General features: G+C 36.9%; 6 protein-coding genes, 1 long non-coding RNA gene and 2 pseudogenes across 11 annotated transcripts; 5 read left to right on the forward strand and 4 right to left on the reverse strand.

Moving 5' to 3' along the window:
• Nucleotides 1-2625: 2625 nt before the first annotated feature.
• On the forward strand, nucleotides 2626-17165 carry LOC125657884 (mucin-2-like). 4 transcript variants are annotated; one of them, XM_048888763.2, is made up of 19 exons: nucleotides 2636-2907; nucleotides 3385-3495; nucleotides 3795-3929; nucleotides 5089-5139; nucleotides 5470-5577; nucleotides 5734-5883; nucleotides 6307-6381; nucleotides 7146-7211; nucleotides 7540-7881; nucleotides 9108-9149; nucleotides 9401-10093; nucleotides 10194-10223; nucleotides 10549-10800; nucleotides 11167-11211; nucleotides 12736-12942; nucleotides 13420-13473; nucleotides 15523-15645; nucleotides 15812-15946; nucleotides 17031-17165. In XM_048888763.2, the coding sequence occupies exons 1-19, from the start codon at nucleotides 2799-2801 to the stop codon at nucleotides 17063-17065; spliced, it is 2763 nt and encodes a 920-aa protein (XP_048744720.2). In that variant the 5' UTR covers nucleotides 2636-2798; the 3' UTR covers nucleotides 17066-17165. The 4 variants fall into 4 exon arrangements, with proteins under 4 accessions (XP_056005967.1, XP_056005968.1, XP_048744721.2 ...); XM_048888764.2 differs by lacking the exons at nucleotides 10549-10800; nucleotides 11167-11211 and having other exon boundaries at nucleotides 2635-2907; XM_056149992.1 differs by lacking the exons at nucleotides 13420-13473; nucleotides 15523-15645; nucleotides 15812-15946; nucleotides 17031-17165 and having other exon boundaries at nucleotides 2626-2907; nucleotides 11306-12873.
• A 118-nt stretch (nucleotides 17166-17283) lies between these two features.
• LOC130050307 (uncharacterized) lies at nucleotides 17284-29424 on the reverse strand. 2 transcript variants are annotated; one of them, XM_056149995.1, is made up of 2 exons: nucleotides 28930-29424; nucleotides 17284-19811 (listed from the first exon to the last, which is right to left on the reverse strand). In XM_056149995.1, the coding sequence occupies exons 1-2, from the start codon at nucleotides 29303-29305 to the stop codon at nucleotides 19762-19764; spliced, it is 426 nt and encodes a 141-aa protein (XP_056005970.1). In that variant the 5' UTR covers nucleotides 29306-29424; the 3' UTR covers nucleotides 17284-19761. The 2 variants fall into 2 exon arrangements, with proteins under 2 accessions (XP_056005970.1, XP_056005969.1); XM_056149994.1 differs by lacking the exon at nucleotides 17284-19811 and adding an exon at nucleotides 24382-26716.
• Nucleotides 29425-31965: 2541 nt separating this feature from the next.
• Nucleotides 31966-35563, forward strand: LOC125659168 (uncharacterized). Its single transcript, XM_048890757.2, has 4 exons — nucleotides 31966-32098; nucleotides 34428-34498; nucleotides 34700-35031; nucleotides 35486-35563. The coding sequence occupies exons 2-4, from the start codon at nucleotides 34429-34431 to the stop codon at nucleotides 35504-35506; spliced, it is 423 nt and encodes a 140-aa protein (XP_048746714.1). The 5' UTR covers nucleotides 31966-32098; nucleotide 34428; the 3' UTR covers nucleotides 35507-35563.
• A 794-nt stretch (nucleotides 35564-36357) lies between these two features.
• On the reverse strand, nucleotides 36358-61045 carry LOC125659016 (prominin-1-like; annotated as a pseudogene).
• Nucleotides 61046-63992: 2947 nt separating this feature from the next.
• Nucleotides 63993-77378, reverse strand: LOC125660303 (prominin-1-A-like). Its single transcript, XM_048892122.2, has 25 exons — nucleotides 77147-77378; nucleotides 76505-76560; nucleotides 76244-76375; nucleotides 74105-74178; nucleotides 73763-73883; nucleotides 73557-73623; nucleotides 73328-73411; nucleotides 72618-72826; nucleotides 72423-72497; nucleotides 71544-71607; nucleotides 70371-70447; nucleotides 69837-69910; nucleotides 69597-69749; nucleotides 69240-69363; nucleotides 69049-69140; nucleotides 68802-68886; nucleotides 67910-68062; nucleotides 67442-67528; nucleotides 67237-67311; nucleotides 67024-67077; nucleotides 66806-66886; nucleotides 66586-66654; nucleotides 66333-66422; nucleotides 65943-66097; nucleotides 63993-65429 (listed from the first exon to the last, which is right to left on the reverse strand). Exons 1-25 carry the CDS (start codon nucleotides 77376-77378, stop codon nucleotides 65369-65371), a joined length of 2544 nt encoding a protein of 847 aa, XP_048748079.2. The 3' UTR covers nucleotides 63993-65368.
• A 1689-nt stretch (nucleotides 77379-79067) lies between these two features.
• LOC130050308 (uncharacterized) lies at nucleotides 79068-79970 on the forward strand. The gene is made up of 2 exons (XR_008798749.1): nucleotides 79068-79328; nucleotides 79674-79970. It is a non-coding gene; the product is annotated as an uncharacterized LOC130050308 (long non-coding RNA).
• A 28790-nt stretch (nucleotides 79971-108760) lies between these two features.
• On the forward strand, nucleotides 108761-112538 carry LOC125645498 (uncharacterized). Its single transcript, XM_056149996.1, has 5 exons — nucleotides 108761-108901; nucleotides 110452-110592; nucleotides 110674-110824; nucleotides 110936-111037; nucleotides 111500-112538. The coding sequence occupies exons 1-5, from the start codon at nucleotides 108798-108800 to the stop codon at nucleotides 112373-112375; spliced, it is 1374 nt and encodes a 457-aa protein (XP_056005971.1). The 5' UTR covers nucleotides 108761-108797; the 3' UTR covers nucleotides 112376-112538.
• Nucleotides 112539-112743: 205 nt separating this feature from the next.
• On the reverse strand, nucleotides 112744-115673 carry LOC125645790 (uncharacterized; annotated as a pseudogene).
• On the forward strand, nucleotides 115656-131566 carry LOC125658077 (uncharacterized). The gene is made up of 5 exons (XM_048889162.2): nucleotides 115656-115857; nucleotides 120969-122405; nucleotides 126572-126722; nucleotides 126943-127072; nucleotides 129318-131566. Exons 2-5 carry the CDS (start codon nucleotides 120985-120987, stop codon nucleotides 129998-130000), a joined length of 2385 nt encoding a protein of 794 aa, XP_048745119.2. The 5' UTR covers nucleotides 115656-115857; nucleotides 120969-120984; the 3' UTR covers nucleotides 130001-131566.
• Nucleotides 131567-132140: the final 574 nt, after the last annotated feature.

A 132140-nucleotide genomic window follows, 5' to 3' on the forward strand; every position in this document is an offset into this window, starting at 1 on the left:
CCGTCAAACTTTGTACATCTACACTTTATGCTAAGTAGAGGGTGCTTATTGTTTCTTAAGGTCAAGGTCGTAGTTGCAGGATACAGACTGATTCGTTGGGGGCAAGGACCATCACACTTGGTACACGTACATCTTATGCCAAGTGAAAATATTACATAGAGAGTTCATGATTTGTCTTGTTTTTACGATGCAAAGAAAGTATGTTACACCTTGATGATTGCTGATACTACTTGAAGCCAAGTTCTGTTACACCCCAAATCGTCGCCGGTGACGATTTGGGATGGGAGACGATTGGGTTTCTTATGTAACACTTCAAATAGTTGCCGGTCCCTAATCGTCGCCAGCGACGGCGACGATTTGGGCATAACCTCACACCCCAAATTGTCGTCCCCTTTGCTGCAACTATTTGGAAACATCGTTTACAAACAAACTGGCTCTGTTTGTTAACTCCTTCTCCTCTACTCCTCTTTGTATTCTTCTGTGGTCCAGCTATAACAGCAAAAGGTTCTATAGGACCCTATAAGCAAGACATTCTAATCTTCTAGTTCGACCTTTACTTGTTCTGTTGTATAATTTTTTAAAATGATTTATTATGATCACAGTATTTGTTATTATTGTTTTGGTTTGTAGTGGTGCGGTTACTATTGAAAGAGTTGTATTAGTTGTTGATGATGGTAGTGTCATTGTTGTCCTCCAGAGAGAGAGAGAGAGAGAGAGAGACAGAGACAGGTCTGTCCGACAATAAATCATTTTGCCTTTTGTTGTAGGGTCATTAGGGGTTGTTAGGTCTTGTGCACCGCAGATTTGTTAGTGACATCAAATTGTATTAGAATACGCCTGTTACATGTAGCTCTCATTCCAGAATTCTCAATTTTAGGGAGGCAAGTCTGAGGGTCACTTGTAATCTACATAAAAAATTTTCAGTCCAATAGGTCGACAAATACGAGAGATATGAGTGCGGACAGACAGACAAACAAACCAAATGAAACTTATGTACCACCCATATAAGAGGGAGTGCAATAAAATAACTTCAGAGTAATCTATCCTAAAAACGTAAATAAGATATTGGCGGTCGACGATTTGGGGTGTACAATAGTACATCGCAAATCGTCAACCCTAATTCTAGTGCAATCTTGTCCAGAATCGTCGCCGGGGCGACGATTTGGGATGCCGGACGACGATTTGGGGGTGAGATGTCATCCCAAATCGACGATTTGGGATATAACAAGTTCTACAAATCATGGTGTACAGTGTAAGAAAAACGCGCTATATTAGCTTTTCAAGGGTGTATTATGTACCGTTGGCGGTACCTTTGTTATACAATGGATAAATTACAGCATTTCATTGTTGCCATAAATATCTATTTACTGGCGTTACATGTTCACACACAGTACACGAATGGTGGTGTTTTGTTTTTTTTGTAAATCATTTGAAGATAGAATGAAATGCTTTCACCTACGTTTTCGTGTTTTTTTTCTTTATTTTAAGAATATACATACAAACATGTATATACAAAGATACATGCATACATACTCCCGTGGGGATCCGGGTTAGAATAGGTCATCAGTACCCCCTTGGTTGTCGTAAGAGGCGACTAAATGGGGAGGTCCTTCGGATGAGACCGCGAAAAAACAACAACAACCACAAAACCGAGGCCCCATGTTGCAGCAAGTATGGCACGATAGAGAACCCTCCCTGCTCAAATACCGTAAGCGCCGAGCATAGACCTAAATTTTGCAACCCTTCACCGGCAATAGGAACGTCTCCATATGAGTGAAAAATTCTCGAACGGGACCTTAAACAATACACATGTACAACCTACCTACCCACCCACCCATACAAATTAAAATGATAATTTTAGTAATCGACTTTTAGATTATAACTCAGATATAACTGTCTTAAAGTCGATTTCGAACACCTCTGCGTCTTCTAAACATTGATTTAAGATCTGTAATTGTAATGTGAAATTGACTGAAACGGACAACAATACGTACAAATTGCACTTGAAATTGTACACTAATTCTACGGAATTTTAAAGTATCGTCACTAGTAAGTGAAGATTAATTTAAGTAATAGTTTATTATATAAAACGTTATAAAGATTAGACAGAAGTCTGAGCCTGTTAGTAATAAAATTGTTAAATTACACATTGCTTTTAATTTCTGGACCAAATGCTGTTTAAATTGTAATTAATTAACATTACAATATGAATACTATATCTATTGAAACTTTAGTGGTTGTATCCATCGTTGTTATTATTACTAGTAGCAGTTCGTAAGAACTCAGAAGCTTGTGTAACTTTATATGTAGATCAGAAAATTGTAAAGATCTAAACTAAAACAAAAATGTCGATCGTATTGTCGCTGTGTGTCACCCGTTGACCTTTTCGACAGTCTTTCAGTACTTATTCTATTAGTCTCTAAGCTTTTCACAAACATGTCATCATGCATTTTCTCTGTACAATGAGTACTTTTGTGTTGACAAGTTCGAAAGAGTGCTACGGAGGACACCGATATACGTCAATAGAATTGCGACTGTTCAGTCAAGAAATGGTGAACAGAGTGTGGGTAAATTAAGTGCAGTGACTCCGTGTCGGATTTGTATAAAAGCAGGAACCACAAGTCAGAGATGATCAGAGTAAAGCCGCCACTGATAGGTCCCAGAATGCAATAGGAGAACTGAACAGGTGTTCTTATCTTATCTTCCACAGTACTCAAAGACTCTCCCTTCTTTCATTTAGCTGTCGTAGGAGCACGGGAATCGCACTGGCAGCATATTGCTCACATTAAGAACAAATAATGCATTTCTGTGTTTTATTAACTAGCGCCATTTTGGCGGGATGTGTGAACGCACAATTTAGTCTTCACTTTGGAACAAATACGCAAGCGCCTGCAGCACAAAATTCTGGTAAGAATATTTATTCCATCGCAAATAGTCGGCAACTTATACATATAAAAAGTATACTTAGTCGTAACTATAAATCTGGCGCCTCGTTTGATGATGGAGCTTAACAACTCCGAAAATCTTACCACAAGCAGCGATGGGAGCGGAGAGAAGTCGAGCAGACGACAAGAACTGTTTGTTGCTTGTTTTCCATGATCGCGACAATTTTCTCCGAAGAAGAAATGAAGATGAATAAAGAAGAAATATTAACAGTTACGGGTTTTTGTTACCTATTTGTAGACATGTATTCTTATTTATTCATTAAAAGTTTTGTTTGAAGTTGTAAAATGTAAATACCTTTTTAATTTATCATGATCATAATAAACTCAATTTAAATAGTAGTGAATTTTGCTTCTTTATTTAAAAGGTATTGGGAAACCTTTTGCTTTGATCAGGAATATGGAATTAGAAAGAATATAGATACTGTTTTCTCTTCTTCAGTCTGTAAAGACAAGCTACCCAACTGTCCTGCGTTTGGGAAGACTTCTTGTGTGGCACCCTACGAGGAGTGGGCTCGTGATTACTGCTCTTTGTATTGTGGATTTTGCACGGGTAAGATTTATTCCATGAATTACACAGTGAAGCCGTTTATATATGTAATTCTAAACAATGATCATGATAAAAAAAAAAAAAAAAAAACGAGCAGAAAAAAAATCAAGAAATTTGTTAATAGATAACAGTGATTTCTAACGTGCTAAATATCAATGCCATATTATAAAATTTCGACTTCAGAGATTAATCATGGCAACTATTCTAAGAATTATTTAATATTCAGATTACAATGTAAACTAAATGCAGTGGTACTAACAATTTAATTTGAGTTATCTAGATAACATTAATTCAAATTCTAGGACCCCCCACAACGCCTGCTCCTTGCATTGACATGAAAAGTGATTGTAAACAGTATGGGCAAAACATCTGCAGCGATCCAAAATATGCTCCCTGGGTGCTGGAAAATTGTCGCTACTTTTGTAGACAATGTACAGGTAAGTACACCACTGAAACAAAATCGACTTTTCTTCATTTCTGATGTGTACAGTTCACCCACAATCTACCATGGTTATTGCAAAGATTGAAGGAATACCGCGGTAATTATTTTGCGATATGCCTTCAAACGTATTAACTGATTATTCAAATATTGATACACCTCTCACTCGCACTTTGTGTTTTGCTAATACAACAATGAAGTCGATAACTGATAGTTCAATTTTATGATCATAAAGATTAATCCATATATGCTGAAAAACAAATTGGTAGATGACTGTCGTTCATTATAAATCAATAGTCTGCATTACGAGATCGATACACATGAAAACAAACATGGCGATACACAGACAAGTTACCCCTCTTCCACGTATGTGTAGTTTTCTTGGACTGTGTTTTCAAAGCAGTTGATATAATCTGTCAACATCGAACTAAATACTTGAAAAAAACAGATCTAGCATACCCTACCATCTCACCTGTTTCGTCAACCAAAAAAAAAAAAAAAAAAAAAAAAAAAAAAACCATGTATACTTAGTCCGTTTCGGAAACAGCCATGACGTCACAAAGTGACCTAATTCGTTGCTGTTTAGGTAAACGACTGGCTGTATATTTCTGAGCCGTAGTAGAATAGAAGTAAAAGCCTTAGTTCTTGTTTTCCTAGATGATGCAGGATGATGTCCTCAGTCTTAAACTGTTGTTTGAAATATAAAAGCCTCGACTAACCCTTGGTTGTTGTTGTTTTGTTTTTTTTCAAACCAAAATATCTCGATCTCGGAGGTTATGCTGCAATATCCACGAAAATGGGAATTTCATTTCTAAAGTAATATTTTACAAAAAAGTATACAAATTAAATCCAAGTCCTGTATAACACGGTTATACAAAGCTCGAAGGAACGTCCTAATTTGTTTTTTAATTCGTTATATCAAATCAATTATTTTAATCCATGTAGGGAATGAAAATGACTTCGTTATGACCAATAATTTATCTTGATTGTGTTCGCTACATCCGTGTTTGATTGTAGTGTAATGGTAATCTAAAGAGCAATACAAGCTAAGTTAACAAGTACGAGCCAAATTGACAATTCAATAATCAATATGAAATATGATATACCCTCGTAATATAATTTATAAGAAATACATTTTTTTATATCAACTGTTTCAGCGGCCCAGCTAGCTATTGTGGACACCCAGACCACCACCATCCCGCCTGAGCGTAAGTATACTGTGGTATATTATGAATAGGTCTTCTGTCTTTCTTAAATGAAAGCTTCACATTTTTATGGATTCCAAAATGTCCAAAAGTTACATTATTACACCAACTGCACATTTTCGAAACACTGATTTAGTAAATAAAATCTCCACTATTTAAGTTTAGATTTTTAACTTGATTCTGTTTGAAAGGGGGAACAAAGTAGAACTTTTCTTGTTGATTTCTTGAATTCGAAGTTTTACTCACGAATATATATTTGATAGGAATTAAGACGGTTCACAAAGTATCATTAGTTTGTTGTGAGTCAAATTTCACTGGTTAATTTTACTAAAGGTTGTGTTGATAAACTGGATAACTGCAAGGATTATGGACAGGAAGCATGCAAAACCTTTGCACCATGGGCTGAGGACAATTGCATGAATACGTGCAAATTCTGTGTAGGTATGTGAAAATATCATCTACCTATACCACGAAATTGTGAGTGACTTTCGAGGAGCCAAAGTAGCTATGTGATTTTATAACTTGTAAGACATGTTCCGAATATACTTTTCCGATTAATGTTTGACGTATTTAATACCACTGATTTCCCCATTTTAGGATTGCCCACACCAGCGCCAGCTTGTGTAGACAAGATACCGAACTGCAACCAGTACTCCAGTGAGTCTTGCACCAGTCAATCTTACCGTCCATGGGCCGAAGCCAATTGCCGAGCCCACTGCCGGTTTTGTACTCCTTCTGGTGGACAAAGTAAGTAGGGTGCAAGTGAAGTAAAGCGTTTCTTATCAGAGTTATGGGTATAAAAATTACACATTTACAAATTCCAGGTCGCAATAACTCTGATTTGATATTGCATTTGATGGGTAGTCTTAGTTAAGCAGTTCTCTCTTGAGATAAAGATACACATCTACAGGATAAAACTTTGAATCTTCCTTTTCACAGAAAAATACTTGACAATGTAATTTGTTACATAGAATTGTATCATAATAATAACTAATAAAATGATTGTTTCAAAACATCAACAAAGGTTCAATTCTATAAAGTGGGCCCAAATACTGGAACATGTAAAAAGATCAATGTTTCAGATGGCAAGTCGTCTTTTCCCAAAGCTTTTTTGTTTATTGTCTCTAATATTTGTGATAGGACGTTTGTCTTAGAGTATGTATTTTACAGGTGCTGGTGGAGTACCCACTCCAGCCATGCTTGTTCCAGCGGTGCCCACAAGCGGTCCAATGACTGTTCCCGCAGGTACAAGCGGGATGGAAAAACACCGTTCTTTCATATATGCTTTTAATGTTTGCAGGGCAAGCATACATGTTCATCATAAGAGAGTTGGCATTCATCGTTTTGTTGCAAAAAGTTTACTTCCTGTGGAAGAAGACTTATCAAAGCATTGTTCGTTACTGTGTACATTTTTATCATTACATAAGCGGTGGTTGCATCATCCTTCGTTATCATCAGTTTCGTTATTTGGGTGATTGTCGAAGATCACGATATCAAGTGCTCAACAAAGGGTGCTATTTATGCACGAAATTGAGTATCAGCGAAACTGGGTTTTTTTTTACAGTCCACAAAATGATGAAACCACAGCATGTGTTCGATTTCTTGAATTAGATATCTGCCTGTTTCATTCTATGTACATGTACTGTATATCCTGGGTCGCTTTGTCTGGTGATTATCATAATAAAGACTTTTAAGATTCACGTCTTCATATGTTGTACCTTTGATATGTTTATCAGGTGTTTACCTTAGTTAGCCTTCCAACCGTTTGTTTTTGTTTTTATCGTCAGTCAAATCATCTCCATTTTAATTAAAACTGTTACCGCGGATCTTTCTCTTCAGTTTTTTAAAATTATTCTTTTAATATTTTCATTTGATTTTGCTTTTCTTAATCGTATTAACTTAACTATTCACGCTGACCATTAAAATGAAAATATTTATCTCTATGAATAACTGCAATAATTGATATTAATGATTTGTTGAATTGACCACACTATATATACATGTATCAGGGTTTCTCGCCATACCTACGCCGGTTCCTGGTAGGACTTATGCTCCAAGCAAACGACTGGTTCCGCGTTAGTATAAACTTAATTCATTGATTATGTTCTGCGGGAGGGTAAAATGTGTGGATACATTATTCTTGGGAGGAGAGCACTGCTCTGGATGTCTTGCGTGATGTTTTGTGCATCTTGAATTAAAGTATGATTATGTTGAGCGAAAACACTAAGTAAACAAAATCAGAAGAAGACAAAATGGAAAAATATTTTCACTGATTTGTTAATTTTTTGGTCGTTTTTGTTGTTATGTTTGGTGTAAAATGAAAATCTATCAAAATCTGTGTTAAAGAATTTGTATAAAATATGTTGTTTATCACTAAGAACATAACATGCATCGCCTTTTCAGCATTTAAACGTCAAGTACCTCAACCACCTGGAAGCAGTGCCAATCACGGGGGACCAGTGCCATTCGAACCACGAACTAAAGCCCCAACTACGACTACAACCACAGAAGCTCCTACAACTACCACCACTACAGAGGCCCCAACAACGCAGGCTCCCACTACCACAGAGCCTCCCACTACCACTGAACCACCTACTACCACTGAACCACCTACTACTACCACTGAAACACCCACCACCACCACTACTCCTGAACCAACCACCACAACGCCTAAACCTACTACAACCACACAGAAACCCAAAAAAGAATGTCATAACCTTTTGGTGCCTGGGTCTGCGCCAGAATGTAAAAATACTTTTATTATACTTTTGAAAGATTATATATATATATATATATATATATATATATATATATATATATGTGTGTGTGTGTGTGTGTGTGTGTGTGTGTGTGTGTGTGTACGCAAAAATATCCAGCATACATACAGGTGTCTCTCGATAAGGGACCTTGATAAACTCCGTGTAATTCAGAGATCGAAGACCGAGTCAAATCTGGAAATTAAAGGTCCGATAATGGTTAAGATTTATTAGAAAACGGAGTAATTTACAACATCCTGGCCGTGTGTTAACACACTGTCCTTCATATTTTTAGGTAACTGACTTATTTTCTACAATATAGAACTTTACTATGCCTTGATAAAAAAAAATATTTTAAAGTTTACATATTTCTTTTTTCCTATGTTAAAATAAACGTACACGTACATTTACAAGATAAATTTCTCGTACATATAAACAAAGTTTCGCAGTCAAAAAGTACACAGAGCACAATCAAAACAAATTTCAATCATTTTACACAAAACATACATTCCAATAAATAACGATGTTTCCTGGCCATATCTCTAAATTATATTCTCAAAATTACTTTCCAAACAAGTCGTCAATTTGGCTTTAGTCGATTTATAAAACGAATGCAAAGTGCAGGAGGAGGGTTAAATTTACTTATTAACCAATTAACTATCCACCCTACAATGAACCACAGGCGATATATCACCTAAATGAACAACTAAGTAATACAGCCGAGCTAGCCCCAGACAGTCACCATTTACCAGGTACGGTCCAAGCAGAAGGAATAATACGCTGGGGAAAGGTGTGTACATACCGTCAGTTGGAGAGATTGAGATTGAAAAACGATGAAATACGTTTTAAGGGACCCATATTATTCTCCGAGAGACGAAACGTTCGCGAGATCGAGAATAAATTTGCTTAGTTATATAGAGAAAAAAATCGGACCGTGATTTCACTTCGAGGGATCAAGAACTTCGAGAGATCGAAGTTCGAGCCGTTGAGAGTCACCTGTACTGTACTGTACAAACATACATACGTGCATAAATACATACTGTACATACATACATGCATACGTACGCATACATACATATATACATGCATACGTACGCATACATACATATATACAAGCATACGTGCACATACATACATACGTACACATACATACATGCATGCATACGTACACATACAAACATAAACTGCTATTTTTCTCTCTCTTTTATATTCCAGCAAATATGCAACATGGAGGTACCGCGCAGCCTGCTCAAGAATGTAATTTCATCTTCTTTCTTTTCATCTCTGTATTGGTTATTGAAAAATTTCTCTTGGCTATACGTTATTTTACATTAAACAATAATGACTTTGAAATACTAGTAATTAAGTTAACGACAACGGAAGTTTTCATCTCATGCTTTTCGTAAAAGAAATATTTAAACAGTAGAAGTTCCGAAAAGGGATTTACCTGTTTGTTCAAAGCAATGACCAATAGGCAATGCGTATTGATATAATAACTTATTTGAAAGGTCACTGGGTCACCGAAAAACCCGACAAAACCGAAGAACCTAAACCAATTTCTACCCTAACACCCATTACAATAGAGGTGACAACAGAAATTACTCCATCTGAACCAAGTGGAGTCAATACCACCACAGAACAAACACCTGAGGTCCCAACTACAGAAGCACCTAACACCTCTGACAACACAACAGACCAAGTTCCCAGTGGCAACATGACAACAATGGAAACCCTAACGACAGAAAACGGATCGGGAATGTCCGGAAATGTAACAGATAGCACTTCTACCACACCCGATAATGGATCAGGTGTTATGACTACACAAGGACCAGTAGACACTAATGTGACCACTGAAGGACCCGTGGTAACTACACCAGAACCAGATACAAACGCAACCACATCAGGATCAGTAGACATCACTGATGCACCAGTAGATACAAATGTGACCACTGCAGGACCAGATGTAACCAACAGTGGAACAACATCTTCAGGTAATGGGTCAGGCAGTGGAGATGGAACAACATCGTCAGGTAATGGGTCAGGCGGTGGAGATGGAACAACAACTCCAGGAAGTAATGGGTCAGGCGGTGGAGATGGAACAACTCCAGGAAGCGGTACATCTACTGGAAGTGGATCCGGTTCTAACTCTTCTCTAATTCCTCTTCCATGTGGTACATCACCTGATAATCCCTGCGGAACGGGTAAATATATGCATAAATGTATGTTCCATACCTTTGTAATGTATCATCAAATACCGTTTTTGAAGTAAAAAAAAACCTGAGTGACTTTTAATCATTATAGGAAATAAAACAGACAGCAGCGGGACGACAGGTAATTTGCAGTTTATTCGGGTTTTCGAAATACAACATTAGCAGTTTAACTCATCAATATGCTGTATATACCATATACGTAAGAATGTTTAAAGGTATGCATATTTAGCTTAGTCACTGTACTGTAACAGCATACTGCACTGTGTTACTTTAACATCATACTATACTATGTTACTACAACATTATACTGTTTAGAATATCCATTCCGCACGAACGACGTTGCTTAGAGCTTGCTTTTAATGCAGTTTGTATATATATATATATATCTATATCATAAAAGCTTGCTTGGTAAAACACCATTTGCGTTTGCTTATTCCCCCTTCAAGAATCTACAGATACAGACACAACAACCGATTCTGGAAATGTTGGACCTACCACAGATGTAGTGCCTCCGACCAAACCAAGTCAATCTATTACTACACCAATGGAAATTCCCTCTAAATCAATCGTCAGTTCAGAGTCCACTGCATCGGTAACTACGGAAGAGGCCACTTCCAACACACCCACAGACAAAGTACCAACTAAAGGTACTACAGGAACCACCGAAGCCATAGTTATTCCCACAAAACCAGATTCTGGTATGTTTTTATTCTACTATGACGTAGGCTTATTGTGTTTTCTTACTGATGATAAGGACTGCGGTGATTCTGTTTTTTAATAATAATCTTTGAAAAGGGTTGTTCAGTTAGTGTAATCGCTTTCTACCTAAAGGCCGTGTGTATCTACATAACTTACAAACATTCTAAATACAAGAATAAACACACGTCAACATAAGATACATGCGATCATATATCAATAGGCTACTCATACGGGGCTCGAACTCACGACCTCCCGGCCACGAAGCGAATGCACTAACCCCTGAGCTACCGCGACTGCTACTATTGCTAATATGTATGATGTATAACCATGACCATTTGTATGGATTTCTTGCTTTAAACTTTTAGGTACTACAGGCTCCACCAGTGACAATAGCGGCGGAAGTACTACAGGTAACGTTGATCATCCGGAACTAAGTTACGACTGACACTACCCGATTTCTTCCTACATTGTTCTAAATTGAATAATATATTCATGTATCAAAAGAAGACTTTTAGCCAATACGGGAAAACTGTAAGTTATTGCGAGCATCAATAACCCATTTTGAATATCCCTACTCAAACCGGCGGACGCTGCTTAGCTTGGATTGCGCATAAATGCCTGTTTGCAATAGCACTTTCATTACATGAAATTAGCTCATTTCTGACATGGGAACTGTGCTTTCTGATGTGTAGGCGTCTGATAGCAATCGGATCACGCGCTCGTCCTTTTCCGTAACCGGTAAGGAGACTCGCACGTGGATCGGCACAAGAATTGCATCAAATCGATGTATTTCTTCGCCGTAAGCGCGCCCGTGGATGAGGTTAAAAGGTCAGAACCGAATCCTTGAATAATGTGTTACATGTATTTATATTTTCACCAGACTCCGTTTTGGTATCATTAAGGTCTTATTCACTCTAATGCATAAACATGGACATTGATAGTGGTACAATACCTTGGATGTGTATAATATCTTAGATGCATTTGAAAGCTCACGTTTCAGAGTGTAACGTACGACTGTGATGTCATAGTTACGTTTATGGATACGTAGCAACCAACTCTGATGGCGTTCATCCACATACGAGGTTCATTTGCGGTTACGGAAATAGCCGAGTAGTTACGATTGCGTCTGATAAGTGTTCTGTGCATTTGTTATATCAGTGTATGATTTTATCATTGTTTTCATTGAGAATACAGTCGATAATGTTATCTATGATTAGGTCTAATATATTTGCTTTAATCAACAGGAATCTGAGAAAGTGATATAGGATACTAGATTAGAATGAGGGTATTTTTAAATCTTAAAACAACTCTCTGCAATTACCTAACATCCGATGCTTTAATTTTGACTTGTGTCGAATACTAGTATCACCATTTACAAATAATTATCTATTGAAGTATCACAATGGACAGCAATTTGACTATTGTAATATATTATAGTATCATTATTTACAGTTATTTGACTATTATAGTATCATTATTTACAGTTATTTGACTATCATAGTATCATTATTTACAGTTATTTGACTATTATAGTATCATTATTTACAGTTATTTGACTAGTATAGTATCATTATTTACAGTTATTTGACTATTGTAGTATCACCTTTTACAAACAACTGTTTGACTCTGGTAGTATCACTATTTACATTCATTTTGTTATAGCCGCATAGGCAATTATAGTGATGTATTTTATAGCTTTTAATTAGAACAATATTACATGTTTTGAATGTAATAACTTGGCTCTGTTGTTGTATGAAACTACAATATTCTCTACTTTGCAATGGTATTGCACTGAATTCTCCCATGAGCTTTAAGACCATTCATGAACACGTTTCCGCCAATTTTCAATATTTATATCGTTACCCTCTATTTTATCTAGGGCAACGATGTAACACTTCCCATTAAGCTTGACTTTATAAATGATTTTTCATTAGATAACTCTGGGGCTGGGACTACCACAGATATGCCGGTACCTACCAAAGGAACGACATCCGAATCCGCCGTCACTGACGACAGCTCGACCATTATTGTCCCAATCGTGACAAGCTCAGATGCCCCCGTTCCCACGACAACAACACCATTAGCTCCCACCAAATTTACAAATACGGGATCTACCACTACAATCATGGTTCCAAATAAAGGTAAACATCTAAATAAGCATATTTTAATCTTACAATTACGTAATTTATCCTAAAGAAGTCTACAGATGAATAATAATGAATTGTGTGGTAGTGCAGGTGTATATAACGCTTGTGAATCAGACATAATTGACAAACCATTCATGCTTTCTTCATATTGTATTGTGTATGTACATATCTATAAATAAATCACCCTCCGCATGATTCTTGCATGGAAGTTTTTAATAAAAGGTCAAAGGATTATATGCAAGACGCAAGGTTATAGTTCAATTTAGCTCGCCTGGACTGAATTCCAAGGCTTAAATGAACTTATCTATGTACACTTATTGCCTGTCGTCTGCCTAAACTTTTTATTTAGTTTTTTCTTCAGCAGATTTGATCACTATGTCGTTCAGAAAACTTTGTGTCTAGTGAAAATATCTAGAAAAAAAGAACTATTAAAGCAATTTGTATCTGAAGTTCTTGTTTTCCTCAAAATAGCTTCCAACACCCCAGATCTTAGCGTCACAAATGGCTACACAGCGGACACCAGCAGTAAGTAAATTTCGACAATATACTTATTTTAAGAGGTCCATATTTTTGCAGGATTCATAGTTAGCGCTTAAGACGACCTTTTTGTTGCGCTAGAATATGAATTCTTTATTTATCCATTAACATACATTGCTGAAACCAGCTCCGATTATGCTACGCATCAGACATTCAAAAGTGACCCAATTTCACCTACTAAACAAATAGGTGACTGTCCAATGACTATATACATGTATGTATCACATTAATTTAGAATGTAGTGATTTTACGCCTATAAGGGATATACTTTTTTCGTAATGTGCAATCAATACAAGAATTTTAGAACAACAAAAAATAGAATACTTTTATAATAGAACTGTTGATATACACGAAATGATCTGTAGTTTTACCTGTTTATGTACTTCTAACTTTTATGTCCTTCGGATGGGACGTTAAAGGCTGTCCTGTGTCAAGGATCACAGCCCCCTTGGCACGCAAAAGAGCGTTTCCCTTATTTCCGAAAAAGAGTAGGCTCACTGGAGGCCGTCAGGGAAACTCAAACACTCATAACCAAACATATTTCAATTATTTAACCGCCGTAAAATGGCTGAAATATTGCCAAAAACGGCGTAAAACCGCAATCAATCAAACCAATTATGCTGACTTTTAGATATGCTAAATAAGTAGACATCATGATCTTCAGTTTAAAATGATTTCCTTTGATCTGTTTGTTACTTCTATCGCTCTACATATCTCTCTATCTAAATATATCAATCGACATCTATCTATTATTATTATACTTTTTATTCAGGTAAAGCTTCAGATAAATTACAAATCATAATCAAATGCATTGTAGAATACATTAATAATGTCAATTAGGGATCACAAATGAATTTTGGGCACATTGTTATCATATGTACACAATAGCCCCAGATATTAACACAGCTACAGCTACTAACAACATCATTATCAAAATACATACTTGTCACAGTACCAGGTCTACCCGTTCATCTGTCTTGTACATGTATATGTATCTACAATGTATCTCTACTTATCCACATGTGTGTGTGTACATAGATAGATTATTTTTGATCATACATGTACATGTATATCAAGATTTGTTATGTGAAACATTAAATAAGAAGGCGATTGTACTAGAAAACAGTACATCCAGAGTATATAACTTATTTTGTTTACAAACTGTTTATTCGTATGAAGAAAAAAATCTGGTGAATAAAATGGCACATATCGTTGAGCATAAACAGATTGTTTACGCCAATTTTAGTTATGCATGTTTTTTTCCCCTACTGAAATAGATCTATACAATTCCTATGATTTAAATCATTATTTCTTTTCGTTTTAATTTTCATTGATTCGGTGCATCCTCCAAGATATATAGTTATGTGGATTACAGTAAACGTATTGTTAATCAAGATAATCCCTGAATTTTATTTTTACGATGTCAATAATCTTCAACCAAACTGTAATGCAACGCATTTACTCGATTTAATATGAAAAGTTATTTGTCGAGCAGTTAAGTTTACAATAGTCTACTCTATGTGTAGTATAACCCATCTACGAAATTTCGTCCCCATTGAGAAATGTCTGTATCTTTGTGAAAACTGACACACACATACAATCTATATGATTCCACGGTATCGTGACTATTCACGTATTAACTGATAACGGATTTAGTTACAACTTATCCTTTATCTAATGATATGATTAGTAGTTACTCAAAAACCATAGTAAAGTGGTGAATTTACCATGCATACAAAATCATTCTAAACATTTCAAAATGCATTTTGACTAACAGCAAACAATTGTACAAAATTAAAATATATAAAACTATGTGCATGGCTGTGTTATCCTTTCTATAGAGTATTCCATTTCAACATCCGCATCTTAGTATGTACATGTACTTTTACTAGATTGATACTTTGCATAGATTTATGATTCCTATAGTATCAGCCACTGGAATCAAATACAAAGAACAAGTTTATTAGTTTACTGAGAAATTTTGTTTCTGTTTCTATCATGTTGATGTTACAATCTTATTGGTATGGTCGTTTCTAGAATGTGAAGACAACCCAGCTATCCAGTGCATTCTTTATAACAAAACTCGTGTTTGCAATGAAAATGGGATTTATGCTCCATGGGCAAAAGAAAACTGCCGAGCTTATTGTGGATATTGTCAAGGTAACCTTTATTCATCAATGGCAATTCCCCCCTCCCCAAATATACTGTATATTGAAATTCATTGAAGAATTTTTAAACACCTTGGAACATCATTTCAATGAAAGAAAACACTATGATAACAAAACAGCTGAGAAACATTAAGCAAAATGCTTTTCAAATATTTCAGTGTTGACTACAACAATACCGTGTGTGGATCTTTTGGTTAACTGCGATGAATACCAAGACGATCTCTGTTCAAACAACCTGTATCGGCTATTTAGAGAGAAGAACTGTAGGAAATTTTGCAAGATCTGCACAGGAGGTATGTGTTGTAAAATTCTGTGTAAATGATACGTCAAACGAAACAAGAGGCTCATGGGCCACATCGCTCACCTGAGTCACATTGGCCCATATTTAAAGATTTTCCCCATATATTCGCCTGTAAAACTTTGGTCTCCTATTGTGACCCCATCCTACCCCCGTGGGCCATGATTTTAACCAACTTAAAATCTGTACTATGTCAGGAACCTTTCATGTAAATGTAAATTTCTTTGACCCAATAGTTCTTGAGAAGAAGATTTTTAAAGATTTACTCTATATAGTTGAGTGTAAAACTTTGACCCCCTATTGTGGCCCCATCTTACCCCTGTGAGCAATGATTTTAACAAACTTAAATCTACTCTATGTCAGGAACCTTTCATGTAAATATAAACTTCTTTGGCCCAATGATTCTTAAGAAGAAGATTTTAAAAGATTTTCTCTATATATTTGAGTGTAAAACTTTGATCCCCTATTGTAGCCCCATCCTACCCGCATGATTTTAACAAAGTTGAATCTACAATATGTCGGGAACCTTTCATGTAAATGTAAACTTTTCTGGCCCAGTGATTCTCAGGAAGATTTTAATGATTTCCTCCTATATACATGTATTTGTATGTAAAACTTTGATCTTCTATTGTGGCCCCACCCTACCCCCATGTATCAAATTTTAACAAACTTGAATTTGCACTATGTAAGAAACTGTCATGCGAAGTTGTACTTTCCTAGCCCAGTAGTTCTTGAGAAGATTTTCAATGACTTTACCAATATGCATGTAAAACATTGCTCCTCTATTGTGGCCCCACCTACCACCCGGAGGGTGGGGGCGGAGGTCATGATTTTTTCAAACTTGAATCTGCTCTATGTTAGGAAGCTTTCATTTAAATTTCAGCCCTTCTGGCTCAATGTTTCTTTAAAAGAGGATTTTTTAAATAATCCCACCATATTTTTGCATTTTTGTGATTGGGAGTCTCTATGTATCTCTTTATTATTACCGAAAAAACAAAGTTGTAATTGTATTCACGCTCTCTATACATATTGTTGTGAGTTCTTGTTAATCTTGGTAAAACTGATATATTCTTTTTCAGATACTGACTTTCTCACACTCCCCCCAACACTATAACAGCAAAATCTTACTTGCCAAGTGGCTGTGCTACTCAAGCAAAACTAGAATCAAATTATGGATCTTACTTGCCGTAATAAAAGTGACACTTTATAATAAATCGTGTTCTTTGTCTTGTTTGTGCAAAATCAAATCTTGTTACATGCAGAACAAGAATTTCCTCTCATACAATGAAATCTGATATACGTTTTCATAATAGAAGACGCATTTGTATCATGAAATACTATTTTTCCAAATAATTTTACTTCTGCGAATTGCAAGTACAAACAAACAATAAGGTTAATCTTTATGTATATTCATATTGTATATAACAATATATATATTTATCTCATACGTGTGGTGTATATTGAAAGTGAGATAGAGCATTAACTTTATCATACGCCCGTTTGATAAAGCACTTCCGGTCCGAACTATTTTTGAAACTGTTCCCGCTTGGATGACATTTTTTCTGTGTTTATGCATATCCATGCATGACATAAAGCGTAAAACTTGTTATTCTGTATTTATTTAGAATTTTTTAATAGCAAAATTAAAATGATGTTGCCCCACTGACATATAATGCAAGTTATCGGCCACAAAAATGACAACTCGGTCTGTAACTACTCAAAAATTACGATCAGAAAACAAAAATATGTGCACATTATGATCATCGACAAGGAATCGACCGCCTACTGGACAAGCCTAATCGAAAGTACCTCGACATGCCGCGGTACCAAGTATTCACAAGCACAGTCTCTTTTTTCTGGAGCATATTGAATGCAACAAATCTCAACAGCTTTACTTACTAGGCTAGGCCTATTTCAAGTGCCCCAGGATTTCCTCTCGCCCTCAGATCCAAAAAAACTACGTAAATAAAATCCAAATGCACAAACACTTCTACTTTTCATTGTAAACTGTTGAACATTCTAATAACGCTGCATTAAAATATTACTTTCATTGATCGTTATTACACATGTTTATTTCAAAACGACGACGACATCAAACTTTTATCAGAAGGTCAGGCCTACGTCAAAAAATGAATACTCGGTCAATAGTTGTCACTTTGTTGGAATGGCAAAACCATTATTTATTATAAACTATAATCCCTTCTAAAACAATTTTCATCCATGGTATCTTTTATAAAATTGCCTTTTTCTACTGTATATCAATGGTTCATAAGCGCACTATTTTTCCCCACGTAAGGTAGACATATTAAGCACGACGTCTGAGTAACATATTTAAAACAAATTCTATCAGCTGTTTCTACCATACTGGGGACCATCTCAAAATTAAGAGAAAAGAAGACGCATGGGATAAATAGAACATCTACAATTGCGTATTTTGATATTTGGTTTATCCAACTCGTTGATATGGTGTATTTATTCGCGAGGCTTGAAATATCAAAACACGCAATAGAGATATCCTCCCTCTCTCTCTCTCTCTCTCTCTCTCTCTCTCTCTCTCTATATATATATATATATATTTAAGCACTAAGTTCCAACAACACCCGATAACTAGAAGTGTCAGATCCACAATGTGGACACAAGGTCAAATACAAAAAAAACTATATAAAGCACTAAAATACCAACGACACGAACAACCAGATTGTCAAATTTTCGGGTCGACCTGTCCATTCTTTGGGACAAACAAAAAGAATTACATAAGGTGGCTAATATTAACAGAGGATAATAACAAAACAACAAAACTATACCTACACTAAATCTCCCACGCAAGAGCTTGTTCTGCGTATGGGCAGTTTTTAATTCAAAGCAGGCTACTGACAAACAAGTTGATGGTGCAGGGGTTCCAATAGTTTCTTTTAAAATCAGCATTTCGCAAATTCTATGGTCGTTATAACGATCTAGTTTGCCAATACAACCTATGATTGGGTCAAATGCTGTCCGACATGTTTCATACCGATTGTACGTTTACTTGATCAAGATATAGGGCTCACGGCGGGTGTGACCGGTCGACAGAGGATGCTTACTCCTCCTAAGCACCGGATCCCACCTCTGGTGTATCCAGGGGTCCGTGTTTGCCCAACTCTCTATTTTGTATTGCTTATAGGAGTTATGAGATTGATCACTTTTCGTTATCTTTAATTTCATTTTTCATTATGGTATGGCGTCGTCCGTCTCTCCGTACGGACATTGTGGGCAAGATACAGACCGAACATTAAGCTCTAGGATTTTGTAACTTGATACATTTGATCATAATGATGAGAGGAAGATACCTATTGTTTTTTAGGATCAGAGTTCAAAGGTCGTAGTATCACTTAGTAACAAAAACATTGTAGGCAGGATACAGACCAAACCATAAGCTACAGGATATTGCAACTTTGTACGTTTGATTACCATGATGAGAGGAATAGCGTATTGCTTTTCAAGATCGGGGTTGCAGTATTACTTAGTAGAAACACTTCACAGGCAGAATACAGACAAACCATAGATCTGGGATATTGTAACGTCGTATGTTTGACAATGATGAGAGGAAGATGCTTATTATTTTTCAAGATCTAGTTCATAGTATCACTTAGTAGGAAACGTTGTAGGCAGGATGCAAACCCAACCGTAAGTCTGGAATGTTATCAGGGGGTGCTGTCTTTGTCACTTCCGTCACGCTCCTTGGAAGTATTGCCTGTTGCCAGGACCTTTCGATGTGTTGGTTCCTCGTCATCCGTCACTTCTGGGGATCTAGCCTCCTTAATAAGGATCTTCTCAATTCTTTTCTTTTCCATCTTTGTTAAGGCTAAATCCTTCTTCAATTTCTGTAAAGAGATGGACACTGAATTATTCACAGCGAGTCAGTCATGATGTTACAACTTGGTATATTGATCACCATGATGAGAGAACACTGTGATGGTTTTCATTTCGAGTTCACTGGGATATATCGAATCGACATATGAATGAAAATCATTATTGTTAATAGATAATACGTTGTCGATACATCTAAATGTCGAATTGAAAGCTACAGCAAGAAATTATTTCCTCTCACGTAGAAGTTTCTGAATACATTCTGCTTCATAGGAATATAAAAACAGGTCAGCTAACAAATTAGTACAATTCGTGCCCATGGGGATTCCAACAGACTGTTGGAAGACCTGATCACCAAAGACCACGAAGATATTGTCAATGAGGAACTCTAGCATATTTTTTATTTTAACTTCAGAGTACTTGTGCGTGGAATCAGAGTGGCGTTTAACAAAGTAATTTTTTGGATGACTGATCACTAGATATGAATATTTGCTTTTTCCATTTTTGTTGAAGAAGCAACTGTCTATGATATCAAAAAGTCTAGTATTTAATTCATCGTGAGGAATGGCCGTGTAAAGTGTTGAAAAGTCACACGTTTTGATGTTGATTTGAGAAATGTTTTGCGATTTCAAGTTTAGTAAAAGTTTTTTAGAATTTGTTAGAATCCACATTTGATTGATACCACTTCTGGCATATGTAGACGCACAGTACGTTTGAAGTTTCTCCTTCATAGCTGATAATATGTTCGCGAGGAACAAAGATAGGGGCTTGGTAGAACATTTACTGGATCCAGTAATGTATCTTTGTTTGTAAGGGTTTTTATGAAGTTTGTGAATCCAGTATAGGTACGGCAACTCATATTCACTCGACCCATTGACTGGAATATTAAATGTGTAAGGTGAAGATAACGAACAGCGATCAACCTCATAACTCCCACAAGCAATACAAAATAGATAGTTGGGCAAACACGGACCCCTGGACACACCAGAGGTGGGATCAGGTGCATCAATCTAAAACTAAAGTATGTTTTTGAAGAATTTCGTCTTCTGAAAGGGCAGTTGGAGTATAAGTACAATTACCAAAATAGAATTAATGCCAAGTTCGTTTAAATACAGTTGTAATAATGAGCCTTACAAATAAAGACAATGTTGTTACATGCTTTGTCAGCTGGAACCAAAACATATTACTCATGTAACCTATCTAATTCTTTTATCACTTCAGGTTTACTAAACACGAAGGATAGATGATACGTACGTTTGTTTTAATATATCTAATGCGGGATTTTAATATTCCTCTTTTAATTTTAATCCATTCTGACAATACGTCTTCAACAGGCGTATACAAACCCACGAGGGCTACGTTATTCCAACTAGAGGAATCTAATCTCATACAAATGTGGAATTTTTAAATGTACATGTACATTTGATGGAAACTTCATTGAAAACCCCAAATGTATGACCTCCTCCTCTCATTCCCCTGACCTGAACCCACTCGATTTCTTTTTATGGGGGTATCTGAAAGATTGGGTATACAATCCTCTGTAAGACTCTGTAGCAGAACTCAAATTCGGAAATAAAAGCGGAGGATTTCAGCTGAGACTGTTTTCAGAAATTTCACACACCAACTGAACATTGTTTCTGCTAGTAGAGGACGTCATTTAGGGTATATGCTGTGAATTTGTTGGGATTTTGCAAACATCACTTACTCTGTAATTAAAAATTGGTAGCGTATAAGATTTACATATGTATGTTTTTGAATTTTTTATGTATGTTTTTGACTTTTTATGTATAAAATATACATGTATAAATTTATAAAGATTCATTTGTTTTCTTTTTAGGGAAACCTATTCAAAAGATAACCAAAGAGGAAATTGTATCAGATATTCTGAGTTAAAATGATAATCAATTAAATTGATCATTGCATTTCCTGAACAACCCAATCACAAAGTTGTTACTAAATAAAAACATCCCTAAACCAGGACTACACATTCTTAAAAATAAAACATTTTCACAGTCATACTAAACATATTCTACTGATTTTTTTCTTTTGCACAAAATGCACATGTACATACACCATTGTCTATATTCTTTATTTTAATAAAATATTCATTTCTGACTAAGATTTTATGATTGATAAGATAGTGAATCCATTGTAATTTTTTATCCTTTGTGATAGTAAAATCATTTTTATTAATTGTATTCCAATCTTCCTGAGAGATATGAATTGTTTATCCTACTTTTTAGGACCTGTGGGATTTAATTCGGAATCGGTTTCTCTTGTTCTTTTTAAAATATATGAAAGGGCTATATGTAAAGGATTAGTAGGTTTTTGAAATTTATAGACAGGTTTATTCCATTAACCCTCATTGCTTTCTTCAATGCTTGTCATATTCCAAAAAACGAGGTTTCACTCTATGAATTAAGTACAATTCATGATGCCACCATTCTCATCTGATAATGTGTTTAATGGATCCGGATTAGAATAGGTCCTCAGTACCCCTTTGCTTGTCGTAAGAGGCGACTAAATGGGGTGGTCCTTCGGATGAGACCGCAAAAACCGAGGTCCTGTGTCACAGCAGGTTTGGCACGATAAAGATCCCTCCCTGCTCAAAGGTCATAAGCGCCGAGCATAGGCCTAAATTTTGCAGCCCTTCACCGGCAGTGGTGACGTCTCCATATAGGTGAAGTATTCTCGAGAGGGACGTTAAACAATAATCAATCAATCATAACATTCTCTCATATAGATAGTTTATCTATTTACCTTTATGTTTTCATTGTATAACAAAACACTATTAACCATAAGTTTAGAAGATCCCCCCCCCCCCAAAAAAAAAACCCAATCGTTTCCAGGATTTAATTACATCCCTCAAAAACATATTCATTGATTTCTCAAGTTTTTGAAAAGCATATAATGGTCCAAATGAAAGGTGATGATAACGAAGAGTATTTAATAGCATTGCTAAAGTCAACTTCTACTCCTATAATGGACTGTCACTTGGCTGTATCTAAGAAAATTGTTTTTAATCCTTTGAATTCTTAAATCTTGCAATAAAGTTTTCAATATTTATCATATTTAATCCACCTTTCTCATATTCTTGTGTGACGACTAATTTTTAACTTTTGCCAGTGGACATTTCCATAAAAAAAAGTTTGATTTGACTTAGCAATAATGTCTTTGGATGGATTGGGTAATGACATAAACAAGCTTAAGTGTATCAGTTTGGAAATTGCTGAATATTTAATTACTGTTATATGCCCAATAGGAGTAAGGATACTTCTTTCACAATTTTTCAAAAGATTTTGAATAGCAAGATTTTTTTAAATCAAAATTTATTTTCACTGTTTTACCAAAATAAGCATCGAATTCCATTCCAAGAACCTTGAATTTATTATTGCCTCATATCAATCCCTTATCTTCCATTATCACAAGTATATGGTGTTTATATCTCCCAAATGATTCGATACACAAGAGCTAGTTCAGCGTATGATCAGTTTTTAAATCGAGACAGGCTACTGACAAACAAGTTGATGGTGCAGGGGTTTCAACAGTCTCGTTTAAAGTCAGCATTTCGCATATTCTATGGTAGTTATAACAATCTAGTTTGCCAATATACAACCTATCATTGGGTCCAATGCTGTCTGCCGTGTTTCATACCGATTGTTAGACCGTTCTTGGCACACTGATTTTGACTACGGATACCTCCGTAAACCTGATCAAGATATAGGGCTCACGTCGGGTGTGACCTGATCCCACTAGTATACCCAGGGGTCCGTGTTTGCACAACTTTCTATTTTGTATTGTTTATAGGAGTTACGAGATTGATCGCTGTTCGTTATCTTCACCTTTCTTTCCCTCATCTTTCTACTGAATGCAAGGTGAAGATAACGAACAGTGATCAATCTCATAACTCCTACAAGCAATACAAAATAGATAGTTGGGCAAACACGGACCCCTGGACACACCAGAGGTGGGATCAGGTGCCTAGGAGGAGTAAGCATCCCCTGTCGACCGGTCACACCCGACGTGAGCCCTACATCTTGATCAGGAACGCCAAGAACGGCCTAACAATCGGTATGAATACCTCTTTCTACCATCCCATACCACTTGGCTTTAACTATGTAATTGACAGTTAGATCAGATATGTCTTCAAAGTTAAATGAATGATATTATCTATTTAAATACCTTTTACTTTTACATTACCTTTCAGTTATATTGCAAGTATTTCTACACATAATAAAAACAAATAAGGGGAGATCGGACCCCCTGTCTATGACCATGCGTGTTTTTAAACCACCTGGTTTATTGTTGTCAATATATTGTTGTAAAATACTGTGATAGACTTGATAATAGGTTCACCTCGGATTTTGCAGTCTCATCCACAGGACCGCCCCATTTACATGTAGTCGCCTCCTATGACAAGCAAGGGACCTATTCAAATCCGAATCCTCATGAAACTTAACCTGGGTGTAATTCATTACGTCACAAATAAGTTAAAGAATCCACCTAATGGATAAACTCCAACAAAAAAACAAACTGGCAGTAATAACAGTATCAGACTCATTGCAGTGAATGAAAGACACAAGCAACGTTTTACAATTTATTGATATAACAGCAATGGTACATTCGGGATATACTAAAAATGGACAATACCGGCCGCATGTGAAAACATTTTGTGGGGTAACTGGGGAGTCGCCCAGTGAGCCAGTTTAACTTAACTTGTAAGGGGTACACTGGGGGCCCGAGTAAAACATTCAGTGCCCAGACCTGAACGGACGCCAGCGTTCTAAGGAGGTAAGCGAGACCCGCCCTTCTCACCCTGTCTCCTGCAGTGCTACCTGGTATGTACATTATCATGTTGGACATAAGCCCTTAACATGCATCAGACTGTAGCATCCCCTCACTGAAGTGAGGTGGATGTGGCCCCAACCGTCCCCGGTGGTGGCCCCACTATTCATTGACTTGTTTGAACTTTTACAACTTATAGTACTGTAAATTGCCCCCTGCTTTAGAAGCAGGTGGGGGAAACAACCAGGTTTTGGAGCTGAAACCGTCATCACATACCATTACCGACTCCCCAGTTCGGCCACAGACATTGGAACAATGTCCCCCACAAAAACAAGTAGCATGAACCAAAAACTGAGTGAAACATACAATAAGAATTACATGGATAAGAATAAGTCATGACCAAACCACAGTACTTGAACCTAGAGTTTCGTAAATTACAGAATGCACACATGATAACAGCACCAAGCATGAAATGTTAAATCACTTGTGTGGGGGGTAAGAAACGCCTTGACGTTTGAAAAAATATTCCAAGGCCGCTTGAATATTGTTGAGAAATAATTGATTTCCCAAATCCGACAGGTGAGTGCCATCTGTTCGGAACAACTCAATCTCAGTAGCCTTGATGACATGGTCGTGTCCAATGTACAGACCTCTTACCTGGTTAGCCATGAATTTTTTCATGCAGCTATTAATTCTTATCCTTTTTTTGTTAATTTTGGGACCAGCATCAAGTGCGGCAAAATGCCAATATCTTCGAGGTAGGATAGCTGACCAGATAAGGGTTGTATTTGGCCAGAGCGCATTGAATCGTAACAAGGTACATTGTGCATCTTCTTTAAAAGTTTTTGATGTGGCATGCTCAGTGGTTAAATCATTGGATCCTAAGTGAATGAGTAAAAATTCAGGGGGTTTATGATTGTGCTCCAGTAATAAATTGTTGAGGTTGTCCTCCAACTGGTCCCATCTGAGTCCTCTGAAACCTTTCCAGGTGATGTTGGCCTGCAAGTTGAGGTTGCACCCTCCTGGTCTGTCTTGTGCTGCAATGCCAGCCCAATATGGGATCGATGACCCAACAATCCAAATAGTTTTACCTGTAATACTTGTGTTGTATTACTTTAGAGTAGCAATGAGTATAACTGAAATACCTCAGTGCTATGCATGAATTGAGTGTGTGTGTGTGGAGAATAAACTAATGAGGTCGAATGTATGCTAAGAAAGCGTTGGACTTCCACCTACCCTGTTGCTGGATGTAAGTATGTGAATATCCCCGATTTGCTAATTCAGTTGCCATGCCAATACGGAAACTGTGTGACCTGAAATGGCCAGATTGTTGAAGGAATGACAGAGCCCTTTGAAGGACTGCCTGGAACTGAAAACGTGTCATAGGAGTGCCATCCGCATGAACGAGCAATGTATTAGAATGGGGGGGCCTAAGCTGTAAATATGCCTTAATTGGTAGTGTTGGACAGAAATTGGTGTCCGGAAGTTTGGTAATTTGACAAACTAGGGGTTTGCCGGTTTGGTTAGTCTTGGACCTATGTAAAATTATTGACACTTGACCTAGCTGGTTTTGAGAAACTTGTGAACTCAGCAATGACAAAAATTTCACTGACTTTGAGCAAACCGTAAAATGCCAATGAAAAGGCTGCTGAAAAAAGACATGATTCAAAAGGCGAGCGACATACTGATGTTAAGGCATGAATGATTTTAACAAATAATTGGTATGATATAGGAAGTCTGATATCTTGGTTGACGCCTACAGATCGCTTGACACCTTCCAGGGCTTTTGTGATAATGAATGCTTTAGTAGTATCTTGGAAACCCTGGATTTTATGTTGATAAGCAATTGCACTCAAGTGCAAACAGATGGTCCTATATGTAAGCTGATTTAGTGACAAGTAAGCAATGTAATGCAGCAGCTGATCGACAGGGACAGGCCATGTGCTAGTGAAACCATACAGTAAAGTAAACTGTTTAAACTTGGTTAAAGCTGTATTGTATGCCAAGTGAGTGTTGTGAGCCAGTGACCTGTCAAGAAGTCTTGATGTTTCCTGCTCTATAAGTCCCATATGTGGGCTGGTAGTGGTGTAGGCCACTGGTCTGCCTCTGGTGCAAGTCTTCGAAAACGGGCCCACTGCGAACGAGACAATGCATCCGCAATGTGATTGGCCTTAGTGTTGATGTAAGTGGCTTTTAGCTGAATATTGTATTGTAGTAATAGTAGCACTAAATGTCTGATTACACCCATGACTCTGTGGGATTTAGAAGTAAAGGTATTGAGTACCTGTACTACAGCAGAATTGTCAATGTGAAAAAGAAGTTGAGAATTTTGGAACCGATGGCACCACAAAGTGATGGCTACTGAAACTGGAAAGAGTTCCAGAAATGTCATGTCCCTGGTGATGCCCAATTCAAACCAGGCGGGTGGCCAGGAACCATGGGCCCACCTACCCCCGAAATAGATACCGAAACCACCATGGTTGCCCCCAGCGCTATCTGTGAAAAGCTGAATGGTTTGACTATCTAGAAAGGGGCGGTTGATAACCGAGACACCATTAAAAGACTGAAGAAAAACTTGCCAAATACGAAGATCTTGCTTAATGTTGTGATTGAGCTTAACTCTATGATGAGGTTTAGTAATGCCAATTGTAGCATTGATGAGGCGTCGACAAAAGGCGCGTCCTGGGGATACCACCCTACAGGCAAAATTTAGTGAACCAATTAATGATTGAAGGTCCCGTAAGCTGACTTTTGGGCAGCCAGAAAAGAATTAATAACTTGCCTTAAGTGATTAACTTATCTAATGGTAGGGCCATGGTCATGCTCTGGGTATCAATTTGAATACCTAGAAATACGAGAGATGTAGTTGGTTCAACGGTTTTCTCTTCTGCAATTGGTACCCCTAGATCCTGACAGAGAAACTTAAATTTGTCTAGTGTGTGTTGACAGACTGGGGAAGATTTACGACTGCAAAATAGAAAATCGTCTAAATAATGCAGGATGAATTCATTGCCTGTGTGCCGTTGAATAAGCCAGTGTAAAAAGGTAGCAAATTTCTCCCACAAGGCACAGCTAATAGAAGAGCCAAAAGGGACCATTTTGTCAAAATAGAAATGACCTTGGAACTTAAAACCAAGGAGGTCGAAATCAGCAGGGGATATTGGTAAAAGACGAAAGGCAGACTTGATGTCAGACTTGGCCAGAAGGGCGCCTGGCCCTAGCTTAGCAATAATGACTGCTGCCTCATCTAAGGTTGAATAATTAACAGAACAGGCTGTGGAATCGATAAAAAAATTAACTGAATTGTCTTGAGGATATGAGAGATGATGTATGATGCCTCATATCTCCATCCTTTTTGGGAACTAAACCCAGTGGGGAGACTTTGAGGTTTATAAAAGGGGGTTGGGAAAAAGGCCCAGCCACCCGGTTAAGCAACAACTCTTTGTTGATTTTTGTGCATGCTACTGATAGGTTAGAATGAAGACTTGAGAGGTTTTTACTTAATCTCGCCCCCCTCGGACCCAAGTACTGAAGTCTAAAACCAAAAGTAAAACCGTCTAAGAGAAATTTTGCATGTTGGTAGCCTTGCAGGTGCTTTTTGAGGGGCTGCAGTAGAATAGGACTGTGCCCCAAAGAATGCAGGGTTTTAATTCCTGCAGTTGACTCTAGGGTGTTTCCCTCTGCACTGACTGCATGAATGACTGTAGCGGCATCTAGGGAAAAAATTACAGGATTTACCAGAGTTGTACGAATTACAAAATTTTATTTGGTTTTGTGATGCATGGCCTACCGACGTAGTATTAAAGGAGTTGGTTGATGCCTGAGGTTTAAACTTGGCCTGGGCCGACTGTTGGGTAGTGACATTTGATTGGTTTATGTACATCAACCAAAATTCGCTGTGAATTTCACCCCAAGACATAGCAGGGTTGGAGGCTTTACGGAGCCGGAATTGCTCGTCATACTTGTGCCAATTTGGTGAACGATTAGCTGCAAGCCTAATGTTTCGCATGTACTTGAGCATTTCTTGAGCCGTTTGGCTGTGTTGAAGAACGATGCTCATGTAAATCATGAAAGCTGATGTCCACTTTTCTATGGTCAAGAAGGAGTTTAGTTGGCGCTTGACTACGCATAGCTTGCCATTGACAAGTTGTAAATCCCCATGGGACTCAAACTGCTCCAATTCCGTAGCCGATTTGAGTAGGACAGACAGATCAATAAAAAAACCCTCCCATATTTTTTGCTTGAATTTAAGCGGGACATGACTACCGATATCATCGCATGTAGATGTGATTTGACAAGGTAAGGGTAAATAGGCCGCTTGGCCCAACAAAAAATTGCAAGACTCACCCGGGTTATCCGGTGTACTATCCATTGGAAATTGAGGGGCCTCCTCAGGGGGCTGTGACTGCCCCTCTGCCGGGGCTTGTCGATCCGTCCAAGATGTGGCGGTGCGAGGTGGGCTTCGTTCCCGGAGTTGAACTGGTGTCCGGCGGTTACGTTTTTTCCCGATCCCCCTGGCCGGGGATCTCTGGGTCGCCGCTCGTTTTCGTGGTGGCATTCCGAATACAGGAAAAATGTCAAGATGAAACCTAAAGGGGGAGAAAAAATTCAGCCACGTGCTTCGTTTCCGCCTCAAGATAAGAACCACGTTGATGCTGCTTCGGTTGGAAAAAATGTAATGATGGGTCCGATCACAGGGAGTACCGAGTGTGACGTAGTGCATACAAATTAACTTGTACCAAGAGCCACTAAAGTCACGTAGACCCGACGTACAGGGTGTATCAAAATTAATACGGACTATTTGATATAAACTCAAATAATCTCGATTATTTTCTGAAATGTCTCTTCCTGATGTAAATGCTGTTTGGTCTCCATTGATTATTTTCGGACGAACTGACTTGATTCACTTAGTCCCTCTCTTATAAACTGTATTGAGTAATGTTGTAGCACGCCAATTCTTTAAAACTTGTTTGGTTTGTTTGGTTTTTGTAAACACGTACATGAAGTGATCCCTTGTTTATGTGTATTTGACAGCTCCCCCTTTAAAACCAGATGTAATGCCTTATTACAAAAATTCTGAGGTTTTAAAAAAATAAAAAAATTCAGTTGTGAAACCATCACTTCCTGGACTAGTACTATTTTGTGAAACCATCACTTCCTGGACTAGTACTATTTTTCGTTTTTTTTTAATTGCATTTGTTGCTTCTTGATTATGTAATCCCCCTTTAAATTTTCTTCTAATGACAATTTAGTAAAATTTTAAAATGATTAATTTTCCCATTCACGTAGATTTCCTACAGGTGTTTTATTTTCATGTAAATTTTCATAATAGTTACATACTTCCTACGATACCTCATCTGATTTGCAATTACTTTTCCATTTTCTCTTTCTACTCGCTGAATTATTTTGTTTGTAAAATGTCTTTTCTCTAAATTGCAAAAATATTTTGTAGGTGTTTCTCCTTCGCAAAACCCGAGGTCCCGTGTCACAGCAGGTGTGGCACAATAAAGAGCCCTCCCTGCTCCATGGTCATATACGCCGAGCATAGGCCAAATTGTGCAGCCCTTCACCGGCAATGGTGACGTCTCCACATTAGTGAAATATTCATGATAGGGACTTTAAACAGCATTTAATCAATGAATCTCCCTTGTCTATTTATTTTGCTTTCAATTTGATCATTGCTCCTTTAGTTTACATATAATATGTGTGTATCTGCTCTTAACATTTCTAATTGCTTTTCTGTATCTTCCAAACTAATGCCAATCGTCTGCCAATTCTTCATTTTTTAAAACTACTGACAACTGCAATTTGTACACTAAAGTAAAAACTATTCTGCATATTTTGGTTTTTTGTGAGGAAATCACGCCACTTGCTTTGAAGATATTTACAGAACAATCTCTATTAGAGTTGGACTTAATGCTATTGATATTATTTGAGTGAATTTGCATATTTACAGAACAATCTCTATTAGAGTTAGAGTTAATGCCATTGTTATTATTTGAGTGAATGGTCACTGAATCAGAATTATAGAGTAGAAAACTTAATTGTATCATATGCTAAGCAGTATATATTTGTCATGCTTATGTAAAAATAACATCTTAACCTTACTTTTTCATTTCAGAACAAAATACTGCATTGAAAGTCAAATATCAAATCGTCTGAAAACCAATGGACAACCTGGAAAAAACATTTTTGAACCACACCAATGTAGAATTTAATCATTTTATCCAAATACATGTGTATATATATGCATTTATATTTTGTACACTGAATATTACAGTTTGTTTTTCTCTCTTTAATAGAAAAACTTACAAAGAGTTTTATTCAATATAAATGTATATTGCCCAACTCTCTATTTTGTATTGCTTATGGGATTTATGAGATCGATCACTGTTCGTTATCTTCACCTTTCATGTACCAAAAAACCTCTATGTTACCTATACTGAAATTTTATACATGTAGAACTATTTGTTTGTGAATATGTTGGAGTGGGTAATGAATGTGAAATCTAAAATTCTATCGATACCACACTAAATCATTTGATGATATATGCAATATGCAGAGATTTTTCTTAATGGTAAAATGCAAAATTTAAAAATGCAAAAAAAAAAAAAAAAAAAAAAAAAAAAAAAAATATCTTTATTATCTTCAATTTGTTTTATGAACACACTTAATTCTCTTTTTCTCTACGACTTTTACATTTTTGTATTTTAGCAGAGTGTGAAATAGACTATTTTACATTTTTGTATTTTAGCCGAGTGTGATATAGATTATTTTACATTTTTGTATTTTAGCAGAGTGTGATATAGATTATTTTCATCAACAAAACATCTAGAAACAACTGGTCTTTTATCAAAGATTTGAATTCATTATCCGGAATCAACCCAATATCATCGAGTTCATAAACCGGAATCATATACTGCTGTTTAGTTTGGAATATTGTTTGTTAATTGTTTGGACGTATTCTCTGTCAAAAAGCAAGGAGTTATTAGATTATTACTCTAGGACGGGTCCCCATTTGTCATATCGTCTTAATGTTATATACAAATGTATATTATATTATATAATGTCTTCCATTAGTATAGGCATTTTCGGGGACATTCAAATTTTAAGAACATATCTTGTTTTATGCTTTAGCTGAATAGTATAATTTAGCAGATATGCAGAACAAAATTCCCCCGCCCCCCTACATTTCATAGCCCTTGGTACTAGTGATATTTTAAGCAATACTCAGGTGACCGGTAATGCCCGTGGGTCCCTTGTTTTATTTGATATACGATGTTTCACATATTATCAGTATGTGACTTATTACAGCAAGGACCTGTCTAGTCCTTTGTTTCCGGTTTGGTGTGATTTAAATACAGATTGCAGTCAAACGGTAAACGTATAAGAGAGACGTGCATTCTATGCATGAGCGACTTCGTGACAAGACTCATCTAACGTTTCTCCCATGATTCCTTTTGTTTTTAACTGTCATTGCCTACAGCCATATTAACATAAGGCAGTCGTCTGCGAGGTAAGTTGAATGCTTTGGTACTGCATACTGACGATGTTAGCAACATATTGGGAGTATGTTGGTGTTTTTGGTATGATAACGTTACTTTTTTCAATAGCCATGGTTTCACGCATTATCATCACTTTGAATTGAAGCCATCAGTTCGTGATTTTAGGTTGACCTGCAAATGTTTAAGTTTTCTGTCGTGTCTGGTCTTCATTGATGTGGTGACAATTTAAATACAGATTGCTCATTTTTCATTTAGAAGTCAAAGTCTACCGATAGTAGATATTGAATATTAGCAAGTCTGGAAAATAAGAGTATCTGATATTCAAAAGGTTTACAATGTCCATGGAAATAGCCATTATCGTAAAAACAAATTTAGTGGTGCTGGTTCGTACATGCACGTGTATGTAAAATCCACTGTCCTTTTCAGGCTTATTAATTATTTAGCATATTTTAGCATATTGATATAAACTGAAATAATCCGGTATACGTGTACTTTTCAATATAACAAAAGGTTTTGTCACGGATAGCCAAAAGTCGATTTAAAGGATTCAAGCCCTACAACAATAAAACCAGAGACAAAAAATAATTTTATATAAAAACTGTCAATTTGTTGATACTAAAAAATCCTACACAAAGTCTGAATCATTCTTATTCTATCGATCACGTAAACATAACACAATAATACCACATTGTACGATGACCCATGTTATTGGCTTGCCGGAAGCAACAAGAGACAATTACGACACTGTTCAATAAACATATGTTCTACAAAATATTCTTACACATATAACCATGATTTATTTAAACCATCCAAACTAGATTCTCTCTCTCTCTCTCTCTCTCTCTCTCTCTCTCTCTCTCTCTCTCTCATGTCTCATGTATACATTATACCAACTCTTTGTTATAACAATTATTATGTCTGTTATAAATTGATTAGAATTAGGATGGTCTGATATATATCCAAATCAAAACACCCTTTTCTTTCTCTTTGTTAAAATATATATTCATACCTGATAATTAATAGACTTTTTGTAATTGATTTCATACAATCAAGGACGTGGTTTTTTAAATTACAAAATTCAGCGTTATACATTGATTGATATTAAGTGTTGACCCCTGTTCATGTGCTTTACAGAATAAGTATTTAAGACTATCCTCTAAATTTCAATACATCATTTCTGACAACATCACATGAAGCGAAAAGACATTGACGTGAGAGTTCAGTTTACATGGAATACCATTCAATTGTGATCCATGCATTTCTTCGTCCGCAAATTACTTTTAATTATGAATATCAATAAAAATGTACAGATTAAAAATGCACGTGTAATATATATTTCGTTAAAATTCATCATTATCATTATTCAGTGAATATATTACTTTTGGTCAGTAATTTGCAATACATTTTTTCCAGACCAGCGAGACCAACTACTTGTGATAAATATTTCCTTGTGTATCCATGCATATATTGACGTGCACTGCAAAATAGGTTAACAATGAAAACAATTTATACTTGTAAATTAAAAATGTGGTCAAAGACATGATACTCGTTTTTCTCTTTTATGTTTGAATTCTATTCCGGTCGATTCCCTTATTTATAATATATATGTACATGTAGCAATATTCAAGTATCGCCTATATGTGGAGTTTATATCTCAACCAATTCGATGATCAATTTCTTAATCGAGACAGGCTACTGACAAATAAGTCGGTGTTACATGGGTTTCAACAGTATCTTTTAAAGTCAGCATTTCGAAAATGTTATGGTTGTTATGATGATCTGATTTGCAAATACATGTGCGTTTCATCAAGTTAAATTCTGCCTTTCGTATTTCATACCAATTATTAGGCCGTTCTTTACATATTAATTTTGACTACGGATTACTTTGGGAATCCCGTGAGGATCCGGGTTAGAATAGGTCCTCAGTACCCCTTGCTTGTCGTATGAGGCGACTAAATGGGCCGGTCCTTCGGATGAGACCGCAAAATCCGAGGTCCCGTGTCACAGCAGATGTGGCATGATAAAGATCCCTCCCTGCTCAATGGCCATAAGCGCCGAGCATAGGCCTAAATTTTGCAGCCCTTCACCAGCAGTGGTGACGTCTCCATATGAGTGAAATATTCTCGAGAGGGATGTTAAACAATATTCAATCAATCAATCGTTTACCTTGTCAAGATATAGGGCTCATGTCGGGTGTGTCTAATCTACGAGGGATGCTTACTCTTCCTAAGTACATGCACCTCATCCCACCTCTGGTCTGTCCAGGAGTACGTATTTGCCCCACTCTCAATTTTATATTGTTTATGATCTTTATGAGATTCATCACTTTTTCTTTCACAGGATGAACCATTCTGGATTATTTGCAGTGGCCTTCTGTTTCATAGCAACAATATGCATAACTTTAGCACAATGTAAGTTATACATTTTATTCTTCGCGTCCTAAAGGAAAATTCAAAATTCTATATACCTGCCCGTTTTAGTTTGTAAAATCAGCTAGAAGATGATTACAATGTTGTCTATCTACATGTATCATATCTATTTATCTAATCTACCTACTTACATATCTATTTATCTAATCTACCTACTTACATATCTATCTATCTATTTTGCAGTGGAATGTGCGAGGTATGCACTGTGTGTCGACAGTATGTTCAAGAAACCGAACGTGATTGAGACACGCTTCAATAACTCTTTCATCGATTCGGTTAAGCTTCTAGAGCGATATTCGTACTACAGATGCGACCCTGCAGAAGAGAAATACAGTATTGGGGCCAACAGCAAAGAGTGGTGGGTTTTCCGAGGTTGCGGAGGGGTTTTTGAAGTGAAAGAATGTGCAGAAGACGCCAATGTTGCTCTGCAACAGAAACCCAAAGAGATGATTAAAAACCACCATCGTGAAATCGACCGGAAGTGTCGTCAAGACCTTGGGCTAGTAAAACCAGAGGTATTAGTATTTTCAAATTAATTAAAATTTCTAAATCATATTTATCTTACTTTATGTGGTCTACAAAGTACCAGGGGGGGGGGGGTGTCAATATCTATTTGTGATATTAATGGTGTACATTTCTTTTTCCCATTCACTGCATTTTTTGAGGACGAAGAAAATATTTCAAATTTGAATTGTTTTCCATTTTGTCTTTTAAAACATTTTTCGTTCGTCTGAAATATTTTCTTTCGTTATTGTTTTATGTCGTGAGTTTTCAATATACAGAAACCATGTTTCATCAAAAGACGTGTATAACACTAAAAGTTGTAATGCTGATTGACAAAATATATGTGCAAGAATTTTCGAAAATTAGAATGCTTATATGTAAATTCCATGAATTTGATAATTTCAAAATCAACATAGGAGTATGCAAAATTAATTTATTAAACTTTTTAATTACTTTTTTTTTCAGAAAGTATCCGAGTCATTTTAAGATGTCGAATTTTGACTGTGCTCTTCAAGAATAATAAATGAATTTATTTATTGTCAACTACACTAGTTTTCCTTTCTATTTGTCTCTCTGTGTGTTTGTATGTAATATAAAATATATTGTTATGATTATATGATGTAGGGCTTTGAAATAATGTTTATGATACATTTCCTTTGGGAATGGTTGAAGGACGACATTTATGGAAGCAACATTGGAGGAGACTCGTGAAACAGAACTCCCCCCATTCCATTGCTTAAGCTGTATCCGACACACTCTAAACCCAAACCCTTTAATGATTTACTGTATTGTAATGTTGATGTTGAAAAAGTTCGTGCTATGCATAATTCTTGATTACAAATTATATCCAATACGACCTATCATTGGGTCAAATGCTGTCTGAGGTGTTTAATACCGATTGCTAGGCCGTTCACGACACACTGATTTTGACTACGGATTACTCTATTTACCTGATCAAGATATAGGGCCCACGGCAGGTTTGACCGGTCAACAGGGAATGCTTACTCCTATTGGGTACCTGATCCCACCTCTGTTGCATTTTATATCCAGCGGTCCGTGTTTGCCCAACCTTTTGTTTTGTATACCTTGTGGAAGTTCCTAGATTGATCACTGTTCGTTATCTTCACCTTTCATTCATATATTTGATATTTTCTGTGTAAAACGTGGGACTCCTATCGTAGACATTATAACACTTTGATTAAATGAACCTATAAGCAACATGTGATTTAAAAACGTGTTCCTGTATACTTTGCTTTCAAACCAAAGCTCTGAAGACAATTTTGCATACTTCACATACTTAAATCTATATAGCATGAAAACTGTATAGTATTGTTTATTACCATGAACCATGCAGTTCATAGGTTTAAGGTATATGCATAAAATGATTCGTACAAAAATACACACTCATTTTCAATATGACATATACACAAAGCATCACAGTCAAAAAATAAGACGACAAACAATTACTTTAATCGTGAATTAAATCAATTCATACCAGACAATCCCACCCCAAAATAATAATGATGATAGTGAGGATATGCTCTTAAAGTTATTAATTTTCTGCTCTTAACATTTATGACGATATTTTCCCAGTTTCCATATAACTTTTGTTACATTTAAGGTGCTATGTTACATTATCGATGACAACAGCTGAACAAGTTTGAAAACAGGGATTTTATATTTGCTCTTGAAAAGATTTTTAAAAGCATTCCTATACGTGTATATATGTGTGTAAAGTGTTGCATATCCATTTTGACCATTTACATGTGCTTGTAAGACCTTGAATTTGCTTAAGAAATTATCTCAAAAGTTTGGTCATTTCTTGAAAAGATTTCAGTATGATCATATATATTTTTAATATTTCTGTTACCTCTTGTATGAAGGGAATGTGATCGTTTACTTGATGAATAGTTAGCAAAATTCCTTGAAAGAGAGAGAATTTGATTCTGGTTATAAACTATACTTGGGAAAAAGATTATGTGAACGTCATAAGTTTAATATAGCGTCGAATCTTGTTGGCTTGAAAGGCTCTACCAAACATCTTATTTTTTCTTTCTCGGTTCTCTTACCAACATTCGTTTCAGTTTCTAAATTTCTGATATTTCATACACTGATATATCATAATATAGTTGTGAGGGAAACACGCCCTATAAAAAGTACTAAAAAACAAGCAAGACAACTGTTTTAATTCTTGTTCAAAGTTGAAATCCCATTGTCAGTCTACCATAGAACCTGACTTCGAAGCAAAATGAATCTAATATGATGGCGACACTTGGTTGTATCTGAAATTAAACAAACCCAGTTTTAGAAAGCGTAAAATGATATATCAAATATATATCTCTATTAAAAATGTTTTGAATAAAGGAATTAATTGCATGAATTGAACACTCACTTTTAACGTTTCTACTAGACGCCATTCTTTTATATTTAGATTTTTCTGTTTACTACTTCCAAAAAGTAGTTGCATATTTCGACAATATATAAAAATGTATGATATTTGAAGAATATAAGTCTTATATACTTCAAATATCATACATTATTATGTATTATCTTAGAGGTGAAACGCACCACTCTTAATGGCATTACAACATGCTCTATAATTTATTTGTGATTGAAGGCACATTTATATGTAATCAAATGACAATTTTTCAAACAATCCAAAGACGACAGTAGGTGTATGATATGATTAAGACATGATTAAACTGTATCACAGGTCCTAAATATACTACAATGTTGTATCCCTCGTGTTTGAAGAAGGGGTCTACGTTGATCTGTTGTTACGACCGGTGTTGTAGCATAGATTTCCCCCCTGGAAAAACGGATCCGGGATAGATTTCCCCCCATAGGGGGAAAACGCGCCCCAGCATATACTTTCCCCCTATGTACAAAGTCAGTATAGAGTTTCCCCCTGGACGGAAAAAACGGAATAAAATGCCCGATATCTCCCTATACATATCATAACAACGATGCATGTACTACGATAGAAAAAGAGGAATATGTCGTTCTGCATAATACAAGGCACAATCAATTACATCGATGTTTATGGTTGTCGCAATTTGATAAGTGATTTACGAACAGCTCGACCTTTTTATACCTTTGATTTTAATTAATTTTCATTTCAATCTAATTCAAGTGAGTTGACGACAAAATAATTCTTATTTTACCATGTAGACTGTACATGAACACGAACACATTTTCGGATATGATCTTATAAACCGTGGTCCCGTGTCGTGACAGGCGTGAACACATTTTCGGATATGATCTTATAAACTGTGGTCCCGTGTCGTGACAGGCACATTTTCGGATATGATCTTATAAACTGTGGTCCCGTGTCGTGACAGGCGTGAACACATTTTCGGATATGATCATATAAACTGTGGTCCCGTGTCGTGACAGGCACATTTTCGGATATGATCTTATAAACTGTGGTCCCGTGTCGTGACAGGCACATTTTCGGATATGATCTTATAAACTGTGGCCCCGTGTCGTGACAGGCACATTTTCGGATATGATCTTATAAACTGTGGTCCCGTGTCGTGACAGGCGTTGGCACGTTAAAGAACTCTCACTGCTACAACCCTGAGCGCTAAGCAAACATGTAGGTCTAAATTTGTGGTATTTCAACTACAGCTGGTGACGTGATATAAAACAAACAACCTAAACTTCATATAGGAAGCCAGAAAGCTGATGGTGGAGCCATGCATTTCATATTCAAATACATTCAATATGTCTTACCATATTGAAATACAGAGTTAGCAAGTTATGCATATATAAACTAGATATGAATATCAGCTTGTCCGAATTTTACGACTTCATTTGAAAAGAATTAAATTATGCAACCACAAAATGATTTCTAAGTGTATAGTCTATAGTCTAGTAATTTTACCTGGGTGGATTTCTGAGTGTGTAGTCTATAGTCTACTCATTTTACCTGGGTGGATAATCATAATCATCTTCATCATCACTGGAAAATACAAATATTCACTAATTGTATCCAAAAAAAAAAAGTGTGTGAAACAGATTTGTAATCCTCAATATATCGCAGGAAGAAATTATTTTAATTTTATTCCAAATGATTTTGAAAATAATGATAATATACGTATACATTGTATGAATCTAATAATGAATCTCAATACCTGTCGTAATCTTCATCGTCTGAATCACTGCAAAAGAAAACAATTTCTTATAGATATTCCATGTCTTACATATGTGTGTTAGACTGTATTTTAAAAATTGTTCAATCTGAATACTGTAAATTCCTAAATATACGCGAAGAATTTATTATCTCGTAATTTCGCGAGAAACATCACTCGCGAAAAAATATTTCTCGTTTTTATCTTTATAGAGGTATTGCTAAAATACATCCTAAAACACTTGATCAACAGAGCACTCGCGAATTAATTTTCTCGCGATTTGACGTCCACGAGTCATTTCGCGATAATAAGTACTCTCGTAAAATAAGGAATCTACAGCATTCACTATTAATGTTTACGTATTTCGACGGAAGTCATTAATATAAGAAAAGAATTGTAAAAACAAATCACCATGATACAAGTTTCAAGATCCGGCACATAGGAACAATACTCACTCTCCATACCCCTCGCACTCCTTCATTCGCCGATAGTATTTAGACAGTTTCATAGACGTTATTATAACCGGGACAAAAAGCACAAGTGCCCAGCCAGTCCCAAACCAAAATCCATTCTGGGAAGAAAAACAAATAGAACGACTGTACATTAAAAGAAATGCATTTTTTAATGAAATATGAATAAACTGTTTCAAAAGAAAGGCGAAGATAACGAACAGTGATCAATCTCATAACATAAGAAGAGCTGATAAAGTGCACTAGAACACCGCCAGTAACTAGGCCACCGCCAAATGCTGATAGTTTGTACAAATTATTTTCTATATGGTGTCATCTTTGACAAATTGACCTCGAAGTATACAAGTGCCCTCCTCTAGCCATTAGGTACTCATATGCAAAATGTGACAACTGCATCTTTAACATTACTGAAAATATTACGTATAAAAGTGACGTGGATAGCGAATACCCAGACGGATAAATCAATAGTAATAAGAACACGTCACTTAAAAAGTGTTAAAGAGTGTTTATATATATAACACCACTCTGACCTTGAACCAATTGACCTTACAATATGCCCGTCTTCACCTACCCGCAGACGTCACATATTACATGTAAGTACTCAAGTTATGGCGTCACATAGACTTGGCGATATACACAGATGACACTAATAATATAAAGAACTCACCAACGCATCTACTGTGTAACTGCAGAGCATCGTAGTAAAGGACTCGTAGAGATTCCACAGTGGAAGACAAGCGGCAAGGTCGTTAAATATCTGTCACAGTAAGTAACAATGATACAAACCATAAATATAGAAGAATGTATGTACGCAAATGGATTTTAGAAGACTGTAAGATTATGTTATATCATTTGATCAGAGCAATGATTTTAAATTTTGAACTTACCAAGGAACGTGTCTGAGCGATGTAGGAATCGATGTAACCTAAAATCAGGTTTTTGTAGGATAACGCTACCTGTGTGAAGTTTTATTTCCGATTAAAATTAATTTTATCATCTTGCATAAATATATTCTACTGAACACGTTGTAAAATCATTAGATTCCATTTGCCGTTAAATGAAGATAGTTACAACAAAGGAATTGAACTTGTATTATTACAAGTTTCAAATGTTATTCTGTGCGTGGAATATTTAGATTTTATATATTTGATAATACATTGACTGACATCAGTTAAGACTGTGGTGGCGTTGTTTTGTATCTGATCATCAGCAGCAGCAGCAGTGGTAAGGACGTCATCAATCTTACTCTGCAAAATTACCATTCAGTTATTATGAATTACAGTTTAAATTATGATATGTTATGTATATATATAAATGTATATATCATATATATCTGTGTTTGTGTGTGTGTGTGTGTGAACATAGAGGGTTTTTCCTTCCAACATACTCTAATGTTCCTGTACATGTATGTAATTATAATAAGACAATTCATGAGTCACTGGAATACATACCGTTACTCCCCCGATAGATCCTTCTAACTGACCAGATGATGTTTGTAGAGTAGTCTGGAAAAAAAATCAAATAAATAAAAACCTAATTGTAATTTGGTTTTTATCCTCGCCATTCTCGCGAGCCTAAATATATGTATGATGCAATTCTAACTTGGCCAAATGCCTTCACAGGATGAAAAAAAAATAAGATAGAAAACTTTGATTTCATACATCCTATAAAGAATACAATATCAAGAGTAGGGCAAACACGGACCACTGGACACACAAGAGGTGGAATCAGACAAACACTGACCCCTGGACACACAAGGAGTGGGATCAGACAAACACTGACCCCTGGACACACAAGAGGTGGGATCAGACAAACACGGACCCCTGGACACACAAGAGGTGGGATCAGACAAACACTGACCCCTGGACACACAAGGAGTGGGATCAGACAAACACTGACCCCTGGACACACAAGAGGTGGGATCAGACAAACACTGACCTCTGGACACACAAGGAGTGGGATCAGACAAACACTGACCCCTGGACACACAAGGAGTGGGATCAGACAAACACTGACCCCTGGACACACAAGGAGTGGGATCAGACAAACACTGACCCCTGGACACACAAGAGGTGGGATCAGACAGACACGGACCCCTGGACACACAAGAGGTGGGATCAGACAAACACTGACCTCTGGACACACAAGAGGTGGGATCAGACAAACACGGACCTCTGGACACACAAGAGGTGGGATCAGACAAACACTGACCCCTGGACACACAAGAGGTGGGATCAGACAAACACTGACCCCTGGACAAACAATGAGTGGGATCAGACAAACACTGATAAAAGGTGGATTCAGACAAACACTGACCACTGGACACACAATGAATGGGATCAGACAAACACTGACCCCTGGACACATAATGAGTGGGATCAGACAAACACGGACTTTTGGACACACAAGGGGTGGGATCAGACAAACACTGACCCCTGGACACATAAGGAGTGGGATCAGACAAACACTGACCCCTGGACACACAAGAGGTGGGATCAGACAAACACGGACCCCTGGACACACAAGAGGTGGGATCAGACAAACACGGACCCCTGGACACACAAGAGGTGGGATCAGGTGCCTAGGAGAGTAAGCATCACCCGTTGACCGGTCACAATCCTCGCGAGTCCTAGATCTTGATCAGGTGAACGGAGCGATCCGTTACTTGCGTCTAAAATTGATATAGCCATTTGCAATTATACACAATTCCTCACCTTTGCAGTTTCTACAGCAGGAAGGGTTGTATCTCGAATGGTTGTTGTATCTGTTATGTGTTGTATCCAATTGTTCTAAAGCAGATCATTTCAGTTAACTATTGCACAGATAAACATGATAAATAGACGCATCAATGTTCATTTTGCCACAATTGATTCTATTATGCTTGTGCACAATACACTCGTGTACACAACATATCGTTACAGTACGGATATAGGTTTTGTAAATTGTTTCTATATATGCTTCTTTCCTCTAGAGTAAATTGGTCATGATATCTCTGGTGTTACATGTATTTCCCAGACAATTACAATTCAAATCAATATTGTACGGGTAGATCGATGTACACGTAGCATCGTGGATTGTAACGAAATCTGGAGAGTATGAAAACTGGCTTACTCGACTTGTTCCGGTACACTGGTCCCGTATGGTTTCCATTGCCGATATCATCGAGTTCAGGTCAATCGTCACAACACTTTGCGACAACTGCAAAATATTACAGCCAAGTTATAGCATGTCACGCCGTCCCTCTTTTTTTAATTAGGTAAATGTTGTATGTTTGTACGCGTGTGTATTATGGGTTATAGAAATAATGGATGCATGATTAAGCGGACACGCTCCCATTGGTTCTATAGTCCATATTATTCAAATAAACTGGACGTTTATATATTTTGCCTATTGCAGTTTAATCAAGAATTATAATTCATTGGTAAATTAACATTTATTTGTTGTTTTATTTTTCTTCGACGTAACCTTTTAAATACCACTATTGTAATACATCAGATGCTTTTCATATAGAACAATGTCAATTTACATTATATATATCAGCGCTAATTTGATTTTAATTGATGAAATGTTTAAAATCTGTATGAAATCGCAAATACGGGTGCTGGTAGAGAAACTAATCCGCCATGTGAGTGGACAGAATAAATAAATGAGTAAATGCCAAGACAGAGAACTAGAAACGGACAAACGGTTTTTATATAAATAAAACTTAAATGTAGTTTTGTTTTAGAATTAGATGTCATTTTGGAAAATACATAAAGGTATGAACTGCGACCCTTCATACTTATCAGTATATCATCTTAATATAAAACATCAAATAAAATATACCCCAAAAAAGAGTTTTGATATTTTTAAATTTCAAAGTCTACGGGCAAACTTTCATGAAAATAGGTCAATCAAAATAAAACTCAAACTTAATCTGAAGGTCATCAGTATAGATATGCATAAACAATCAGCTAATTATCTACAAACACAGGAAAAAGTCCGAAAACGGTGAATAAATTGGCCAAATGACATGAAACTCGAACTTGATCCGCAAGTCATAAATATTTAGAAAAATAAGTTCATTTTTGAAAATATACAAGGGCATTTACGGCGACGCTTCACATCAGCATACTTCATGCAGCATTTGGAAAACGGTTTTTCTTACATGTGTATATTTACATTCTACTAGTATCATATCTATCGGAATTCCCAGCCATTGAAAGAGACGTGCTATATTTATAAAGATTCAAACTTGCACCATGAACAAGTGAAGATAACGAACAGTGATGAATCGCGTTCATTGGAAAATGGCTATCATTATAATTTTAAAAAAATAATAACTCAGTCACAAACATTGGAAAGTAAATATTTGCACATATTTCACCTTGTCGGTGACGTTACTATCCCCCTCCTGTATGGGTAATATTGAGTGTTATTTGATGGTTGCATGTTTTAAAGGGAAAGGCAACCCTAACCACATTGTTGTCTTTATGAATGAAGTATTACTTAATGATATCGTAAATGACAGTCTTTAACAACAAAATCCTTGCTTAACAATTAAATCAACATAAATCTATTTTATATTTCAAATTACCCGCCGCTAAAGAGAGCGGCCATTGAAGTTTAATTCATTACGTCACACCGTCGGTTTCGGTTTATTTCATCAGCAGTACTGTAAACATGACAAGTCACGAACAGTTAAGTTTGGAGTCGTACAGATCTGAGCCCATTCTTTCGCAAGAGGAATTTAAGAAAAGAAGACGTTCAGTCGAGTCGCAGACCAGGCAGATGGTACTCGTTTCTGCGTACATGTACATGTCTCAAACCTCAACTTGTCTTTACGTAAACGATGGATCCACACTTTAACATAGTACTTTCTTTTCAAATAAACTTATTGGGTCAGGAATTTCGGGGGAAGAACTTTTTTCACATCTCCCCTTGGCATTAGTGTAATTGACTGTTTGACAAGAAGGCATTCACCTATTTAGAATGCATTCTTAAAATCTACCACATGCACATCATTGATGATCTTAGAATCTCATCAAAACCGGAATAGACGGTGTGACGTCAAAATTATTGATTTTTGTGGTCTTGAATGCAAAAGAGTTCCGCTTCATGGCAGCCTCTATAGATAATGGGAATTTCAATTTTTAACGTTTTAAAATTACTACTGAGGTTTATCTAGGCCATGTACAGATGTATCAACATGATAATATGACAAATCTTTATCATATAATTAATCTTGTCATTTATTACGTAAAAGAATTGTGGGTTCCCTTTGCCTTTAATTAATTTAAGGCTGTTCGTATTCTTGATTTAGGCACCAATGCCAGGTGTTGCATACTCTGGATTTTTGGTCCTGATCTTGAAATTGAAAATTTATAGGCATCACTCTAAAATACTCCAGCTTCATTCCCTTTTTCCATTCTGCAGCATTCGAGAAGGTCGATTAAAGTTGTAGAGCGGAGAAATTTGAAATATTACAGTAATCATAATTATGTCATAGTGACAGCGTTTTCATATTTCAATTTTTAGTCATTGTACTTACATGTAACACTTTTATCATTTCAATAAGAATACATACCGTTTGGTTGATAGCAGTGAAATTTATGTTATCAATTCCAGAATTTTTGAAATCCGTGAGAGCTTGGTTCATGTCTGGTGTTAACACTTTATAAGAAGAGAGATCCACTGCGCTGCTTATCGAGTTAATCTGGGTATCAATGTCGCCCATGTACTATAAATAGACATGTAAGTGTTCTCTCAACGTCAACATTCAAAACCATACTATAAAAGCACTTTACAAATTTCTTGTTTTTGTGTGTGTCCACAATATTGACTACCAACATTCAAAACTAATTATCAAAAACTTATTTTTCAAATTTCAAATTCTTGTGTACGTGTCGACAATATTGAGTATCATTATCTATCTGAAAATCGTTTAAAGTATGTCATTGTGATAAAAATAGAATTATTTGCTTGACCTATGAAATTTCAATTGGACTTTTCTGTCGCCTGCAGATCATGGCAGACACATGAAAATACCGTTTATCGGATAAGTATGACATTGGGAACATTTGGCTTCTTTCTCTCCAAAATAAAAAAAAATGTTTGAAATTTTCATTCAAGAAGTGTATCATAAAAATATGTATAGGAATTTTGGCGCTTTTATTGTTGACGAATTTTCCTCACCTGCCAACATTTCAAGCGCTCCAAAATTACCCCATATACGGTATCGTTATCTGTTCACCCGTCCATCTCTCAAATATAACACGTTAACATAACATGTAGGTAGTGATTGCTCCTTCGCCAGACACTCGGCAGTTAGATATGAGAATCACGGGTCTTTCGGATAGGACCTTAAAAACGGAGGTCCCGTGTCGCAATGGGCGTTGGCATGTTAAAGAACCCTCACTGCTACGGCCCTGAGCACTAGACGTAGGTCTAAATTTGTGGTACTTCATCTACAGCTGGTGACGTCACAATATGAGTGAAATATTCTTTACGGGACGTAAAACAAACAATCAATCCAACTGTCCTGATTGAGAAAAGCTTTACAAATTAAAATCACTTATAGTGACACATATGTTCCGTGGACATTGTATGGAATACATTTGTTTTACCTTGCTGTAGTTGAGATAATTGTCGATGGGAATAATTGCGTTCAGATTCAGAAGCTCAAATGGCGCCTTGTTCATTCTGCATCCACTGTAATGACAGACAGGTCAGGAATCTAATTGGAGATCTTTATTTTTGATATTTTTGGTTATTTTTCCTGGGTAATTTTGAAAAACACAATGGCCAAGAAAAAAAAGTGATGAGAATAAAAATATATAAAATGTTTCCGAAATCTAGAACATTCGAACCATCATTTTTTTATGGTATTAAACATTCGTGGTTTGAGAAAAATAGCATGTTATTGCTGTGCAGAGTTTATGATTGAAGATTTTTGTCACCCGTTGTGGAAGTTCAAGCCCAACCCCCCTGCTCGTGGACGACTCGAGTTCATGCACAAAACAACGAACATTTTACGATTATATAGTAAAAAATCGAATACTGATAATGCCACACCTTAAATGAATTAGACTTTGTACTTACAGAAAAGTAGCATACAGACTGATATTTGCATTAGGATCGTTCAGAATCATTTGCCCCAGATTGAATCCTGGAACTCCGTCTTTATCCACAAACTAGAAAACCACACAGTAATATAAGATAAAAGAAAATGAAATACGAGAAGAATACAATGAAATACAAATGATATAAGTATGAAAACCTCTTCTTTCTAGACAAAATAGTGACACCATGAAAAATGGGAAGGTAATGAACAGTGATGAATCTTATAAATCCAATCATTAATACAAATCAAGAACAGGGCAAAGGTGAGATCATGCGCCTAGGAGGACTAAGCATCTCCTATTGCCTGGTCACACCCACCGTCAGCCACGTGTCGATCTTGATCAGATAAACATATTCAAAATCGGCATTAAAACAGCTTAACAATTGCGTAAGACAACATTTCAACATGTTATCTAATAATAATGAAGTATAGCTGTATATGTATATACGATACGGAAGAGCTTGTTCTGCGTATAGTCAGTTTTTAAATCGAGGCAAACTACTGACAACAAGTTGATGGTACAGGGGTTTTAACAGTTTCGATTGAAGTCAGCATTTCGTAAATTCTATGGTCGTTATAATGATATAGTTCGTCAATACAGCATATCATTGGGTCAAATGCTGTCTGACGTGTTTCATACCGATTGTTAGGCTGCTCCTGGAACCCTGATTTTGACTACAGATTATTGCGTTTACCTGATCAGGATATAGGGCTCACGGCGGGTGTGACCAGTCGACAGGGAATGCTTACTCCTCCTAGGCACCTGATCCCACCTCTAGTGTATCCAGGTGTCCGTGTTTGCCCGACTATCTATTTTGTATAGGAGTTATGAGATTGATCGTTCGTTATCTTCGCCTTTCATAAGAAATGCTTCACATATTTCTCGTATACAACACTGATTCTTATGAATCCTTATGGAACCCATCACACCAAATTCTACCGCAATATTTTCTCGTTAAACTTAAATATATGATGATGTAACTCTATCTTAAAGATGTAGTTTACTCTGTTTTCTATATATATAAATGTATAGTTACATCACGAAATATGGACATGTCAAAAAATGTTTGACAGATCTTCTCAAAGTTTCCTCCGATCATGAATGCCACCGTTGTAAGCAGCATAAGCAAAGCTCCTATTATAAACATTAGGGCAACTGATCTGAAAAAAGATCACTGAGTTCAGTTCATATATCAATGAAGATAAATTTTATCACTGACTTCAGTACATATATCAATGAAGATAAATTTTATCACTGACTTCAGTACATATATCAATGAAGATAAATTTTATCACTGACTTCAGTTCATATATCAATGAAGATAAATTTTATCACTGACTTCAGTACATATACCAATGAAGATAAATTTTATCCCTGATTTCAGTACATATATCAATGAAGATAAATTTTATCCCAAGCAATAGCATCTTTCTCGTCCCCCACCCCCAACAAAAACAGAAACCCCAAACATCCGTACATAATATTATTGATTTAAAATTGGTAAAAGTGCGACAAACATTATAGGCAGTACGATTGCCTGTAGTAATTTTCATTAAGAAAGTATAGACTATAGACTCACAGAACCAACAAACATCCACCGCAGCTCTCGCACCCTCCTCTGTGTGTCGGTTTCACGTCTTTCTTCTTGCAGAGACACCCACATAGTATACCGCCAATCAATAGAACGGGTATAAAGGAAAATATCCCCATTAAACCATAGCCGAAGTATTGTCTGTGTAAAAGTAAGTAACAAACTATATAGAATGGGTTGGTTTTTATACTCATAGCTAGTAAAAATTGTGAGACATGGTACATATATCCAAGGTTTCTAATTCTTTATTCAGATATCAGACAGCTCTCAAATTACTGAATGTTTAGCAGGTTGAACGCATTAAACGTACATGTATATTCAATCGAGTTGATTCGTAGATTGATTGATTAATTGTTTATCATCCCGATCGAGAATATTTCACTCATTTGGAGACGTCACCAAACGCTGTGAAGGGCTGCAAAATTTCGGCTCTGCTCAGCGCTTTTGGCCATTGAGCAGGGAGGGATCTTTATCGTTCCACACCTGCTGTGACACGGGACCTCGGTTTTTATAGTCTGATCCGAAAGACCGCCCCATTTAGTCGCCTCTTACGATAAACTAGGGGTAATAGGGACCTATTCTAACCCGGATACCCACGGGACAGTTGATTCGTAGAAGTACACAAATACTCTTATCATCATATGCATTCATGCATAACCACTTGAAAAATCTGTACTTTGAAACAAAAAATCCCAAAATCATTCTTTGGGGCTATATATTGATATCAATTGAAATTTATAACTCTGAATTAAATTATGATAGTTTATTTGCCTTTTCGTGTTTTTCCTCCAATGAATTAAGTGAAGACATAATGCATACTATATTTGTCTTTGTATGGGCTCTTTGGGTTAATTTTGTTTCTAGCAACCATTGCTATGGCTTGAAGTTTACGGATATGTGTAATAAAGCTGTGGTGTTTGGAATTTCAAAATGCAAAGAATTGTTATCTTAGTGTAAAATCCTTATGCTTATATCTACTGACCTGATCAAACAAGCAATGTATAACGGGTAAAAATTATTATTCTGATTTTAATTTTGCTACAATTGCGTACTTTCGTTTTTAAAATTGCAACGATTTTGTATTCTTCCTCAAAGATGTATTTTTGTCATTTTTATCATAAATCATACAGTAGTAGTAGGAGTTATTGATAGACATGTAAGTTTTGATGAGAAGTGTTTGAAAAACGAATGTGATAAAACACTTTGTAAAGCAGATAAATTATTATAAGCATTTGTTTACATTTACAGTGTTTTGTCACTGATAAGCCTTCGTTTCACTGTTTCTAAATCTCGATAAAAATGACCTGTAAGTGACCTTCCAACTTCCTGAAATTTACATACAGTGTAGGATATTTAATCTATTCATTCTACCTGTAATCTACATACAGGCAATGGGTATTAAGGCTATTAATTATATCTACATACATGTATCTATATATACGATAGAAGGAGATACGCTCAATCAGTTGTATATACATGCAGATTGATCTATTGATTCTGCTTGTAATTTAGACACAGAAAAGGGGGATGAAATCTAAGAATTTTACCTGTAAATGTCGTATTCAAGGGCGGATTTGAAGAAATTTCCCATGGACTTTTTCAAATCTTTTGTATTAAAAGCCTGTAAAATGAAATTTGAAATCACTATGCATATTTGTTACATACATGTACATTGTATATTAATGAAATACCACTTATAAATACACACACGCACACATCTAAGAAAGGTAAAGATAACGAACAGTGATCAATCTCATAACTCCTATAAGGAATACAAAATAAAAGAGTTGGGCTAACACGGACCCCTAGATATACCAGAGGTGGGATCAGATGTCTAGGAGGAGCAAGTATACCCTGTTGACCGGCCACACCCACCGTGAGCCATATATCTTGATCAGGTAAACGCAGTAATCTGTAGTCAAAATCAGAGTTCCAGGAGCAGCCTAACAATCGGTATGAAACACGTCAGACAGCATTTGACCCAATGATAGGTAGTATTGTCAAACTAGATCATTATAACGACCATAGAATTTGCGAAATGCTGACTTCAAACGGAACTGTTGAAACTCCTGTAACATCGACTTGTTTGTCAGTAGCTTGCCTTGATTTTAAAAACTGATCATACGCAGAACAAGCTCTTGTGTATCGAATCAGTTGAGAGACAAACACCATATGCAGGTCATAATGGAATATTGCTTTATAAATATGAGAAGTTTACGATGGAGGAGCTGAATTCATGCTGTTTGTCATGAAGTTGAGTTGTTAATTTGTCGTTAATATTTATTTTCAGTAAAAAAAAAATTGAAGTAAGAATCAGATGTGTAGGACTCTATGGTGTCTTGTATCTCGAGCTCACAGGAATATATCGAATCGACATATGAATAATAATTATTATTATCAATAGATAAAATGTCGTCGATATATTTTTTCTTCTCTTGTAGAAGCTTCTGAATAAACTCTGCTTCATAAGAATATAAACCTGGTCAGCTAACAAAGGAACATAATGTGTACCCATGGGAATTCAAAGACTGTTGGGAGACCTGACCACCAATGACTAGGAAGATATTGTCAATGAGGAACTAAAGCATATTTTGTATTTCAACTTCAGAGTACTAGTGCGTGGAATCAGAGTGGTGTTTAACAAAGGGATTTTTAGGATGACTGATCACTTTTTCCTTTTTGTTATAGAGGCAACTGTCTATAATGTCAACAAATCTAGTCTTTAATTCATCGTGAGGAATGGTCATGTGAAGTGTTGAATTTTTTTTTTTAAAGTTTTAATGTTGCTGATTTGAGGGAAAAAATTGCGATTTCAAAGGATTTGACCCACAAACCACCAACTATGGCCTAGTCTTAAAAATGATTGATTTTGATATGAAATATTACCAAGGATTTGTGCTATTTGTAATCGTTTTTCTTTTCTTTATATATTTCATAGTATTTTAAAAATACCATGTCTTCAAAATTAGGGCATTTTTTGTCACTGTCTTCAATGTAACGTCAAAGTTGTGTAAGTGCTGATCTCTTTCATTATATCAGTATATATATGTAATATATACAGCACCTCACATATACAAAATTTACAAACAGCACATTATGTATAAAAGAATTGAATATTCTCCCTGATAACATTTTCTATTAATATTCCCACAGAGTTTAATACATATGTACACTTATTCAACACCGTGTATAGGTAGATCGATATTACCGACAGTGTATTATAAGTATGTCACAGTATTAGTATTTTGACTGTCATTTACATAATACTTCATGGAACTTTTTATTATTTCATCCTAGCGTGAACTTAATATTTAACATCTCATTCAACAATTATGCATTTTAAATAAATGATATAAATGCTAACGTTTCGCTTTAAAATTGCCCGAAAAGTAGGGCAACGAATTAAAAGGATACCGTGTTATGACGCTTCCTGATAGCTCGAATTTTTTCGCATTTCTATATCGTTGAACGGTATCTGTCCTATACAGAAGAAATAAACACTCAGATTTATTACAAATCAGTGTTTATTTTTTCCACATTCGCTAGGCCATAAACAGCCAATGCCGGGTCGAATCCTTTACTATGAAAAGTTCTTTGAAATTTTTAGAATCCACATTTGATTTACACCACTCCTAGCATATATTGTGGCACGGTGCGTCTGAAGTTTCTCCTTCACAGATGTTAATATTTTCGTGACAAGCAAAAATAGAGGCTTGGTAGAACATTTACTAGATCCAGCCATATATCTTTGTAATTATTTTTGTGAAGTTAACTAGAAATCCAGTGTAGGTACGATGTAACAGAATATCACAATAATATATCATTTGTTCCAATGGATTTTGTTTATGAGGAAGAATGAAAAGGACCAAATTCATTATTAATCTCTAAGAATGTAAAACAGAGTACGTACGTCATTAATTTGAGCTAAGAAACTATCCACCATTGTGTTTAGTGTGGCCTTGAAATCATCCAAGGTTGTCTGAAGTGCTGGAATATTACATCATACGTCAATTAAAAGTGTACATATACATGATAAATCCCCCGTCAGCTATAATATCACACAGTACCCCCATCAACTATTATAAAGCCCCCTATAATATACAATACGCGTCCCCTATAGTATCATACAATACCCCGTCACCTAAAACATCACAATGTCACGTAAGATATCATAATGCCACATATATTATACAATACTCTGTCACCTAAAATACCATAATGTCACCTATAATGATATAATGTCACCTATAATATCATAATATCCCGTCTCCTAAAATATCATGTCACCTTTAATATCATAATGACACCTATATATATATAATGCCGCCTATGATATCATTAATACCCCGTCTCCTAAAATATCATGTCACCTATAATATAATAAAATGTCACCTGTATATATAATGTCACCTATAATATCATAATACCCCGTCTCCTAAAATATCATGTCACCTATAATATCATAATGTCGCCTATAATATCATAATGTCACCTATAATATCATAAATACCCCATCTCATAAAATATCATAATGTCACCTATAATTTCATAACGTCACATGTAATATCACACAATACTCCGTCATGTATAATATCACATATAATATCATAATGTCACAAACAATATCATAATGGCACACACAATATCATAATGTTACTATAATATCATAATGCCACCTATAATATCCTGCCTGGTCACCTATACTACCACACAATACCCCGTCACGTTTAATATCACGTCATCTATAATATCACACAGTACCCTGTCACCTTTAATATGACGTCATCTATAATATCATACAGTACCCCGTCACCTTTAATATCACGTCATCTATAATATCATACAGTACCCCGTCACCTTTAATATCACGTCATCTATAATATCACACAATACCCCGTCACCTTTAATATCACGTCATCTATAATATCACACAATACCCCGCCACCTTTAATATCACGTCATCTATGATATCACACAATACCCCGCCACCTTTAATATCACGTCATCTATGATATCACACAATACCCCGCCACCTTTAATATCACGTCATCTATAATATCATACAGTACCCGTCACCTAGATATATCTTAATATATGTACAAGTACATCACAATATCCCCTTTACCTAGAATATCAAATACTTGCATGATTGGATTGACGAAGTTTCAGAGTTGATCGTTGTTTCCATATTATCTAAGGCAGTCTTGGCCTACATAAAACAAAGTGTTGTTATACATAACATGTTAATTTTACAACAGACAGATACCAACACAATCATTTCAAGCTTTCATTTGATACCTGCATGTAAATATATCCAATTCATGATGCTCATGTTCGCTCACAAAATCAAAGTCTCCGCCTTTTTGGCAATATCAATTACTCGGTACTTGGAAAAAGAATCTGAATTTGATGGTCTTAGTCTAATAATTTGCTTTACGATAATCGGATATGTTAGTCATATACCAACCTCGAGGGCCACCTTGGTCAAATTCTTGGCCAAAACATCCTTAATGGCGGTCTGAGTAGATGACAGGTCTGGAAACTAAACGTAAGTGATACTTTAGAATAAAAGTTTCTGTAATGGACTCAGTGGTGCTAAATGGACGAGAGACATGTAAAGACTACCACTAGATGAAGCAACGTTAATACCCAGGCGAAGCTGGTTTTAAAAAGTGCTCTCCCCCCCCACACACAAATCTACCCTTTATACATGCAATTACATGAAGTGTTCCAGCTTAAATAACTCAAATGAAACGTAAGCGTACTTTACCGATGAAAAGTCAGCATTGACTGTCATTTGGGACGTATCGAATCCGTCGCAGGCGTTAGAGGGCGTGCAGTCGCTGGCACACGAGGTCTTGGTACTGTCTATCGATGTTTTGAGCGACGACAGACTAGAGGACAGCGTGTTGGTTGCTGATATTAGTGAGTTCTTGTCAGCAATCACTTTATCCAGGTTAGTATCGATCTCCATTAAATCTTAAGAGAAATTTGTGGCATTGTAATTCAAAATAACAGAGAACAGACTCTGAGATACTGTTTAGTATATAAATCTATAGTGCATATATACATGTACAGTATTTACGGAAGCCCGCTGTTGCAAGATACCTATTATAGATACTCGCACGTATTTTGCGTCCAACAGATGCTACTCAGTCTGATATTAATAATGATATACTCTCATTAAGACCATGCCCTTATATCTGAACAAAAATGAATTTTAAAGCTGGCATATTGATTTGACATGAAGTAGCCGTATGGTGGACGAGTTGAATATTTCCTTATGTACTCCTATGTAAATCCTTAAATCCTTGTTATGGCCCAATTCTCGTAGCGAAGGTCATTATTTGAAAAGCATTAATCCATACTACAAAAAGATATTAGTTTTAAAAAGTGTACCCCAACAACAGGTTTTAGGAAATACATACTCAATATGACTTAGCTTTCATGATAGTTTTGGCTTTTATGGTAGAGCCGTTCTTAAGAAGATCTTTTCCACTTTCTCATAATTATCTTCCCTTGGAGAAGGTCATTCCATTTGAACAAATAGGAATTCTGTTTAAGAATTATTAATGTTAAGTTCGTATGAACTAGTTCTAAGGAATAAATCGAAAGTGAATAGTCGACGACGACGCCGGCAACATATACCGCTAGCTAGAGGTGTATCCCAAGTTTTTTGATAGATATGTAAGCAACAGGATGAATATGCTACACCGTCTATAAGAACTGTGTCGATATCGTCGTTAGGAGTGTAACTTAAGGAGTTGATAGTTTTATGATTTTACCGGGTAATTAGAATGGTAACCGCCAAATATTCATAACATTTTACCCAAGGGCCTCCGTAATACAGATTTACAATACAGTTATACGTTTAATCATGTGCATTATGAATATAATGATAATAATAAGTAAGAATTGGAATTAACGTCATACATGATAATACTAGTATTCAATTTTTATTCTTTATCATGCTCAAATATCGAGCAAAGCATGGAATCACATGATGAAGAGCTTATCTTTTTTATTCTACCACGGTTATTACAAAGATCAAAGGAATGCCGCGGTCATTATTCTGCGATATACCTTTAAACTTAATTGATTATGAGAAAATTGATACATGTACCCATCTCACTTGTACTTCGTATTTTGCTAATACAACAATATGGTCGATGACTGATAATTCAATTTCATAATCATAAGCATCAATCAATATATGATGTAAAACAAATTCATAAATGACTGAAGAACATTTGCCATTCAGTAAAAACCAGTCGTCTACAATCCGAGAGCAATACACATGTAAACATTGTGATGCACAGACTCTGAAAGCAATTGATATAATCCGATTATATCAAACTAAATACTTGAAATATTTTTCTTCAAAACAGATTTAGAATACCCCTACCATCTCACCTATTTCGTCAGCAAAAATAATGATAAAAAAACCAATGTAGGCCGTTTCGAAAACTGCTATGACGACACACTGACCCAATTCGTAGCTACATGTATATAGGAAAACGATTGGCTATATATTTCAGAAACGTATCAAAAAAGTTCTTGTTTTCGTGTATGTTGCAGGATAACCTCCTTTGGTCTTGAAATGATGTTTGACATATAAAAAAGCCTCCGCTAACGCCTCGGCGTTTATATTTCAAACAACATTTCTTAACATCGGGGGTTATCCTGCAATATCCACGAAAATGATTTCATGATTTAACTACAGATAGACAAAAATACTTCTGTATACTTTGATTATGCTACAGTCAAAGATTTACTTACTTTGATCGAGCGCTAGGACAGCATTGATTACCGGATCTATATCAAGAACAGCAAAAATTTTGGACGCCAAGACTGATCCCATTCCTAATATATGAGAAAATTAACTGCAAAGTTACAACATTCAAATTATCTAATGAATATGTTTATACTAAAGAAAACGAATGGTGCTAAAGAGATTGCAGCACTATCCTGTGTGTTATTGTTCAATCTTCACATAACAGCATCAGGAAGTTCATGTGCGAGGATGGAAGCGACTTTTTCATTATACAATTACTTCCAATTTCAGGGAATTATTGTCCGTGGATACAAGTCAATTAAATTACATTTCATCCTATTGAATTAAGGATACCGAAGAGGGTGGAAATTCGTTTGCTTAAGGGAATTTGATACAAGAAAAAATGGATATCCATATAAATATATATATTTGCTAAGTTTGGTTGAATAAGTACAAATATAAAATTTCTACAAAATAAGGGACCTGTAAATTTTCTATGATGTTCAAAAGTTAAATTATATTACTCTCCCTATATCATGTCTTTATACAAATTTTCCCCACTGTTGAGAAATCATAATAATAAATTACATTCCATATGGTAAATTGTTTTCATTTTACTTATAAAAGAAATAAATTTTTCGTTTTCATCACATTTAAAATGTCTTCTTTGAGTAATTCAGCTTTGCAGGTACTTTGATGTAGAATGTATTAGCTGATTTCCCCCAGAATCTTCTGTTGAGGATTTCTTTCGTCATTTGGTATTGTAATAAACGACAAATTTTAATCTCAATCACTCTTTTGTTTTGTCCAGATTGTTAATGACAGCAAAAACTAGCTACTGTGAGCAGAGAGTTTGGGTACTAGAAGCTGATAAACATAAAAAAGAGGGTTTTTTTAAGCAAGCGTCGTTAAGCTTGAAGAATTTGTCACTGCCTTTTTCGATATCTTTGATACACTCGATAATTTTGATTAGGTCAGCGAATATTTACACAATCATTTTGCATCAATTAAACGTCATGTTTTTATATACATGTCCATCTCGATTTCGTTTCTTACCGGATATGTCTCGGACGATTGCAGAGGCCACGATGCTGTACATATCAATGGCGACGTATCGAAATTGCTGAAAAAAATATTGTAATTTCTGCATGAATTTTACTACAGATGATGTGTGATTCTCAAATGCTAAGTAAATGTCTCCTATCTTTGACGAAGCTATACACTGTCTGTATGGCGTTGTTCGTATCAGTGTAGTTATCAGGAGTCTGAGTAGTATATGTAAATAAAAAAATATTGCGATATTTCATCTGATTCCTCTGAGAAAACTTTGTCACAACCTGAGGAACGCTTCAGATATCATTTGTATGGAAACTGTAAAGCGAGTAACATTTTCATACAAAGGAATCTAAAGGGTGGTACATGCATACACATGGTACATGTTAAACATATCCCTATTCCAACTAAAGGAGGGAATGAATACTAATGTCATACATGTATCGAGTGGGATGGAGGGCAGTTTATTTTGTATTTGATCTTATCACTAAAATGTTTCTTGAAAGAACCAGTCGCAGTAGTGGTTCATTTTGCAACAGCATAGGTAGTGAGTGTTCTTTCACCAAGTACCCTACATTGAAATGGGAAGTAAGTTACGGGTCTTTTGGGCCTTAAAATGTGTCACGGTAGGCGTGGCAAGATAAAGACCCCCCTTACGCCCTTGAGCGTCATGCATTGGTTAACATTTATGACAAATCCTCTACAGCTGGTAACGTCTAATCAAATGGGTCGTAAAGCAACACACAAACATATAAACGTGGAAAGAAACAGTTTTGTCTGAGGTTTAACATCGCACGTATGTAGAATCAAGGAATTGTGTTTAGTACTAACATCTTAATTGTCAGACATCTCTCAAAGTCAATATTATTTCACAATTACGAAGGAGAGGTATAGGAATTTATAATACTAGAAAGCTTTACCAAGTGTTTGACGGAAGTCTAAATATTACAATCGATTTTATACTTTACAGAAAGAAATCAAATGGAGTATCTTAATCCTTTGCATACTTTTAAGTTTATATTTTAACAACAATAGAAAATAATTCATTACCGATTGTGTATTAAGAGAATAGGCATGGATGTCATCTAGGTTGTCTGCAATATTGCCGTCCGCATAGTTCAAAGCCACAGTAAAGCGGCCATTTGTGGCATAAATGCATCCGGCAGATGCACTGAAATGGAAACGGCCATGCTTATACATAGAATTGGTTATCGCTTGTGATTCTAAATCGACCACTGACTAATCACTTCAAATAAGTACTGGATATAAAAAAGGGAAACCATGCAGAGTATTACGTCATTAAAACAGCCAATAGAAACACCGCTTGGGCGTATCCCATTCTCTTGCAATCTTCATTGTCATCATATTCCTGAAAAAACAATAAATAAATTGATAAAAATAGAAAATAAGGAAATTTATTTAAGCCTCGTCGTATTCTTTTACGTTGAAATGGGTAAATTTATGATACAAATATGCTATATGGAATGTTCTTCTCGTTAAAAGGGAAGATGGGATATCTCCTGTAGATGTTGCAAACGCACAAATTTCCTTTGCTATAGTAAAAGGAGAAGGCAGGATAATCTATATCAAAATAACAGTGTTTACGTATGACATACTAGTATTCCATATTCACTGGAAGGTCATACAGTTAATAAAAATTCCAAATTTCCTCAATTTGGCCAATAATTTTGTTTAGAATCGTACATGGGTAAATGTGTGCTTCACGTTTTCCAATACAAAATGTATGTAATTTTTTTTATGTAATTTTGTTCTGAGACACTACATTTGCTCAAATCTCTGACAATCTTTAGTCACTTAAAGTGATACCTGTAATGGTAATTACCTATTTTTACTACGACATGATTTGAAATAAGATGTTACTAGCTTCCACAGTCTTAAATCTGTTTTGATATTAATTAGGCTACTAACATACAAGTTGATGTTACAGGGGTTTCAACAGTCTCGTTTAAACCCAGCATTTTGCCAATTCTATGGTCGTTATAATGATGTAGTTTGCCAATACAACCTATCATTGGGTCATATGCTGTCTGACGTGTTTCATACCGATTGTTAGACCGTTCTTGGAACACTGATCTTTTACTACGGGTTACTCCGTTTACCTGATCAAGATATAGTGCTCACGGCGGATGTGACCGGTCGACAAGGGATGCTTACTTCTCCTAAGCAACTGTTCCCACCTCTGATATCCGTGTTCGCCCAATTCTCTATTTTCTATTCCTTAAAGGGGTTATGAGATTGATCACTGTTTGTTATCTTCAGCTTTCATTTGTGTGAAAATGTGGATCCTTTATTCCATGAACACGCACAAACCATCAACATTTATCCGATGTAATTAATTGATATTTACAACATTACCTTAGAACATCATAGTTACAATGAAATAAGCGATATTTACTGCTTTTAAATCTCCCCCACAGTTACCACAGCAACGACAACAACAAAAGCAGCAGCCACACAGCGGCAAGAATACAACGTAGAGCAGACCAATCACCACACACACTCCAAAGCCCATAGCATAGTTAATCAGCTGTAATAATGCAACAAAAATTGCAATGAATAAGTGAATAGGTAGGGTAACAGTATACGGTATTAAACGTTATTTTTTTCTATTGCACGTCAAATACGGGTAGAATTGACAATGAGTAGTTTTTTTTCAACAATTTTGACGATGCCATTAATAATTACATCATCTATAGAAGTTGATTATGATTAATAATGTACCTCCATATATTGACCCCCGATGTCAAATTCACCATTGAGAATCTTCTTTATCATGTCTGAAATGTCAATTCACCATCCACAGATAAAAATATCATTGAGCGATGTTGTGAGAATACATTCTGATTTTAAACATTTATCTAAATTTGTTATCATTTGCAAAATAACAGAGTTACAATTGATAGCATTTTCCTTGTTATCAACAAAAATACAGAAAAATTAATTCCATTGCAACACGTGATCTGTTTTGCATCATATGGTAGATAATATAATGCTCTCCCGATATTTTCTGTAGTTTTGTGTTGTTTCCCTTTCTGTTTGGGGGTTGAATAAAGGCATTCGATTCTATTTTTCGAATTGACAGATACTACACAATGTGCATACTAGGTACCCCTGCAACATCTATCTATCTATCCATCCATCCATCCATCCATCTATCCATCTATCTATCTATAAAGCATTATATCTATATATATAAAAGCACTGAATATATATATATATATATATATATATATATATATATATATATATATATATATCGTCATATGAAATACATCCCGTGGGGATCCGGATTAGAATAGGTCCTCAGTACCCCTTGCTTGTCGTAGAAGCCGACTAAATGGGGCGGTCCTTCGGATGAGACCGCAAAAACCGAGGTCCTGTGTCACAGCAGGTGTGGCACGATAAAAATCCCTCCTTGCTCAAAGGCCATAAGCGCCGAGCATAAGCCGAAATGTTGCAGCCCTTCACCAGCAGTGGTGGCGTCTCCATATGAGTGAAATATTCTCAAGAGGGACGTTAAACAATATTCAATCAATAAATCATATGAAATACACATTGATTTGCTATCTGCTTAAATAGGGAATGAAAGAGTAAAATGACTGTACGAATGGTTCACTAACGGTATAAACTCACCAAAAGGGAAGGGCTTTGGCTGAATCGAGTTGATAAAACTCCTGGCGAAAGCGAATAATGTTCCCAGTCCACCATCACTGTAATCATTCGTTGTTTTATATTTCGTACCTGCGGGAACGGCTGCCCATTTTATCGTTCCATTGTCATACGCTTCATTTCCGAAATAATCGGTTACGGTGGCTGCTCGAACTATCACCGTGTTGATGACCACTAACATCCATACCGCGATAAAAACACGCATCGCCATTAATCGTGGAAGTGTGGTATATATTCAGAAGAACATTTCAGCCATTTCTGTTTTCTCACCACTCTGATTTTGAGAATGACCTTTAATCGTTGGACTACGTCGGATCAGATTAGTAAATTTAAACACCCTACTTTTTTCATCGACATTCGTGAAAATCAAAATCTTTAATCATTATCGCGTATTATACAAGTATTTAACCTATTTCATTAGTTGATTTAGGGCAGTTTAAGGTACACATACAGATGTAATCGTATAAACAATGCTACGGGGCTCTTGTTCGCTAGAACTCGAAGTTGAAAATGACGGCATTAGATGTTCACATTTGAAATAGAATTTCCATCAAATATAAATCTTTGACAGGACATTCGTTTCAAAAAGTGGAAGATAAAAATTTAATCTTAGCATCAAATTGATATCATAATTATAGCACGCGCGATTAGGACATAATGCCATGTCCATAAACTGTGAATAGAAATCAATGAGAAAAGTCTAATGTATTTACAGGTGGTTTGTACAAATTACTCAACTATCTTTTTCAAAGTTTGAATCATATTAGAGTCTTATTTCAAGATGGATTTTATTGACTTATGAATATTAATATTATATAAGTTAGATATTGAAAAAAAATTACTTCAGACTTCAATCTATTTTATGCTTTTGGTTGTGGAGTCAGGTATATATAGGCTTAATTAAAGTTTTCAATGCTAATGAAAATCAAACAAAAATGCAGAACCAGACGAGTTGAGTTTGATCCACACTCAGTGCTTATGAAGTGAAATATGGAAAATCGGTGTAGCGCAAGGGCATGCTCTCGAACGTTTTCGCTGAGAAACTCACTTTATTTACATCTTTGATGAAGTGAATCTGATAGCATTTTCATGAAAATACAAAATTTGATATTTTGATGGTTACCATAACAACAATTTATATTTCATATCCATATCTAAAATATCTACAGTAACATAGCCTTTTTGTACAAATAGAGCTACGATATTACTATATACTAAAACAGTCAAGCCCATATGTACGCGAACTCGTTTCCAAGCAAATTAGCCTTTTATATAAATATTACACAATTGGGATACCGTCTGTGACCTACTTGTTATTCTGGTGGCGCCACCTTTTGACTGATTTGGACAAACAGTAACAATATATGTAGGGAACCTTTATCGACTTAATCTCCATCAAGTTTAATGAAAATCCTTCACACGATTCTGAAGAAGAAAAAAAAAATGTGAATGATGACCCCGCTCCTTTTTTTTTTTTTTTTTTTTTTTTTGCAGTCTTTATGAGATTGATCACTGTTTGCTATCTTCATTTTTTATATAATTTGAAAAAAAAAATTAAAATATTTTAAAAATCTTTGTCAAAGCAATTATCTGCCTATAAATGATTACATTTAAATTAAGTCCAATTAGCGCATTATGATCAACTGAAGAAAACACAATTTTCCATGGAGTTATCACCCTGTCTTCAGTGAAGAAAATTAATACAAATCACGGAGAAATTCACTGATATATGGATATCCATTTCCGCCCTTATCCGGTTAAAATGAGATTGATCTCCTAGCAGTGTGAATACCGCGATAGTCCAATTACTTGACCATCTAGGCAGATTAGTAAACTTGATTTCGACGATCTATATATACATGTATACATATATGTGTATGTGTGTGTGTGTGTGTGTGTGTGTGTGATCAAATCATGTGGGCAGCCTTGTCCAATCTACATTATTACTTCCACATGAACTAAATACATTTGCGCAGTGATTCATGTTTCTGGAAAGGCTGCGTTCCTATTCTAGTAGAATTATATAACTGTAGGTTGGTCCGAATGTTCTGAAACGATTAAAATGATCAATTGTGAGCCCGTTCTTGGCACATTGATTTTGACTACGAATTGCTCCGTTTATCTGATCAAGACATAGGCTCACGGCGGTGTAACCCTTCAACAGGGGATAGCTATTGAATATTCCTCCTACGAACTTGCTCCCATCTCTGGTATGTCTAAGGGTCCGTGTCTGGCGAACTCTTAGTCTTTATTTTGTATTCCATATAGGAGTTATGAGATTGATCATTGGTCGTTATCCTCATCTTTCACATTCCGTTTTGTTATTTCCTCAGCATAGTTTTTAAGGATAACGCTTCTGATACAAGTAATTGCAAAGTGTGCTGATTCAGTGTCAAGTTTTGACACTGAAACGATGGCTTTAGGAAGGAGGAATGCGATTTTTAAAAATTCAAATACCCACACCAAACCTGCCAACTAACTGTCTAATCTCCTCTACGACATTGACGAAATTGTTATGCATTTCAAATACAGATTTCTCTCTTCGATTCAGGGCCTTAAATTAACCTTCAATTTGGAGGAGGCAGGAAATTAGGCGGGGGTCTGGGGGCCGCCCAGGCCCCCAGACGCTGAGCACATTTTGTGCACACTGAACACGTTTCGTGCAAAATCCTTGATTCTAGGGCCTTCTAAGATGTTACTTGACTAACTCATTCTAAAAGAAAGATTTGGAATGCTTTTTAAGGGAGGTATCATGTTCTTAGTTATTGGAAACAACATAAATTCTAATGAACTTTAAATTTTAAATTTTTTTTGGCTCAAAGAGGCAGCTGCCTCCTCCGCTTCCATGTAATTTACGGCCCTGCTTCGATTAGAAACCCTCACGTTTGAAAGAATACAAAAGTTTGTCTAAATATCTATTTAATGAATAAGACCAAAATAACAAATAACCAACAACATCAACAAGATATAAATAACTGATCAACACGATGCTGATCATTCCCCATTACAGTAGAGATGAATACAGACAACAGTGGAGTGGATTTAAAGCTGTTCAAATAATGCTCACGTAACACAAATCATATTCATACTTTATCTATCTGTCGGCATGGACTGTCAGACAACTATATTTCATGTTGTACTCTTTGAATTTCCGTAATGATATGCCTATGCCTTTCATTTAATAATGCACAACCTCTCAGTTTATCGCTGGTTTCACTCTCGTTACGATATGATGTTAAGAAGATAGTCGTATTCACTCTCAATACTAGTTTACTCTTCTTATTAAACCAAAAAAAAAACTATACTATCACCACCAGCTAAAGTGATATCTAATGCATGTCCTGAACAACACCTTATATGTACGTATGTCTTTTGTTATGGTGACGTGTAATACAACTTTTGTATTTCAGTAAGATACATGTACATGTTGATATAATTTTACACCCAGCCAAACGGTCCTGTATGTCTCTTTAAGCAATTTAACATATTCAACGATGTCTGCGCATGTGCAGTCATTTGGATGTATATTACTATCATAGATGATTTAATTATGTGGCTTTCCTTAAGTATTTTTGTCTGATGTTATAAGAATTATAGATAAATTTTGCCGTTTGTCTTGGGAAATTACAAACAATATTAGTAAATATGATAAATGCATTTTAACAACACATCATATGATAATTGCATCATGACAACACAAAATATGATAAATAATATAATAATAATAAAAAAAATACACTTATATAGCGCCTTATCTAAAAATACTCTAAAGCGCTGTACAACATACTAAAATTTACAATTGATAATTAAAAGAAAAACCATAGAATACACAACGAATAATCCTTACACATATAATGATAAATGAATTATAGTGTATGCCATTTTTGGTATTAATCATCACTACCATGTGATTTGTTTGGAGGGTTGAAAACAATGATTAAATGAATTTCGGTTCTTGACATTAATCAGGGAACAAAAAATTGGTTTTGTACTTATGAATACAAGTCAAAAGTAGAATATTCCGAAATCAAGAATCGCGGTTTTTCATTTCAATTTTCTCTTTGCGAAACTATCATCAACGTAAATACTTGTTTGTTTTTTGTTTGTTTGTGTTTTTTGGTTGGTTTTTTGTTTTATTATATTCTTTTATAGGAATATATTTCAAATCACATTGTTGTTTACATGCATAACACGATGCAATTTTTAAAAGTTGCACAAGTAAACAAAATATAAAATACGTGAATATGACAGTGTTGACAGCACTGTGTGTAATGTTATACCCTGATTGAATAACCCCTTGGACTTTATCAGTTTCATTAGTTTTACACACATTTCTACTTTTATTTTACAATGTTAAAACACTATTAAAATTAAAATAAATAAATAAAAAATAAAGAATGAATAAATAAATAAAAACTGGAAAACACTGTAAAAAACTTGATAATTTCCCCCTTTTTGTTATTGTTTTCCCTTCTCCATTCCTCTTCAGTTTGTGCATTGCGCGCTGCCGTTTATACATTCATTACTATCATCTTTAAAAATCAATCGACTGGTGGTATTGATAACGTGGTGGATCAGGATTTGGTTTCACCATGCTGAAAAAGATCGTTAAAACTGGTTTTAAATTACACGACTTTGACAGAGAGAAAACACTTTTTCTAGAAGGTCCACAATGCTCACCCGATTCACTTTGCTTTGGCTGACACAAATATTACCATGAATATGTTATACCCAATAATCCTATAGCCCTTTAATTCTCGTCCACACTAAGATATGTCAAATATCAGCATAGGTGGTATGCAAATATATGACATACAGGTGTATATCTTAAAGTAGTATGTTCCAAAAGCCGCGTGCCTCTTCGGATGATCGAACATGCAGATTTCACTCACTGATTGGTCGCATGAGTTCAATATAAGTGAGTTTGGATGACCATGTTATGGCATTCTTTCGATGTGATTGGTCACCGAGAACAGAAGTAAAATCGGTTTCATTGAAATCTACATGAAACCTCGCCCAGAATCAGTACGCTCCATCAAGCGAAGCGAGACGTTATTATTTAGGAACAGACAGTGTGTTATTGGTATTTAACAGGTGACATCACTAACCGTCCGTAATCATCGTAGTCATCTTCATCGTCCTCATCGTCGCCATATCCTTCACACTCATCCATTTTACGATAATGTCTGGAAAGTTTGACTGCGACAACGATAACAGGGACAAAAAATAGTAAAGCCCAACCGGTCCCAAACCAAAAACCGTTCTGAAAGTTACAAACACTACAATGAGCAATGATACAAATCTGCAATGTTTGTTTTATTTTAAAAGCTTATCGGATCAGATTGATAATTTTGGTATATCAAACATTCAACATTGGATTTCATAAATAGAAAGTAAATTCGTAAATCCGTTCAACAGATGAATACCAATGTTTCTATCTTGTTTACACTTAAGACGTCATTTGACGACACTTGAAGACCACAATACGGAGAACTTACTAATGCATCCATGGTGTATTTGCAAAACGTCGTTGTAAACGAATCATATAGATTCCATAGTGGTATACAAGCGGCCAGCTCATTGTAAATCTTAGGAAACAAAAAAGACAATGAGAGAGGTGTTTCATTCCTTATATGTTTGTCACCTACAAACAAATGTCTTTCATGATAAATATTAGGTAAAAATTAAGTGATAGAATTATTATATAATATTTCCTTTTATGAATAAGTTTGTCTCAATCAAAGGTCTTACCAAATATCTAGTTCTTGCAATGTACGAGTCAATATATCCCAAAATTTGATTTTTATATGTCAGGGCCACCTGAGATGAAATGAAAAACCCGATTATCTTGCGGTATCTACAAACATCTGCACATCCATGAATCACTCCAAACGAACAATGTTAAATATTACATTTTTAGCAATAAAAATGTATCAACGTAATTTCGGTTGTTGAATTTATATACACATACCGTTGATAAGACGCTTGTTACGTTATTTTGAAGTTGGTCATCGGCGTTTTTAGCTGTTGTCAAAACATCGTCTATTTTGGTCTGAAATTAATTTTTATATTCACAAGAAGGCTAAGGTATATTTTCAAACAGCACAGACAATATCGTATAATAATGTTTCATATCAAATACACGTATTTCTCATGAGTTTTATTTTTAAAAGCATTTGTCTCTACTACCGTCACTCCACTTAATGCAGCTTCGAGGGTTCCTATGGACGCTTGTAAATTTGTCTGAAATCAAAAATTGATTTTTAAATTGACTTCGGGGGTATCATATCTCTACTTCGATGCCGAGTAATCTTTGGTTATTGAAATTCTAATTAGAAAAAAAATACAATTTCAGTTATTTTCAATTTTACTTTAGTCACGTGACATTTTCTCGTTTAGTACCTTTGCCGTTTCAACCGCTGGAAATGTTGAATCCCGAATTGTCTCCATGTCCGCTATATGCTGAGTCCAACCTGCCTGATAGTAAAATAGAAAGCAAGTACACAATGTATAAACGATACATCTTAAAAGAAACACATTCGATCAGTACTTTAACATTTAGCAAACCGATTTAACAATACAAACACTTCCTGCTTTTATTACTCACTTGGGCGGCTCCAGTGCAGAGGCTTTTGATAGTCTGCATTGCCGATATCATTGCGTTGAAATCAATAGAACCTAAGCTTTGGTTCAACTACAAAAGCACAAACATTATTTTACATGTTCTAACAAACTGTAACATGGGGATATCTTGTAATTTTAAGTTTGATCTTTCTTGTATAATTCAAAAGAAAGCTGTTCGACTTCAGCAATTTTCTTATCCCTATAAACTATAATGTCTTCTATGTGAATAGACCGTAGCAGTCCCAAACTGATTAAAATCCGCTCCTCTTTTTCATTACCTCCTGTAGCGACATTAAAACAGAGGAGCGGATCGAGGAGATGATTTTAATCAGATTGGCGGCAGTCTTCTCTTTACAAATGATACAATAGATAAGCGTGAGTCATTCTATATCACAGTAAGTATAGAAGTCTGATAAACATGAAGAACATTATAACATTGAAAACTTCTCACCGTTTCATTGATGGAGGTGAAGTTGATACTGCTAATTCCAGAATTCTTAAAGTCGTTCAAGCTGCTCTCCATACTTGGTGTTAGAACTTGAAAACTACTAAGATCGATGCTGGTAGATATGCCGTTTATCTGGGTATCAATGTCGCCAATGTACTACAACAGGAAATACCACTTAATATGCTTATAAATACATGTACATTGAGAGCCCGCCATATACATTTTATGAGAAGGAATATTTTCCTTCTGTACGAATTTCTTTTGTCAATAAAAGTATGGATTATGACTTGGATTAAAGCCGAATTTCAAAAAAAAAATACATCTTAAAAAGCAAATATTCACATATTCCCAGGCCCCTTGTCTTGTTAATATACATCTGTATGTATACCAGTAAAATATCAACTGTCTTTAATTCTACTGATTAGTGGATCAATATTTGAAGAAGAAAAGACCAAAAACTAAATGTTATAATAAAGTACATGCTAAAAATGTGACAGCTGGCTAAGTGAGCATATTATGAAATTACTTCAGTCGAAAATTTCAAATTCAGATACTTTGAGACCATTGAAAATGTTAATCCGTGGGACACTGTGTTTCAGTATTTTAAGTGCATGTATATTTCAGTATTTCAATTAAATCATGTATGCAAGGTGAAGATAACGAACAATGATCAATCTCATAACTCCTACAAGCAATACAAAATAGATAGTTGGGCAAACACGGACCCCTGGACACACCAGAGGTAGGATCAGGTGCCTAGGAGGAGTAAGCATCCCCTGTCGACCGGTATGATATTCCCTAGAGAATGGAAACATACTACTGTAGATAGATATATTTTTTACCTCAGTCTGCTCTCTGTAGCACCCAGGTCTAACATCTAGAGATATTCACTTACCTGACTGTAATTCAAGTAGTTGTCAATGGGGACCAGTGTGTTTAGAGAAAGTAGCTCAAATGGAGCTTTGTTCTGTCTGCAACCTCTGAGGAAACAAGTTTTAAAAAAAACCAATGAGATATACACATACTCTGGAAGATATAATTCAACACAATGGGGAAAAAGTTAAAAAATTAAATAAAATTTAATACCATATATTAAAAAAAATATTTACATCACATTTTTCAAAATATTAGCTATTTCTTACAGTAGAAGATTGTAAATGCTTATATTAGCATTTGGATCCCCTAGTAACATGGAGCCCAGAGAGAATGATGCTATCGCTCCCGAGTCGATAAACTGTTGAAAATAAATAGGAAAACACATTAGATTGAGCGCTATAGGTTTGAGACGAAATGCATAAATCATAAGATGCATTTATCAAGAACGTTTTCTTACATCTTTGAATATGGTCAAATCCAAGAACGTTTGACAGATCTTCTCAAAGTTCACTCCAATCATAAAAGTCAATGTAGTTAAAAGCATCAGAATGGCACCGATCATGAACATAATCGCAACAGTCCTGCAAAATTTAAAAGTAGCATGTTTTTTTTTTCTACTCCTTGATATGATTATCATAAAAGTCAGGAGAGATGGACACAAAGAGTTAACCATGTTAATTTATATCTATTATTTAGATGTAAGGCCTGTTGCTACAGAGAGCAGACTGATCGCAAAATGTACAACAAATATTATTAAGACAACAAGATTACGCATGATTGATAAATTTTCCTTATATTCTCTCAGAATACTGACAGCATCATTAAACATCCACCACAACTTGAACAGCAACTTCGATTTGTAGGTTTGACGTCACTTCCTCCACAGCAGCATCCACATAATATTCCCAGGATATTGAAGACGGGAATCAAAGAAAACAGTCCCATGAGACCGTAACCAAAATATTGTCTGAAATGTAGATACCACAGTATAGCATAATCGTATATACTGGACCATGTAATCAATGCTTAATGATGTTATTAATGAAATACTCACCTGTAAACATCATAAGTAATAGTGGTGTCGAAAAAGCTTTTGGCGTCTGCTTTGAGAGAGGCGGTGTCAAAGGCCTGTTGCATAAAAACAATGATCCGATTACCATTCAACTTAACATTTATTTCCGAGAACAGAAATTATTGTTGTATTAAAAAATATATTTGCATTCACAATTTCCAGAGATAATTAAGAATAAAAAACTTTGTAAAAAGTATGCCAGCGTATTGAGCGTACAGCGTCACAGTTCATACCCTCATTTTCAAAGCTGAAAATTTCCTATATTTACATTCTACTGTCATGTCTGTCAAAATTCCTAGTCGTTGAGATAGACGTACTATATTTCTCAAAATTCATATGATCATCGTTTACACCTGCAGCGCGTTCATAAGAAAATGGCTATCATCACAATTTGTAAATATATCAAAGGCAAAAAATGTTTGTCAGTAAAACTTTACAATTCTGGTGAAATTGTACGGCAAGTTTGATATAGTACTGAAATGAAATTTTCTTTAATAGAAATGAAAATTGAATTACCCCGGATATTTGATTCAAGAGATTGTCCACCATTGTATTCAACGTTGACTTAAACGAGTCCATGGTGGATTGTAGGGCTGGAAAGTAATTATTGTTCAATATTTACATTTGTTAGTATTTGTTAACGCTAACTTGTTTTGTTACAAACGAGAATATCACCCAATATTGCTTTTCCAAGATATCCATATTCACAAGACAGGAATTCTTAAGATTTAAAAAAAAAATGGAGTGTTTGGTAGACAATAATGTTGCATTTGACCAGATAATAATTTGTGTATAAATTTTGTTACTGCTTAAAGGATTTATCGATTTGCAATAATTGTATTAGATATGCATATGTATCATCTTATAAACACACACATATCTAAGATTTAGATATGTATCACCTTATAAACACACACACATTTAGGATTTAAATATGTATCACCTTATAAACACACACACACACACACACACACACACACACATCTAGGATTGAAATATGTATCATCTTATAAACACAAACACACATTTAGGATTTAATGCAGGGGGTTGACATGTAAAATAGTGACTGAGCTTAATGAAAGCTTTGGAATTGTGTTGAGGTGCAATATTTAACATATTTTACAAGTCTCAGTCATGCATAGTGCGAGAATTATTTCATGAAAGCGACCCTTGCAGGCACGATGACTTACATGTGTAAATGCGGTCTGGACAGGTAAGGAGTACAGTCTACTCCAGATAAATTCAGGGGTGGGACAACTGAATTGTTTATTGTATGTACATGTATATCCAACACTTAATATAACCGATGTTTAAACTACATGTATGTTGTATATACATGATAATATATATACATGCGCGGATCTAGAAGGGGGGGGGGGGTCCGGACCCACCCACCCCCCCCCCCACACCCCCCCCCCGGAATTTGCAAAGATAAAAAAAATTACAATAAAACGATTTATAAGGAAAATGAGTTATATCACGGGTTCGATTTTGTGAAAAGTTTCGACCCCCCCCCCCCCCTGGAAAAAATTTCTGGTTCCGCGCCTGGTATACATATTAATATTGGGGATTTATTTTTACTTCATTATGACAGGTAGTTCAATATAAACGGTTTCAATATAAGTATAGTAGACTGTAATTAGATATTGGCGATGGATTGCTATACACAATTTTTACTGATTTACTTACATGACTGAATACTGGATGTTGAAGAATTTATCGTACTTTCCATATTATCTAAACTTGCTTTAGCCTGGAAGAGAAAACAAGTATATATGTCTGACTATCTATAGTAACAGATTGAAAAAGAAAGCTATAGTAAGTAACCACGCATGCATATCCAGTCTTTCTTTGGGAATGCATGAAAAGCAGAAGATAATGATCACTAATCAATCTCATAACTCCTATAAGGAATACAAAATTAAGAGTTGGGCTAACCTTGGATATCCCAAAGGTGGTATAAGGTACCTAGGGGGAGTAAGCATCCTCTGTCTTATTTATGATGTCACAATTAAGATAAAATTTTGTTGTTGTTTAGGATGTTATCGATTTGCATATCAATTAGTACACATTGTACAAGTATACATGTACATTATATATCTGCAATAATCTTGAAGAATAAGATTAAATCTAAAATGAAACAACGTCTGTGTCCATTTCAATATTTTGTTCAGTCAAATTAAGTGCATTTGATTCATTGATTAATTGATTGTTTTGCTGTTTTCCGTCACACTCAACAATTTTTCAGTTATCTGGTGGCGCCCAGTTTATATTTGTGGAAGAGAGAACCCAGATACAATGTACCTGGGAAGAGACCTCCGACCTTCCGAAAATAAACTGGGAAACTTTATCACTTACCGGCGCGAGCGGGATTCGAACTCGCGCCGACCAGAGGTGAGAGGCCGTGTGATTTTCTGCGTGATGCTCTAACCAGTCGGCCACGAAGGCCCTGCATGTGATTCATGGTAAACTAATAACGTAAAGCTAGAAGTACTTGACCTTACTTTTTTTTTAATCACTGGTTGATAAAATATATTTAGAATTTTGGTTGATAAGGGCAATACTCACCGTTAAAGCTAAGCCGGTAAGATTCTGGGACATAACGTTGTCAATGGATGTCTGTGTTGATGTCAGGTCTGGTAGCTATAGATTTGAATAATGGAAAATGATCCATGAAATGCAATATGCCACAACTGAAATGTTAGTACAACGGTTCTGAAATACTTAGATCATATACATCAGTGAATCGTAACAGAAACGTACGGACGAGAAGTCGATAGTCATGGATAATGGCGATGTGTCAAAGCTATCACACGCTGTGCTTGGGGTACAGCTAGCGCTACATAAAGACTTCGTGGCATCGATGTCACTCTTCAGGGAACTCAGGCTGGAGGTCAGATTATTGGCTGCAGTCGTCAGGATATTCTGGTCTATGATCACCTGATCTAGGGCTGTCTTTATGCTTAACAAAGCTGTAACGTAAAATGAGAAATCCCTAAAATCGAGTACAAAGTCATAGTTTGGGTGACTTGCGGATTCAACGTTGAAGAACGTCAGAAACCAGTACAAGTGAGTGTTATTGCATCATGTTAATGTAGTGCTGGCAACGTCTAAATAAATAACTTGATAAGTTACAACATGCATTGTTTATGTACAAAGTACACCATTATACCTGATCAGGATATAGGGCTCACGGCGGGTGTGACCGGTCGACAGGGGATGATTACTCTTCTTGTGCACTTGGATCTCACCTCCAGTGTGTCCAGGGGTCCGTATTTGCCCAACTATCTATTTTGTATTGCTTATATGAGCTATGAGATTGATCACTGTTCGTTATCTTCACCTTTCATATGCACTAAATTAGTACATATATGTATGGTGGTGTACTACGTACATATACATGTTGTACCTTACCAAAAACATTAATTCCGCAATGTATGTTTGTCCACTGAAAAAGGCAGCGTGTTACTTACACTGATCCAATGAAATTACAGCGTTGATGACGGGGTCTATATCCAGAACACTAAAGATGGCGCTCGTCAATACACTTCCTATGCCTTTAGTAGAGAGAAGTTCGTTAAACAAAGACTCGAGCTGAATAATTATGTATTCATGAAAATATTCCATCATGCATTAAACCTACTGGATACTCCATCAATCAATCTATAAATTGGACAAATCACGTGAAGAGGACGAACTAACCCGAGATATCACGAAGAAGCGCAGAGGCTACAATCGTATACATGTCGACAGCTACGTATTTGAATTGCTGCAATGTAAAACGTCATCATCAGTTAGAATAAACAATGAACAAATCTTATTGTTTCCAATTATCGCTTTGTAATTGTATGAGTCGTTAAAAAAGCATAATCTGATCGATCCGAATCACCATATGGTCGTGTTCATACCATTCCGGTGTTGTTGACGTAAGACATGATGTCATCAAGGTTATCAGCTATGCTGGTATCGGCGTAAGTAAGTGCTACTGTAAAGCGTCCGTTCGTCATATACACACAAACTGCCGAGGCACTACAATGATAATTATCCCCAATAAATCAGTGCATTACCACATACAGATTATGATGATATTTCAAGCCGAGAGAAAAATAACCCTAAGTAATTATACTTCAGTAATTGAATGAAGACTATATTTTCATCTGCTGACAATAACATGATCCTGTAAATAATACTTTTACAACCTACGTTAAACAATCAGTTATTGACTCATCACCATAATCACATGATCTTACCCCATTACAATAGACAACAGAAACAACGCCTGCGCAAGTCCCATTCTCTTACAGTCGCCATTCTCCTCGTAGACCTATTCAAAGTCAATTTGAAATTAGCAGTTTTAGGAAGGATAATCATTATTTTGCATGGTATACAGTGTACCAGCGACCAACCCAAACATACTGCACGTAAAAACGATAAATCTTTTCATAAACATACGAAAGGAAATACATGTAAAGAACAGGAGAATTAGAATAATGAAATGTTAAATACATGGCTGCAATGAATTACATAATGTACTTATTAAAAACTAACCGATAGTATTTTTTATCTATAACCTGTGCACCCGTGTTTATAGCGAGCGAAGCTCGTGTCGCGAAGCGACGCGACGAGCTCGCTCCAATGATTACACATATGAGTGAGTCACGTGATTTGCTCTTCTTCAGCTGAAAAAAGATGAGTATTACCCATAATGCTTCTGGAAAAATGTCGCCGTCACTGCGGTATACTTCATTAACAAACCCGTAATTAAAATAATTAGATTGTTAAGTAAATACCATGAACGTTTTTAAATTCCAGACAAGCTTTCTCATAGCGTCAAACGTTTTGTTTTTGTTAAGAGAAGAAAAAACATTGCAGCTAATATGACATCACAATGTAACACTTTTCATTCACCGCGTTATATTTCCCGCATTAAATGAAGAGGCGGATAAAATGTCTATAAGTTGTGTTGCAAGATGTTAATGGGCTTCGCTCGTCTCAACGGTCACACCGTACAACATATTATCAATAGTATATGCCTTTATAACCTTATATTTACATTTTCAACGTTTTGCCTTTGATATCCTTACAGATTTTAATGGTAGTCATGCCCTTACAAATGTGCTGCAGTAATGAACAGTGCGCGTATGAATCCTGGTAAATATAGTACATGTATGTCTATTTTGATGGCTATCAATTCTGATAGAAATAAAAGCAGAATGAAAAGGTGAGTATAACGAACAGTGATCAATCTTATAACTCCGACAAGGAATACAAAATTAAGAGTTCGGTAGACAAGAACGCCAGAATACCAAAGGTGGATAAGGTGCCCAGGAGGAGTAAGCATCCCCTGTCAACCAGTCACAACCACCGTAAGCCCTATATCTTGATCAGGTAAACGGTGTTATCTGTAGTCAAAATAAGTGTGCCAAGAACGGCCTAACAATCGGCATGAAACACGTCAGACAGTATTTGACCCAATGATAGGTTGTACTGGTAAACTAGATCGTTATAAAGACCATAGAATTTGCAAAATGCTGACTTTAAACGAGACTTGAAATCACTGTGACATCAACTTGTTTGTCAATAGCCTGCCTCGATTTAAAAACTGATCATACACAAAACAAGCTCTTGCGTATCCAATCAGTTGAGACGTAAACACCACATGCAGGTGATAACGGAATATTGTTACACAAATATGGTAAGTTGACGATGAAGAAGCTGAAATAATCCCGTTTGTCATAAAGATGAGTTGTCAATTTGCCATTCATGTCTTTGTTCGATAAAATATCTAAGTACGAAGCAGATGTAGAAGAATACGGTGTCTTTTATTTCGAGTTTTGAATAAAATGTTTTTAAAAAAGTAAATTTCAGATTTGAAAATACATGTGGGTATGAACTTCAAAGCTGTAAGTTAACGCGCTTTATGAGGTATACCGGCGTGAAGTGTCACACTCCATACCCTCGTGTACATGTATTGCAAATAATGAAATTTATTTCTCAATTATAACACTGTTAGTGGTTCAAGAGAAATAGGTGGAACTAATATAACCGTTTATATACAGTGTACATACATGTAAATTATTATCTCGTTTACAGACTTGTATATAGTACATATGGTAACTATATATAACACCGTTGCACAGTATACATGTATGTTTACTAATTACTTTTCATTCGTATTTACAAATAATCGGTGTACATTTTAAACTATTTATTAGTGTTAAATTTTAGTGACAACCCGGTGTTTCTATATGTGTATATGGTGTATATTTTGATACATTGGTAATACTGAGTATTTACAAATAACCGGTGTTTCTGTATATGTATATGGTGTATATTTGTTTGATATATTAGCGATACTCCGCCCTGATATTTACAAATAACCGATATACCTGCTTGCTGTTTCCTCCACAGTTTCCACAGCAACGACAACAACAAAAACAGCAGCCACACAGCGGCAGAAAAATCATGAATAGCAGGCCAATCACGAAGCAGATCCCAAAGCCCATGGCGTAGTTAACCAACTGCAATCATTAAATGTAATTGTTCAACATCTCGTATATAATCTCATTCGTGTGCAATGTTTTTATCAAGCGGTACCATCGCTTACCCATGTTTAGAATGTTCATACTGGAAATATGAAAGAAACCTACCTCCATATACTGAGAAGAAATGTCGAAACTTCCATCTAGAACCTGTTTGATTAATGCTGGAAAATAAATTTTTAAAAAAAAGATAAACAAAAATTCAACACATGTAACTTTGTGTTTACATGATATTCATCAAGTTATATATTTATTTCTATTTTCGTTTCAAATTCATAAATCATCATTATTTATCCTTGTTATTAGAGGGGTTTAAAAACGAAACTTTAAATCAAATATTTATTCGAAGGGTACTTTATCGTTGGACACTGTATAATGAAAATTAAACCAGGTCACATGTTGGAGGACTGTGGATCATTATAGCCCTTGTGTAATAGACTCCTAATTTTAATGAATGTTGGAAGATGAATCTTCACGTGGTATTTAATCGAAATAAAGGAAGGGGTTCATATTCATTTTCTGCAGATGATTTGGTTGCATGCTAATAAAATTAATATATCTTTTTGCTATAATTAGAAAAACATCATTTTAGAAATGTTACACTTTATATTTCGATGTTTTCTTCACCATAATATTTCACTTATCAAAATGTTCTTATTCTCTTTTATACAAACATAAATAACTTTGCTACATGGACGAGAGAGAGAGAGAGAGAGAGAGAGAGAGAGAGAGAGAGAGAGAGTTACTTACTAAACGGAAATGCATTTGGTTGTATGGTATTAATAAATCCACGAACGAAAGCGAAGAGATATTTCAACGATCCCTCGTCATAATTATTCGTCGTTTTGTATGGAATTCCCGACGGAACGGAGCCCCAGGAGATCGTGCCATTATCGTAAGCTTCATTTCCATAACTATCGGTAATGGTACCCGCTAACGTCAGCGGCAATACCACCACTAAAACCAACAGGCTCGTGGCCATTACAAATTGTCTACGCTCACTTTGTCACCATGATCATGATAGACTAGTATGGTTCCTTTTTGAGTTTCGGTATGATGACGTCACAAATATACATGCATCAAGGCTCAATAAAGGGGGTGTACATTTAATCATTCCAAAAAATTTAAAGATAAAAATGTATTCTCTCCATAATGACATACGAAAGTAAACTAAGTCACACTTCATTCTTGTAAAGAGAATTTTCAATTTAAATAGATTCTACGTAAATCGAATGGAAAAGTATTTCCCTCAAGCCGCCTCAGCAATGTTTTGATAAAGTGTTATTATTTTTCAAATTCCTTGTGAAAACATGGACGCGGTACAAAGCCAAACCCTTGAAGATCCTAAGCACTTCTTCACATCATTTCTTGCTTTTACCATTAACTCTTTAAGCACCCGTCATTGCAATATTTATCTTTACCTGTTTAATTTACCTGAAGAGGGATTTATTCCTTTGTGTGGCCGTGCTCATGGAATACACATTTGGTGTATTCCGTTCGTTAAGAACATTCTAACGATGAGACAAGGTCACAATAGCACTGGGGAATTTATGTTCACCGGCACACTGTAAACTTGGAATTCTTAATATTTCACTAAATGTTGGTCATGGATTGCGAATATTAAACCCTGAAAATGTTGCAAAGTTGCGTTTTTAATTTCATTTGGACATAAGAACAAAATGTACTAGTGCCATCTTCTTTGTTAGATTATCAACCAATGCGCATGTGATTACCGTAATGCTGAAAATGAAAAAAAGTCGTTCATGAAATATCCAGAATAGAAATCATTAAAGGCAATGAACTGTTTAGCGTTTTTAAAGTGCAGTCGCGCAATATGCTAAAAGTACACCATACTAATTCAATATTTATTGTATCGTCCCAAATATATAATTTATTTACTGCTAAATCCTTTCTACTTAATTTTATTCAAAATATCAATTCAAATTTACAAAGGATTTGGAAAGGACTATATTTTGTGGTGAACGAATGTTTTGATTATAAAGCTAATATATCTGCATGATTTATCAATGGAAATAAAACTTCTACACAACGGTAAATTTCACGTATTCAGATTACCGGTCTCCGGTCCCAAAGGAAAAATAAATCATTGTCGAAACTTTGAAACTTTTTATTTCACATGGATAAAGGTCAGATCAACAATGTATGTTGAACACAACAGGTGAACTGATTCGTGCTTCGAAAAATGATTTGAGTTGTCTCTCTTTGGTTAATTACAGATCTTTATTTGGTATCACACCGGTAATTATTTTCACTATATATTACTATAGAGAGGAAAAAAATCATTAAAAATCAGTTTACAAAATTGATGCCGAATAACGCAGTCAGACACGTTCTATGTTACCTATCTCATCTGCCGACACCAGAAAAACAACACCCTACGCGGCATTTTCGAAAATAAATTACCCGCAAACAAGACTACCCTTAAATCCACGTGTTTTTCACATGTGTGTAAACAGCCGGAGTGTACCTCAGGAAGTAGCCTCAGCTACCAACAGCAAATAGTTCCTTTATAAACACTTGGTTATTTCTACAAATTACACAAAAATTTCCTAATCAGGGGTACAAAAATTAAGAGAAAAGAAGAAGAGGAAATGAGAAAAATCGCGCAAGGAAAAAAATTTTTTTTTTAAATATATGGAACTACAATGAGGAACCGGAGTCGGTTATCTTATCTTGTATTGATAGAGAGCGCCACAGGCAAATCCGGCCCTGAACCGAAAAAAAAAAAAGATAAATGTTGAGAAGATGGGTTATCAGCAACCATTCTCGAATGCGATTTCGGAAAACACAAACACTACCTTTTACTTACGATGGCATCCAGTTGTGGTCATATGACAATACTTGAACTTAGGAAAGAGTTAGAAAAGTTTGGAGCAAAGAAATTGGGAAGAAAGTGGTAATTTGTAAGAAGGTAAATAAACATTCAATGTTTTTATGTTCATCCAAGTAAAATATGATTAACGCAGTAAATAACTATCAATGGTGTTTAGATAGTATCTAAATATATTATAACAACGTATAATGAAACTAGGTGTTATCAGAAAGGAATTCTTGTAAAAGTTTGCAGATTTACCGAGCTAAACTAAACTTGAATTTCCTCGGCAATTCCAACATCGTTGCTATATTGCTTCATGTCTGCAGCAAAATAGAAACGCATTTTTATATTGAATAAAACGGTACAGTGTTATAATTATTTGATGATTGCCACTATGTTTTACATTATAATGATCACCTGATAAGTGTTATTTGATTACAGACTTAATTGAAGCATATAGAAGAAATGAACATCGTGCAAGGACCGATATTTCTGGACCTTAATTTATTATGATGTTACCCGATCCACAACTCTACAGGGACCTTCATTGTGATAAGAGCTTTTCAAATTAAAAGGAATGACAAATTCATTGACGAGATGAAGAGAAATTTTAATGAATTTTATGAAAGATATTTTAAGTCTGCTCTGTTAGAGAAAACGTTTTTCAAGACATACGATGGTAAATGTACATGGAATAAATGTTTTAAAAATTAAATAAAGGTTTATTCTTTAATCACATCAATTTTTAATGGTGAATTATGCATAAGACGGCACTATGCAATTCTTAAAATTGCACAACATGAAACAGACATAAATAATTTTACAGGAAAGCTTTGTTTCAGAGTTATTCATAGGTTCTGTCAGTATTTTGAAAGTTTTGGCAAGTCCAATAATTCTTTCAATGTGTACACGTTTGCTGGATATCTTTCTGTCCTCTATCACAGTAGCACAGGAGTCATTCCTAAAAATTGAATGAATTGTATCAATGATGCTTTGAATCAATTACTGAATTAGTAAGGGTTATACATACATGTACTAAAATATGTTTTAGAACTTGCAGTATAATTTATCAAAGAGTAGCAAATAATATAACTACAAACATCTGCATCATTATGAACTTAATATATATATACAAAAGGATCGCATTTGTTTTTTGATTTAACTGAAACCTGTAAAATTTGTAAACAATGAAGTTCATAAGATGGTGCTGTATATACCATCCCTCGTTGGAAATCGTGGACGAGTCGACTCTACGACCTTTGAGGCCATTATATAGGGCTTATGGTGGGTGTGATCGGTCGACAGGGGATGTTTACTCCTCCTAGAAACCTTATCTCACGCCTGGCATATCCAGGGGTCCGTGTTTGCCCAACTACCTATTTTGTATTCCTTATCAAAGTTATGAGACTGATTGTTGTTAGTTATCTTAACCTTTTCATAAACCAATTTACGACAAAATCGCAAGTCTTGAATTGAATTACACAGTTATTAATTTATATGAATGAACTAAAAAATGAAGCTTTTTCACCAATTTGTATTGGAGTCAATGATCACACAATAAAGTGCAAAAATGCAATATATAAAGATGATCATAATTCGTAAGCTCTTATGTACAACACGTCCCAGTCTTTTCATGTACATATATACTGTATTTTTAAGACATTGTCTGCGAAAATTAGTCGTCCTGAACCAGTTCATCAATTAGTAAATCGTAAAATCAAGTCGTCATGAATAAAAGTTGGTTTAAAGTACCCCCAATGCAGTATTTTGAAATTTTGAATCGAGATAAACATTTTCAACTAGATAACTGTAAAGAGGGTGTGAACACGATTTTTTTATCGGTTGAAATTAGTAGTTCTTCTTATAGAAATAAAGCTTTTTCATAAACCAGAGATAAAAAATATTTTTATCACTTTGTATTTTAAAACATAACATTCGGCTCCCAAAATCGTGTTTAACAACACCCTTGTCATGGTCAAGAAACCACCTGCGGAGTTAAGAACACAAAGATTTCTAAAAACGAAAATGCTATGTCAAAAACACTCAACATTCGACATATCAATGATAAATCGATTTAGGAAAGAAGCACAAATAAGAGAGAACAGAACATTTTCGTTGTAAAAACATTCTTTCACCAAACCCGTCAACTAGCTGATTCATGTAACATGTAAACACATACAGGGCTTGTACCTGTTTCTGAAAATGAAAAGATTAGGTGTCTCAAATACATCTTTGCGTTAGTTTCTGAAATTTAGGTTTCATGCTATTTTTACACGAGTCAAATACATGTACTATCACATTATTAATCAAATGTGTAAATAATGTTGTACCAAAATCGGATCCATGCCCTCCTAAGTGATAAATGTATAATATGTTTGGACCCATGAAATAAGTATTGAACAAGTTCCAATGCAGTTATACCATGAAAAGATTAAGATAACGAACAGTGATCAATCTCAGAACTCCTATAAAGAATACACAATTAAGAGTTGGGCAAACATGGATCCCTGGACATACCATTAGTTGGATCAGGTGCCTAGGAGGAGTAAGCATCCCCTATCGACCGGCTATACCCGCAGTGAGCGCCGTGAGTGAGTCATTTATCTATATCAGGTAAACAGAGTAATCAGTAGCTAAAATCAGTGTAAACAATGGCCTAACACAAGATATGAAATACGTCAGACAGCATTTTTCCTAATGACAGATTGTATTTGTAAATTAGAGCATTATAACGACCATAAAAGTTGTGAAATGCTGACTTTAAACGAGACTGTTGAAACCCTGTAACATTTACGTCTTTGTCAATAGCCTGACTGAGTATGAATCAAAGTACTGAAAGACGTGGTCAAATTATTCGATGCATAACTTTCAGAAATGGTGCAGTTATGCTAATATGACAATTCATATGAAAACTCTCCAGAAAAATACTTTAATCAGACATAGGTCGTGAATTGCAGGTTTACGTACAACTTCCTACTCGTGTTTTTGATATAAGAAAAGAAGTGTTCAAAATCGAAATTTCCTTGATATTCATGGTTTTGAGGCCAAAACAAATATCTAAAGGAATGCTTGTATTGTGACCTCCTAGTCTTACGGCCAGTTTTGTTTAATCAATATGATCCAGAACTCGATATACTTGGTTATCATTTCGCCGAGATAGTTCCTTCCTTATTAAACCTCAATATTCTTGGTTTGTATCTTATAGTGAGGGTCACCATTTTAACTTGTGCACTTAGCTCCTCAGCTATGCATAGCTAAATCAGGTGCTGAACTCTTGTGAAAAAGCATGAGTGCTATAATAAAGTAAATGAAAAGAAACATAGATAAAGATATGGAACAAAGTTTAATATGTCAACAGAACAGAAAAATAACAAATGATAGGTTGACATATGACAATATATGTTTAATAGCTTATTTTTTATGGACCAACATAATGAAATCAAATGTTAAAGATAAAATTAATAATGGCATACTTTGGAATTGCATAATACAACCTGTCAATAACACGTGAAAGGTTAAAATTAAGTGGATATGTAAACATTCCAGATCTTTCTTTAGTAAAGAAAATTTTCTAAACTACTAAACAAGAACATGTAAATTGTAAATATTGTAACAAAATTGGTAACATAGTAATTTCAATTTTTTTGACACACATTTGGGCTAGAAGTTTCCTATGCAATGAAAAATATTTACATGTTACAGTCGAATATAAATAAACATATCCACACGCCAGACAGCTGTCTTCTCAAGTGAAACAATACAACATGAAGTGCTGCAAATTCAGGCATTTTAAAATAGTATGCATACACCAGTATCTGGACAATTAACAAATGTAAAAGCATTACTGTTGAATAGTAATAACATCGATACAGAACAGTGAACTATGACTGTGTAAAGAATAAAATACTGTTGCAATGTGAGATTTTGAGTTAATAATACAGACTGATGTCTGATCAGGGTTAAATAAATTGCAATGCTGGGTTTTCATCGCTATTTTCAGTATCACAGAAAAGGTTATAATGAGATGGACATGTAAACACTCCAAACTTGTATAAAACAAGATATTTTTGTGAAACACAAAATGCCCCCGATAATGGCCAATTCCGAAGATGGTCAAAGTCACCAGGACAAATATCTTGGTACCAGTAGAAATATCTTGTCACAAGAAATGCTCAAGTGCAATATGAAAGCTCTAATATTTACCATTTAGAAGTTATGACCAATGCCACTCTTTTTAAAAGTAGGTCAAATGTCAAGTTCAAAAGGTTTAGTACCCACGGAAAGGTATTTTCGCAAGGAATACTCATATGAAATATCAAAGCTCTAGCTCTTACTGTTCAAAAGTTATTGGCAAGGTTAAAGTTTTTAAAAAGTAGCTCAAAATCCAAGGTCAATGTCACAGGGTCAAAACTGTTGGTACCTACAAAAAGGTCTTGTCACAATAAATAATCATGTGAAATACCAAAGCTCTATCACTTACTGTTCAAAAGTTATTGGCAAGGTTAAAGTTTTTAAAAAGTAGGTCAAACTACAAGGTCACAGGGTCAAAAATATTGGTACCTACTAAAGGTCTTGTCACAAGAAATACTCAAATGAAATAGCAAAGCTCTAGCTCTTACTGTTCAATAGTTATTGGCAAGGTTACAGTTTTTAAAAAGCAAGTCAAACTCCAAGGTGGAGGTCAAAGGGTAAAAAAAATGTTGATACCTACGAAAAGGTCTTGTCACAAGAAAATTGAAGAAATACGCATATGAAATATCAAAGCTCTATCACTTACTGTTCAAAAGTTCTTTGCAAGGTTAATGTTTTCAAAAAGAAGGTCAAACTCCAAGGTCAAGGTCACAGGGTCAAAATTGTTGGTACCTACGAAAAGGTCTTGTCACAAGAAATACTCAAATGAAATAGCAAAGCTCTAGCTCTTACTGTTCAAAAGTTATTTGCAAGGTTAAAGCTTTTAAAAAGTAGGTCAAACTCCAAGGTGGAGGTCAAAGGATAAAAAAAATGTTGATACCCACGGAAAGGTCTTGTCGCAAGAAATACTCATATGAAATATCAAAGCTCTATCACTTACTGTTGAAAAGTTATTTGCAAGGTTAAAGTTTCAGACAGAATTACAGAATGACAGAATTTCGATCTCGGGGGCATAAATATAGTTTCTAAACTACTAGAACTGTAAATATGTACATGTAAATTGTAAACATTTTAACAAATTAATTACATAATTTCTAATTTTTTGACACACATTAGGACTAGAAGTGTCCTATACAATGAAAGATATATACATGTGATAGTCAATCATACATGTAAAAATACAAGTCCACAAGCCAGACATTTTTTTTTAAATGATAATATAAAAATCTGTAAATTATATAATTTCAAAATATTATGCATAAAAAATGCGTATGGCCGAGTTGCAGTTTGGAATATTTTTATGCACGCTTTCATTCACAAAGTAAAAGCATGCACATATTTTATATAGTTTATAAGTATCAAGCTTTGAATGGCCGCAATAGGTATTTAGTGTGATAATGACCTTGACCTTTGAATTTCAAAAGCAACATGAATCATGAATGTCATAAGGATTTGAAGTCTGCTAAACATGCACCAGCAAGTACATGTATAAAAGTTAGAGGCAAGTTCAAATCTACAGTATATAGTGAAAAAGAGACTTTGGCCTCAAAATAAATAAGAAAAACGTCCAAAAGAACTCGCATGTACAGTTGTCGGGGGGTAATATTGTTGGCTTGCATTAAAACTATTTTTAGCGTGCATAGAATAAATAACACGACAAACTCCGTATACATTAGCATATGCTCGGTTTCTTCCGTAAAAAAGGCCAGATGTAAACAAAGTAAGAATATTTGCTCATGAAAACAACAAACGTTTCTGTTTGAAAGATAATTCAAATTCATCTAATAAATCAATGAAAAATAAAAAGAATGTTTTCTTCTTTTCTTTTTTCAAAATATTGATCTTATATTTTTCAAATCTGTGTACAAAATGATCAGCGCAATTTATGCACTTTTCTTCCACATAGATTCAATTCATGTGTTCTCGGTACGGCTTCCGTTTTGAGGTCTCGGCTGACAGTACACCAATAGATGGGGTCACGTGACCCCGTCTAAAAATGATAACATTTAAATCTTAATTCTGTTTCTTGGAGCAATATCGGTTTAATTAAATTGTCCTAGCAGTTTAAAACATTATAGACGTCGGGCACGGTATTGGGCCAAAATTACAACGTTACTAAAGCCTCAAAACAACGTTATTCCTTAACCCTTTCTCTACCGGCACATTTTAGAGATTTTTAAAGACTAAATGACAATATTTTTACATCGAATAAAATCTGCATGTATCACGATTTGGGATAGGGATTAGCTGCAATAATGTAGCCCAATCCAATTTTTTTTTATTCTGACGTTTTCGGGATAGGGCTACGATTCCATAGGATCTCCGTAATGGTGCAAAATAATTTTATGAATAACCGATAATAAACTCTGTGTATTGGTCCCAAATGTTGTTTACACCAAAAGGAGTACCAACTTTGTGCTCGGGCATGTCTAATAAAGGTGTTTTTCATTAAATATAATGTACAGCATGCAAAATTCTTCGTCTGCTCCGCCATGCTTGTTATCGCGAGATCTCGTAGGTGGATCTAATGAAAAGCCTAAACATTGACAATCAGCGCGAAAATGTAGTTACTCGAGCCACTTCGACAAAGGAAAGAAAATCATATTGTTGCAGAAAGAATTTACACTCTGCTGTTCGGTTTTTAACTTGATATTAAATTCAAACCTTCTCAATACCGACGAAATAGCTTTCGCCTCCATACTTGTCCATTGATGTAAATACCACCTTATATGGCATATGCAAATGACTTGACAACCGGAAGTTGAAACTTCAGTACATCAAACATGGCGCATAAATATGAATCGAGAAACTGGGATTTATCGAAATTGTTGAAAACGGTAGAATAGAGCCTCACAAATCTAAAGTTGCAGGTTGTAAATTTATATATTGACTAAGAAACATAGAATATCATTTTATTTACGTAAAGAAAGTCAGGAAATGTTTAGAATGAGCGCAAATGCTGCGGGAGTGAATCACTCCCGCATTTGCACCATTACGGAGATCCTAAGGAGTTGTAGCCCTCTCCCTAAAAAAAAAAAAAAAAAAAAAAATCAGAGAGGGCTACATTATTGCAGCTAGGATAGGGATATGACATATAATTTTGTTAGGAATTGGACAGGGAATAATTTCTTATAAAGTTTGTCAAGGTATCCCATGACCTCAAAGAGATCTACGGGGTCAAAGGTCATATATGTGCACATTTTTGCATTTTTTTTTGTCTGAAAAATATATATATTACGACCCCTCTCACTAGATTAGAGTCAAAAATAGGAAATTCTAAATGTATGAGCTGATGTGCCTTTGAAAATACTACAAACGCATCATAGCTCATAGTATACCAGTACCAGCATGTATGGATCACATGTAATTTATGGTCATAATTAAGCTACTCAGTGTATATAAAATACATGCATTTGGATAAAAGAGAAATCTATATGATTTTTCATTAGCCTGTCATAATCAGACTTTGATGTTACGTACCCCCCCCCCCCCCCTCACCCCCCATTTCGGCCAAAACACACATTTCGTTTATATTTCTGTTACAATATGAAGAAAATAATTCAAATTATGATAATAAATTCTATCATTATAATGACGTAATATGTGTTTTCCTAACAGATTGTGTTTTCTTTTCATAGAAAGATAATTTTTAATAAACATGGAAAAATCCTGGAAAATAGCCCTCTAACCAGCGGCCATGAATGCCCAGTCTGATTAAAACCACACCCTCCCCCATCTCATTGTACACTAAATCCACCCACTTCTTACACTCGCGCGTCAGGTAAGGAGAGAATTCTGGAAAGGGGGGGGTGTTAATCAGACGGATTGATGCCGGACCAGGACAGATTAAATGATGTCAGCTCTTAATAAACAGTTGGGTGTTATTCACTTGGTTTAGATATCATAAAATATAAATATTTTCTTTCATGAAACGACAAATTATGGCATCAAATCGCGTTGATTAATCGTGAATTTTTCATAACAAATCTGCAATTTTTTTTCTAGTCGGCCTATGTGGCTACATCAACTTACATGTACATGTTTATACTGAATGCATGATCGTTTGGGTCATCCTGCAACAGGAATTCCAGGGCATCTTCTTCTGACATCAGGTCGTTTTAAAGATGTAAAATACAAGCCTTCCCTGTGACAGTGAAACTATGTTGTTGTTTTCGTTGAAACGGAAACACGTGTGTTGCCAGTGCACACTTTCAGAAAACCCCGCGGGACCCGCGATCCCGATCACGGAAAAATAAAACTATAGGCCTATAGGCTATATGCGAACTTCGTTTTAGTTTTATTTGTTTGGCACGGGGAAAATTATTACTACTCCGAACAAATATAACGTTTATATCTGAAATTTAAATTTACTCTGCCGATGTAACATCGTCAATAGGTGTTTTATGAAGTTACATGTAGGTTGTGTAACTGTTATATACCAATATTCGTTTTATGCTTTAAAAAAAAATGCAGAAAATACCTGGCTGATTATTTCATACATATGTGTATATTGCTTTAGTGTATCAAGAGGTACTGAATTTACTAAAAGATGACAATAGTTTTCACCACTTTATTGTGCGACGCGCGTCGATCGCTTTTAGCGACGACGTTTTGTCGCTAATTTTAAAGAAAACCGCGCAGCATGTCCCAATTTCATTTTATCGTAATATAAAAACTACCGAGAATTATAACACGAATAAGGGCCCATCAAAATGGAAATGTCCTCTACTTTTACAGGCTGTATTTACTTTTCCCTATTTCCATATATAAATATAGGTAAAACGCCGATATGTTTAAACATTGAGAAATAAAATCGTAAGAAAACGTACATGTGCAAAAAATTGCTATTTTCTTATAACTTTGCCAGGCATTAAAAATAATCTTTATATCTTCTGAAAGCAGGGAATATATGCTTTTCAAAAATATAAAAAAAATATTGAATTCATAAGGAAAATAAAACAAATCATATCGAGGGGGAAAATGACCTTGCGAAAAAGCGTTACGTCATATTTAGACGAAGCCATCCTTCACTTTAAATGCTTTTTTAAATTTAATGGCTTTACTTACTTTATTGATTTTTAGATAGTCAAAAAATAGAGGAAATTTCCAAAAATATGATATATAGATCATATATCTTATGACCGTAGTTTCAAAGATTTAGAGGCACTCCTTTTGCGTGGCCCTGTTTTTACGCGCCACCGGTCAAATTGACCGGTACGGTAGAGAAGGGGTTAATCTAACGCGAACAGTTTGACGCTAAATACGTCTAAGTTTTAAATAATGACTAAGCATTCAATAAGATTAATTTGTATATATTTATACATTGTACATACATTTATTTACATATGGTTTTTAACAGTTACAAATGTAAGGTAACATTGGCAAAAATCCTCTACATTGTTTCATTTATAATTCTTAAAATCCAATCGTTTAGTGATTTCTAATACGATAAGCTTCATTTTCAATTACCAGTTCCGAGTAAATATAAATCACCGACAGCGCGGCCACTATTCAAAGACAATAACCCTGTATTTCTATACAGGTTAAGCCATCTCTGAAGAAGCCTCGCAAGTTGCTTAATTCTATAAATCTGATAAGCCAACTAAACTTTCGAAAAATAAAATATCACAACAACAAAAGGTTCATAACACTCACCCGAGTCATAAAGGTGTCAGAGGATAGATCTGATCATCTTTAAACTGTTAAATGCTAAAAATTGAGTCTACCCTAACTGTCTATATGTCTGAAGAGGCATTAAAGCCGAAAGCGCTAACAGTGAAATGTTATTCGAGTTTTGTGTTTCTTGACTTTTATTATTGGGTGTATTTACTGAATTCTTTTTACAAACTATAGAGAGAGAGAGAGAGAGAGAGAGAGAGAGAGAGAGAGTTAACTTAAGAGATGTTCCTAATATATCGTTGAGAAACATCCTAAGACGTGTCCAATGTTGATCTTTGGATGTCCATGACTTTTTCCCTAAGTTATATCTTAGGACATATCTTACGACATACATGTATCTTAGGAAAGTTTCGTGAATAAGCCTGCTGAATGTTAACTGTTATAACTTAAACAGCCAACGGTACATCATAAGTTCAGACTACGGGTCTCTGGTCCCAAAGAAAATAAACCTTTGAAACCTTTTATTTCACGAAGAGGCTCCACATGGAGCATAATAGTACACACAAAAAAAGATAAGATCAACAACAATGTTGAACACAATGAACGAAACTAATTCGTGCTTCGAAAAATTATTTGAGTTGTCTCTCTTTGGTTAACTCACAGATATAGGGCGAGAAAGTCTCAATTTTACGTAACTTCCGGTTTAGGCACTGGAGATACTAAAGTCAAGCTAGCGGACAATAAGCTAGCGGCCAATAAGGATTTTTCCTAATATTTATCGCTTAGAAAATGTACGTATAACGAACCCGACAAAAAAGTACTCTCAATATACGGCGCCTAGCGCCTAAACTAGGGCATGTGTCACTCAGGTGACCACAGGACATTTTAGGGCATTGACCCCTCTAATACATTCTGACCCCAAAAGGGTAAGTATAGGCACCGATTTGGGGCACGGCGGCGCCAATTATACCCTATTTTTACTATCTAACTATATGCGGTAGGGGTCTCGGTACGGCGCCTAGCGCCTAAACTAGGACTTGTGCCACTTAGGTGACCACAGGGCATTTTAGGGTATTGACCCCTCTAATAGATTCTGACCCCAAAAGGGTAAGTATAGGCACCGATTTGGGGCACGGCGGCGCCAAATATACCCTATCTAACTATATGCGGTAGGGGTCTCGGTACGGCGCCTAGCGCCTAAACCAGGACTTGTGCCACTTAGGTGACCACAGGGCATTTTAGGGCATTGACCCCTCTAATAGATTCTGACCCCAAAAGGGTAAGTATAGGCACCGATTTGGGGCACGGTGGCGCCAAATATACCCTATCTAACTATATGCGGTAGGGGTCTAGGTACGGCGCCTAGCGCCTAAACTAGGACTTGTGCCACTTAGGTGACCACAGGGCATTTTAGGGTATTGACCCTTCTAATAGATTCTGACCTCAAAAGGGTAAGTATAGGCACCGATTTGGGGCACAGCGGCACCAAATATACCCTATCTAACTATATGCGGTAGGGGTCTAGGTACGGCGCCTAGCGCCTAAACTAGGACTTGTGCCAATTAGGTGACCACAGGGCATTTTAGGGCATTGACCCCTCTAATACATTCTGACCCCAAAAGGGTAAGTATAGGCACCGATTTGGGGCACAGCGGCGCCAAATATACCCTATTTTTACTATCTAACTATATGCGGTAGGGGTCTCGGTACGGCGCCTAGCGCCTAAACTAGGACTTGTGCCACTTAGGTGACCACAGGGCATTTTAGGGTATTGACCCCTCTAATAGATTCTGACCCCAAAAGGGTAAGTATAGGCACTTATTTGGGGCACGGCGGCGCCAAATATACCCTATCTAACTATATGCGGTAGGGGTCTAGGTACGGCGCCTAGCGCCTAAACTAGGACTTGTGTCACTTAGGTGACTACAGGGCATTTTAGGGCATTGACCCCTTTAATAGATTCTGACCCCAAAAGGGTAAGTATAGGCACCGATTTGGGGCACAGCGGCGCCAAACATACCCTATTTTTACTATCTAACTATATGCGATAGAGGTCTAGGTACGGCGCCTAGCGCCTAAACTAGGACTTGTGCCACTTAGGTGACCACAGGGCATTTTAGGGCATTGACCCCTCTAATAGATTCTGACCCCAAAAGGGTAAGTATAGGCACCGATTTGGGGCACGGCGGCGCCAAATATACCCTATCTAACTATATGCGGTAGGGGTCTAGGTACGGCGCCTAGCGCCTAAACTAGGACTTGTGCCACTTAGGTGACCACAGGGCATTTTAGGGCATTGACCCCTTTAATAGATTCTGACCCCAAAAGGGTAAGTATAGGCACCGATTTGGGGCACGGCGGCGCCAAATATACCCTATCTAACTATATGCGGTAGGGGTCTAGGTACGGCGCCTAGCGCCTAAACTAGGACTTGTGCCACTTAGGTGACCACAGGGCATTTTAGGGCATTGACCCCTTTAATAGATTCTGACCCCAAAAGGGTAAGTATAGGCACCGATTTGGGGTACGGCGGCACCAAATATACCCTATCTAACTATATGCGGTAGGGGTCGAGGTACGGCGCCTAGCGCCTAAACTAGGACTTGTGCCACTTAGGTGACCACAGGGCATTTTAGGGCGTTGACCCCTCTAATAGATTCTGACCCCAAAAGGGTAAGTATAGGCACCGATTTGGGGCACGGCGGCGCCAAATATACCCTATTTTTACTATCTAACTATATGCGGTAGGGGTCTAGGTACGGCGCCTAGCGCCTAAACTAGGACTTGTGCCACTTAGGTGACCACAGGGCATTTTAGGGCATTGACCCCTCTAATAGATTCTGACCCCAAAACGGTAAGTATAGGCACCGATTTGGGGCACGGCGGCGCCAAATATACCCTATTTTTACTATTTGACTATATGCGATAGGGATCTAGGACTAGGACTTGTGCCACTCAAGTGACCACAGGGTGTTTTAGGGCTTTGACCCCTCTAATAGGATCTGGCCTCAAAAGGGTAAGTATTGGCACCATTTTGGGGTAGGGAGACGCCAAATATATCCTATATGCACTATATGACTCTATGCAATAGAGGTTTAGTTAGGGTGCCTAGATGAACCGCCTAAACTTGGACTTGTGCCACACATGTGATTACAGCCCAATTTAGGTATTCAACTCCCTAATATGATCTGACCTGAAAAGGGTAAGCAAAGGCACCGTAAATATATTTTTTTAATGTACAAAACCATATTGTTTTTAAAATTTTGGCCGTGATCTTATCAAATGGGTATCAGTGTTATACAATAAAGCTAAATTATGTGTTATTCAAAACGGTGTTTTTTCATAATTCTTTAAAATTGGCAGCGGTTGTCGTCAAGGTGATCCAATATCTCCTTATTTATTCAACCTTTGTGTCGAAATTTAGGCCATATGATACTACAAAACAAAAATATCAGGGGCATTAAAATAAAGAAAGAATTTGTTTAATACAATATGCAAATGACACAGTTTTATTTTTGGATGGATTAGAAAAAAGTCTAAAAAGTGCTCTTGATCTACTATTTCAATTTTCTAAATTTTCAGGTTTAAAACCCAATATTTCCAAAACCAAATCTGTTTGGATTGGCTCTATAATTAATACTGAAGATACTTTCTGTAGTCATACTGGATTACAATAGAGAAGAGAACCATTCACAGTTCGAGGTATAATAAAGCTTAATTTTGATAACAGGCTTACAGCTATTTAGTAAGAAATAACTCAATGGTCAAAAAGATATATTTCTCCCATAGGATAAATTACAATGGTGAAAAGTTTATTTCTATCAAAATTCCCAAACCAAGTTTACAGTGGATATAGCAACTTATAAAAACTAAAGCCAGAAATCATGAAAAATGGCCCTGTTTCCAAAATTTAAAATCTTTTGGGGGTCAAAAGGCTTCAAAATCTGCTTTCTAAAACAATTAATTTTATCCAATTTCCTCTACGCGCTTTCTTTCTACGGGCTTCTAAATATAGCAATGAAATGAATGCATTTACATTGTAACGTCATTTTGACGTCGTTGTATTGCTAAGGTAGTTAATTAACTAAGTCAAAATTTACTCGAATGGCGTAAAGGAGAAAAACTGTATCATTTAATATTATTAAGTTCTTCATTAAATTTCCTCGTGTATTTCAGATACAATGAGTATTCATTTTGATAATAAATATGACATTGTATGGAAAAAGCATTGTGTTCTGCATGTTAGCTTGTGAAATGCAATGAGGATGCCAGTGTTGTATCGTTCATATTCAGTTGATTTGTTGACATTCTCACAAAGATTCCACAAGATATGACAAAGGGTTTCATAAAATACATGTACATGATTTATTAGATACAAAAGGCAATTTATCAGCTACCAGAGTATCACAAATGATTACTCAATTCAGATTCCATTTACTAGATATGAGGGATTGAAACAAGTTATTGTGCACTTTCAAACAATACGATAGAGCTTTAAGTTGGGAGCCTAGCGCCCAAACTAGGACTTGTGCCACTCAGATGACCACAGGGCATTCAGGGTATTGGCCTTTTTAATAGGAACTTACCTCAAAAGGTTAATAGAGGCACCATTTTGGGGCACGGAGGCCCCAAATATACATTATTTCAATAATTTTTATGGAAATTATCTCTATGACCTAAAGAAGTTTCTGGTTGTTCATATTTCATTTTTGAGAATGTATTCCTCTTAGTCTTTATTTAATTGGTTTTATTGAGAATTATGGGTAATTCTTTACTTGTTTTAAACAAATGTAAATTCAGTGTATATAGGATACATGCCAACAGTTTTATTATTCGATATACCCGTCGATCTCTTTCTTTGTTACTACATGTAGAATCTGTACAATTAAGTTTCAATTCCTGGATTATGCGGCGGACCAGCGCACTGCATGGAAACTACAACTTTGCAATCACCCATAGATATACGTCCATGGCCTGGAGTTTGGCGTCGATAAAGTACACCACAGTCAATGATTAAAGAGGTCTGAAAATGGACCGAGACTCGGAAGGCACATGGTGCGACCCCAACAGCCCCAAATTGAGGGCGGAAAATGTTACCCCAGGGGGTCCCTTTTCTTGCCTGTATACCCTTTTAGCGGACTCTTCAAACATTAAGTTGTTATTAACCTTCATTATGACCCTACATGACGTAAAATTAGGAACTTTCAGGTGAGCTCAATTGTACTTTATACCCTATGCGACCCTTTTAAGCGTTCTATATGTTTGACTGTTGTTTTCTACCCGTCTATCAGCTTTCTATTCTTTAATCGCCCAATATTCAATTATTAGGGAAGGCTGAATAGGGGCCCTGCTCCTGGTAGGACCAAGGTGGTACCCCTACCGCCCCAAACTGAGGGTGGAAGATAATAGCCTAGGGGAGGGGTCCCCTTTCTTGTCTGCATAATCTTTTTGTGGACTCTTCAAAGATTAAGTTGTTATTAGCCATCATTAAGACCCTACATAAAGTAAAACTAGGAACTTTAAGGTGAGATTATTTACCCTCAGAGGCCTATGTGACCCCTTTTAAAGGTTCTATATGTTTGACTTCATTGTTCTCTAGTCTTTTGTCATTTTTGTTTTATTCCAACACCATATAGTCATTTATTAGAGAGGTCTTAAGTGGTCTCACCGTTTGGTGGCCCCAGGAGGTACCCCTACAACCCCAAACCGAGGGCGAAAAATGATAGTCGTAGGGGTCCACTTCCTTGTCTGCATACTCCTTTTGTGGACTCTTCAATCATTATTTTCTTATTAACGTTCATGTGATGTAACGTCAGGAACTTTCAGGTGAGCTCAATAGCCTTCAAGTATGAAACTTGGTAATTAAAAATTTGTTAATTAATTGTTTGAAAAATTATCAACTCTGATTTATGATGTGTTACCTTTTAGTATTCCGTCTGAGTACTCGAAGTACTTTGTTGAACTTTCTTATTGGCTGATAGCTTTTATGGTCTTATTGGATGCTGGTTTGTGGCTGCTAACTTCAGCCGAGTCGTAGCTAGGACTGTTAAAATGTGTAGAACCGAAAGTTTCACTGAAGCGCCGAAGGTGGCGAGGGTTAGGTGCGGGAGGGGTGTTTCGGGGGACCATCTCCGAGAACCCTTAATTTTAGACTTTAAATAAATCTTCCACATACTCTATCAGAGATGCGTAAAATTGCGTATCTGCCACGTAAGGGGTTAATGGACCCTTCTCCAGTTTCATATGAAAGCCAACAAAAATAATCTATCATATCTGAAATGTACACTGAAGTAATTCAGACATGTTCCTATAATTTTCTATCATCTTGATGCCATGTAGAATATATATATATATATATATATATATATATATATATATATATATCATCATCGTCATCATCATCATCATCAATTGAAGTTACGCTCCTGCGTGGCAGTGATTGAGTGATACGAAGTGCACATTTTCAAAAGTTTTCTCCATAAAAATGGAGAAAGTAAACCTTGTTTTTATCATAGATATAATACAGCCTGTTAAAACTAAGCATAATGAAGAATTTGGTAACGTAAGCTTTACTATTTAGGACCGCAATGGTAAGCGCGCCACCAACTTCCGGTGTAAGGGGAGTAACTGCAAAAATGTAGGTCTGAGTAAGTAGCTCTTAAGAATCCTCTGGTTAACTTTTCATTTACTTTTATTAAAATATACTTATCTCTTAATAATTGCAAAGTGACATACAATAATGTTTTGAAATTGAAATAAATGTTTTACAATTTCCTAAATTTTCAAACCTTGCAAATATTTGTGTCAGTATCCTGTATAGAAAATAACGTTGATTTTGAGCGTGTTTACTGGCATAGTTTTGCTGATATAACATTTATTAATATGACATGAGTCACACTACTCTTTTGATATTGATAGGTCTGAACAGTATGGAGCGCCATATTAACATAAACTGAAATAATGGAAGATATCTTCAATTATTTGAAGATATCATCAATTCATTTGATGCGCGCAACAATTTAATTAAAAGATCTCTTCAAATAATTAATGATATCTTCAATTCTGAATTATTGCTCGCATTAATTGAATTGATGATAGCAATAATTCTTCAGCTGAATTGATGCGCACTTTGATTTAATTAATGATCTCTTCAAATGAATTAATGCTATCGACAATTGAATTGATGCGCTACAATTTCATTGAAGAGAGCAATAATTGATATATTGTGCGCATTAAATCATTTGATAAGAGCAATAATTGATTTAATGCGCGCATTAATTCTAATATGGCTCTCTTCAATTGAATTAATATCTTTAATTTATTTGAAGAGAGCAATAATTCTTTTAGAGAGAGCAACTATATAATTAAAGATATCTTCAACTCAACATATCCAAAATTGAATTAATGATCTCTTTAATTGAATCGTTGCTCTCTTTTAAAGAATTGATGCGCGCATTAATTCCTTGTACAAAAGCATTGTAAATAATTAAAGATATCTTCAATTGAATTAAAGAGATCATCAAATTATTTATATCGAGCTCTAAATTAATTATTGCGAGCAATATTTCTACGAAATTGATGCCCTCATCAATTGAATTGAAGAGAACAATAATTGAATTCCATTATTGCTCTTATTAATTCAATTGCATTGATGCGCGCATCAATTGAATTGAAGAGAGCAATAATTGAATTAATGTGCACATTAAATCAATTATTGCTCTCATTAATTCAATGGATGCGCGCATTAATTCATTTGAGGAGAGCAATAATTGAATTGAAGCGTGCATTAATTCATTTGATGAAAGCAATAATTGATTTAATGCGCGCATTAATTCAATTAAAGAGAGCAATAATTGAATAAGATATCTTCAATTATTTGAGTGTATGTTAATTTGGCGTTCCATAGAACAGCAGCATTGGGAAAAAAAACGAATATTGTGCGATGAAATTCCTAAATACATATCTAAATACATTATGTCCATCATCTTTCAAAATTTACTTATAATTAGGTTTACTTCATATAAATCTGTTATTTTTATATCAATATCTACATATGCTGGAAGTGCACATGTCACAAAATTCCGTGGAATGATGAATACTACGTTCTGCTAAATTTTCAAATGGAGTATCAAGAATTTAAACAATTCCGTTCTGAAATAGAACATCCTCCAATGATTTAGAAATAACAATCTAGTACGTTGGGGAGGGGGTCATTAGTGGCGGATTTAAGGTAAATCGTGGTCTCTTGTTTAGAAAAATATAAACGATAAAAAAAGCAATAATTCATTCCTCTCTCAGAGCAATAAATGACAAAATCTTTTGATTTATTGAATTACTTTTATTGGGAGAACTTACATTTTTTCCAAAACCCCTTAAAATTTGCGTCATTTTGTTGATATCAAAAATGACAGAAAATAGTAAACATTTCCACATAGAAGACATATTTGAAGCCCAATAAAATCTGTAAAATCCGTAAAATATAGGAGGTTCCGGGAGCCTCCACCAGGGCTTAGCCCTGGACCCACTGGGGGTCTCAAGGTGCACCCCCTCCCCCCCACCCCTGCATCATGAAGTTGCGCCTTCTAACCCCAATTTCTGGATCCACCCCTGGTCATGCTAATAAAGTGATTGTAAAACGTGGTACTTTGCATAAAACTACTTTGGTGTTTATACATAGAATTAATACGGCATTACTGAAAAAATCCAAATTTATTTTACATTATTAGACCTGATTAATTTTTCTCTCATTGTATAATTGAGCATATTTATGATTTTTACGTAAGTCATAACAAAGACACGTGTCTGCGTCAACCACGTGGGTCCTCAAACAGGGCCTATTTCATTTCAAACATCAAACACTGGTCTATCGAGTATTCATTGATACACGACAAATATTCGTACGAATTAATGTACATCAGATTTGGCACGGTGTGAAAGGGATAGTTTCGCACTATAGACCCGGTCAACTTTGTCAAAAAATAAAAATATCTCATTTTTGAAGGGATATTACATGTGTAAAAATTTATGAAATAATTTAGGGAAACGTGTCAAGTATACCTAAGTGGCACAAGTCCTAGTTTAGGCGCTAGGCGCCGTACCTAGACCCCTACCGCATATAGTTAGATAGTAAAAATAGGGTATATTTGGCGCCGCCGTGCCCCAAATCGGTGCCTATACTTACCCTTTTGGGGTCAGAATGTATTAGAGGGGTCAATGCCCTAAAATGCCCTGTGGTCACCTAAGTGGCACAAGTCCTAGTTTAGGCGCTAGGCGCCGTACCTAGACCTCTATCGCATATAGTTAGATAGGGTATGTTTGGCGCCGCCGTGCCCCAAATCGGTGCCTATACTTACCCTTTTGGGGTCAGAATGTATTAGAGGGGTCAATGCCCTAAAATACCCTGTGGTCACCTAAGTGGCACAAGTCCTAGTTTAGGCGCTAGGCGCCGTACCTAGACCCCTACCGCATATAGTTAGATAGTAAAAATAGGGTATATTTGGCGCCGCCGTGCTCCAAATCGGTGCCTATACTTACCCTTTTGGGGTCAGAATGTATTAGAGGGGTCAATGCCCTAAAATGCCCTGTGGTCACCTAAGTGGCACAAGTCCTAGTTTAGGCGCTAGGCGCCGTACCTAGACCCCTACCGCATATAGTTAGATAGTAAAAATAGGGTATATTTGGCGCCGCCGTGCCCCAAATCGGTGCCTATACTTACCCTTTTGGGGTCAGAATGTATTAGAGGGGTCAATGCCCTAAAATACCCTGTGGTCACCTAAGTGGCACAAGTCCTAGTTTAGGCGCTAGGCGCCGTACCTAGACCCCTACCGCATATAGTTAGATAGTAAAAATAGGGTATATTTGGCGCCGCCGTGCTCCAAATCGGTGCCTATACTTACCCTTTTGGGGTCAGAATGTATTAGAGGGGTCAATGCCCTAAAATGCCCTGTGGTCACCTAAGTGGCACAAGTCCTAGTTTAGGCGCTAGGCGCCGTACCTAGACCCCTACCGCATATAGTTAGATAGTAAAAATAGGGTATATTTGGCGCCGCCGTGCCCCAAATCGGTGCCTATACTTACCCTTTTGGGGTCAGAATGTATTAGAGGGGTCAATGCCCTAAAATGCCCTGTGGTCACCTAAGTGGCACAAGTCCTAGTTTAGGCGCTAGGCGCCGTACCTAGACCTCTATCGCATATAGTTAGATAGGGTATGTTTGGCGCCGCCGTGCCCCAAATCGGTGCCTATACTTACCCTTTTGGGGTCAGAATGTATTAGAGGGGTCAATGCCCTAAAATACCCTGTGGTCACCTAAGTGGCACAAGTCCTAGTTTAGGCGCTAGGCGCCGTACCTAGACCCCTACCGCATATAGTTAGATAGTAAAAATAGGGTATATTTGGCGCCGCCGTGCTCCAAATCGGTGCCTATACTTACCCTTTTGGGGTCAGAATGTATTAGAGGGGTCAATGCCCTAAAATGCCCTGTGGTCACCTAAGTGGCACAAGTCCTAGTTTAGGCGCTAGGCGCCGTACCTAGACCCCTACCGCATATAGTTAGATAGTAAAAATAGGGTATATTTGGCGCCGCCGTGCCCCAAATCGGTGCCTATACTTACCCTTTTGGGGTCAGAATGTATTAGAGGGGTCAATGCCCTAAAATACCCTGTGGTCACCTAAGTGGCACAAGTCCTAGTTTAGGCGCTAGGCGCCGTACCTAGACCCCTACCGCATATAGTTAGATAGTAAAAATAGGGTATATTTGGCGCCGCCGTGCTCCAAATCGGTGCCTATACTTACCCTTTTGGGGTCAGAATGTATTAGAGGGGTCAATGCCCTAAAATGCCCTGTGGTCACCTAAGTGGCACAAGTCCTAGTTTAGGCGCTAGGCGCCGTACCTAGACCCCTACCGCATATAGTTAGATAGTAAAAATAGGGTATATTTGGCGCCGCCGTGCCCCAAATCGGTGCCTATACTTACCCTTTTGGGGTCAGAATGTATTAGAGGGGTCAATGCCCTAAAATGCCCTGTGGTCACCTAAGTGGCACAAGTCCTAGTTTAGGCGCTAGGCGCCGTACCTAGACCTCTATCGCATATAGTTAGATAGGGTATGTTTGGCGCCGCCGTGCCCCAAATCGGTGCCTATACTTACCCTTTTGGGGTCAGAATGTATTAGAGGGTCAATGCCCTAAAATGCCCTGTGGTCACCTAAGTGGCACAAGTCCTAGTTTAGGCGCTAGGCGCCGTACCTAGACCTCTATCGCATATAGTTAGATAGGGTATGTTTGGCGCCGCCGTGCCCCAAATCGGTGCCTATACTTACCCTTTTGGGGTCAGAATGTATTAGAGGGGTCAATGCCCTAAAATACCCTGTGGTCACCTAAGTGGCACAAGTCCTAGTTTAGGCGCTAGGCGCCGTACCTAGACCCCTACCGCATATAGTTAGATAGTAAAAATAGGGTATATTTGGCGCCGCCGTGCTCCAAATCGGTGCCTATACTTACCCTTTTGGGGTCAGAATGTATTAGAGGGGTCAATGCCCTAAAATGCCCTGTGGTCACCTAAGTGGCACAAGTCCTAGTTTAGGCGCTAGGCGCCGTACCTAGACCCCTACCGCATATAGTTAGATAGTAAAAATAGGGTATATTTGGCGCCGCCGTGCCCCAAATCGGTGCCTATACTTACCCTTTTGGGGTCAGAATGTATTAGAGGGGTCAATGCCCTAAAATACCCTGTGGTCACCTAAGTGGCACAAGTCCTAGTTTAGGCGCTAGGCGCCGTACCTAGACCCCTACCGCATATAGTTAGATAGTAAAAATAGGGTATATTTGGCGCCGCCGTGCTCCAAATCGGTGCCTATACTTACCCTTTTGGGGTCAGAATGTATTAGAGGGGTCAATGCCCTAAAATGCCCTGTGGTCACCTAAGTGGCACAAGTCCTAGTTTAGGCGCTAGGCGCCGTACCTAGACCCCTACCGCATATAGTTAGATAGTAAAAATAGGGTATATTTGGCGCCGCCGTGCCCCAAATCGGTGCCTATACTTACCCTTTTGGGGTCAGAATGTATTAGAGGGGTCAATGCCCTAAAATGCCCTGTGGTCACCTAAGTGGCACAAGTCCTAGTTTAGGCGCTAGGCGCCGTACCTAGACCTCTATCGCATATAGTTAGATAGGGTATGTTTGGCGCCGCCGTGCCCCAAATCGGTGCCTATACTTACCCTTTTGGGGTCAGAATGTATTAGAGGGGTCAATGCCCTAAAATGCCCTGTGGTCACCTAAGTGGCACAAGTCCTAGTTTAGGCGCTAGGCGCCGTACCTAGACCCCTACCGCATATAGTTAGATAGTAAAAATAGGGTATATTTGGCGCCGCCGTGCCCCAAATCGGTGCCTATACTTACCCTTTTGGGGTCAGAATGTATTAGAGGGGTCAATGCCCTAAAATACCCTGTGGTCACCTAAGTGGCACAAGTCCTAGTTTAGGCGCTAGGCGCCGTACCTAGACCCCTACCGCATATAGTTAGATAGTAAAAATAGGGTATATTTGGCGCCGCCGTGCTCCAAATCGGTGCCTATACTTACCCTTTTGGGGTCAGAATGTATTAGAGGGGTCAATGCCCTAAAATGCCCTGTGGTCACCTAAGTGGCACAAGTCCTAGTTTAGGCGCTAGGCGCCGTACCTAGACCCCTACCGCATATAGTTAGATAGTAAAAATAGGGTATATTTGGCGCCGCCGTGCCCCAAATCGGTGCCTATACTTACCCTTTTGGGGTCAGAATGTATTAGAGGGGTCAATGCCCTAAAATACCCTGTGGTCACCTAAGTGGCACAAGTCCTAGTTTAGGCGCTAGGCGCCGTACCTAGACCCCTACCGCATATAGTTAGATAGTAAAAATAGGGTATATTTGGCGCCGCCGTGCTCCAAATCGGTGCCTATACTTACCCTTTTGGGGTCAGAATGTATTAGAGGGGTCAATGCCCTAAAATGCCCTGTGGTCACCTAAGTGGCACAAGTCCTAGTTTAGGCGCTAGGCGCCGTACCTAGACCCCTACCGCATATAGTTAGATAGTAAAAATAGGGTATATTTGGCGCCGCCGTGCCCCAAATCGGTGCCTATACTTACCCTTTTGGGGTCAGAATGTATTAGAGGGGTCAATGCCCTAAAATGCCCTGTGGTCACCTAAGTGGCACAAGTCCTAGTTTAGGCGCTAGGCGCCGTACCTAGACCTCTATCGCATATAGTTAGATAGGGTATGTTTGGCGCCGCCGTGCCCCAAATCGGTGCCTATACTTACCCTTTTGGGGTCAGAATGTATTAGAGGGGTCAATGCCCTAAAATACCCTGTGGTCACCTAAGTGGCACAAGTCCTAGTTTAGGCGCTAGGCGCCGTACCTAGACCCCTACCGCATATAGTTAGATAGTAAAAATAGGGTATATTTGGCGCCGCCGTGCTCCAAATCGGTGCCTATACTTACCCTTTTGGGGTCAGAATGTATTAGAGGGGTCAATGCCCTAAAATGCCCTGTGGTCACCTAAGTGGCACAAGTCCTAGTTTAGGCGCTAGGCGCCGTACCTAGACCCCTACCGCATATAGTTAGATAGTAAAAATAGGGTATATTTGGCGCCGCCGTGCCCCAAATCGGTGCCTATACTTACCCTTTTGGGGTCAGAATGTATTAGAGGGGTCAATGCCCTAAAATGCCCTGTGGTCACCTAAGTGGCACAAGTCCTAGTTTAGGCGCTAGGCGCCGTACCTAGACCCCTACCGCATATAGTTAGATAGTAAAAATAGGGTATATTTGGCGCCGCCGTGCCCCAAATCGGTGCCTATACTTACCCTTTTGGGGTCAGAATGTATTAGAGGGGTCAATGCCCTAAAATACCCTGTGGTCACCTAAGTGGCACAAGTCCTAGTTTAGGCGCTAGGCGCCGTACCTAGACCCCTACCGCATATAGTTAGATAGTAAAAATAGGGTATATTTGGCGCCGCCGTGCTCCAAATCGGTGCCTATACTTACCCTTTTGGGGTCAGAATGTATTAGAGGGGTCAATGCCCTAAAATGCCCTGTGGTCACCTAAGTGGCACAAGTCCTAGTTTAGGCGCTAGGCGCCGTACCTAGACCCCTACCGCATATAGTTAGATAGTAAAAATAGGGTATATTTGGCGCCGCCGTGCCCCAAATCGGTGCCTATACTTACCCTTTTGGGGTCAGAATGTATTAGAGGGGTCAATGCCCTAAAATACCCTGTGGTCACCTAAGTGGCACAAGTCCTAGTTTAGGCGCTAGGCGCCGTACCTAGACCCCTACCGCATATAGTTAGATAGTAAAAATAGGGTATATTTGGCGCCGCCGTGCTCCAAATCGGTGCCTATACTTACCCTTTTGGGGTCAGAATGTATTAGAGGGGTCAATGCCCTAAAATGCCCTGTGGTCACCTAAGTGGCACAAGTCCTAGTTTAGGCGCTAGGCGCCGTACCTAGACCCCTACCGCATATAGTTAGATAGTAAAAATAGGGTATATTTGGCGCCGCCGTGCCCCAAATCGGTGCCTATACTTACCCTTTTGGGGTCAGAATGTATTAGAGGGGTCAATGCCCTAAAATGCCCTGTGGTCACCTAAGTGGCACAAGTCCTAGTTTAGGCGCTAGGCGCCGTACCTAGACCTCTATCGCATATAGTTAGATAGGGTATGTTTGGCGCCGCCGTGCCCCAAATCGGTGCCTATACTTACCCTTTTGGGGTCAGAATGTATTAGAGGGGTCAATGCCCTAAAATACCCTGTGGTCACCTAAGTGGCACAAGTCCTAGTTTAGGCGCTAGGCGCCGTACCTAGACCCCTACCGCATATAGTTAGATAGTAAAAATAGGGTATATTTGGCGCCGCCGTGCTCCAAATCGGTGCCTATACTTACCCTTTTGGGGTCAGAATGTATTAGAGGGGTCAATGCCCTAAAATGCCCTGTGGTCACCTAAGTGGCACAAGTCCTAGTTTAGGCGCTAGGCGCCGTACCTAGACCCCTACCGCATATAGTTAGATAGTAAAAATAGGGTATATTTGGCGCCGCCGTGCCCCAAATCGGTGCCTATACTTACCCTTTTGGGGTCAGAATGTATTAGAGGGGTCAATGCCCTAAAATACCCTGTGGTCACCTAAGTGGCACAAGTCCTAGTTTAGGCGCTAGGCGCCGTACCTAGACCCCTACCGCATATAGTTAGATAGTAAAAATAGGGTATATTTGGCGCCGCCGTGCTCCAAATCGGTGCCTATACTTACCCTTTTGGGGTCAGAATGTATTAGAGGGGTCAATGCCCTAAAATGCCCTGTGGTCACCTAAGTGGCACAAGTCCTAGTTTAGGCGCTAGGCGCCGTACCTAGACCCCTACCGCATATAGTTAGATAGTAAAAATAGGGTATATTTGGCGCCGCCGTGCCCCAAATCGGTGCCTATACTTACCCTTTTGGGGTCAGAATGTATTAGAGGGGTCAATGCCCTAAAATGCCCTGTGGTCACCTAAGTGGCACAAGTCCTAGTTTAGGCGCTAGGCGCCGTACCTAGACCTCTATCGCATATAGTTAGATAGGGTATGTTTGGCGCCGCCGTGCCCCAAATCGGTGCCTATACTTACCCTTTTGGGGTCAGAATGTATTAGAGGGGTCAATGCCCTAAAATACCCTGTGGTCACCTAAGTGGCACAAGTCCTAGTTTAGGCGCTAGGCGCCGTACCTAGACCCCTACCGCATATAGTTAGATAGTAAAAATAGGGTATATTTGGCGCCGCCGTGCTCCAAATCGGTGCCTATACTTACCCTTTTGGGGTCAGAATGTATTAGAGGGGTCAATGCCCTAAAATGCCCTGTGGTCACCTAAGTGGCACAAGTCCTAGTTTAGGCGCTAGGCGCCGTACCTAGACCCCTACCGCATATAGTTAGATAGTAAAAATAGGGTATATTTGGCGCCGCCGTGCCCCAAATCGGTGCCTATACTTACCCTTTTGGGGTCAGAATGTATTAGAGGGGTCAATGCCCTAAAATACCCTGTGGTCACCTAAGTGGCACAAGTCCTAGTTTAGGCGCTAGGCGCCGTACCTAGACCCCTACCGCATATAGTTAGATAGTAAAAATAGGGTATATTTGGCGCCGCCGTGCTCCAAATCGGTGCCTATACTTACCCTTTTGGGGTCAGAATGTATTAGAGGGGTCAATGCCCTAAAATGCCCTGTGGTCACCTAAGTGGCACAAGTCCTAGTTTAGGCGCTAGGCGCCGTACCTAGACCCCTACCGCATATAGTTAGATAGTAAAAATAGGGTATATTTGGCGCCGCCGTGCCCCAAATCGGTGCCTATACTTACCCTTTTGGGGTCAGAATGTATTAGAGGGGTCAATGCCCTAAAATGCCCTGTGGTCACCTAAGTGGCACAAGTCCTAGTTTAGGCGCTAGGCGCCGTACCTAGACCCCTACCGCATATAGTTAGATAGTAAAAATAGGGTATATTTGGCGCCGCCGTGCCCCAAATCGGTGCCTATACTTACCCTTTTGGGGTCAGAATGTATTAGAGGGGTCAATGCCCTAAAATGCCCTGTGGTCACCTAAGTGGCACAAGTCCTAGTTTAGGCGCTAGGCGCCGTACCTAGACCTCTATCGCATATAGTTAGATAGGGTATGTTTGGCGCCGCCGTGCCCCAAATCGGTGCCTATACTTACCCTTTTGGGGTCAGAATGTATTAGAGGGGTCAATGCCCTAAAATGCCCTGTGGTCACCTAAGTGGCACAAGTCCTAGTTTAGGCGCTAGGCGCCGTACCTAGACCTCTATCGCATATAGTTAGATAGGGTATGTTTGGCGCCGCCGTGCCCCAAATCGGTGCCTATACTTACCCTTTTGGGGTCAGAATGTATTAGAGGGGTCAATGCCCTAAAATACCCTGTGGTCACCTAAGTGGCACAAGTCCTAGTTTAGGCGCTAGGCGCCGTACCTAGACCCCTACCGCATATAGTTAGATAGTAAAAATAGGGTATATTTGGCGCCGCCGTGCTCCAAATCGGTGCCTATACTTACCCTTTTGGGGTCAGAATGTATTAGAGGGGTCAATGCCCTAAAATGCCCTGTGGTCACCTAAGTGGCACAAGTCCTAGTTTAGGCGCTAGGCGCCGTACCTAGACCCCTACCGCATATAGTTAGATAGTAAAAATAGGGTATATTTGGCGCCGCCGTGCCCCAAATCGGTGCCTATACTTACCCTTTTGGGGTCAGAATGTATTAGAGGGGTCAATGCCCTAAAATACCCTGTGGTCACCTAAGTGGCACAAGTCCTAGTTTAGGCGCTAGGCGCCGTACCTAGACCCCTACCGCATATAGTTAGATAGTAAAAATAGGGTATATTTGGCGCCGCCGTGCTCCAAATCGGTGCCTATACTTACCCTTTTGGGGTCAGAATGTATTAGAGGGGTCAATGCCCTAAAATGCCCTGTGGTCACCTAAGTGGCACAAGTCCTAGTTTAGGCGCTAGGCGCCGTACCTAGACCCCTACCGCATATAGTTAGATAGTAAAAATAGGGTATATTTGGCGCCGCCGTGCCCCAAATCGGTGCCTATACTTACCCTTTTGGGGTCAGAATGTATTAGAGGGGTCAATGCCCTAAAATGCCCTGTGGTCACCTAAGTGGCACAAGTCCTAGTTTAGGCGCTAGGCGCCGTACCTAGACCCCTACCGCATATAGTTAGATAGTAAAAATAGGGTATATTTGGCGCCGCCGTGCCCCAAATCGGTGCCTATACTTACCCTTTTGGGGTCAGAATGTATTAGAGGGGTCAATGCCCTAAAATGCCCTGTGGTCACCTAAGTGGCACAAGTCCTAGTTTAGGCGCTAGGCGCCGTACCTAGACCTCTATCGCATATAGTTAGATAGGGTATGTTTGGCGCCGCCGTGCCCCAAATCGGTGCCTATACTTACCCTTTTGGGGTCAGAATGTATTAGAGGGGTCAATGCCCTAAAATACCCTGTGGTCACCTAAGTGGCACAAGTCCTAGTTTAGGCGCTAGGCGCCGTACCTAGACCCCTACCGCATATAGTTAGATAGTAAAAATAGGGTATATTTGGCGCCGCCGTGCTCCAAATCGGTGCCTATACTTACCCTTTTGGGGTCAGAATGTATTAGAGGGGTCAATGCCCTAAAATGCCCTGTGGTCACCTAAGTGGCACAAGTCCTAGTTTAGGCGCTAGGCGCCGTACCTAGACCCCTACCGCATATAGTTAGATAGTAAAAATAGGGTATATTTGGCGCCGCCGTGCCCCAAATCGGTGCCTATACTTACCCTTTTGGGGTCAGAATGTATTAGAGGGGTCAATGCCCTAAAATACCCTGTGGTCACCTAAGTGGCACAAGTCCTAGTTTAGGCGCTAGGCGCCGTACCTAGACCCCTACCGCATATAGTTAGATAGTAAAAATAGGGTATATTTGGCGCCGCCGTGCTCCAAATCGGTGCCTATACTTACCCTTTTGGGGTCAGAATGTATTAGAGGGGTCAATGCCCTAAAATGCCCTGTGGTCACCTAAGTGGCACAAGTCCTAGTTTAGGCGCTAGGCGCCGTACCTAGACCCCTACCGCATATAGTTAGATAGTAAAAATAGGGTATATTTGGCGCCGCCGTGCCCCAAATCGGTGCCTATACTTACCCTTTTGGGGTCAGAATGTATTAGAGGGGTCAATGCCCTAAAATGCCCTGTGGTCACCTAAGTGGCACAAGTCCTAGTTTAGGCGCTAGGCGCCGTACCTAGACCCCTACCGCATATAGTTAGATAGTAAAAATAGGGTATATTTGGCGCCGCCGTGCTCCAAATCGGTGCCTATACTTACCCTTTTGGGGTCAGAATGTATTAGAGGGGTCAATGCCCTAAAATGCCCTGTGGTCACCTAAGTGGCACAAGTCCTAGTTTAGGCGCTAGGCGCCGTACCTAGACCCCTACCGCATATAGTTAGATAGTAAAAATAGGGTATATTTGGCGCCGCCGTGCCCCAAATCGGTGCCTATACTTACCCTTTTGGGGTCAGAATGTATTAGAGGGGTCAATGCCCTAAAATGCCCTGTGGTCACCTAAGTGGCACAAGTCCTAGTTTAGGCGCTAGGCGCCGTACCTAGACCCCTATCGCATATAGTTAGATAGGGTATGTTTGGCGCCGCCGTGCCCCAAATCGGTGCCTATACTTACCCTTTTGGGGTCAGAATCTATTAGAGGGGTCAATGCCCTAAAATACCCTGTGGTCACCTAAGTGGCACAAGTCCTAGTTTAGGCGCTAGGCGCCGTACCTAGACCCCTACCGCATATAGTTAGATAGTAAAAATAGGGTATGTTTGGCGCCGCCGTGCCCCAAATCGGTGCCTATACTTACCCTTTTGGGGTCAGAATCTATTAGAGGGGTCAATGCCCTAAAATGCCCTGTGGTCACCTAAGTGGCACAAGTTCTAGTTTAGGCGCTAGGCGCCGTACCTAGACCCCTACCGCATATAGTTAGATAGTAAAAATAGGGTATGTTTGGCGCCGCCGTGCCCCAAATCGGTGCCTATACTTACCCTTTTGGGGTCAGAATGTATTAGAGGGGTCAATGCCCTAAAATGCCCTGTGGTCACCTGAGTGACACATGTCCTAGTTTAGGCGCTAGGCGCCGTATATTGAGAGTACTTTTTTGTCGGGTTCGTTATACGTACATTTTCTAAGCGATAAATATTAGGGAAAATCCTTATTGGCCGCTAGCTTATTGTCCGCTAGCTTGACTTAGGCACTGGAGATAAACAAAGACGCCACGAGGTTTTTAGGAATGCTGTGTTTCGTTACTGGCTGTAATCACCAGAGTTTGAGAGAAACTTGTAGTTTCTACAGATTTCCTAGAAAAAGTTTGAAGCAGTGGGAGAAATTGTGCAGGTGGGTAACGTAATCATATTGCAGGCGTGTTGTATCCTACGTGGCCTGGAAGAGGGGGGGGGGGTATTATATTGTACATGTATCAACTTTCACTACCATTTTACGTTTCTTTTACTACTTTTAATTCAAACGAAGTGGGGCACTGGGCCGGTAATCGTATTTTATCATAAATATACCCTTGTTAAAAAGGTGGGGGTTCCCACCTCTTACATGTGCTTACAAACTTGTCTCCAACACCTAGGGTACAAGACTGCCAGTCTGATCGACTTGGCTCAGGCACCGTCCCTTGGTACCCTCTGTGTTTGTGACAACATTGTATAATATTGTTTTACTTTACCTCCCATATAGCACACTTATTGTACAGTACATTTGCAATCAATATTGTGATGAGAATTCAATACATGTCAATGTTGAAACCCTTAACATGTGCATGGTACACATGTGTAAATTGTATCATGTAGTTATAATGTTTAATTGTTAATTTGTACATGCCCCCTGAGGGCCCTAGATTGGTGAATAAATAAATAAAATAAAAAATACAAGTGCAATATGCTTTGAAGATTAAAAGCATACTCTACCAGTCTCTAAGCCTAGTGCTTTATGTGTGAACAGAGGATGAATTGTATTTTCTTCTTGAATGTCCACTATATAATAATCCTAGAGGAGAACTTTTGGATAAGATATTTAAAACCTTTCCAAACCTAGTACTGCTTAACAATACTGATCTGTTTACATGGATTATGTCAAAATGAAGATCCTGAGTTTGCTGTTTTATTATGCCAATATTTAATTGTAAATTTCAATACAAAAAAACATCATACATTTACAATATAGTTATGTGTTTCTTGACTTTTATTATTGGATATATAATTGAATTGATGTGCACATAAATGAGGAATGCTACACCAGAGAAATTTGATATGTACAACAATATCTTAAAATTAAAATCTTTCAAATTTACGTTATTTAGTAAAAAAAAAAAAATGCAGTTTTAGTCAGCATTAGTAGAAAGCAGTCTGAGAATTTTTTGTTAAAACACCCTAGACTCGAACATGCAATCTACAGTTCAGCAGTCGGTGTTAACATATTTTCATCCATGTTTTAAAAGGAAGTATGTCATTATGACGATGTAGAGTACCTCCTTCATCAAGTTATTGTGCTCAATATGTGTAATTGAATTGATTCATGCATCAATTAAAGTGATGAGAGTAAAAAATAATTAATTTGATGTGCACATCAATTCAATTACAATTATTGCAAGCAATACTTGAATTGATGATATCTTCAAATAATTAAAGATGTCTTCAGTTATGTGAGTTAAGTGTTAATTTAGTGTTTCATAATAATTTACATTGTATATTAGACTTGTTGATTTTAAATACTCATACGTTTAATATATATGTAATGAATGGAACATATACTTTTTTAAAAGGGTCCTACTTCTCATCATATATCATTTCTTTTTCACCTTGCTGTATCCATATATGCAGATGTGTTCTATTTAAAGTTGACATAAAAGTATAACTGTTATACACCTTATTAATCCACAGGAGAAAAGATAGGACAGTGACCTCATCGGACAGAATATGTAGCTGTCATTTCAAAGATGGAAGGAAGGAGAACGGCCCAACCTTGTTTCCTTGGAACCAGGGTACTTACTTTGACTTCCAGGATCCGAATACAATTTCACGGTAAGTAAAACAGTTGATACCTGATCTATTTTATAAAGTGATTTGTCTTCCACCATTTACATCAGTTTCTTCTCATTTTAGACATCAATCCAGACAAGCTGACCCTTGTACAGAAGAAGAGACTGAGACAGCTGTTACATGTAATGACAGAGAACCTTTGACTACAAATGAGACTGTTGATCTGGAGCACACTTATATGCGGTCCTATACATCTCTTGTACAAGAGATCAAGGTGATTAATTTTTAAAAACTTAAATCTTTTTGGTAGATTTAGATGTATGTATATCATAATTCACCTTAAATGTATGTTTAAAATAATCAGCAATGATGGTTTATATTGAAGGGACTTGAAAAGCAAATTGCAGAGTTGCAGACAGAAATTAGTTACCTCCAGTCCAAAAAACATCCTGTAACAGTTGCCAAAATAATGGAAAATGAAAAGAAGGTATGAGAAATGAATTCCAAAATGATTGATATAGTTCTCCTTACAAATTACTTAGTTCCCAAAGTGTTTTTATTCAATTTTAAGATTTAAGGAGGTATACTACACCAGAGAAATTTGATGTAGATGTAAAGTGGAGGAAATGTACAACAATATTTTGAAGTTGAAATTTTTCAAATTTACTTTATTTTGTAAAAAAAAAAATACAGTTTTAGTAGAAGGTAATCTGAAAAAAATTTAAAACCCCTGCTGGACTCGAACCTGCGACCTACAGTTCAGCAGTCGGTATTCTAACCTACTGAGCTACTCGGTTAGGTTTTTAAATGGAAAAGGAAAACTCAAATATTGCTGATATCGAATTTTTCATCCATGTTTTTAAAGGAAGTCAGCCATTATGATGATGTAGATTACTACCTTAAACACTATATGAACATTTTATAGCTATAGTTTACCTATTTATTTTAGATGATGATGTACACCTCTTTAAAACCAGAGATATTTAGCATCATAGACACAACATTACAGCGGTTCCCTCTGGTATATGTGGATGGGTGGACTCCAAGTGCTTTTTCGAGGTCGGACCAACTTTTCATGACATTGATGAAACTGAAGCTGAACTGTCCCCTCCTTGACCTTGCCGAACGATTCTGTACCAGCAAAGCCACAGTACATAATATCTTCATTACCCATGTTTTTGCTTTGCATGAAGTGTTTTTTGTAGGCATGATGGAAAACAATATGCCATCTCTTCTGAAATGCAAGTCATCAATGCCATCAAGCTTTGGAGATTTCAGTTGCTGTCGTCTGGTAATTGATGCCACAGAGGTGATGCAGGATGTCCCTGGTCAGGACATGGCAGCTCAATCCCAGACATATAGCTCATACAAAAATCGACACACTGTAAAGGCAGTAACAGGTGTTGCTCCTAATGGAGCAGTTGTGTACGTTAGCAAACTTTATCCTGGCAGTACCTCAGATGTGGCTATAGTGGAACACAGCAACATGTTAGCTAAGTTATCGCCCGGGGACATGATCTTGGCAGATAAAGGTTTTACGATCTATTCACTTCTTCCTCAAGGTGTTCACTTGAATATTCCCCCATTCCTTAAAGATAAGGGACAATACACACCAGCTGAAGTTCAGGTTTGCAGAAAGATAGCTCGTTCAAGAATCCATGTTGAGAGAGTGAATGAGAGGATAAAAAAATTTGAGATTCTTTCACATATTCCCCAGCAATTTCGCCACATTAGCACAAAGATTTTTCAAGTTTGTTCTATGCTTGTAAACTTTCAAGATCCAATGATCGCTGAAATTGCAGATAATTACACTTCCAATCAGTAAATTGATATGGTTGTTTATCTCTTTCAATCTATAGAGAAGAATACTATGTGGTTAACTGGCAGGTAAAATGTGGTGTACATTGTGTTGATATTCATGAATGAAGTACATGTACTGAAATGTAAAGGAATGCACCTCATTTTATTAAATGTGCATAAATGTTCAACCAATCTAGTTGTTTTCTATTTCAATGTCTAATTTCAACAAGTTAAGATAGTAATCTATTTTGCAGTGTGTGTTGTTACTAAAAGAGAGCCATCATGGTTTAATTGCCATAACTTTCGAGCATAGGTCTATTTTGAAACCTTTCACCAGCATTTGGTTATGTTTCAGCAACATGAGTTTATCAATATAAGAGAAGAAGAAAAAACTAAATAAACTGACATTTTACTTCTGAACAATGGGGATTATTTGAGTGAAGTAAAAGTCAATAAGTTTTGCAATGTTCTGGTCCCATGCACTGTCTTGAAGAACCCTAACTATGGCAATGTCCTTGGTGGTCCACACAACAAAGTCACAGGCGGATTTGTTCTGAATATGTAGCTGTCCCTGTACTTGATCATAATAGATGTGATCTTCCTTTAGCTTGTACATCTGTCTGCCATCATGAACCTGGAAGTCTAGCAATATAAAATTCATATGAGTCAATGAATTTTTTTTCAATTTGCTATAGGAGATAACTAATTCAAGAATATGAAATACCTAAACAGAAGTCTTTGATTGATAAAATGGCCTCAGGAATAGTCATATTCCTGGCACTGAAAGGACATTTAACTTCCAAAATCTCTGGCATCAATTTCATTGTCTCCAGTATGTCTGTCAGTTGAGCTACTTGATGGTTATATTTATGCGTTGCTGCACGGCGGATAATCCCATCAGGACTTGCCCCTAAAACACCACTTTCATGTAGCCACACCCCTGAAAAGGTTTGGACACAATGTTGTGTATTGACTTATAAAATTGTATACTGAGTCTGTGTATTTTAAGCAAAAATATGAAATAATCTCTTGGTATAATGTAGCATTTACTGTAACATAACTATCATAAAAAGAAAATTATACCTGTTTCTTCAACAACTGCATCACCGTATGAGCAATACTTTGCTTTGGCAACTGACTCATTGTTGATACCCCATAGAATGGCATCTTTTGTTGACAAATCATAAGAGCCCAGAACCTGTTTGAATAATGATGGAGGAAACCTGAAACAATATTACCAAAATGATTTAAATACACATTGAGGTGTAAAACATACTTTAGGATTTATTTTCAACATGATCAATCTGATTCAATATTAAATTTATTAAAGAAGAATGACGTTTTACCTATTTCATCGGATAGCAGCAAGCACTTTACCAAAGTTGGATGCAGTTAAGCGGTTTTTCCTGACCAAAGCCCAAAGATGGTTGTTCCTCTGCCCAACAGTCAATTGTGCAACCTGAAATTACACGAGTTATTCTAATGTTATTTAAATTTTTTCTACTAAAATATTTTTATCTATTGCCTTTGAACTGACTTCATCAATTTTTTTTTACCTAAGGATATGACTAACTGTACATGTATCTACCTGCTCTATTTTCTCCCTTTGGATAGCAAGATTTGTCTTCAACCACTGTATCTTGTCTGTAGCACTAGTGTAAGCTTCTCCCAGCAATAAATCTTCTACATAAGGAATATCCAGTGTAGGGGATGGGGGTTCTTTTGACACTATCCACAGCATAGCTACATGTAAAATTTGTGTTCATGAATGATTTACAATCAATTTATGAATAATTATTCATGAAATTTTAACATCAATAGAGAAATATGAGTTTTAAACTATATATATATGCTAGAAGATAATGATTTCCAATTTAATACAATGTACAACATGTTTATGTTTTATGCCATTATTGATAAACTTAAGCGATGGAATGTTGCATTACAACAAATAAATCTTCTAGTAGGAAAATAAATCTCAAAACAAACTTTAGAATATGATACATGTTAATAACAATAAAAATGAAAACATGTACCAACTGCACTCAAAGCCCATTGTTGTTAAAGTTTTGATATGATGTAAAATCACACTTTTTTGTTCAGCATAAAACTGAACTACTTAATATCAATAGTCCCTATTATAGGGTAGAAAATCCAGCATTGAGTATTTGTAGGCCCAGTATTCAAATATGAAACAATTGAACATTTTAAAACAAAAACGAAATCACCAAAAAAACAACAACATATTTTCGAGCATAATCTTAAACCTGAAAATCGACCAAGAGCATTAAGTTTATCACACAGGAAAGCAACATCTGTATCATCAACTGGTCTTGATGTAGCCCTAACAGAACAAAGTAATTAGATAGCATATTAAGTCTCTTGAACCCAATACTGTTTAGAACAATGCAAAAAAAATAAATAATTTTAGAATATAAAAATCTATTATATCCATGGGACATCTAAAGTTCACTCCATATAACCGTAATACCAGCATAAAAAGATAAGCAGATGATTTTATCAACAAGTTTATAATGATAAATAGTTCAACTACCCATTTAATTGACACACTATTTCATAAAATATGATACTTTAAGATAATTTGTTTACTTTCTTCATATTCTTAAGAATACCTGTAATTGGCCACTTTTTGTGAAGGTGGAAAAAGCTCATCCATAGTGGTTGTTTTCTTTGGTGGTGCTTTCTTAGGATGCTGGATCCAAGAAGCCCTCACATCCGTCTTGCTAACATTCTTATAGCTAAATAGAATATTATAAAGTTTTATAACTATTCATATATTAAAAAAATCTAAGGCATGCATACTTTCAACATTTCATACCCATATAAAAGGAGAGATGCCTTGTGGTGACATTTATCCTGCCCGTTCACACAATCACATATGCTGTCAGAAACTGTGTGATTATCCCCTAATGTGACCTAAATGAAGGAACAGAATGAATACTTTCTGACAAGTTAAAAAAAAATAATTAGTAATATTGAGGTGAAAATTGACACAGAACGTGCACTTACACTGACGTGGTAACTTCTGTCTCTCATACTGACTTGAACTCTTCCCTGGGCGTAATTAAGTTCGGGATCGAACATAAACTTTAGTACATGGTCTGCTTTTACCGCTAACTCGGACTTTTGATGAAGTTTTTTGGTTCCAGACACGTAATTCAACCAATATAGGATGGAAAATGCCATCCTGTTATCTATTTACCGTTACCACGTGGATTTGTTTATCTCCAGTAGCTAAAATCTCGTTCAATCTCGTCAAATTACGCACTTCCGCTTTCTCGCCCTATTTAGTGGGTGTGTCACGTGATGAGTGTTTACATAATTATTTTTGGGGTTTACGCCCGAACAGCGAGTTCTCCACACTCTGCTAGATTGACAGCCTAATCAACGCATCACATTGTACACGGATTACAGTGCGTGTGCTACTTTCATTGTCCAGACGATCTGACATGTCAAATAATACGTAAACACTGGACATCTGAACAGGTGAGACTCTATGTGGTTAATGTATAATAGTACAACGTATTTGCTAGATCAGATATGGGGTTGTGATCCGGATTTCAATAGAAAACATGTTATGAGGTGTGCAATATTAGTACCTTGTTTAAGAATCATATCTATAGATCGATCAATCATATCTATAGATTAATCAATCATATCTATAGATCAATAAATATTTCACTTCGGGTTAGCGGACAGGATGTTAATCAACGATGGGAAAGATAAGTTATAAACTAAAAGAAAGGAATAGAGAACCATGTACGACATTTTTGTTTAATTCACTTGCGCATTCTCACGGTATTTTGGTGATGTGTTTAATACGCATATAAATCAAAACAACATTGAACACGATAAACACTGCAAATACAACACAACAACAGCGAACTTGATAGGTATGTTGTTCCTGTGGTTAACGTGCATTTAAAACATCATAGGATTGGTTATATTGGTAGAACTGTAATTCGGTAAACTAGGTATGTTGATACACTTAATTACATCCGACACGAATATATAGAATATAGATTAAATATAGATGAAATATTTATAATTTTCTGTTATTTCTGTCGGAATTCCCTGTCATTAACGCAGACTTACGATATTTAGGTATCGCACCGGTAATTGTCCAATCAAAATGAACTTAGTCAATTGTAGTTCCATATATTTTAAAGAAATTTTTTTCTTGCGCGATTTTTCTCATTTCCTCTTCTTTTCTCTTAATTTTTGTACCCCTGATTAGGACATTTTGTGTAATTTGTAGAAATAACCAAGTGTATTTGCTGTTGGTACCTGAGGCTACTTCCTGAGGTGCACTCCAGCTGTTTACACACATGTGAAAAACAGGTGGATTTGAGGGTAGTCTTGTTTGCGGGTAATTTTCGAAAATGCCACGTACGGTATTGTTTTTCGGGTGTCGGCAGACGAGACAGGTAACATAGAACATTTCCGACTGCGTTATTCGGCATCAATTTTGCAAACTGATTTTTAATGATTTTTCCCCTCTATAGTAATATATAGTGAAAATAGTTACCGGTGTGATACCTTCATCAAGATTGATAAGCACTGTTCATAATTAATACATTCATGAGGAAATGACTATTATCACAATATGTAAAGATACCAAAGGCAACACAAATTTTGTAAGTTTATGAGAATTTGATAATAGAATAGCCCAAACAAATATTGATAATCACCACCTCTCTTTGATAGAAGTGTCACTCGCGTAGAAGAGGAAATAAATGATAATTTCATATTTGAATTCAGTGGCGTAATTTGAAAAAAATTATTCTTGATATGGTCAGTTTAATATATACCAACGGCTGATATAAACAAAATTTAGGCTTTCAGAATTATATCCTTATTTACATAGCCAGTCTATACTCCATGTATACAGCTTTTACCCACCAAAGCTATCAACAGAATACTGAACGTACCTCCATCACAAAAGAGCCGATATCTCGGAAATTGCGTATTGGCCATCCTTCGATCGAGTTTGATTGATTGATTGTATTTTGTTTAACGTCCGGATCCCACTCGAGAATTTTCCACTCATAAAGAGATATCACCATTGCCCGTGAGGGGCTGCAAATTTAGGCGTGTGTTTGGCGCTTACGGCCTTTGAGCAGGGAGATCTTTATCGTGACACACCCCTACTGTGACACGGGGCCTCGTTTTTTTGCGGTCTCATCCGAAGGACCGCCCCATTTAGTCAACTCTTACAACAAGCAAGGGATACTGGGTACCTATTTTATCCCGGATCCCCACGGGAATCGAGTTCGATGATACTATAATTCAACACCTGCTACTTCAGTTCGTGATATAAGGAACAATTACTGTACATTTATCATGCAAGATCTTATCGACAGTGAGTAGACATAATAATCAATCAGATCAGTTTGGAAATTGATGGAACTATCAAACGTTTTATCATTTGATCGAAGAATTCCGTGCTCTCCGATTTGCTGATATCCAACAATCTCGAGGAACTAAAGCTTTCTGTTCACCAGCACGTGCCTTCGAACTTAAATACAATATGATGAAACATTTTATGTGTCCATCATGCATCGGATCAGAAATAAATTGGGAATTTCATTTGAGACGATTTTCATTGTTCAATGTAAACTCGTGCTTCTACGCACTTGCGACTATCTTGCAAGTAAAGATAACGAACAGTGATCAATCTCATAATTTTCTCTAAAGAATGCATATTCAAGAGTAGGGCAAACACGGATTCCTGGTCACACCAGAGGTGGGATCAGGTGCCAAGGAGGAGTAAGCAACCCCTGTTGACCGGTCACACCCGCCGTGAGTCGACCTGATGACAGATTGTATTTGAGAAATTCTTCTACTAGACCAGTACTCAAAAATGGCTAACCATTGCTACTCCATTCCTGTAATTTCTAGACTTTATTTTGTTAATGAATAAGAACAAGAAAACAAGAAAATTTGTTGACACAAGCGTCAAATTCGGCCGCAACTACTTGGTAACTATCAGAAAAGGAACTGTGATCAATCTCATAAATACCACAATGAATATGAGATTGTATGAAGGTAGGGCAAACACGAATACCTGGAAATATCAGAAATAGGAGCAGATGCCCAGGAGTAAGCATCCCCTGTTAACTATAACTAAGCAAACCATTTAGAAACCTTCATGTTTTTATATCGAAGATGAGTTTTTTCGTGCGGTAGTCCTTCACTGGCATACTACAGGTACTGTACACATCAATGTATTTAGTAGCTTTCAAAATACTCATATGTAGAATGTATTTAACTAAATATAATAAAGAATAGCTATTTCAACTTTTAACTACAAACTCTGATTACATGAATTAAAACCATAAAACTAATTGTCACTTTCAATGCGAAAATAAATAGCACGAATTAACAGATCCCGGACACCGAAAATCATTATTGATATTCATTAAAAAATAGTTATTAGGTATATATAAAAAAAAAAAAAAACAATAAAAAAACAACAACAACAAAAACACAACGTAATTCAATTCATTGAAATGATGATTATGGCTTTGGATATATATAATTCAGTTTATTATTTCATAATTCCAATGTTATTTATTACAATTGTTTTGATTGGACAAAAATAAAGTTGAACAAGAGTTTATACATCAATAAATCCGAAAACGCGATGTTTACATACACGCCTGAAAACAAATAACATAGTGCGGAGAAACTATTCAAATTTTTGCAATTGTAAATAAAGTGAATGAATTGGAATTATAAGAATCAAACATTCTTTTTGAAGAATTTATCGATGTGTATTTTCCGGACATTTTACTCACAAACTTAACATAAAAGTCTTCACACTTTTATTCAGTTTGTGATTAAAATGTCCGGAGTTTACACATCGATAAATTCTTCAAAAAGAATGTTTAATCCTATAATAAGTGTAGGCCCACAGTAAATCACAGTCGTTTTTCAAAACCTTAACAAATAATCGTCCGCCTCCTGGCAGCCGATGACAAACTTTTATCATGATAAAATCCTCGATATTTACCTTGTTTTTAACTTCAAGACAGATTCAAGGTCAATCTTATTTACTTTCCATGTGTCCCATTTTCAACATGATTCATACAGCTGTTAGATAAACAATTTTGATTTGTTTCGTGAAATTCTTCATTAATAATTCCTAAACTGGACTTCATCATTTCATAAATGAACTTAGAAATGTCCATATTTCTTGAATTTCGAAATTTAAAAGAGGGCTGTCCCAAAGGTTGGTTGGTTTATATTGTTTAACGTCCCTCTTGAGAACTTTTCACTCATATGGAGACGTCACCATTGCCGGTGAAGGGCCGCAAAATTTAAATCTATGCTCGGTGCTTACGGCCTTTGAGGGGTCTTTATCGTGCCACCTCTGCTGTGACCTCATCCGAAGGGCCGCCCCCATTTAGTCGCCTCTTAGGATAAGCAAGGGGTACTGAGAACCTATTCTAACCCGGATCCCAACGGAATGCTGTCCTAAAGGTTTTTGGTTTGATATGATTAATGGATCCATGCTACTATAGATAAATAAGTAATCAGTTCATCTCCCAGATAGTTTCAATATCTTACTCTAGTACATTTTCTAATCCTGTTCCATGTAAAACGTATACGGTACCAATTTTGATGTACCTGATGCGCATTTCGACAAATAATGCTCACGGTCTCTTCGGTAATATTCAATCCGAAATATTGGAAATCCGAAATAACAATAAACTTGTGGGAACTAAAAAGAAAAACAGAGTGCCAAAGACTGGAGTCAAATTCGTCTAAGGATCAGACCTATGCATGAGGGAGATCATCCTTAATTTTGAAATGAATTTCTAAATTTTGTCACAGCAATTGAATATACATTCGTATTTTCAAGCTGGTAACGAAGTACTTCGCTACTGGGCTGTAGAAACCTTCGGGGACTAACAGTCCACCTGCAGAGGCCTCGACTCAGGGGTCTTAATGTGAAACTTATACGGTACCAATTTTGATGCAGCAGATGCGCATTTCAACATCTAATGTCTCTTCAGTGATGCTCAAGCCGAAATATTGGAAATCTGAAATAACGATAAACTCGTAAGAACTAAAAAGAAAAACAAAGTGCCAAAGACTGGAGTCAAATTCGTCTTACGATCAGACCAATGCATGAGGGAGATAATCCTTAATTTTGAAATGGATTTCTAAATTTTATCACAGCAATCAAATATAAATCCGTATTTTAAAGCTAGTAACGAAGTACTTAGCTACTGGGCAGTAGAGACTCTGACGAATTGATGTGTTATTCATGCTTTATGATTAATTCATATAATCGATGTCTTTAACTTGTGACAAAATGCATCGATAGCATCATCTATGGCAAATGACCGAGATATCTCATTTAGATAACGTTGAGTCCACTGCGTTATCACAAGCGTTATAACCACCGGGTCAAACCTGTAAATTAGTCGTCAATTGTTGCGTGGTTTTACTGATCTAATGATCACTATGAGCTAATGCAAAACAAAGTTTTCCCGCTTTTTATGACGTACAATATTTGCGGTTTACTTGATATGATCCTTGTGTTAGAACTATTTTGCTGCTTTGAATCATTCTATTTCTATATGCAGATGAAAAACAGCTATCATGTCAGACTACAAGAGTATAACCTTTGGTGTGAACCTCGTTGAAGCATCAAAAGCAGAATATGACTTTTTACTTGAGGTCCAAAATCTGGATTGCCTTAGAGACGATGATGTGCTCCGTAATTCCATGCGTCGTTACGAAATGCTTTGGCTTCCCCTGGTCAGCTCCCAAGGCAAGAGCATTCAGTCCGAATATTTACATCCACCAATTGACATAGCCTGGGTATGGCATTGTCACATGCTAGCTCCACATAAGTATGCCGAATATTGCAAGTCGCAATATGGAAGAGTTCTTGATCACTCGGTGATAAAGTCGATGGCTGGACACGAGTTAACGCAGAATATCTGGTATAAAACTTATCCCAGCGAGCCATTTCTTCTTAACCAAGAAATAGAGCATGGAAAACTTCCACAAGTTTCAATGTCTTATAAATCACGTATGTCGTATGATCTTTTGGCAGCCATCCATCGACAGCAGGACTTTTTCTACAATGTTCATCTACCTCATTACCGAGACACCAAATTCTTACATTCTGCGTTGACTAGGTACCAGAAGTTCCTGTATCTGAAGAAGAAAAATCCCTCCGACTTCCTTGTACCTTGTTACGATATTGATTTGATCTGGCACACTCATCAACTTCATCCAGTTGATTATGCGAAAGTTACTTGCTCATTGCTTGGCCGTGTGCTTGTCCATGACGACACAGTGACCGATAGAAATCCAGAGTCCAAACTTTCGTTGTCTGATGAAAATACAAGAAAATTGTGGCGCGAGGAATACAATGAATCGTTTTCCAATTTTGGTGCCATGTATCGAGGCGATTCTCCAAGAAATAAACTTTATCGCCTCACCCGGCAAGATATCGAAACAATGTGTGGCAGAAAAGCTAATGTCGTTATTCAAGAAATATCTGTAATGTCACCAAATAAAATTGGTGCGAAAAATATCAAATTGAAAATCTACAAGACCGATGCTATATGTCGGAGTAATCAATTTATAAAAAAACTGACAGGTAAAATTGGAAATTTGACATGGAGTAACCAGGACATAAGCTTTGCATATGGTCCCTACAACCCCACACTAGTTTTTGAACTTTCAACCAGGACTGGCATATTTGGTGGATATTCTATAAAGATTGCTGGATTTCAAGAAAAATTTGGTCTTTATCTCAACCGCCCAGGACTCGAGAGAGGTAGTGAATTTCAGTTTGAAAGAGATATGCAGGTATCAAAGGCATTATCGGCAGCGAAATGTTTCGTAAGAGGAACAATTTCACGCCCCGTTCCTGATGACATTGTCCTCTCTTTGGATCCTGGTAATTATGAAGAAGCAAACATGCCAACAGATGTAGAACAATTATGGGGACCAGTTCCTTTGCCAAAGTCCAATGCACAAAATATTTGCCAAGTGGCTTCTCACAGGTAACTTACTGATATTGAAACATAAATTCCCTATGTTTAAGATATTACAAATGAGACCGGAAAGCACCTAAAATTATATATAATCAATTCATTACGTTTACGCTGAGCCTGTTTGGTGAAATAGCCTTCTGAAAAACAATAATTATTTATTCTATATTTTATGCACCAGTGCATGCATTCTGGTCAATGATTCTGGGGTAGTAAACTGTCGTTCATCTATATATCTGGTGTTAGTAAAACACTACTTGTTTGTAAATAAGTTTTCAAACACCACTCAATATCATAAATTTCACAGTCTTAAAAAAGAAAAATGTCCATTGCTTATTATAATTATGCCATTAATAGTTTGACTGCTTGATGTTGAGGAGTAATTATAATTGATTCTTATACGCCAATCAATAGACGGGACGTATTATGTTATGGCGCTGTCCGTCCGTCTGGCTGTATGGATGGCTGTCCCTCCGTCCAGAGTCATGTTTGTCGAACTTTTTTACCGTCCGGATGCATATACAACTTTGAAATTTGGTCACAATTTCTCCCTCAAGAATTGTAAGAGTGAGTTTGCATTTCAGCTGGATTGGTCCATCCTTGACCTACATGTACTTTAAGGCTATAAATAAGGCTACATTAAGGCTACATTAGGACTAAAAGTAGGTCAAACAGTTTTCCGGGGCTTCTTTTTCATTATGGATACAGATATTGCCCTGAAATTTAGTAACAGACTTCCTCTTGGAGAATTACAAGATTAATTTGAATTTCAGATGGATTGGTCCATCTTTGACCTACTTTTGGGCTAAAAATAGGTCAAGCAGTTTTCTGAGCTTTTTTCATTACGAATGCAGATATTGCACTGAAATTTTGTCACAGGCTTCCTATTGGAGGAATACAAGTTCAGTATGCATTTCAGCCTGATTGGTCTATCCTTGACCTAGTTTTGTGCTAAAAATAGGGCAACAGTTTCCCAGGCTTTTTTCATTACAGTTACAGATATTGCCCTGATATTTAGTCAAAGGCTTCCTCTCAGAGGAAGACAAGTGCAGTTAGCATTTCAGCTGAATTGGCGCACTATGACCTACAGTACTTTAGAGGTAGAATAGGTCAAACAGTTTTCTAAAAAAAAAAATTAGTATGGTCACAGGTACATGTATTGCTCTGAAATTTAGTCACAACCTCCCTATCCGAGAAATGCATAATCAGTTCACATTTCAAAAATTTCAACTTAATTGGTGCACCTTTACTTACTTTGGGGCTAAAATTAGATCAAATGGTTTCCTGGACTTTTTATCATCATAGATAGATATTGCACCGACATTTTGTCACAACCTCACTCTCAGAGAAATACATAATCAGTTCACATGTCAGAGGGATTGGTGCACCATGACCCACATTAAGGCTTTTCTATTCAGAATATGTGTCGTATCAATTCAGAGTGCACAATATGCTTCCAGGTGTATACTGCGGTACTCTTGTTAATTTATTCTGATGGTTTTGGTCATACCTCGCTGGCACCAAAGTATCGAAGACGACGAAATATTAAAAATAAATTGTTCCCCCTTGACCCATAAATCTTATATATATCACTATTGGTTGCAATTGATTCAGCCATTCCAGAGAATAACATTACCTCAAAATGTTGAAAAGTTTAGGACTGACGGACGACTAACGACATGCGATGCACACCGAAGGACAAGAACAGATATCAAGAGGTCACCTGTCCTTACCAAAAATGCATAGTTTGCTGCAAATGTACCGCAAGGTTGTGCCAAAAAATATATGTAACAGAGCTGTTTACCAGAAGTGTGCGGCTAATGCTGCTAGCGGCACACAGTGTGCCACTAGTGGCACAATGTGCCAGAAGTGCACCACAACTTTTCCTCTAAGATTTAGAACTGAAACAATGTGTTAGAAGTTCACTACAACATTTTCTTTAGTATTTAGAATCACAACAATGTACATGAAGTTCTAATAGTATCACGAATTCTAACCAAGTCCAATAAGTTCATCATAATTTTTCATTATTATTTGAAATTCAATTATGTAATCTTTTCTTGAACAATTTTGGACAACTGTTCTCGATGAATTAAAAAATTAATTGACTCTTTATATTATCTCAGTTGAACCTATAAAGTATAGATCTGCAAAATACTTAATTCTTGAAATGTTCATGAAATGCTCCTGAAATTGGTCTTCGAATTAATGACGACTTTTTCAGGAACTTTGGTTTTTGATTTCTTTATGAATTCACGAATATTTTAGATTCTGTTAAGAACCAAATATTAATTTTTGTGTGTAAAGAGGATGCTTTGTCAGTGAGTAGCATCAGAGTATACTGAAATTATGATATATAGTATTAATCCGATAGTCAACGCGCTTGAAATCCAGTGTCCAAAGTACATGTCTGATAAGTACATTCGGACAATATATGCAACTATTGATGCACCTCTCTCCCCTTGTCTTAAAAAAATAAGATATCATTTATGATGATTGTTCATTATTTTTTCCTACTATTTACTCCTGGTGACCTAGTGCTTCAGTAATATGTCCATAAACATAGTTTTGATTTCAAATTGATAAATAATAAGCTAAGTGCCGAGTGAGTCAATGGTCGCGAATGAGTCGCAATTCAACAACTCAACTTTATGACAAACGGGATGATTTCAGCTTCTCCATCGTCAATTTCCCATATTCATATAGGAATATTTCATTATCACCTGTATATGGTGTTTTTATTTCTCAAATGATTCGATAGACAAGAGCTTGTTCTTATCGGGATTACAAATTAGTGAATTGGGCAAACACGGACCTATGAATATACCATAGGTGCCTAGGAGTAGTAAGCATCCACAGTTGGTCAGTTATATCCGCAGTGAGTCCTACATCTTGATCAGGTAAACGGAGTAATCTGTAATCAAAATCAGTGTGTACTCAACGGCGGTCTAACAATTGGCATGAATAACGTCAGACGTATTTGACCTTAGGACAGGTTACATGAATGCTCCGACCTATGGTATGTCCATGGGTCCGTGTTTACCCAACTCTATTTTGTATTCCCAATAACAACAAGCTTTTGTGTTTCAAATCAACAGCATATACATACTGACAAACACGTTGATGTAACTGGATTTTCAAATGCATCGTTTAAAGTCAACAATTCTATGGTCATAATAACGAATGAGTTTGCCAATACAATCTGTCATTGGGTCAGATCCTGTCTGACGTGTTTCATACCGATTGTTTGTCGGTCATTTACACATTGATTTTTACTGCGGATTACTCCGTTTACCTGATTGATATATAGGACTCTCGGTAGGTGTGACCGGTAAAGAGGGGATGCCTACTCCTCTTATGCACCGGATTCCACCCCTGGTATGTCCAGGGGGTCCTTGTTTGCCCAACTTTTAATTGCATATTCCTTATAGGAGTTATGAGATTGATCACTGTTCGTTATCTTCACCTTTTCTTCATTTAAGTAATTTATATTTATCATTTTTCACGGTGTATGGTCAATTTGATAATTTACCGATCTTCAATACTCCTAATACTGTGTGCACTTTCTCTGGAATTCCATTAGGATACAATACAAAGTTCTGCAATGTATGCCATCAAGCATTGGGCATGAAGTTGTCAGAATTCAATCATGCTTTTGATTATAAAGTGCAGACATCAATGTATTGAGTCATAAATCTCTCCCGCTCATCTACGATAGAGAAAGTTGTGTAAAGATTTATAGTGTTCTCCATAACAACTGCAGCCAAAGCTGTATTCATGTCAGAATATAAGCCCTTGATTCACAGTATTTACTTTAAGATTAATGTAGATTGTCTCCAGCTTTCTGAGGAAAAGTGCATAATTTATATGTGTGAATATTGAATATATGTCATTCTTGTCTGCAAACGTAACTGAAGTCTGTTATTATTGGTGCACATACTTCAGTTCTGCAAATGACAGAAATAACTTTAGGTCACCTGAGTCAGGTGACCTATTGTAATTGGTCAGTGTTCTAAAATCCTGACATGGAATTATGAAAGTAAAATCTTTTGAAAGCGTTGTATGTACACCAAAAACCACAATAATTTTATCAAATTAATAGGCGTCTAAATTCATTCGATTCATTACTTTGTAAGATGAGAATTGTGGGCTACATGACTCTGTTTAAAACATTTTAGGTTGCGAGACCAAAGTGGAAATGTGGTTTTCACGTGTCGCTTGATACACAGTGTGAGTGTTATGACGTCAGTTGTTCATGTATTTTACCACGACAAAATGGCGGTAGTTGCACACGTGATCGGTTCTGACCAATTACCAATGAATTCCCAAGTATGTTTATTTCTGTTATTCTTTTATTTTACCTGTATAAACTTTACTCTGTAAAAAGCATTTAGTGATGTTTTCTTTTGTTTGCATTGGGAACAACTTTTATAGTGTTTATCAAAGTGTTTGGTTCTCTTTGATTGTTGTTAAATACATTTTGTTTCAATATTGAACCTAAAAATAATAAAAATTTCTAATATTTTCAATAAATATTTTTTTTACAAAGGTAATGGAAAACTTAACGTTAAACCCAGGAGCTGGTGAGAGGGCGATAGTTATCAAAACTGAGGAGGGGGATTCTTTGATACTCGTGGGAAAGTGGTCCGGATTTGTCCGAGGGCAAGCAGGGAAAAAAGGTACGTTTTATTTGCTCAACAGAACATTGAGCTAAACGATTGCATGAATGATCAAGTTTTATTATGTCCTTATACATTTCAAAGCAGAATTTACTCAGAAACTTGTACGTGAGAAGACAAAATCTCTTGCTTGTGGCCTTCAATTCGACATTTAGAAATATCGACGACGTTTTATTAACAAAAAGAACTTTCAGTCATATTTCAATTCGATATATCCCTGCGAGCTCGAAATAAAAGACACCACAGAGTCGTTCACTTCTGATTCATACTTTGATATTTTATTGAAAGCAGATATCATAACGGCAAACTGACAACACAACTTTATGACAAACGGATGATTTCAGCTTCTCCATCGTCACCTTCCCTTATATATGTAGCAATATTCCATTATCACCTGCATATGGTGTTTATATCTCTCAACTGATTCGATACGCAAGACCTTGTTCTGCGTATGGTTAGTGTTTAGATTGAGGCAAGCTACTGACAAACAAGTTGATGGTACAGGAGTTTCAGAAATCTCGTTTAATGTCAGCATTTCGCAAATTCTATGCTCGTTATAACGATCTAGTTGGTCAATACAACCTATCATTGGGTCAAATGCTATCTGACGTGTTCCATACCGATTGTTAGACCGTTCTTGGCACACTGATTTTGACTACGGATAACTCCGTTTACCTGATCAAGATATAGGGCTCACGGCGGGTGTGACCGGTTAACAGGGAATTCTTGCTCCTCCTATGCACCTAATCCCACATCTGGTGTATCCAGGGGTCCGTTTTGCCCAACTATTTATTTTGTATTGCTTATAGGAGTTTTGAGATTGATCTGATCACTGTTCGTTATCTTCAACTTTCACTTATCCTATATATTGTGGAACACTGCGTCTGAAGATGCTGCTCCACATGAGAAGTAAAGATTTGCGCTTTGTTGAACATTTACTGTATTCTGTGATGTATCTCTGTTTTAAGGGTCTTTGGAATCCAGTGTAGGTACGGTAACTGGGATTCAATCGCCCCATTGACTGGAATATACAATGCATTTAGACAGCATATTTGATTTCACCGTTTATATTGTATTGTTCTAGTGTAATTTTTTTCGCATTGATTCTTTAGCAAAATATGTAATTATATTTTGAAAAGGTTTGGATACATTGCACAGTAATGTATTTCCACTTGTGCTCTTTAGCAAATGACTATTCCAGAAATTGGTACACAATTTTTATCATTTATCCTAGTAAATTCTAAATGAGAGACACAACAGAGCCTTCCATATATACTTCATATTTAGACATCTTATTGAGCATAGATGTTAACTGCAAACTAACAACTCAACTATAAGAAAAATAGAATGAGTTCAGCTTCTATATCGTCATCTTCCCATATCTATGTAGCAATATTCCATTATCACCTTAACTTGTGTTTATGTATCTCAACTGATTCGACATTCGAGAGTTGGTTCTGTGTATGATCAATTTTGAAAGCGAGACAAGGTACCGACAAATAATTTATTATGTTAGAGGTTTCAAAAGTCTGGTTTATTTCACAAATTTTCTGGTCGCTATCATAATTATTTAATTTGCAAATTCAACCTGCCATTGGGTTGAATGCTATCTGACGTGTTTCATACCAATTGTCAGTTCGTTCTTTACCTACTGATATTGACAACGGATTACTCCGTTTACCTCACCAAGATATAGGTATTACCACGGGTGTGGCCGGTTAACATAGGATTCACTTATTCCCACTTATGACATGTCCAGGATTCCATGTTTGTCTTACCTTTAATTTTGTATTTTTATAGGATTCCACCTTTAGTATATCCAGGGATACGTGTTTGCCCAACTCCTAATTTTGTATTCCTTGTATGAGTTATGAGATTGATAACTGTTTGTTGTCTTCGCCCTTCGTTATCTTCACCCTTTTATTGATAAGAACATCAAAGTTTGTCATCTAAAGTAATTATCAAATTTGGTATTGTCTCTGTTAATCCAATGACACCATGCTTTTAATGGAAATGAATTTGTTCTAAAACGGTAAAACAATGTCGTATGGGTGTTTTAAACATGTCACAAACTGTCATAATCGCCCATTCAATGGATTGATCTATCATCCTAGGTAAAAATAATAATAATAATAACTGTTTCATATAAATCCATATGTATCAAGTACTTGAAAGTGTTAGACTGCTTTGAAAGAATAATTCATTACTATCGACATGCATTGCATTCAAAATTTCAATCTTACAGGTCAACGAGGAGTTCGTGGAAATCCTGGTCATCTCCAAGTTAATGTATATCGAGTTGATCATAAAAGCCCACCACGAAAACAAGAAATTCATTTGGGGAAAAGCATTATAGAATTTGAAGGGGTTCGATTAGACCTCGAGAAAAGCATACTAACTTGTCGCAGCAACAACGCTGGACAGGTTCCTCAATATGTGGCTCTGTCATTTGCCATCCCTCTCCTCCACGTCCTCTGTGTACCACGCCCCTCAAACTGGAAACCAGGAGATTCCCTAAAACCTAAAGTTACAAGTAGAGGTCAACGAAAAATTGAAAGATTTCCGGACGAAAACATGCCTTTTATGATGGCTGCTGGTCTTCTACTTTTGACACCCTCTAACCACTACATTTACCATACTTACGGTACCAATGTTTGTGCGGGATGTGCAGCTGGTGGAATGGTATCAGAGTCTCCTGGTATAGGATTTGAACAAGACCAGTGTGTCATCGATTCAGACGGAGGGTGTTTTGGTGGTGGTGGAGATGGCACTGATTGTGGTGGTGGTTGTGGTGGATGTGGAGGCTGTGGTGGATGCGGTGGCGGTGGCGGATGCGGTGGTGGCGGTGGATGCGGTGGTGGTGGTGGATGCGGAGGAGGGTGTGGCGGTGGTGGTTGTGGAGGAGGATGCGGAGGTTGTGGAGGTTAATTACTTATAAAGTCGTACAATGGAAGATAAAGTTACATGATATACGTCATATACAAATTTTGTGATACCAAGATAAATTAACTGCTGATCATATCATTATTCCACTGTTTGTTTTCCTGCTTGTTTCATGTATGTCTATAAGCCTCCTCACTGCATTAGTGTTGCAAAACTACTACCTATATAATGACGAAGACTTACTTAATATGTATATGATCTCTCTTTCATCATTATATAAACTAAGAACTAACTACATGTATATTTGGTATTGCTTTAGAACTGAATTCACATATACTGTGTATACGTCTTTCAACAAAAAATCCAACAACAACAATGAATTGAATATGACCCTTTTACCAGTAAAAGTGAACTTCATATCGTGTGTTTGTGTCCATTGACTGATATTTCCCATCCATAAACTTTTAACTGCAGAAAATACCCGTTATTCTGCATACACATTTTTCACGATAATTTCATATTTCTTTGTAATTCTTACCCACAATTTTCATTAACCAGTTTTGCCATTTAATATCAAGGTACTTTAGAAAATAATGTATCAAAGCGTCTCACATTTCTGTATTTTGGAGCGAAATTGAGTGTGATAGAATAATTACAATATACATTTGTATATCAATTACCTGTTGAGGTGTTTATATCTCTCAACTGATTCGATACGCAAGAGCTTGTTCTGCGTATAGTCAGTTTTTAAATCGAGGCAAGCTACTGTCAAACAAGTTGATGGTATAGGGGTTTCAACAGTCTCGATTGAAGTCAGCATTTCGTAAATGCAATGGTCGTTATATCGATCTAGTTCGTCAATATAACCTATGATTGGGTCAAATGCTGTCTGACGTGTTTCATACAGATTATTAGGCCGTTCTTGTCACACTGATTTTAACTACGGATAACTCCGTTTACCTGATCAGGATATAGGGCTCACGGCTGGTGTGACCGGTCGACAGGGGATGCTTACTCCTCCTAGGCACCTGATCCAACCTCTGGTGTGTCCAGGGGTCCGTGTTTGCCCAACGATCTATTTTGTATTGCTTACAGGAGTTATGAGATTGATCACTGTTCGTTATCTTCGCCTTTCATGTACCAATAAGTGATCATCTTATGCAAATGTGCTGGGTACCATGGATAGTGACCTTTGATCTTGAACGTTATGTTCACATAATGTTTTAAGCTTTTATGGGTAAATTCCTCAAGTCAATGTCTCTTGTTCCTAGTTTGTGGCTTTGAAATTACCCATATATGATGTACCTTTTGTTTTACAATATTTTAAAGATTAAGAATTAAAGCTCATAAGATGGTGCTGTATATACCATCCCTCAATGGAAATGGTGCACTAGTCGACTCTAAGGCCCTTGAGGCCTTTGATATAGGGCTGATGGTGGATGTGATCGGTCGACAGGAGACATTTACTCCTTCTAGGCACCTTATGTCACGCCTGGCTTATCCAGGGGTCCGTGTTTGCCCAACTACCTATTTTGTGTATCTTCTCAATGTTATGTGATTGATTGCTGTTTGTTATCTTAACCTTTTCATAAACCAATTTACGACAAAGTCGCAAGTCTTGAATTGTATTACACTGTTATTAGTTTAAATGAATGAACTAAAACATTTACAGTAAACAACCCCCCTCAAAATGCAGCATTTTCAAAATTTGAATCGAGATAAATATTTTCAACGCGATAGCTGTAAAGGGGGTATGAACACGATTTTTTCGGATCGATCGAAATTGAAAGTTCTTGTTATCGAAATAAAGGTCTTTCATTAAAAAAGATAGATAAATAATATATTTTCATCACTTTGTATTAACATAACATTTGGCTCCCAAAATCGTGTTTACTAACACGCTTGTCATAGTCAGATTTCTATAAAAAAAAAAAATTTAAAAAAAAGGGGGGGGGTATGTAAAAACACTCCACAATTCGACATATCAATGATAAATCAATATAGGAAACAAGCTCAAATAAGAGAGAAAAGACAGGTTTCGTTGTAAACTTTTCTTTCACCGAAGCCGTCAACTAGCTGAGTTTTTAATCAAATGTGTAAATAATTTTGTACCAAAATCGGGTCCATGCCCCTTGAGTGATAAATATATAATATGTTTCGACCAATGAAATAGGTACTGAACCAG

The sequence above is a fragment of the Ostrea edulis genome, chromosome 9 (assembly GCF_947568905.1).
Source record: "Ostrea edulis chromosome 9, xbOstEdul1.1, whole genome shotgun sequence".
Lineage (NCBI taxonomy): Eukaryota > Metazoa > Mollusca > Bivalvia > Ostreida > Ostreidae > Ostrea > Ostrea edulis.

Bases quoted from the DNA above. Each gene is read 5' to 3' on its own strand.
- LOC125657884 (XM_048888763.2), top strand. From the start codon at position 2,799: ATGCATTTCTGTGTTTTATTAACTAGCGCCATTTTGGCGGGATGTGTG. The intron at 7,212-7,539 runs GTTAGTATAAAC...TCGCCTTTTCAG, and splicing joins AAGCAAACGACTGGTTCCGC to CATTTAAACGTCAAGTACCT. The intron at 12,943-13,419 runs GTAAACATCTAA...TCCTCAAAATAG, and splicing joins AATCATGGTTCCAAATAAAG to CTTCCAACACCCCAGATCTT.
- LOC130050307 (XM_056149994.1), bottom strand. From the start codon at position 29,305: ATGCACTACGTCACACTCGGTACTCCCTGTGATCGGACCCATCATTAC. The intron at 26,717-28,929 runs GTGAGTCTTGCA...TCTCGTTCGCAG, and splicing joins TAGTACACCGGATAACCCGG to TGGGCCCGTTTTCGAAGACT.
- LOC125659168 (XM_048890757.2), top strand. From the start codon at position 34,429: ATGAACCATTCTGGATTATTTGCAGTGGCCTTCTGTTTCATAGCAACA. The intron at 34,499-34,699 runs GTAAGTTATACA...TCTATTTTGCAG, and splicing joins ATGCATAACTTTAGCACAAT to TGGAATGTGCGAGGTATGCA. The intron at 35,032-35,485 runs GTATTAGTATTT...TTTTTTTTTCAG, and splicing joins TTGGGCTAGTAAAACCAGAG to AAAGTATCCGAGTCATTTTA.
- LOC125660303 (XM_048892122.2), bottom strand. From the start codon at position 77,378: ATGGCCACGAGCCTGTTGGTTTTAGTGGTGGTATTGCCGCTGACGTTA. The intron at 73,884-74,104 runs GTAAGATCATGT...TTATCATTGTAG, and splicing joins CTGTTGTCTATTGTAATGGG to TGCCTCGGCAGTTTGTGTGT. The intron at 68,063-68,801 runs GTAAGTGAATAT...TTCCTGTTGTAG, and splicing joins ACTACTTGAATTACAGTCAG to TACATTGGCGACATTGATAC.
- LOC125645498 (XM_056149996.1), top strand. From the start codon at position 108,798: ATGCTGTGTTTCGTTACTGGCTGTAATCACCAGAGTTTGAGAGAAACT. The intron at 108,902-110,451 runs GTGGGTAACGTA...ATTAATCCACAG, and splicing joins CAGTGGGAGAAATTGTGCAG to GAGAAAAGATAGGACAGTGA. The intron at 111,038-111,499 runs GTATGAGAAATG...TATTTATTTTAG, and splicing joins TAATGGAAAATGAAAAGAAG to ATGATGATGTACACCTCTTT.
- LOC125658077 (XM_048889162.2), top strand. From the start codon at position 120,985: ATGTCAGACTACAAGAGTATAACCTTTGGTGTGAACCTCGTTGAAGCA. The intron at 126,723-126,942 runs GTATGTTTATTT...TTTTTTACAAAG, and splicing joins AATTACCAATGAATTCCCAA to GTAATGGAAAACTTAACGTT. The intron at 127,073-129,317 runs GTACGTTTTATT...TCAATCTTACAG, and splicing joins AGGGCAAGCAGGGAAAAAAG to GTCAACGAGGAGTTCGTGGA.